The sequence below is a fragment of the Molossus molossus genome, unplaced genomic scaffold, assembly GCF_014108415.1.
Source record: "Molossus molossus isolate mMolMol1 unplaced genomic scaffold, mMolMol1.p scaffold_m16_p_11, whole genome shotgun sequence".
NCBI lineage: Eukaryota > Metazoa > Chordata > Mammalia > Chiroptera > Molossidae > Molossus > Molossus molossus.
The window spans coordinates 9,302,481-9,428,403 of NW_023425346.1; the positions used below are offsets into that span (position 1 = coordinate 9,302,481).

A 125,923-nucleotide genomic window follows, 5' to 3' on the forward strand; every position below is an offset into this window, starting at 1 on the left:
GCAGCCCAGCAATGCCCATGTCTGACCTCTTCGGAGGCTGAAAAATCCCCGCGTGCCCCCAGGCTTCCGGATGTCTGAGAGGCTGGCCCAGTTAGGCCCTCGGAGCTTCCTGGACTCCAGGGACAGGCAGGTCCCAAGGGCAGGATGACTCAGGCCCACCCGCTGATGCCCAGCTCGGTTCCAGGAACAGGGTAGGATTTTGAAACGAGGTGACTCAAGGTCCAGATGAGTAAGGCAGACATCCAGCCTGACGGAAAGACAGATAGACAGACAGCATTACATTCGGTGTGCGTGGCAGCGGGTCGCTGAGGCCTCCGGGCGCAGATGCCTGGGGCCTGCGCTGGACCTGTCTGAGCTCACATGCTCAGGAATTAGCTTCCAAGGACAGCTCTGCTCCTGCCCCTGGGGCCCCAGAGGTGCCCCTAGGACCAGCCAATCCCAGCTGTGGAGCGGAGCCCGGGGCCTGCCTCCGTCCGCATCAGGCCTTTTCTGTGCCAGCCCGGCCCTTCCCCAGGGCGCCACGATCTAGTTTCTCTTTTCCTGCCTTAGAAATAGCTCTTCGCAAGTTTACCCACAAGCCCTGCTCGGCCGGAGGGCCCCCACCCCCAGGAGGAGACTCTCACAGATTAGGAATGTCGGAAGGCACAGTCAGCCTTGTAGTGATATTTAAACACATTTTTTCTTGAGTGACAAGGTAGGAAGGAGAGAGAAAGGGAGGCAGGCGGGAGGGAGAAGGGATTCCAGGTTCAGAGCGCGTCCTTGAATTTGCCAGCTGGGTTTTCTCTCGCTGCCCTTCCGCTGGCTGTGTGATCCCGGAGACTCGAGCAGTGTCTCTGGGCCTGTGCTCATGAGCAGCCAGTGAAGAGGGACTGCAATAGGACGAGGCTGCTGCACCTCCCGACGCTGCTGTGAGGGGAGCCCAGAGGGCCTGTGCCAGGCCTCCTCCCATCTCCCTCCTGCACCGTCGGCTCCAACCAGGGTCCTCGCCGCGCACTTGGGCTGCAAGGAACACACCACGCGGGGTGGGTCAGGCAGGTCAGACCAGGCAGAGGGCTTGCAGAACGCGCCGACCGTGGCACTGGACGCTGCAGGGACATTTGGCGGAGACTGCCTGGTTCCCCAGAATGCCCCCACCCCCCTCACACATTCCCCACTCAGCCTGTGGCTCCCCTGACATTGCTGTCTCCTGGAGCCCCGGGCTGCCTGCGGGCACATTCGGGCCCCCTGGCCACGGCCTGGGGCGGAGAGCCAGTCACTCTCCTCCTTGGTGAGCTTGGGAACTGTCCTGAGGCCTGTGCCCTCCGCTGCCCTTCAGACACCCACAGCCTACGGTCTGCCGCATCCCGTGCGGCGCCCCCACAGCCAACACACACGTGTGCACACGCACACACTGGCACCCACACTCCAGCCTCCGCTCTCCGGAACCAGCCCCGCAGGTGCCTGGCGCTCTGGACACACAAAGCTCTACTCTCCACAGCAAGGAGGCCAGCAGAGGGTCAGGGGGATGGAGCCTGTGAGCCCGAGGGTGACCGGACAGGAATGTCCTGATGTCCTTGCTCCCAGCCCCCAGGACAGAAGGTCTGCAGCCACAAAGATAAACAGCTCAGCTTAGGCAGCAGGGCCCCAGGGTGGCCTGGGCAGGGGAAGAAGTCAGGACCCTGAGAGCAGTCCCATCCGGTAGGTCAGCAACATGCAGCCCCCACACCCAGCCCTTGGGACTCCATCCTGGGCCGCCCCAGAGACCCTGCTCGGCAACCAGAAGAGCCGGGCCACCTGCTTGGGCCTCCTGGGCTCCCTGTCCACACCAAAGCCCCCAGCTTCTGGTCCTAAACCCTTCCCTGCTCATCACCAAGCCTGCCTGTCCTGCCTTCAAAGGCCCACCTGAGGGCAGGCTCTTCTGAGCATCTCCAAGCCTCCATCTGGTCCCAGCCCCATGGGCCCTGGCCTGCACGAGGCAGGAGCCTTCTGACTGGGCCTCTTCACCTCTCCTGACCTGCTAAGGCCGTTCTCCCCTCAGCAGCTACAGGGATCTTTTGGAAACTAATCCGGTCATGTTACAGCCTTGTCATAGACCCCTGGTGCTCTATCACCCACGGCAGCACAACCCAGGCCCTGCCCCTCTGACTTTCCGGGGTGGTGTTCCCTCCCTGCTCCCCTCACTTTGACGCCACTAGGCTTCTTTCAGTTTCTCCAACATGCCAAGCTCCTTACTGCCGCAGGGCCTTTGCACACACAGTTTCCTCTGTCTGGACTGCTCTGTCCACGCCACCCTGACACAGCTCTTCTGTGATTAGTTCCTTCCTTAGCAAGCAGCTGAGCTGTCCCCTCTGGAGAGCAGCTTCCCCAACTCCGTCCTCTAGCACAGGCCTCCCTGGCTGCAGCCTGGGAACATGTCTGCTATCATTTACTTTTGTTTTTGCATCTGTCACTCTCACCTGGACGATGGGCCCTGGGAGGACGGGAACCATGCCCCTTCACCAGCACCTCCGCGCAGGCACCTCGTGGACACTCGTGGGAAGCTGTGCAGTGAGTGGAGCATTCCCGGATGAGCCGAGGGCACTCAAGAGACGAAGTGACAACGCCGGGAAAGTCCGAACGGAGCTGGCTCTGCGGTGTCCTCGCCTCCGACACTCGCTGCTCACACGCTGAGCGCTCGCTGGGTGCAGCCCACCACACGCGCAGCGCCGCGGTCAGTCCCTGTGCAGTGGGACTGTTGCTGCCTCTCTAAGGTGGGGAAATGAGGCACCTCTGTGGGTCAAAGGGCTCGAGAGGAGTGACCGGGCCAGTCGAAGTCAGCTTGGTTGCAGATCGAGGAGTCGAACTGAGGCTGGCGTGTGGAAGACTCAGGGGTCCCCATGGGTGACTGACAGTCAAGGCCCCCAGGCATCTCTGGGAGAGCCATCACAGGGGTTCAGGGTTTACAAGCCTGCCCGGGACCCACAGGCAACCCCCAAAGGGCCTGTACTTCCCAAAGGGCCCAGGGCAGAGGAGAAGCCCTGACCTGCTGAAGGGCCCCCCCCCCCCAGAGTCCATCCAGGCTTCTGGTGAGAGACTTCAGAGAGGCCTTGGCCCTCGAAGTGCCCGCCACCCCCAGCACATCTTCACCTGGGGCTGGTTAGAGACTGTCCCCACCCTGATGCACTAAGCCAGAATCTGCTCTAACAAGCCCCGGAGCCCTGCACACATCTGAGAAGCCAGGGCCCGGGCCTGGCACCGCCCCCGAGTGGCCTCCTCACCCTCCCGGGACCGCCTGGCGCGCCTGCTCGAGATGCCCGTCGCAGCGTTGTCACGAAGGAGAAAATGTGGAAATAACTTGAATCTCCAACAACAGGAGAAAAGGCCCTAAATTAAGAGCCTCCAAAGTGATCTTTTGACAGACGTCTGATTGCACGGGGGAAGTTTATACTGTAATGTCAACAGGAAAATCGCGCTTAGACCTGCGCACAAGCCGTGTCCAGTCCGGTCCCACAGGCGCAAACTCGCCCACACGTTCCCTGTGGGCACCCTCAGGTTGCTGAGATTAAGGTGACTTTTTTTATGTTTCCTTTGACTTTTCTGTTTTTCCCTAATTCTCTCAGTGAATATGCCTTACAATCATGATAATGAAACCACCAGTGAATGATATCCTTTTTTTAAAGAAAAAATGTGACTATCCCTTTGAGGGGGCACTCTTACCACAGTTTATTCTGCTAACGGCCTGACAAATGAGGTCTTGAGCAGGACCCTGAGGGGGCAGAGGGGGCAGGGGGCGGGGGTGTGAAGGGATGTGAAGTCAGGGTCCTCGTGGGCCTGACTTGTGATGAAGGAAGCCTGGGGAACACTAAAGACCAGGGCCACCTGCTTTATGTCTGGCCTTCTCTCCTGGCCAATTCCCATGTGTCCTGTAAGAGTCAGCTCAGGGACCACCTCCTCCAGGAAGACTTCCTTGACACATCTGCCCCCAGACCTCCTGGCAGGGTTAGCTGCCCTTCCATGGGCTCCCACAGTAGCCTCTTGGGTCCAGACAAAGAACCATGAAGACGTGGTGGGAGGCGCGCCTGACACACATCTTCGGCCATCCTAGCACGCAGAGCCCCCCGGAGACAGCTGCCCTGTGGGCGACGGTTCCCGCTCTCATTCCTGACTCGCCTGGGCTCCCCGTGTGCGTCTCCACTGGTCTTCCTGCAGCAACCTGCTCCTGCCCAGGTTCTGCCCACTCCTTGGGCTCTGTCCACCGAGGTGCCAAGGGCCTACCCTAGGGGCCCCAGCAGGGCAGCTCCAGAAGGGCATTCAGGGGCAAGGCCAAGCATATCTGGCAGACCCTGGCACCCTCCAACCCCGCCCTGGGCCCCTAGGTCTCCGAGCCCAAGCTCCAGGCTCTTCTAGAGCCCCTCAAACCCCTGGTCTGGAAATTCAAGGCAACCCAAGGGCAGGCAGGAACTCACGACGCCCATGTCTCACGGGTAATTGTAGAATGAAATGAGACGGGGAACCCCCACTCAGTGTCTGGCAAAGAGAACACACTCGGAGCCTGCAGACCCTCTTCCCCTGCAGAGGGGACGGCTGTCGAGGGAGGCCGATGAGGCCCTGGTCCTGCAGTCTTTCCTCGCCAGGTGGGCTGGTCCAGGCCCGTATTCAAGGTGGCCCAGCCTGGGGCAAGCCTAGCACCACAGCGGTAACACCAGCCTCCTCTGAGAAGGCTCACTGGCAGCCCGCTCCCTCAGGAAGCCACCGTGGCACCGTCTGCAGGGTTTCTGGGGGTGGTCCGCTCCAGGCGAGGTTCACAGGGACAGGGCACACACCCACTCACTCATGGGGGCCGTCACAGGTGGGGGAGGCCCAGGCACCGTCAGCCCCTGAGCACCTGGCTCCTGGCGAGGGGCGAGGTCAGTGGGGCTGCCAGGGAGGCAGGGACGGCTGCCCACAGGGGAAGTCACTTCCTTTGGGGGTCATTGAGGTTTTTTTTTCACTTTTTAATTGTGGCAAAATATACACAACATAAATTTACCATCATAGCCAACTTTAAGTGAGTAGTTCAGTGGCATTAAGCACATTCATGTTCTTGTGCAACCATCACCACCAGCCATCTCCAGAACTTGTCACATTCCCACACTGAAACTGTCCCCACGAAACACTACCTGTGCGTCCCCCTCCCTCGGCCCTTGGCAGTCACCACTCTACTTTCTCTCTGTGACTGTCGCTCCTCTAGGTGTGTCCTTTGAGACCGGATGATTTCAGTCTGGTGTCAAGTTTCTTCCTTGTAGCACATGTCAGAATTTCCTTCTTTTCTGAGGCTGAATAATATTCCATTGTATGGACAGACCGCATTCGCTGATCATTTCTCCATCAGTGACACTGGACGGCTTCCCATCTGGGCATGTGAGTCGCTGCTGGGGGCTTGAGTGTGCAAATGTCTGTTCCAGCCCCTGCTTCCCATTCGAGCCTCAGACGTGCGTGGCTGGGTCATTCCGTCGTTCTATTTTTAATTTTCTTAGGAAACTTCATGCCATTTTTCACAGTAACAGCACCATTTCACAGTCCCACCAATGACGCACAAGGTTCCAAGTTCTCCACGTCCTGGCCAACACTTGTTATTTTCTGTTTTTGTGTCTTTGTTTTAATCCTCACATGTTTTTCATTTATATTTTTAGAAACAGAGAAAAAGAAAGAGAGAGAGAAAGAGAGAAACACTGATCTGTTGTATGGGAAGACGCTCCAACCGAGTGCCAGGTTTTATTTCATAGGGGCCACCCTAGTGGGTGTGAGGAGGTTTTGCTGTCTTTAATCTTCCCGTCACCGGCTCGGCCCCACCCTGCCCAGGCGTTATTTGGGCTCCGAGGAACCATGGAGTGCTGGCCCGGCCACAGGACCTTTCGCTCTAAGTGCCCAGGGGAGACTCACTCTGACTTTCTTTTTTTTTTATCCTCACCTGAGGACATTTTTTTACATTTATCTTCACTTAGAGCAGGTCGGGGGGGGGGGGGGCATCGATGTGAGAGAGACACATTGACCGGCTGCCACCCACACAACCCCAACCGGGGCCGGGGACAAACTGCACCCGAGGTACGTGCCCTTAGCGGGAACCGAACCCAGGACTCTCCTGTCTGCGGGCCAACGCTCTACCGCTGAGCCAAACCAGCCAGGGTCACTCAGTGACTTAAACACTCACCGCCTGTGTGTCTCGACAGGGCTCTGGGGTCCGCCTCCGCCACAGTCAGCCTAGGGGTCCTGCAGCGGCAGGAGGACGGAGGAGGGACTGCGTGGTCTCCTGGGAAGGTGGGCAGATTTTTTTCTGTAACAGGTCGGGTTGTAAATATTTTAGGCTTTGCAGGCCATAGGGGTCTCTGTTATAGCCGCTATCTACATGGATGAGGGAGCTGTATTACAATATAACCTCATAAGCACTAAATTTGAATTTTATATAATTTTCACTTTATGCAATATTATTTCTATTTTGATTAGTTTCCAACCATTTAAAAACGTAGCCCCCATTTTTGTCTTGTGGATCTGGCCTGCTGGCCGTAGTTGACCAAACCCGGCTCTGGAACCGACGGCAGTGGCCCTGGGGGGCACGGGGTTCCTGAGCTCTGCCAGCTCCTGACGGAACCGGGGCCGTGAGCCCTGCCCGAACGCGCCCGGTGCCCGTCAGCATCGCTCCCCGTCCACGCCTTGCTCCTGGGCCGCTGCTGATGGCAGGGGGGCCCGCGGGCAGCGCGAAGGACAAGGTCTGGACTGCAGACAGGGAGTAACACAGCATGGATCCGAGGCAGACCTGCTGGCCTGTTCGCGTCAGCATTTTCCAACACCTCCAGAGCCCCGTCTCAGCTCTGGCCTGGGAGGAGGCTCACGGTCCTCCTGGTGGCTTGAGAGGACTAGCCTGGGCTCTCCAAGCCCTGAGGCCAGCAGAAGGGAGAGAGGACGTTTGCCCCCTCCCCAGGGTGAGCCAGCGTCATGAGGCCAGGGCACAGGGCCCCAGAACCTGAGACTGAATTTCAGCTCCTTCCTGTCATACTGTGTGACCTTGGGCAAGTCACTTCTGCTGTCTGCACTCCGCTTCCTCAACTATGGAATAGAAATTATAAAAGCCGCTGGAGCTGTGGTGGATTATTTGGGTTAAAATATGTCAGGAGTTCTTGCGCCTCATGAGTACTCAGTCGTGGTAGCTGTTATTTTTGTGATCTCATTTCATCCACACAAGCCTATGAGATAAATACTAGTAGAGGCCTCATCGTATAATGAAGGGACTCAGGCACAGAGAGTTTAAGTAACAAGCCCTAGGTCACACAGCCAGGACACAGTGGAGCTGGAGTCTAGAAAGCCAAGCCATAGTCTGCCTGCAGGGCCAAGACTTTAACCCCTGGCCTGCTGCCTCTTGGGAAACTGTGGGGACAGAGCCTTGTGCCCACGGTAGACCCTGGGGCCATCCAGCCAAGACCAGCATCCACAGAAAACCTCCCCTCTGTGCTCCCATAACCCCTTTCACCTGGGCAGCCATGTGCGCACTCATGTAAGTAACAGCGCCAGGTCGGGGTCACATCTTAGGGCCCACACACAGGACGAGTCTGCCCTGCTGCACTGAGCTCCCTTAGCTGCAGGGTCTCCAGCAAGTCACAGCCCCTCCCTGCACCTCAGCTTCCCCTCTACAGAAGGAGATGGGCTTCTCGACAGTTCTCTGAGCTAACCAGCCTCTGACCACCGTCTGCTTTCGGTGTACTGGTGTGTGTAGGAACGGCCGGTGGTCTCCCCACCGGGGAGGTTGCTTCTGGGTAGAGGTCAAAGACAAAGTTCTGGTTCTGTCTTCTGTGACTTTTACCCAGAGCGACCTCCTGGTGGGGAGACCACCGGCCTTTCCTACACACACCAGCACACCTCTGACTGGCCATTCTAGCCATCTCCCCCCCCCACCCCAGCCAGGCAGCCGCTGAGGGCCCATCCGGCCTCGAGCTCAGAAGAGGCGAGACTCCATTCGAAGCCCACACTCCGTCCTACCGCCGTGGCTGGTGTTGTGGCTTCCTCGGCCACCAAGAAACAGAAACGTCTGTGAGTGGAGGCCAGTGGGCACACCTGGGTCTCTGCCTGGGAGCTGAAGTTTACATAAAGCTGGCTCCGGACACCTGCCCCTCCGATGCCATCCCAAACCTCCAGGGGCCCTGCCTCTCTGATGGAAATGGCTGCTGGCCACGGCAGGGACCCATGGCAGCTGCAGGTGACTGTCCTCAGAGACAGGCATGCTGGCTCCCGTGCAGGGAACTGACTCCGTGCCTGGAACATAATAGGTGCTTATGAAACGAAGTGAGAGCAGTGAATGAATTACTAGATAAATAAATGAATGAGTGAACCGTTGCCCAGCCAGTGTGGCTCAGTGGCTGAGCGTCAACCCATGCACCAAGAGGTCACCAGTTCGATTCCCGGTCACGGTATATGCCCAGGTTGTGGGCCCGATCCCCAGTGGGGGGTGTGCAGGAGGCGGCCAGTAGATGTTCTCTCTCATTGATGTTTCTATCTCTCTCTCCCTTCCCCTTCCTCTCTCTCTAAAATCAATTTTAAAAAAAATTTTTTAATGAATGAACCGTCTAGTCCAACTTAATTTCAAATGAGATAAATATAGGCTGGTGGGCGAAAAACTTGCCTGCAAAAGACTGGCAGAGCCTGTGTACGGCAAGCGTTCAGTATTTATTGAGCACCTGCTGTGTACCAGGTCATTCCCAGTGCCGGAGACACAGAGGTGCACCAGCAGGAGGGGCTGCTGCCCCCACGGAGCTGGCAGTCTGCCTCCCGCGTCCCTCCCCGAGCCCAGTCCAGAGCGCTTTCTCGCACCGAAGCAGCAGAGGCCGGCGGCCGTGGGCCTGGCGCAGCCCCCCGGGGGGACAATGCGCTGCACCGGGTGCCGGGCTGGCCTGCAGGGCTCGCACACTTCCCACTTTCCCCAGCGTGGTTGGAGCCTTCGCTATTAATGATGAAATGACTGACACTCATTAACGTGCCAGTCATCCATGGGGAGTGGGGCCCAGCATTACCCAGTTCATCTCTCAGTGATTGATTCATTAAAGCTGAGCTTTTATGAGACACCCTCAGGTGGCAAACCACACTTTCCTGGGGTGGAGGACGGGCAGGCAGGGATGCCTTCTTCACAGGGCGAGGGCCCCAGGGAGGAGGCGGAAAGCCAGCAGGAGCACTTCACTCGGCCCGGCACTGGTGCCGCCCAGCGGGGTAGCACGGCCTCGGCCTGTGGCAGTCACAGCCGCTGTATATGAGGCTCTACTGCACCGTGAGATCTCGATATTCGCGGCAAATGACAAGCTTTTAAAAATGCTATTGCATGAATCACCTGTGGGGCATGAGATGCTCTTAAAAGGGAGAAGAAAAACAAGGTGTGGCCAGGTGTGCCAACCCAGCCAGGAGCACGAGCATCTGGGCTCAGCCTGGCCTGGGCCTCGTCCGGTCCTGTGCCCCTTGGCCTCAAGCGCTCCAGCAAGGAAATGGGTGAGCGGGTTCGGACTTCTCGCGGTGAGGCTGCTGTTCCTTCACTCACTGAACAAGCGGGTGCTGAGCACTGATGCTGCCCCGGCCTCAGGACCGTGGGCCCCAGTGCCCCTAGAGGCCAGGCTCGTAGCCTCGGGGGGGACCACGCAGGAGAGACAAGGAGAGGAGTCCCTGAGCCGTGGCAGTTGGGCTTCTGAGTCCAGGGACCCGAGGGGGATCACAATGAGCAAGTCAAGAGGGGAGAAGTGTGTTCTGGGTAAGGAGGGCATTTGAGAGGCACAGAGGTGGAGGCAGAGAGCTGGGGTGGAACCTGGAGCCGAGCACAGGCAGCAGGAGGGCGCGCGGGCTCCGGTGGGGGGCAGGCTGCAGGCTGGGCCCTGGGAGGGTTATATAGAGGGAAGAGAGAGGGTCCACCCAGTTTTACGTAAAACTTTACCCAGGGGGGCAGGAGAACGCCATGGCAAGGTCTGGGAAGAGACCCTCGGAAGCCTACCTGCAGCGCTGGCCTGCGGTCCCAGCACCCGCAGGTGGAGGGGACCGTCTCAGCCCTCTGGCCCGGCTCCGCAGCACCAGCGCCAGCCCAAGGCAGGACCTGCCAGCCAGGGCTGAGGTATCCCATCCCCGGGAGTGAAGTACCCAAGTGCACGGTTTCCCCAACCTCAGGCCGGCCGGGAACAGCCACGTGTGTTCGTGTTGAGAGGGTCACTGGAGACCCTCTGGGGAAGGACAAGGCCTCAGAGCAGCCCAGGAGGTCCTCAGGGCCCCGCTCACAGCAGGGAAGTTAGGAAGCTGTCTCAGCCAGGGTGGAGGACGCACCTGCCAGGGACTCTGTGGACCTGGGATGACAGGCAGCCTCCTGGGATCCCCACCTATGGATGGGGATAATGGCGGCGATTTGCCTCCCTAACATGGACCCTTCAAGAAACGAGATGACACCCTAAACCCCAGCACAGAGCCTGACCACCCTCCGTTCTCTGAGGCCTGGGACGGTACCTACTGGTAATGAGCCGGTTCCCCAGTGGCCTGGGCTCAAGGAGGCCCAGGGCTCTGTTCCTGGGGCCCAGAGCTCCCTGCGGGGTGGAGATGCCATCAGATTCACGTACTGCACACCCTTCACCCCAACATACACACATGTGCAAGCGCCCCTGGGGCCAAGGGGAGCCTCCCTTCCCCAGCTGAGGAGCCTCGAGCCTGCGCGAGCTTCCACCGAGGGCGAGGAGGGAGGTGCGCACAGCAAACGCAGCCCCACACCCCTCCGTCCAGGCAAGAGCTGGAATCAGCACCCAGGTACCTCCTCCCCCATTCCTGGGGCTGGAGCGGAAGACACAGGTCTGAGAAGGGCTGTGCAGGGGATCCCTGGGAGACAAAGGGCCTGAAGGACCGTGGGAACGGCGAGAGGGCAGAGCAGCCTGAGTGGAGTGGGGAGCACGGAGTGGGGAGCACGGAGTGGGGGCGGGGAGAGGGGAGTGGGGAGCACGGAGTGGGGGGCATGTGGCGGGGGGCGAGGAGCGTGAGCGCCAGCACCCAAGAATATCCAGTGCAAAAAGTCATGTGAGTGAACCAGGGCCACCCCGGCCAGCACCCCATCTGCTCTGCACCCCACTACCAGAAAACTGGAAACTGGTGCTGCTCGCCCCCAGGCCAAAAGGGGCACTAGAGCTCCCTGTAACGAGGCCCGGGCAGGTAGGGAAGGCTCCTCCTGCCACCTGTCTCCCCTGCCCCTGCCCCTCTGCGTCTGAGAGGGGTCTGAGGGTCCACCCCCGAGCCCCACCTGCAGATGTGGTCAGTGCGCATTTTCTCAGCACAGTGGTCCTTGCCCCCGCCAGGTTCTCTGGGAGTCTGCGATGACCTTACACAGGTCCCCATTCCTGCTCATGCAGTGGCCACTCTCCCCAGGGGACCCACCTGCAGGTAGGCACACTCAGGTGCCCCTGTGGGGATGAGGCGGGCTGGAGGCAGCTGAGGGGCTTCTCACGGGCCCCTGTGATGCCTCCCGGAGCAGCCCGTGGTGCCCTCTACCTCACTGCAGCTCTCCCTCCTCCGTGTCCCCCGTCCCCAAGCACAAGGCCCTGAGGTTCTCTCGAGAACATTACAAGCAGTGGAGGCCGCATCTGGAAGGCCACAGCTCGCCTACTCCCCTTGAGTAGCTGTGAGGCCTCCAGCAAGACACTGCGTCCCTGGGCCTCAGCTTCCTCGTCAGTAAAAAGGGCACCAGGGAGGTGGTAAAGATGGACCAGGTGGTGTTGGGGAGCACTAGTCCGCCTGGTTGCAGCGAACTCGCAGCAAATGTCCGCTAACGTGGTCGTCACCGTGGCCTCTGCGACCGCTCCTAGATGAATGAGTGGGAGCAGAAGAGGGGTTCCAGGGCGCGCCTCTCAGCGGAAGGGCAGCGCCCGAGCTGGCACCGGCAACAGCAAAACTGGGTGGTTTCTGGCCTGTTCTAAACACCTCGGTGCTCACACAGGCCCCTGCGCCGCTGGGCCCCGTCGTAGACACTGTCCTTGTCCCTATTTTATAGGTGAGACGTGAGGCCAGGCTGGCCTCCCCTGAGCCCATGTTCCCAGTGCCTCTCCTCCAGGAGATTGTCGGGCTGACTCCCCACCACTGCAGGGCCAGCGGCAAGGCCACCGGCTCCCTGGCCCGCTCCGCTTTGCTCAACCCGCAGTCTGTTTCCCCGGAATCAGGCTCAGCAGTATCTTATCCGCTTGGCCACGGAGGGAGTGGGATGGGGCACGGATGGCTGTCCCCACAGCCAGAGAGGGGCAGAGCAATGCACCCGTGCCACTGATATGCCAAGCTGGAGACAGGGGTGGGTAGGGGGAGCAGTTCCCTCCCAACTAAAAGTCAGAACTCTGAGGCCCAGTCTCTCCCCTCCTTGAGGAACGCCCCAAACAGCCATGCCTGCCTTTACCTCCCTCCTGGGCAGACTGTCTGTGACTTTGGACACAGCTCCTGGGGGGAATTCCCAGTTTGCTACTTATGAGTTGTGCCACCTTCAGTGAATGGCTTCCTCGTCCTTAATGTTCTCATCTGTAGAATGGGGATAATACCTATTCCCCCTGAACCCCCAGGCTGTCGTGAGGACCAAACTGAGATAATACATCATCTCCCAGAACACAGAAAATGTTTGCTGAGTCACTGAACGACTGACCAGACGGTACCCATCCACTTTCAGAGTGCTTAGGCTTCGGGGCTGCAGGGATACCATGGTGATCCCTGGCCTTGAATGGCCAGGGTAGGGCACTGAGGACAACCACACAGGCCGTAGAAATGGTGCCTGCCTCCTGCCCCCCGCCCCGCACACCCAGCACCCGCCCAGCATGGGGGTGATCACAGGTTCTAACTGCAGGAGTATCGCCAGCAATAGCCCAAATTAAAGATATAACTACCCAATCACAAAGTCCATAACTGGCCAGGTGAGGAAGAAAGGGAAAATGGCAGAAAATACACAGCCAACCATGTAGCCCCACGGCACAGTCCCACTACCTCAAAACCCACGTGGTCTCGCACACCCATACAACCTCAGAGACAGCCAACCACACACCCCAAACTCACACATCGCCGATCATACACACACACAGTCACAGTCTCGCATCACCCAAGGCTCCGCATACAGTCATACCTACACCACAAAACACCTATACAGTCACAAAACACCACATCACTCAACCTCAGCCACAATTCCCCCCACTCCCACTCACAGCCAGGTACAGCCGGGGCCGGCCACACCCAGCCCACTCACGCCCCACCCCGCACACGGAGCAGGCCCCGCTCCTCTCGCAAAGCTCACAGGTTGTCATTTGCCTGAAACATCCCAATGAAAGCCTAGTAACTGGGCTGCGGTTGCTCCCAGGGCCTCAGCCCACAAGAAGGGGGTTTTGTTGCTGCTTCTTTGCCTACAAAAATGCACTTTCTTCAGTCCACAGCAGGTTCATGTCTTAGCAGCAGCCTGTGGACACTCCTCCGCTCGGGTCTCCTGTCCCTGCCCTTGCAGGAGGGCTCGGCAGCTGCAGGGCTCTGAGAGCTAGGAGGGCCTGCTGGGCTTCTTGGGGTCTCCAGTCACAGTGCCCACAGGGCTACGCATGCGCTAGGCCAGCATGTTCCCTTGGGTCAGGGGACCAGCCACATGCAAGAGCTGCCGGAGCCCCTCCCCCAGGCCCCGGGCTGGAGCTGCTGTGGAGACCCTCTGAGTCTGCCTACCACACCCAGCCTCCGACCCCACTGAGTCACTGAGGACCAAGGGCAGGTCTGAAGGTCAGCCCAGGGTGAATCTGGCATGGGGGGGTCCCGTGAATCGGTGAGCAAGTAGTGGAGGCCTTGAGGCAGGTGGAGCAGCAGCCTCTGTCTGCATCTGGCCCTGCCTGACCCATCGGTCCTACGAGAGGCTACCAGCCTGGTGCCCGGGGAAGCTGAGGAGAGGACCCCAGGCAGCGCAGGAGGGCTCTGGGTCAGAGGCCTGGACCTGGGGGCAGCGGGAAGGCTTATTTCGTGGCCAGCAGTGGGGCTCCAGGGGCATTTTGGGGGAGAGGTGGGCCCTCAGGCCAGCCCCACTGGCATGATAAGAGGAGAGAATGGGAAAGGGTAATAGGAAAAACCGGACAGGAAAGCCAGTGACCACAGACACATAGGAAGGAAGCCCATGACCCTCCTGGAGAACACCCCGCCCTGGGACAGGGAGTGCGCGCCTGTCCTCTCCGCGCCTTTCGGGAGTAGTGGTTACCATCCATCATTGTCCCAGGGGCCCAGACCCCACGGGAACACGGGCCAGCTCAGGGCAGCAGAGCACCATGCAGGGACCACATCTGTTGGCCCACTGGCCTCGTGACCCCGGAGTCCTAGACCCTCCCCGGGGCTGCTGCGGAACCATGGACAACCCTGTACAGTTCAGCCCCGGCTGGCCCCGAGGTGCTCAGTAACCCAAGCAGCAGGGCGCCCTTGCTGACTCTGGCACTGTCCCTCCTGGAAGCCGCCTGCAAAAATGCCAGGGCCAGGGCTGGGGCACGAGGGGCTAAGGGCCTGGAGCAACCAGCTGCTGGGTCCCGCCCACCCGAGTAGAAGGACAGGCCTGTCTGAATGAAATGTCCTGGTTTGCCCATTGACGTTTATACTGCCTCGAGACTGCGGATCATTAAACCCACCCTGCAGGATGGGGGCCCGGCAGAGCAGCAGCTCTCTTGGTTTGGCAAAAAATGGAAAAAGACAGAGGCCCAGGGCTGCCTCCTGCAGCCAACAGGCTGTGTGAACTAAGATATGCCCCTCCCGCTGCCTGGGGCCTCCCTCAGTTTCCCCATTGTTAACCTAATGGGGTCAGAGAATCCCTAAGGTCCCACCTGCTCAATTGTCCTAAGACTTTTCTGGAAAGACTCCATGTGACCCAAAAAAACCAAGCAGCCTCACTGGCCCTATGGGGTCCCAGTTGAAGGCAAGACCTCAGGGCTGCTGTTTCCCCAGGGGAACAGGGCCACCGGCCATGGCACCTGGGTTCAAGTGCCCAGGGTGCCTGTCTCAACTGTGTGGACTCAGGCAAGCTCCAAACCTCTCTGAGCCTGATCCCAAACCCTGGAAAATGAAGAACAAACCACTTCCCAGAAAAGCATGATGTAAGGGCTCCATGATAACACTTCGTGGGTATCTCAAGTCACACCTGCCGTTGCAATTGGACTACCACCACCCCACGCACACCACCTACCACGTTACAACCCCCACAGCAGAGGACAATTAGCATGCCCTCCGCCTTGTCTGTCTGTTCTCCTACCCCAGGCTATGTCTCCTCTGGTTCTGGTCAGTAAACGAAGGTGGGCATGGAAGTCAGTGGGCTGCAGTCTCCCAGGTTTTTCATGTCCTTCCAGGGGTGGGGGCTTAACTGGCACTTTCACAAGATAGATGCAATATTGGTGAAACATAACTAGTCTTGAGACTAGAAGGGTAAACAAGGGTGTAATCCATGAATTTTCTAGTTGTCCTTCATTCTGATGTCCTGCCACTTTTCCTAGACTCTCTGACTGACACAGTGCCCGAACAAGGACTCGGAGCACCGGGAGTGAGCCACCGGCAACGGGCATCCAAGCTGGGCACCTGGACTCACCCGCCTCCCAGCCCCCACCTCCAGACATCACACAAGGCAGGAAGCCCGTGGCACTCAATCTTTTATTTTCTTAAACTGTACACAAATGTAAAATACTTTAACAGCAAGTCTATGGGAAAATTGTTTGGTTTTAAATTATTATGAAACAGAACCTAAGGGGAGCTTTATTAAATAAACATAAAGATGGGGATTTAAAAATACACACCTGCTTTCTACCATCGTCATTTTTACTCTAGCTTCTGGGTGTGTGAGGATAGAAAAGACTCACCAAACTGAATAAACAAAATCCATTTATACCCTGAAACGCTGGCAGGCCACTCAAGGGATCGTTCTCAACGTCTACCTCATACACGACGGCCTCACCATCTAATAAAAATTAAAACTGATCTGTTGGCCTCTTTGGTTCCAAAATTATGTATAATACATTTAACTGTTTTTGTTTTTTTTTTTTGCTGCTATAAAAATAACTTCTTTTTTCAAATGGCAGTTTCTGACTAATCATGCAACTAAATCAGTGCAAACATTAAAAGCAATCATTCGCTTTAAAAAGAAGCAAAGGATTTCATTTCAAGTATAAAAAATATAAAAAGAGTCGTACAAGTCCAGTTTGTCTAGTGTGGGTCAACCCTTTAAATTGCATAGTTCACGTGGTACTTGGTCACCTTGGGGTGAGCGAGGTCAGTGCTCTGCCAAGGGCCACTTCTGGACACACGCAGATGGGCAAGTGCTGTATCGTGTGCGTTCTGGCAGGTCTGCACGTGCTAGGGGGGCTGCGGGCAGAGAGCGGGCGGGGGCCACGTCCACGCCAGCCCCAGTGGCCAGGGCCCACACTGGCAACTTCTGCAAAGCAGCGGAAAGCCTTCCCTCTCTCTAAGACCAGCTAAACTGTTCCCCCTCCCTTGCCCCCTGCTGAGGGGGCACCCCCACCACCACCACCCTGCATTCCCAGAATGCCTCCACCCACCATCTCCTCCTCTGGGCTCATCCTTTTGCCTAGGGGTCATTTCCACCCCTCCCCAACCAGTCCTAGAGGAATATCGCCAGTGAAGGGCACAGATGGCAACTTTTTTTCCCCATTTAGAACAATCCAGATTTTACCTTAAAAGATCATAACTGGTAGAAAAGTCCCTTTTCAATTATACAACTGGAATGAATGACCTGTCAACTGCTAGCGATCAGTTAAAGCATCAAATTAAGACCCTTCTCCGCTCCCTCCCTCCCACCCCCCAAACAAACACACATATAAGTCACGCCAGGGACCCCGGCAACAGTCAAAGGGTCACTGCCACTGCTCCACGGTCTCTGGCAGGTTGTGTGCTTTCTGGGGCTCCTTCCCTCTCTGGGAGGGAAAGGGCAGGCTCCCCTGGTCCTGCAGCAGGAGGGATCCAGGCAGGGGAGGAAGCAGACAAGCTTGAACCAGGAGAGGCTGAGGCACAGGGCCTTGCACAAGCAAAGGGGGCCACGCAGCCCCTCTGCCTGCCCGCGCACTCCCCCTCCCCCGCATCTGCTTTCCTCTCCGTGGCTCTGGGTTCCTGTGCTCTCTGCTAGAGCTGTGTGTGTGTGTGTGTGTGTGTGTGTGTGTGTGTGTGTTTCTGTCTTTGTGCTTTTATGTGTGCTCCGAAGGCGCAATTCAGAGTGGTCGGGCCAGCTGGTGGGAATGGTGGCTGCTCACCCCATTCTCTCCAACTGACAGGCATTTGTAGCTAAGCTGCCATTTGTCACCGCATCCATTTGCTGGTATCCTGGAGGCTGCTGTGTGGGTGGCAGGATGCGTCTGGCTGTGCGTGTCTACGTGTGCATTTTAAAGTATTTCATGTCAGTTGAGGGTTCTTGCTCTGCTTTTGACTGATTGCTGGATGAAGAAGTGGAAAAATATTTCAGGCTTCACCCTGGCACCTTCTGGGCAGCCCAACTGAACAACAGCACTTAGCTCACCACACACCCCCTTCCCGTCGGGGCTGCAAGACGCCCATCCGGGACTGTCCTGGCGCCCCACGGCCACAGCCCTGCCGAGTCAGGCACAGCCACATTCCTCCACGATCATGTTGGGCACGTCCCGCTTGACGATGTTGTACTCGTCGTCGAAGTAAAGCATAGACATGGTGCTCAGCTTGGTAGGGATGCAGCAGGAGTTCACTGTGCCGGGATTCAGGCCCCGCATGCGGTACTGGTTCACCACAGCCGTGTGGAAGGAGGAGGCTGAGCCTGGGACCCCCGCCAGGTAGGCCGGGCAGCTGCCCTCACAGTAGTTCCCGTAGTAGCCAGTGGGCGCGATGATCCAGTCGTTCCAGCCGATGAGGCGGAAGTCAATGAAGAACTGTTGCCTGCAACAGAGGTTGGTCCGGCCATCACACTCCAGGCCCCGCTTGCGGATGCGGTGCCTGCTGTCACCCAGCCTTGCCTGCACGACCACGAAGGGCCGGTGCGACTCCTCGCCGGGGTCCACGAACACGGGCACCACAGCCAGCTCCTGGCAGCCATCGCACTGCACATCCAGGTTGAGTCGCCGCTCGCCCCGCTCAAAGAGAGCCTGGATGGCCTCCGTGAGCGGGAAGGTGTGCCAGCCGCTGCGCTTGAGGTCTACCTTCTTCTCTACCACATTCCACCGGTCTCCGTGGCCCTGCTCCTGGTAGTACACCTTGACCCGCACCTTTCGCCGATTGCCCTTCTCCAGGACATAGGGCAGCAGCTTCAGGTAAAGCCACAGGCTGGCCTGAACCACAAACAGGTTCTGGTTGCCTTCATTGGAGATGAAGAAGTAGAGGCGGACCCGGGAGGAGGCGAGGCCATCTGCGGAGAAGCGGGAGAGCAGGCCAAGTTAATTCAAGGAGAACACGAGGCAATGGGGGAAACAGACTCTGCTGCATGATGCTGGAATGCTAACTCGCTGCGCAGCTGGAAGACGTTACTGACCAGAAATACTGTTCCTGGGGCCAAAGCCTCTGACTATAACCTGGGAGAGGCAGAGAAAATCATTTCCCATTGAGAAACGTGGACCAGGTTGGAGTTGAACGGTCCAGGCCTATAAAATCCTGCCTCACCTCTCCCAGGCCAGGGCTCCCTGGAGACAGGCTGTCAGGCCTCAAAGCTCCACAGAGGAACTTGTCAGGAGGCCAAGATCTTAACAAGTTGTTATGGGTATCTGTGAAATCTAAAAAACAAAACCAGGATCACACCAAAGATGTGGGGATGGGTTGTTTTAGTCAAGTGGGGTTTTTTTGTTTTGTTTTTTTTGGTTAACTTAGGGCATTGCAAAATCCAGCCGAGCCACCTACTGCCTCCTTCCAGTGTTTACCTAAGCAGGAGCTGGTCCAACCCCCACAGGACCTCCACTGCAAACAAGCTAGCCCTGCTCATATCTGACACAGGCAAGTGTGCTTTGTAGACTGCAAAGTGCAGCCCTCATTTCCAAGTAGTTAGTTCCAAGGGACAGGACATTCAGCCTTGAAACTTGAGGTCCACCCCTTTGACGAGCCCCGGGCTCCCCGTTAATGGCACATTCACCATCTCCAAGGAAAGGGGGAACTGGCTTGTTCGTTTTCTCAACGACTCAGCTCAATAAGAAGAGAGCCCATGCCAACCCAGAGATGACTCCTCTCATCCTACATTTCAGCAACTCTTCTCTCTGACAACCTCTACTTTTTTTCTTTTTCCAGGAAGAACAAATACAGCAACTGTATGTCCACGGCTGGCTTTATCAAATCTCCCACCAGTGCCTCCCCCGCCCCACAGCCCCTCCTCAGGCCTCGCCTGGCTCCTCTATGACACTGACATCTGACTTTGAAATGGGGGAAAGTGCAGCCTTAAAAGCTGGTCTTGGACCAGCTGCCTGTGACCTGAATCTGTTATTTATAAGTCAAAGAGCTGGCTCCACGAAACGGACCAGAAATATAACAGCCCCCGCTGTCATTTTGTGCCACGGGGACCAAAAGGCCTCCTCGACCTTCCAGAATCACATTTCTACTCTGGGCCCCAAAGCACCTTTTAATCCAAGCTCTCTAATTGCATGTCGAGATTCCCCACTCGGTTGGACAGCTAAAACAGCAATGCGTTTCTTTCTAAGCACAGACCAGCCCCGATTGTCTCTGCTTTTCTCCACACCCGGCCATGCAAAACTTTTCATCCCTTTTCATCCCTGGGCAGCACCAGCCCTGTCTGCCTGCTGCCTGGGTTGGGGGGGGGGGGGAGTCATTTGCAGCCTGGGGACACAACCGTTCTCCCACCCTAGGCTCCCTGCCCACCCCCACCCTGACCATACCAGGGCTCCCCTCTCTGAGACCTACTCCATAGTCCCCTCTGCATAAGTGGGACTGAGCCCCAGGCACAAAAGCCAGCCTGGCTCATTGAAGTCCTGAAAAGGACAGCGGAGTCAAAAACACTTGAAGCATTTCAACGCGAGCACATTTTCCCCCTTCTTTTAAAGTTCGGAAATAATATTTTTTCTATCTTGATTTTTATATTTAGACAGTGGCAGAAATTTGCAATCCAAGGCCAGAGGAAAATTCCAGAAAGAACTCCTACCCTTTGTTAACTACAAACTCTGTGGCTCTCAGACTGCTGCCAGGGGAGCCCAAAGACATGGGGCTGTCCCTGAGCCGCGTCTTTCTCTGCGTAAATGATGGGACCTGTTGAGAAGCTTGCCTTCCGCCCGATTCCGGTGCCCACACAATCGGAAGAGAGGTTGCCTAGCTCTCCCTAGTGAGGCTTCAGCAATCCTGGCAAGCCCACGCCGCCCGGTGATGGAAGCAGCCCTGGGGCCTCTCACGCAGGCAGGCGCGCGCGCACACACACACACACACACACGCTCCTCCGGCCCACGGGTATCAACAAGCACACACATCTCCGGCCACACTGCTAAGCCTACACTCCAGTCGTGGGAAACAAAAACATTAAGCAATCACCAAGGGCCGCACGCATCTGCTGGGAGGGAGACGCGTGCCCAGAGGCGCGGGGCCCAGATTCCCGAGAGCAGGAGTGGAGGGCAAGGTGTTCCCGGCGGGGGTGCGGGGAGCAGGACGGGATCCCTCCCCTGGGTTGAGGAGACGGCAACCGGAGCGCAGGGCGCAGGGCGGGGGGCCAGCGGCCGGGCGGGGGTCCGGGTACGGGAGGGCGCGCTGGCTGCGGCGGCCAGAGCGGGCCGGGGGGGAGGGATCGAGGGCCACCGCTAGCCGCCGGCAGAACCGACCCACCTGTCTCCGCGAAGCTGATGATCTCGGAGACGCGCTCCTGGCCGTCGGCGCCCGGGCTGGCGTGGCCGTCGAGGTGCGGGATCTCCACACGGCCGTCCTCGCGCACCTTGCCCGCGTGCAGCTTTCGCAGAGCCGTGACCATGGCGGCCTTGGGCACAGCGTGCGTGATGTTGGGCCGGCCCCGCATCTGCAGGCGGTTCAAGATGTGCCGCTTGACCGCCTCCAGGAAGTCGCCGTCCACCCGGCCCAGCTCCTCCGGCCGCCGGAAGCCGCCGCACGACGTGCAGGTGTCCTGCGAGCCGCCCGGAGCCCCGGGCGGTGGGGGCGGCGGCGGCGCGGCGGGCGAAGGCGGGGGCGTGGGCGAGCCCCAGGCCTCGGGCCCCAGCCAGCCGGCCGCCAACAGCAGAAAGCAGGCGGCCCTCAGCGCCCAACAGGGCAGCCCGTCCATGGTGCGCCGCTGGCGACGAGGGCGCCCGCCGCGAGGCGAGCCGAGCCGAGCGCAGGGCCGGGCTCCGGGCTCCGGGCTCCGGGCGCGCCGCCCCGCCCCGCCCCCGCCCGCGCCCGCCCGGGCCTCCGCCCGCCTGCCGGGAGGGCCGCCGCCGGCTCTCAGGGGGAGGGGGCCGTCCGGGCCGCGGGGTTTCCGCGCGGCGGGGAAGGGGCGCTGAGGGCCGCGGGGGCCCGAGAGGCGAGCGAGGCGAGGCGGGAGCCGGAGGGTCACTGCCGGCCGGGCGTCTCGGGGCGCCTCGGGATCTGCAGCCTTCTCCCCATCCTCTCCGCGTCGGGGCCCCGCAGTCCCCGCTCGGGTGAAGCGAAAGCGGCGGCAGCGGCGGCTTGGCCGCGGGGCGGGGAAGGTGGCGAAAGGGCCGGTCGACGCAACTTGGCCGAGACGGAAGCGGAGACGCCGGAGCCCCCGGAGCGGAGCGGGCGCGGCGCTGCGGCGGACTCTGCGGCGGGGCCCCGCACTCGCACCTGAGCGCCTCGCTCTCGCCGCCTCGCACGGAGGAAGAGCCGCCGGTGGCAGCAACGGGCGTGTCGTCCTCGCCGCGGGCCGGCGGGCGGCAGAGCGGAGCGAGCGCAGTGCGGGTGGCGCCGGGGACCGCGGGTCCGCTCAGAGGCGACGCGGAACCCCCGGCCGCGGGCCCTGCAGTCCTCCCGGCGCGTCACACGGCAAAGTTGTTTCCAGGCTCCCGGGGCGCCGCATCCATCCGCCGGCGGGCGGGCCGGCCGCTGCCGCTTCGCCGGGCCTCAGCTCCGCCCGCCTCCTCACTTCTCCTCCCTCCCTCCGCCTGCCTGCGCGGGCCGGCGGGCGCGGGGCTCCGCGCGGAAGGCGAGGCAGAGCAGAGGCAGAGGCAGGGCCCTTCTCGCCCCCGGCTCTGGTGTCTCCCGCGGCCGCGGCGGTGTCGGCTCGAGCGCCGAAAAGTCTCGCAACGTCCCCGGCGCCGGTGCTCTCGCTGCTCTCCCGCTGGCACACGCCGCAGGGCCGGCCGAGAGCGGGCGGTGGCAGCCGCGTCCCCGCGCCCGGCCGCGACAGAGTGCGGAGCCCGCCGGAGAGGAGTTCTTCTCTTTGCCCTCTCTTCTTTTACTCTCCTCGCTTTTTCTCCCAAGGGGAAAAAAGCCGCACAATCTCCGTAAGTGCGCGCGCGTTGAGATAGACGTTGGCAAAAAAAAAAAAAAAAAAAAAAGCGGGGGGGTGGGGAAGCGAGTCTCGCCCTGGCCATGCGGGAGGAGGCTGCCGGTGCCTCCCCGCTCCGGCTTCCCGGCGGGGGGGTGGGGGGGAAGAGGCGGAATCTGTTCAGGTCGGTGTTGCCGGCTTCCCACACCCCCCACCCCCGCCCACCCCGTTTCCCTCCGATTTTTTCCTTTCTGCCTGAGCGAGAAGGAGGGGGAGCTGGCCCTCTCCCTTCCCCCCACCCCTGCAATACCCAGCCACTTTTGCTGTCTCGAAACTTTCCCACCACGTGGGCACCCCGGACCCTCGCCCCGCTGGGCGGCGGGCGGCACCGACGGTATCTGGGCCCCGGATCCCAGCGCTTGCCCCCGCCCCTCGGCCGCGCAGGCCCTGCCCTCGTCGCTACCGCCGCCCTTGGACCAGAAGAGGCAGCTCCCGCGGCCGCGGCCGCCCGTGGCCCTCCCGGGGTGCTCCCTCGCGGGCCTGGCGAGGCGGGTTCGGGGCCGCGGGCTGGCGCCGTCGGTGGCTGGCGCTCCCGGGCTGCAGTGCACAGCCCTCGCAGACACGCCGGGCCGCTGGTGCTCGGGCGAGGCGGGGGACCTGCAGGCTGGAGGGCCAGGGGAGGTGGCGGCCGCTGGAGGCCTGGCCGGCCGCTGCTTCCACCGGTTTGCGCCCCAAGGAACTCCTCGATTGTGCGGGGATCCAACACCACCACCACGCATCCCATCCCCCATCTGGCAAACCTCGGCCCCAGACAAGCCCGGGTTCCAGTCGAGGCTCAGCCATTGCCATCTTTGTAGGAGTGACCTTGGGTACAGCTTTCGCCCTCTCTAGTCTCCATGTCCTCATCTGTAAGTGTGTGGGGGGGGGTGGAATAACACCTATATCACACGGGCTGCTTGGGAGCCCCAAGGAAGGAAACTGGGCCAAGCTCCTCACAGGACCCAAGCAACTGTGATTCCAAGGCCGCCGGTTTGGGGCCGCCAGACAAGAGGCGCTGTCACTGGAAACCGAACTCCCGAAGCCGTCCAGACCCCCAAGTGCAATCCGTTCCTCTGCGCCTCCTTACGCCCCCACTGGGTGTGGAGCAGCAAGACATTGATCACCGGGCGTAGCGCCCTAGCCAGGAACAGGGCCCTGCCCTCTCCCCTCCCTCGTCCAGACCCCCGACCCACCGTGGCCACGCCCCAAGCAGATAGGACGTCCAGGCTGAAGTGAGGTGGGAGGTCATTTGGGCTTCCCTAGAATATTATTCACCCCAGGACCACCAAGGAAGAGCGTGGCCTCCAGTTCAGGGTCCCTACCCCCGCAACCCCCATCACGGGCTTCCCAGGACAGCCTTGCTGCTGTGGAGCTCAGCCTGGACCGAAGCCCCGCCGAGGCTGGCAAATCTGGAGGCCGAGCGCCCCCTCCCTCCCAACCAGAGGAAATGACCGAAGATGCCAGGCCGCTCCCGCGGGGCTAGCCGCGTCCGGGTTTACCAACCCGCAGGCCAAAGAAGCAAGGGCCCAGGAGGGTCCCGAGGTGGCAGCCCTTCTGCCTGCTTAGGGATTTCTCCAGAGCCCAGTTCTCTACGGCTCCCAAACACACAGCACTCTGTGCCCTCCGGTGTCCACCCCTTACCCTGTCCTAGAGCCTGTGATCCCAGGGCAGGAAGGAGGCTTCTGCTTCCTGGGCAGCCAGTGGCCCTGAGCCAGGCTGGACCCGCCTCTGCAGTCTTGCTCGTATCTCCCACCAGGCACACATGCTCTGGTCCTCTGCCTTTCCATCGCCACAGCCATCAGCTACTTGGCAAATTCTGTCTTAAAGACTCAGCCCAGTGTCTCCTCCTTGGTGAAACCTGTCATGGCTGTCTTGTGCCCTGCATGGTTATTTGTCAGGCTAGGCCCCTCAGCCCAGGGCCTGGCTTTTATCTCCACCTGCCTGTCTCCTGCAGGGGCCTCAGTTCCCGGAGGACAGTAGCCAGGTCTTGTGGGCCCTGCCTGATGCCAGACCTGGCAGAAGTTCTGGGGAGCTATTGCGCAAATGCTCCATTGGGTGATTGATTAAATGAATGAACGAGAGAAGTCATTAAGCCAGTAAAGGATTTAACACCCCTCACTCCCCAGCACAAGCCCTCCCAGCAGCAGGCCTTGCCTGCCTAGTTGTAATACTTCCTACTGTGAGTTCCACCTGGGCTAGACAGGGCTGGGGGAAGGGAGAAGGGCACCTTGCCTTTGGGGACATCCTGTCCATTGACCTGGCGCTGGGGAGAGGCAAAAGCCACCACATCCTGGTTGGAAGAAGGAGGGAAGAGGAGGCTGAGAGGAGGGTCCACATTTTGCTCCCCTGGTGAAGGAGCTGTCAGCCCCACTGCCGGTCATATGCTGGGAGGGAACTGGGTCAAGCGGTAGTCAGAAACCATCTGCTCGAGAAGCTGAGATTATCCCGCCCTCTGCTGATCCCCCCGCCTGTGGGAGCTAAGGGTGTAAATTGAGTTCTTCCAGATCACCTTGTGCTTTGATGGGGGTAGCCCCCACCCCCTACTGAGGGGCAAGGACCTGTTCCTGTTGCTTCGAAGCTTCATTTAGCACTGGGCTCAGTTCTCCTTGTCCCGGTGACCTCAGCCTTCACTCTCAGCCAGGGATGTGACTGCACCTGTCAGTTTTGAATACAGTAATGCGCGTCAATGCTGTAGCCAACACCCTATACACAGGCTACAGGGCCAGGCCACCCACACGCAATGCTAGCTCCCTGCCACCATCAAGGAACACGGGCCCACTGGGGATGGTAGGAAGAAACGTAACATTGTGGATATGGGCGCATGGACCATGGAGAGAGCTTCCTTGGGGAGCTCGGAGCACTTGCTCTTACAAGTTTTTTTGGCATAACCCATAGATAAGTGCCAATTTGAGGACAGTGAAAACGTCCAAAGCAACAAAGCAAACTATAAAAATGAACCTCGTTTGCTAAAATAATTGAGAACTCAGGTACAGTTCCTGGCCACATGGCCTCTGCAGAGTGTGGGGTAAAGAGAGCCCTTCTCATACCATTGGGCACTCACAGCCTGTTTGGCAGAGTTGGCTGGGCTCAGGGACCTGGTGTTCACTTTGGACCACTGGCCCAGAGCTGCTGTTGTCGGTCAGCATCACCCATCATGCCTCTCCAGACGGTTCACTGTCTGAATGGAAGGAGCTTTGTACCAGACCGGATGAGATGTCCTACCCACCTGGCAGCCCAAGGCACAGGAAAGGAACAAACCTGGAGTCAGGTGTGAAGCAGGATCCAGCCAAGGAGGCCACAAGGGGCAAGGGCCAAGCTGTAAGAATCCAGGCACCAGCCCAGCCGGTGTGGCTCTGGCTGAGCGTCGACCCATGCACCGAGAGGTCACCAGTTTGATTCCCAGTCAGGGCACATGCCCAGGTTATGGGCCAGATCCCTAGTGGGGGGCATGCAGGAGGCAGCCAATCGATGTTATTTCTCATCAATGTTTTTATCTCTCCTTCTCACTTCCTCTCTCTAAAATCAATAAAGGAAAAAAAAATTAAAAAAAGAATCCAGGCACCAAAGCAGAACCCCCTCAGGATGTCCCAAGGCATTTCTGTGAGGTCACAGAGGCAAGTCCGTGGTCATGGGAGGGTTTTTTTTAATAAGACAGTGTATTTCTCACCAGGGCAGCGGGATGGTGCCCATCTTTCAAGGACCCCAACAGCCCTCACATCCTTAAGTCTTCCGAGGCCTCAGCAAGGAAGCCTGTCATCTCTGAACTCCTGAGCTCCAGCCCTGAGACCATCTATGCTATTCATCTGAAGCTGCCCAGCCCGGCATGGTACCTACTCAGGGAGTGCTTCTAAACTGAAGTCAGTCAGCACATAACAGACGAAGGAGCTGAAGCACCCTGGTGCAACTTGGTCAGTGGGCCTGGGGTTCAGATGCAGACTTCTGAGTTGCACACAGCAGGCTGCCATGGGTGCTCCCCTCCAGCCTCCCCCTGGGTGTATCGTGCTGCTACAGGCATGTCGCACTCCTCACGTTCACATACTATTCCTAAACTAGGCTTCACCCAAGCCCTTGTAGGGCTTCTCATCTAGTGGTTCTTCTGAGTTGAGTCCCTCATTTCCCGAGCCCCTAAAATCTATTGTTTGTTAGCAAGAACCATACAAATCATGGCCATCCTGGCTCCATTCCCAGTAGGACCAAGGTGCCAGGTGGAGGCTAGCTGAGGACCTGGGAGACCCTCCTCCACCTCACCGAGTGAGGGCTGGTTCAGGGGTACCGGAGGCTCCGCAGGAGTAGGACTTAACATGTTTTGAAGATTCAGGAAATATTTCAACAGCAGGCCCCATAGGGATGCCTGTCCAAGCTGGTTTATTTTCTAGAAACATAAAGACACTAAATACAGCTTCTGGTTAGTGGTTAGTGTCCCACTTCAGATTGCTAATCAGCAAGTGTTCCTCGCAGAGTCCCTTCCCGTGCATTCAGTATCCGCACTGAACTAGCTGCTGGGGATGGAGCAGTGCATATAGCAAAGTCCCTGACCCTTATACTGTCACTCTCCCCGTCGACTGGGGAGACCAGTACACACACAGACAAGGCTCAGGAGCTCGCTGGGACCATGCGGTCCACTGGGAGCAAGGAACACCTGCATCTGCCAGGAGGCTCGAAGGAGGCAGAGGACTGGAACTCAGCCCTGAAGCATGAGCAGGCATTTTCCAGGCGGGCATGGGAGAGAAAGGCCCTCCGGGAGAGGAGCATGCGTGGTGAGAACGTGGTCTGGGTGAGGAGTAAGGCAAGTCCAGGGTCGCTAGGCCAGAAGGGACCTTGTCAGGCCAGAGGGCTGTTCAGGCCAGGAGGGCATGTGGCCCCTTGCAAGAGTGTTTTAGGGGGACATTGGCAGCAGCTGAGAGACCCAGCCGTCAGGGAGGAGCTGAAGGCCAGAGATAAGGGTAGCAGTGAGGAGCACAGGAGGGGGAGGGTGGCACTCCTCCCTTCCGGCGCCAGGCCTGGGCAGCTGCTAGGAGGTGGGAGGGCTGAACAGGAAGAGTTGAGGACCCTCCACCCCATTTCTGTGATGAGTGGTCCTGTACGAGGCCCGGAGATGCCCATGTGTGGCGAGTACCGAGTGAACTGGTTATTTTGCATCTAACAAAGGAAAAGTGGAGCATTTTGAAGGTTGCTTTGCTTTGACTCTCTAAATGCAACTGTGTCCACTTTGGGAACACCTGGGTCCAAGCACCAAAATCCCCTTGAATCGCATTCCATGGTCCTCAGCCGCCCTTGAACTTCAGAACTGACCTCCACATCTGAGTGGGAGGATGAGAGGTGACCTGCTCCCCAATGAGCCACCAGCAAGGAAAAGTGCCCAGCTACCCCAAGGCAGCATTTCTTAGGTGCTACTGTGTGACTGGGTCATCACGAAACAGGCAAGAAAATTATTGACAAGATATCCTTTTTACTTTGTAAACAAAATCCATGAATGTCGGTCCATTTACATATATGAAAGCTGAGGACGTCCATCCCCCATGCGTTCCCCAGTGTACCTGTGTCCCCTCTGTCCCTACAGATCAGTCCTGGAGACTCCCACAGTAACGTAGCTCAGAAACAGCCATGGTGACATTATGATCTACTAAAGCTCCCCCTTCCTTACATAAAACTCTAATTGAATTTCCACAGTCAGTAAACGGGTCTCTGTGTTGCCATTGAAGGGAACTCTGCAGGGGGAATCACTGTGGTTGTAGAAGAAAAAACCCCAGAGCCATTACCAGCTTGCTCTCCCCCACAGCCCAGGCCTATTGATTGGCTCCTAGGGCTGTGTTAATTTCAAGGCCTCTCAATTTTCAGCCCTCTCTGGCCAGTCCCCAAGGCAGCCTGGGGCAGCGCCCTGGGCACACTATTTCCACTGCTCTGTGGTCCCTCCTCCCTCCCTCATGTCCCTCATCCTTCAGTGTCCCCCACCCCCAGGCCCCAGGCCCTGTGAGTAAGGTGTTAATCCCAGAAAGGAGGTATTTGTCATGCACCTACTCGGCCCAGTGTCCCAGGCTCCGGGCTCCGGCAGGCCTTTATCCATACATTAGATTATGGGCTGAAATGCTGGAGGGGGAAAAAGAGACGAAGGAAAAGAGAAGGATCCAATTTTTGTTTAGTGAATAAATGTATTTACATCTAATTGGGAGACCCCACTGTGAAGGGGTAAAGTGTTTCAGTTCTGGCCTATTGGAGGACAAATACCCGTTGTGCACTGGCTTTTATTCAAATTGAATTTTAGAGAGAGAGGAAGGGAGAGGGAGAGAGTGTGTGCACTCCTTCTCAAGTCGGTAAGGCTTCCCAGGTGCTCCCCATCAGCCTGGCCAGTAGAACCATGAGCAGAGCCCAGGCTAACGGGCAGCAGCCTGGGGGCTCCGGCCACCAGCAGGGCCTGTCTGCCCAGAGGGTTTTCATGCACGCTGGTCTCAAACCAGAGATTTAAGGATTTTTCTCTTAAAAGGTGGAAAAACCTTTCCAAAAAGAAAAGGGTGAAGATATGAAGATAGATACATAAGCAACAAGCACCTTCAGGGTGAGGAACTACAAAACAGAAAAAACAGAGTGAAAAAATGGATTAAAAATAAAAGATTTGCCCTGGCCTGTTTGGTTCAGTGGTTAGAGCGTCAGCCCGCAGGCCAAACAGTTGTGGGTTCGATTCCAGTTAAGGGCATGTTCCTTGGTTGCCGTTCGTCCTGGCCCTGGTTGGGGTCATGCGGGAGGCAACCAGTCAATGTTTCTCTCTCACGTAGATGTTTCTCTCTCCCTCTCTCTCCTTCTCTCCCACTCTATCTGAAGATAAATAAAATAAAAATATCCTCACTTGAGGATTTAAAAATAAATAAAATAATTTGCCAATACTGTGGCCTTTATCAGGGACACAGGTACTGAAACAGTCATCCACTGATGTTTACTAGTCAAGAGGCTAAGGATACACAAAATTATGAAATCCGTTTATGACCCTGTGTATCTGAGCTCACAGTGTCATTTACCTGCGCGTAGCTAACCGAGAACCCTCTCTTACTGAAGGTAGACCAGGACCACACACTGATCATGCACATACTGGGGACAACTAACCCTCTGCAGCCACATGGGCATATTCTGGGTTCAGAGCCCCTCAGCATCACCTGCAGCCTTCCCGATGCCTCCGTTTGTTGTTCAAAGAGTATTCTTTTATCCACGCGCAGTGCATTTGGACAGAGGGCCTGGTGGGAACAGAACACTGTAGCAGGCAGTGGCCGGACGGTGCGCTGTCCTGCCTGCGGCTCAGTTAGCAGAGAGGGCCAGGCCCCCCGGGGCAAGAACTCAACAGCAGAAAGGCGGTGTGGTGTCAGGAGCGCCCAGCACTGTGGGATTTGCAGAGGGTGGCGGGAAGAGGGGAGCTTGGAGGACAGCTTGGAGTGGGCTGAGGGCTGCAGGGACCCTGGAGGAGGGAGGGCAGAGACGGTCAGGGCCGAGGAGGGCTTCAGTCCAGGGCCTTCCAGACAGCAGACTCCGAGCGCATGCAGGATGGCAGACCAGAGAGACCGCAGCCGGTCACGGGACTTCCCAGAGCCACACTAGCTCACACCAGCCCTGAGCTACTTTCTCTGCTCTGTTCTTACGTGGCAGAAGAAACCCTAGGGAGCTGAAGCCAAGTCATTTTGGGGATTCTGTTATATGCAGTGAAACCTAGTGTTAACTGATCAAGGAGACTCACTGCTGAGAGGGACGGCCAGCTGGAGGGGAACAGGCAGAAGAAGAAGCCGGGGAGAAGGAAGAAAGCCAGGGTGGGTGGAGTCGCACAGCCAGAGGCCCTACCGGAGCAGGGAGAGCAAGTGTCCAGGGCAGCAGGTGGTCCCAGCAGGAGGTCTGCACGGGCACTGCTGTTAGCAGCCTGGGGAGGGAGGTGAGTGGCCTCTGAAGGTGCAAACTGCCCAGGGAAAGGGGACACAGGAGGAAGCAAAGGTCACTGCTCCCGCTGATCCAGGCCAGCGGGGTGCAGAGCTGCAGGGCGGGGGCGGACTCTGCAGAGGGGCCGCCGGGACAGCCGAGTAGAGGCCAGCACAGTGGGAAGCTCTGCGGCCAGCCCCTGCAACCTAAGCGCAGGGACACGGCCCGGTCCCTGGGGTCTCTTAGACTGCAAGGTGGAAACGGGGACCCAGACGAAACCTGGCCCATAAATTGGTGCACACGGGATGATATTGGGCTTGACAAGGTCAATGAAAGAACTTAATCCAAAGGACTGGGTGTGTGTGTGTGTGTGTGTGTGTGCGTGTTGGTGTGGGTCCATGTGTGTTGTGTGTTGGAAGAGTGTGTTTTGAGTGTGCTATCAGTGTTTGTATTGGTGAGTGTCAGCGTAAGTGTAAGTTGAAGTGTATGTGTTGGATGTGTGTGCTTGGATCTGTGTACATGTCTGTTTAGGTGTAAGTTGAAGTGTGGAGGTACCACTAGGGGTGGTGGTGTGTGTGTAGACATATGACAAAGGCACCAAAACACAGGGACATGGTGACCCTTCTCAGGACACTTTTGCCAGTAAGATTAAGAGCAAGGGGAAGAATATTAAGGCTCTTTTTTAACATCCTCACCTGAGGATATTTTTCCATTTTTGTTCAGATAGAGTAGGAAGGGGAAAGAGGAAGAAAGAGAGACATCGATGTGAGAGGGACACATCGAGTGGCTGCCTCCCGCACGACCCCAGTCAGCTGGGAATGAATCGCAACCAAGGTATGTACCCTTGACTGGAATCGAACCCTCGACTCATTGGTCCGAGTGCCGATGCTCTAACCGCTGAGCAAAACCGGCCAGGGCGGCCCTTTTCTTCCCTATAAAAATGTACTACTGACTTCAGGAGAGACTCAGAAGGCAGAATTTACAGGAGTTTGTGGTTGGATGAGAAAGGGAGAAAGAATGGCAGGTGTCGGCACTGGCCATGTCCCCTGGACACGTTGGATATTAGACACGGTCCTTTGCGCTGGCAGTGGGGCCAGACAGCTGCACACTTGTCTCCGCACACATGTTCTCCTGCACCCCATGGCCACGGAAAGAAAATGTCCCCCCACCCCACCCCACCCTACCCCCGTTGCCCTGGGATGACTTGCCTGGAAACATCGAGAAAATGGACAGGGAGAGGGAGCAGCCTTTTCTCCATCAGAGGGTCCCCAGGAGTGGCTGAGAAGCCAGGGGGCCCTCCGAGGACTGCCTCGCGCCTCCATCCTCAGAAAGGGGTGGGAGGTGGGGGTGCCCTGTGGACGACATACTCGAGAGTGACGGCTCAGGAGCCTGGGGCAGGCGCCCGTCCCCAGTGCTGTGGGGCAGCAGGCACGGCCTGGAGACGGTGGAGCTCAGCTGCAGCATGTCCCAGCAGGAGGAGCCGTTCTTCAGTTAGTAAACGTTAACTCTTTCCTACGCTCCCACTCCTGCCCCCTGGCCTTTGCAGTGATCTCCGCTGTTCGAAACCCTCTGATACCTCGGGGCATCTCATCTAGCCCCACCATCCCCCAGCTTTCGTTAGAGACCCTGGCCTCAGCCCAGCCACTGAGAGCCACTCCAGTGACCCTGACGGGCCACGCATCGCTCAGGGGTAACAATCATCCTGGCTTTCCTGGGACTGAGTGGAACTTTCCCTGGTAAAACCAGACAGTCCCTGCAAACTGGGAGGTTCGTCGTGCTGCAGGCCCCGCCCCTTGATATCTTGATCTATGCCCCTAGCCCACCCTCCCCCTCAGCCTTGTCCACCAGGAAAACGCTCTACTCTGGGCACACTGGGCCCAGCCCCACTGCCCCTGCGAAACTCCCAACCAGCCCTGCCTGTGTTCAAGCCAGAGGACCTGTTGTGTGTCCCGGGTGCAGTCCTGGTGGCCTGCACAGGGGCCACCACAGCACGTCCACTCCCCCCGCCCCTGGGCTCACGGTCTGCCTGCCCACCCATGAGCATCTGGAGGACGGGATCCACGCTGTCTCCGTGTCTTCACAGCTGTCACTGTGCCCAGCGGCCATGGTGTTCGCTGAGCTATTTTCAAACACGGGGGGGACGGGATTCTGGGACGCATGGCAACACCCAAGAGAAATGTCTACAAAACCCTGCAAAGCCATCTCATTCCACTCATTCATTTTCCAAATCCTTACTAAGTACCTAACATACTCCAGGCCCAGGAGACAGGCAGTGAACAAGAGAGTCAAATCTCTGTCCTCATAGAACTCGCCAGCTAAGGGTGAAACAGATGTCTTTAAAATACAGATGTCTTAAAAAGCAAATAATTGCAAAGAGTGAAAAGTCCTATGAATTCTTTAAAAAGACATGAATGGAAAGCTGCAGGTCAGGGCTACACACGTCAGGAAAGGCCTCTCCAAGGAGGTGACCGGAGGATACGATGGGGCAGTCTCCGGGACCTGGGGCTCCAAGGTGGGGCTAAGCTCAGCATGTGTGAGGAACAGCGAGCACCGCTGTGATGGGATCATGGGAAAGCTCTGTAAGTTCTACCCTTAGCCTCAGAGGTGGCCTCAGTGGCTAACACAAGGTATTGCTTACATGGGAAGCTCAAAATTCGGAATTCCAAGCCTGGTGTGAGGGCTGTGTGGTCATCAGAAACTCATGCTCCCTTATCTTTCTTAACATGAAGTTTCCACGTCAAGACTGCTCCACAAGCATAAGGTGGCTGCTACAGCACCAGCCACCAAACCTCTGTTTCAAGTGGTGAGAAAAAAGAAAGTGGAAGAACAAAATCTTGTATCCTTTTAGCTGAGCCAGCTTGTGAAAAGGATATTTTTTTTTAATGTATCTTTATTCTTGAGAGTATTACAGATATCCCTCCTTTTGACCCCCACTGACACCCTCTTTCCCGCTCCCACCCCTCCACGCCCCTGCACCACCACACCCACCGTCACTGCACGGTTGTCTGTGTCCATTGGCTGTGCATATGTACACATCGGTTCTTTGGTTTACCTCTTCCCGTCTCCCTTCCCCATCCCTCTGAAGTTTGTCAGCTTGTTCCCTGCTTCCATGACTCTGGATCTGTTTTGTTCGTCAGCTTATTTTGTTCCTTATGTTCCACAAATAAGTGAGACTATGTGGTACTTGTCTTTCTCTGACTGGCTTATTTTGCTTAGGATAATACTTTCCAGGTCCCTCCAAGTAGTCTCAAAGGGTAAGAGATCTTTCTTTCTTACAGCTGCATAGTACTCCATTGTGTATATGTACCACAGCTTTTTTATCCATTCGTCTACTGATGGACATTTGGGCTGTTTCCAGATCTTAGCGATTGTAGATAGTGCTGCTGTGAACATAGGGGTATATATATTCTTTCTGATTGGTGTTTCAGGCCTCTTAGGATATATTCCTAGAAATGGGATCACTGGGTCAAATGGCAGTTCAATTTTTAATTTTTTGAGGTAACACCATATTGTTTTCCATAGTGGCTGCACCAGTCTGCATTCCCACCAGCAGTGTACCAGGGTCCCCTTTTCTCCACACCCTCACCAGCACTTGTTGTTTGATGATTTATTGATGGCAGCCATTCTGACAGGTGTGAGGTGATACCTCATAGTCATTTTAATTTTCATCTCTCTGATGATTAGTGATATTGAGCATTTTTTCATATGTCTCTTGGCCATTTGTATGTCCTCTTTGGAGAGGTGTCTATTCAGGTCCTTTGCCCATTTTTCCATTGCATTGTTTATCTTCCTTTTGTTGAGTTATATGAGTACTCTATATATTTTGGAAATTAACCCCTTATCTGATATATCATTGGTAAATATGTTCTTTCAAACAGTGGGTTCTCTTTTCATTTTGGTGCTGGTTTATTTTGCTGTGCAGAGGCATTTTAGTCTGCTGTAATCTCATTTGTTTATTTTTTCCTTTGTTTCTCTTGCCCTAGGTGATGCATCGGTGAAAATTTGGCTTTGTGAGATGTCTGAGATTTTGCTGCCTATATTTTCCTCTAGGATTTTTATTGTTTCACAACTTACATTTAAGTCTTTTATCTATTTTGAGTTTATTCTTGTGTATGGTGTAAGTTGGTGGTCTAGTTTCATTTTTTTGCAAAAACAATAAATAGATAGATGATAGATAGATAGATAGATAGATAGATAGATAGATAGATGATAGATAGATGATAAATAGATAGATAGATGATGATAGATAGATAAATAGATAGATAGATAGATGATAGATAGATAGATGATAGATAGATAGATGATGATGATAGATAGATAGATAGATAGATAGATAGATAGATAGATAGATAGATAGATAATTCCCAAAGCCCCACTCAACACCTCTGTTTACCTCATTGGCCACCCCTACATGTAACGGAGGCTGGGAGATACAGACACTTAGCTGAGTGCTGCACTGTTCCAAATAAAACAAGGGTTCAATCAGAAAGTTAGAAATGGAAAATAAATATTGTGTGGGCCAAAGGGCATGGCAAGGAAGCTGGGTTTTGTTTGAAGTGCAGTGGGAAGGTTTTAGAGGGATTTGTCGAGCGTTGCCGTGATCTGATCCGCTCAGTGAGCCTGGCCATGGGCAGAGTATGAGATGGGACGGGGCGCAGGGCCTGGGTCAGGCGCTGTTGAAATAATCCAGGGGAGAGATGGTGGTGGCTGGGTGGCGTTTCAGTAGCACAGGTGGCGACAGGTGGCTGGACGTGTCCCCCGTTTGAGAGATGGGCTGACAAGACGACGGATTGCATGCGTCCCGTGAAGGGAAGCGAGGCCTCGGAGCATGGATCCCAGGTTGGGACTGAGCAACCAAGGAGACGGGCTGCCGTCTGTGGAGGGGGAGAGATGAGGAGGGGAGCAGAACAAGAAAACGTTTTGCTTGAATGTACTGATTTTGAGGGACCCATTGGGCACCCCTACAGGGAGCTGGAGTCAGTCTGGGGTCCAGGGCAGGGGTCAAACAGACAGGGGCACCCCCAGCATATTGACGGTATTGAAAGCCAGGGCGAAATGAGTTCACCGCGTGAGAGGGTGTCGATGGCGAGGACAAGAGGGCCGAGGACGAGCCGGGCGGCTTTGGTCTGAGAGGTGGGAGAGTCAGCGAAGGAGAGGCCGGGCCCGCGCGGCGGACGGAGGGGCGCCAGCCAAGGGCTCGGTGAGGGCACCCATCCGCCCGAATTTGACAGCAGGTGGTTGTCAGCCAACTGATTCGATCCCAGAGCCGTTTCAGTAGAGGGGAGGAGGGACTTGGAAAGTGTAGTTGATGAGAAATGAACCATCTGGGAGAGTCTTCCCAGCGGGGTCATGTTGCTGTGGGAGAATGCAAACAGATGGAGCTAGAGGGGACAGGTCACCGGAAGTGCTCCCCCACCTTCCAGCCCAGGGCCAGCATCATTCCAGATGACAGGAGGCTCCGCACCTGCTCTGCAAGATTTCCACGGAGGTGGCTTGGGTCTCACGGGTCAGAGCCCCACCAGAGACTCTCCTTGGGGTCATAGGGGTCAATTCAGGGCCACAGGTCCCGGTGCCGGGACAGTCACCTGCATCATCTCAGTTCTTCCGGGGCATAGAGAACTTTGACCCCTCTTGTCTCCTCTGGCTTTAAACCGGGTCCCCCTGAATTGGAGAGATGACCAGGTGCTAGAGAGTCAATACCCCACAATCACCTGCATTTCCTTGGGCTTCTAAACTCTCCTTCTGGTACCTGCCCTGTTCCCCTCTCCCTGGGCATTAGAGGAGATGACAGGGCCAGGGCTTATTTTGTCTTCACTTGCTTGTAGAAATTCTCCAATACAGGCAAGAACCGAGAGAGAACTGTCACGACCCCTACATGCAGCAGCGGAGGAGGAGGAAGGTGGTCCCTTGGCCCTAGAATTCGCTCTGCCGTTGTCAAACACGGTGGGTCGTGCACCTTCGTCTTTCAATGCAGTGACAAGGAGTGACGCTTTCATGACACTGCCTCAGCGGCGCCTCTGTTTAGAAATCTGCCCACGTATGTGTCCCAGTGTGCCCTGCCACGTGGATTTGTTCCATTGAGTTTAAAGTCCACGAGGAGAAAGCGCCAGCCTCCACACCCTCCTGTCCCCCTCAGCCCGCGGTGACGTCCTCCGCACAGCAGCCTGGGCGGACAGCGGTTCCTGCTCCAGTGTCGTCATGGACGTGTCGGACACATGGTAAACCCAGGTTGTGACACTCGATCTGCATTTATTTGGGGTGACTCTAATGCAACTGAACACAAGCGACGAAGGAGCCGCTCCTGCAGCCTGCAGGGGGTGCCCAGCGACACGGAAGCCAGCAGCCGGCCCGGCAGGCAGGTGGGCAGACCGGGGTTCTCAGCCTGGCTCTAACTGGGAGAGTCCAGCGATCCCACTCCCAAAGGTCCTGATGAAATTAGGAAGGGACGCGGGGCACGGAGGCTTTAACGCGGACCCTGATGCGGGCTGGGCGGTGCGGCCGTGAGCCGAGCTGCGGGAGTCCGCGCTGCCTTTCCCTCTGCAGCAGGGCAGAGGTGCTTCAAGGCTGCTGGGCCCCTCGCGCGACGGGAGGTGGCACAAGGCCTGTCAGCTCCCAGCCAGCCCCCCAGAGGTCACAGACAGGCCAGTGGTTCAGTCGGCTCTGCCGCGTGCCCCGGAGACCCACAGCATCCCTCTGAGAGACTCCCAGCGAGCACGTCTAGCTTCAGCAGGAGCCCGTTCGCTTTCAACCTGCACCCCGACACTCCTCTAACACCAGGCACACTCACACACGCTCCACCCCGGGCCACAGGTGGGACGTGTGATCCGGGACTCTGCTCCTCCCACCCTACCAACCCTACCCGCTCCTCAGTGTCTGCTCTGCCCTCCCCACAGTGTCAGAGCAAGAAAGTGGCTCCCCGAAGGTCACTAGGACCGAGATTTTAATGTATTTCTAACTCATTTGCAGGACTTCTGAAGCGCAGGCAAGAACAGAGAGACCAGTACAATGAGCCCGTGCACCTGTCGCCCCGCCTCAGTGGTCCCTGTCCGTTTGCATTCCGAGAGAGGAGAGATCGCCACCCCGATGTCAGGCCCCCTCCACCTGTGTGCACCCCCAAGGCCTGGGCTCAGAAGGAAACAGAAACCCCCAGTAAACCTCCGGGACACTGAGCGCTCCGTTCTGGAGACCTGGCCCCGGGCTCAGACACGAACGTGAGTGGTGTGTCCCTGAGCCTGGCAGCAGCTGGGCACTTGGCTCAGGCCGGCTGACCTCCGCAGAAGGTAGAGCAGGGAGGATGAGCGGGCCTGTCTGTCCCAGACAAGATGCTGTGACGTCCCAGGCCCCTGCGGCTTGGGACATTTACACAGCCGGCACCCCTGGTCACTACTGTGCTGGCCAGTCACCTCAGCAAAAATAAAGTCACCCCCCAAACCCATCGGCACTTTTGCATATGATGAAAATACATCTGACATCTGGTGGTGTGTTTTCAAGGAGGGGGGGTTGGCAAAATGGTTCTTTTTAAACTTGAATGGCTTTGTCCCGGATTTGCTCAATCCTGGGCTAACGGCTCAACTATCTGAACTCCAAACCAAAATAAATACAGCTCTGGAGTTAAACAATGTTATTACATCAAGGCTGATGTAATGGTTCCAAACCATGAGAAAATAATATTCCAGCATAATGGGGCCCTCTGTTCAGCTGGAGGAGAGGCTGGGCCGCTGGCTTCTCGTCAGCTGGAATCTGGCGTTTTCTACCATTGTTAAGCTGGGTGTGTGTGTGTGTGCGTGTGTGTGTAACCTAATTAGCAATGTTTTAGTAATTGTGGTGTGAAAGAGTATAGATAGATACTAAAATATAATTGAGGGGTGCAGAGCAGGTCCCTGGACCAACACAAAGAAGGTTCCAGAATGATCATCCCCTGCCTGCCACACCCCGGGAGCCCCTCCCAGACCCAGCTCCTCACAGGGTGACATTTAGGATTCCAGCAGCCTTCAGGAGGTCACTGTTCAAAGGGCGGAGGGAGGTCACGAAGGCTCAGTGGCTACTTCACTTGAGAGCAGCTTCAAACACAGGGAAGCTGTGCAGGACCGGTGACAGGCTGGCTCCCGCGGCCCAGTGAGCTGAGCTGGGCACTGGCTGCAAAAGGAGAGTCCACCTGGTTGAACTCCTTGCACTCAGGGCTCATGCTGGCCCTGGCCCTCGCCAGGAGGGCTTGGACCCCAGGCCCTCGCACCCTTCCACAGCTTCACCCCAGGCCGACAGCGCTTGGGGGACATGCCCCCTGCCTCCCCAACCAAGTGCGCGGCCGATGTGGAAGAGTTTTGACAGAGTCACCGGTCTAGGGAATATCCATGTCTAATCACTAATATAATATTGTATGTCAACTGTAACTGAAATGTAAATTTTAAAAACCACAGGTCCCTGTGCCCCCAGTCCACCCCTGTTTCCTTGGTCACGTGACTCGGTCTTGCACCCCAGCTCCCCGCCCACAAAGCAGCCCTCTGAGCGCACACCTTCCTGTGCAGGCACAATGCGCGCCCGCGGGAAAAGCCAGTGTCAAGTGGCTTCAGGTCCCCAAGTCAGAGAAATCTGCCCACCAGGGGAGTCTGAGCCCTTCCATGCCAGGTCCTACCGGTTTTGTTTGGCGGCAGGGTGGGGGTACCTATCAATTATCAACAGATCGCCAACCACGTGTAGAACTCAGCCAGCCTGTGCCCCAGGCCCATGGGCTCCTGGGTTAGATCAGGCTGAGGCATGTGTGGGGACAAACAGTCATTGTGTCGTATCTCATTGAATCCTCACCACAAATCTATTATTATCCTGTTTTACAAATGAGGAAGCCAAGGTTCGGGAACTGGCCCAGGGTTTCGGGTGCAGCCACGGGCCTCGTCTACGGGCGGGACTGACAGCCCGCTCACGGAGCTGCGTGCAGCGAGGCTGCCCGAGCAGGTGATTCAACAGAAACGCATTGTTTCACAGCGCTAGGGGCTGGAAACCTGAGATCAAGGTGTCGGCAGGATGAATGCCTTCCGAGGCCTCTCTCTGGCTCGTAGATGGCTCCTCCCTGTGTCTTCACCTGGTCCTCCCTCTGTGTGTGTCTGTGTCCCCAGCTCTTCTTCTAAGGATTAAGGCCCATCCATATGACCTCATGTTACCTTAATTATCTCTATAAAGACCCTATCTCCAAACTCAGTCACATTCTGAGGTGCTGGGGTTAGAACTTCAGCGTGAATTTGGGGAGGACACAACTCAGCCCATGACAGAGGTGATGGCCTGGGTACAGTGCCTGGAGCAGCGAGCTGGGTGTGGCCAGCTCCAAGAACCATCCACGGGGTGTTGCTGAGTGTCCGCCGCATGGCGGGCTGCGGGAGGTGTGACATGGCCCCGAATGTGTGAACAGCACAGGTGGGAAGGAACAGCGACAGAAGAACCATTCCAGAGACCAAGGACCTGCAAGGAGGCTCTGAACAGGCTCTCCAGTCCCGCCGATGCCACGCAGCCCTGGGTTGGCACCACTCTCGTGGCCAAAGGGACCTGGGCTTCCGCTTTTCATTTCTCCCCCACACTGCAGAGCACGTAGTGTGGGTTCAACAAGCATTTTCTGAATCGGTGAATGAATAAACGCAAGTTCTAACAGATCGGGTCCTCCTGGTCTGCCCTCATTTCTTTCCTGTTGAAACTTGACTAGAATTCCGGACCAGACCCCCGCCCCCCGCAGGTCACTGGGAGCTGGGCTGCTCCAGCGTCCGCGAGCTCAGCAGCGAAGCCGACACCCATCCTCGCGCGGAGTCGCGGGCTCTCTCTACCTTGCAGCCGGAACAGCAGGTGGGGTTTCAAGCACACCAGCCGATTTTCCAGGGTTGGGCATCGAGAATCCTCTGGGGATCAGCAGTAGCAGGACGGGAAGAAAGACATGTCAGGTGCTCCCTGATGGCAGGTCTTGTTAAATGCCAGAAGGAGTTAGCTGGGGAGACCTCTGTAGGTGTGACCAGCAGGCCGATCCCCAGCTATCTGGATCCATTCAGGGGTGGTCTTGCCTGAAGGCAAGAGGAAGAGTCGGATGATCCTTTTGGGTCCCTTTCTGCCCTGGGATTTCAGGCAGATGTTCACACCTGGGGAATGGCAGTAGCTGAGAGATCCCAGTGGCCCAAAGCCAGCGATAACAGGGTAGCCCGGTCTGGGCAATCCACCTGGAGCTAACCAACTGGTAGAGTTGCAAATAGCAACAAGTCGGGCAGCTGCCAGGATTACCCACCTGATAGAGCAAGAGGTGGATGGGACTGCTCAGCCTGGGAGAAACAGGAGCCAGCGTGGGTGTGCGTCCACACACGTGTCCCAGGCACACGTACAGAGAGTGTATTCATGCAAAGGTGGTGGGAAGGTGCTTGGAGGGCTCTCCCTTCAGGTCACAAGAAGCCTGCTACGACCAAGAGTTGTACGTCTTAGCTTTAGCTCAAAGAGCTAGGGGGCCCTGGGTCTCAGAGAAAGACAGGGCCATGGTCATGGTCACGTCAGAGTTTCCCCGAGCCCAGTGGATTAGCACCCATCCGTTCTTTCTAAACAACCTTCTCATAGCCACTTCTGAAATCAGATGGCTTTTCAAAATGCACTTTCTCAATCACCCACTGACCTTATTGGTCAGTCAATCAACTAATCAACCCCATGCATTGTTTGAGGTGCACACTTGAGCTGAGAACCCAGGCGATGTGGAAGAAACGACATCTTTCTTCAAAAGTTCACAAGATGAACACAAGGGACACAGTAACAGATGAGGTGAGCCGGAGCGCGGGGAAGGGCAATCCCGGCAGCGTCGTGGAAGGGGGGGCGCGCACGAGGCCTGAGGAGGACTTGGATCGAGAAGTATTGGAGACAGGAGACATTCGGGCCACGTGAACCACAAGCAAGGGTATGACAGAGTCACGGCAAAGAGATGCCACCCAGGCCCAGTGCTGGGGCTCCCAAGTGGACACAGGCCTGGGGCAGTGCCTCCAAGGTCATGACAGGAGCCGGGGGCCAGATGTCCCCTGAGATGGCACACAGATCCGGCAGCGTGTGCTGTGGCCGAGCACAGGCCAGGCTTTCACTGGCCGTGCACCACTGGCCCCCTCACGGTGCGGCAGTGACACTGGCGGGCTCCTCCCAACGCTGCCCGCGCCGTCCCCGTGTTCCCACGGGGCTCAACGCTGAGGCCCCGAGGGGAATTTCTCAGCACGTTCAGCACACACAGTCTCACCTGCACGTGCGGAATGACAGACACGAGAGTGTTCACTGGACTTGCTTCCAGCTAAAACCATGTCTCTCAGCCTCTCAGCCTCTCAGGAAGGCTCCGCATCCATGGTCCGTTGTTGACGGGCTGGTTCTTCACCCCTCTTCCCACAGCGCATGGGGTTTGAGCAGTGCAGACTCAGCCGAGCTGCTTTCCTGGGCCCGACCCGTCCCTGCTCCGCTCAGAAACCTCCTGCGCTCCTTGCGACTGTGGCTCCAGCCACCCGGCCACGTCTCCACCCAGGGTCACTCATTCACCTGTGCATCCAGCTGTCGAGTCTCACAGTGGGCCTGCGGGGTGCTTACATCTGTCCAGGCAAACAGAAAATAAACATGAAAATAATCAAATAAGCAATAGTATTGCATGTTGTAACCAGTGAGTTAAGGAAACAAACAAGGGAGATCGAGCAAGAATAAGTACTCTCCCTGTGGAGGTGCCATGTGGGCTGAGACCGAGAGGATGAGAGGGAGACGTGCATGTGACATGTGAGGACAGAGGAACCCAGATGTGGGGATGGGCACGTGCAAAGGCCGGGGGTAAAGAGTGCTTGGTGCAGTCACAGACCCAGCAGACATCAAGGGGGCTGGAGCATGGTGCTCAGGTCCCAAAATGAGGTCACACAGGGCTTCAAGGACTGCGGTTGGGCTTGTGCCCTGTCCCAAGCCTCTCCTTCCTCTACAGCCCATGGGTAATGGAATCGCCTGAATATTCTGTTGTCCGTCAAACCCCACTGGCTCTACTTCAAAACCTCTCCCAGCTCTGCTCTCTCCTCTCCCTCTGCCTCGGTGTGGGTCCTCACTATCACTCATTAAACAAGGCGACAAGCCTAGCCATCTCTCACCCCCAGCCCGGAGCCTTGCAGGGGCCCAGGGGCCACCAGTCAGGTTCCTAAAACATATATCTAAGCGCATCATTCCTGCCAGAAAAGCATGTCCCAGCGGCAGTTTTCCACGTGCTTGAAATGTATCACAACACTGACAGAACCAAAGCAGCAAAACCCGCCCCCTTTCCCAGGAGGTCTTTCCTCACGGAAGGGTGCCTCTGACCTTTGCACATACTGGCTACGGATTAAACACTCCGCCGGGGAACCCACGCCTGTGAACACAGTGACGGCCCATCCATATATTTGTGTCTCCCAGTCCCCACCGCCCCTAAGTCTACGTGTCGTGGGGCCACCTGCCCACGGGCTAGCCGTGGCCCTGGGGACTCACCTGGCATCCAGCCACACCGTGGCCCTGCTGGTCCCAAACACACCTGCCCACGGGCTAGCCGTGGCCCTGGGGACTCACCTGGCATCCAGCCACACCGTGGCCCTGCTGGTCCCAAACACACCTGCCCACGGGCTAGCCGTGACCCTGGGGACTCACCTGGCATCCAGCCACACCGTGGCCCTGCTGGTCCCAAACACACTGCCCACGGGCTAGCCGTGGCCCTGGGGACTCACCTGGCATCCAGCCACCCCGTGGCCCTGCTGGTCCCAAACACACCTGCCCACGGGCTAGCCGTGGCCCTGGGGACTCACCTGGCATCCAGCCACACCGTGGCCCTGCTGGTCCCAAACACACCTGCCCACGGGCTAGCCGTGGCCCTGGGGACTCACCTGGCATCCAGCCACACCGTGGCCCTGCTGGTCCCAAACACACCTGCCCACGGGCTAGCCGTGGCCCTGGGGACTCACCTGGCATCCAGCCACACCGTGGCCCTGCTGGTCCCAAACACACCTGCCCACGGGCTAGCCGTGGCCCTGGGGACTCACCTGGCATCCAGCCACACCGTGGCCCTGCTGGTCCCAAACACACGCAGCCTTTCAGACCCTCATGTTTGTTGGGCTCTACCTGGCTCGCCCTTCCACTCTTGATATATTTCCACCGGTTTGTCACGCTCAGGCTCAATGTCAAGTGCTTGGAAAGGCCTCTCTCCACCTGCCCCTGTACCTGTCTGCCTCGCCACCTTCCCCGAAGGGGTCCTCACCATGACAGTACGGCAAATGTTCATTGCTTGGTGGTGGGGACACGGAGTCCTTGTGAGTGCCGAGGAGGGGAAGCAGACTAAGGGGGGCCAGTGTCTGACCCAGATTCACCCAACCTGGTGCCGAAGCTGAGAGGGGCTCAGACAGCTGTGTGCGCAGCCCGGGCTCCCCTGCCCCGCCAGGGCTGCAGTCACTGCAGGGACCCATCTCGCATGGCCTGCCTGGCCGGCCCCACTCCCACCTGTGCCCCCCAAGCAAACCTATGCTGACAGCTGTGTCCCCGGAGCCCAGAGGCTCCCGGGACAGAGGGAGCGTCAGGGTGCACCTCAGCCTCTGGAGACCCTTGTTTGGGGAACGCCTGTTACTCACGGGTCCCCAGACCACTCACATCCCACATGTAGCCCTGTGGCTGTGCCCCAGGAAATAAATGCAAAGGGGAGATGGCTGTCAGGAGTCCTCAAATGACACCAACCTGACCCAGCTCATTGCCAGGTAATCTGACTGAGTCCCTTCCTCCACTTCGTCCTGACACAAAAGCGAAAAACACGACCGAAATTCACGACGGAGGCCTGTGTCCAGCCTTGTCGCTGATGTCACAGGAACCGCACCCACTGCTCATACCTGTTCGCGAAGTTTTCAGACACGCTCACATGAAGAGTACGAAGGTATAATTTCTCCTACTGCGGAGCATTCCTGCGGCTGCGGCTGAGGGCAGAGTGGGCGGCCCTCCCCCGGCGCCAGCCTGCCCCACGCCGCGCTCACAGTGGGGGCTGACAGCGGGTGGCCGGAACGAGCCACCGGTGACACTGGCCCTACGGATTTTAAGCCAGCTATTAAACTAGCTGCAGGCAGCCTTGGGCACCCGGGCACACCAAGCGGCTTCGTCTCCGCTGCGCACGCGGCCCCTCCCGGACCTCGGTGGTCCTGGAGCCTGTGCCTCACCACCAGGCAGCCCCCCTGCTCGGCCACCGAGACCCCGGCATCGGCTCCCTGCACAGGCCCGCGTGGGGGCGAGCCGCGAGGTGGCCGACCTTCGCACCCCGAGTTCAAGAAGTTTGCTGTGTGAGGGGCCATCAAACTGAATGAGGGGCAACACTGTCTGACCAGCCACTCAACTTTCCATCCGTGGGGTTGGGGCTTTTCTTGGATTTTTAGAAGTTTTTCATAGAAATCTAAAGCTAAGGGTGTTTGTGGAAGACAGGGCTGCGCCCTGAACAAGAACAGTAGCAGTGACACCAGGGAGCCTCCCCAGCCTCGGAAAGATGGGGGACTGGGGAGCTGAGGATTGGCACCGGGCCTGCCAGGGTCCCCTCCGCGCCCCTCCCGGCCCCGTCTGCCCACCTGCACATCGAGGGTCAGGCCTGCCCGGGTCCCCTCCGCGCCCCTCCCGGCACGGTCTGCCCACCTGCACATTGGGTCGCGCTAGCCCTTCTGCCTGCACAAGTGCCGCACACCCAGCAGCGTGAGCCGCAGCCTCCCTGGGGTCAGTGGGCGGGGCCCGCAGCTGAGTGGCAGTGCCCAGAGCAAGGCGGTGTGTGTTACCCCACCGCCAGACCCTCCCTGGCAGCTGGGCAGAGGGAGTGGTGGCTTCGCTGGAGGCTGGCACATGGCATCGCAGGCGAGGGCCCGCGGACAGGTGGAGGGCTTTCTGCAAACGCTGCTCTGTTCCTCGGAAGGGACGCTAACGATTCCCCACAGCTGTTGTTCTCATGATTTCAGTGGACCTGGAGCCAGAGTGTAAGGCTGTCGCTGAGCACTGAAAACACATGCGCACTGACCCGCTCACCGCTCCGCACTGCTAGCAGAATGACAAGGAGGAGGGGCCGCACTGCCGGCGTCCCTGAAGGCTCACCTCTCAGACCTCAGGCGAGCGGAAGCTCCACAGCTGTGTGGGACTTTGCTCCCCATCCTGAGGTCCTGCGTCCCCCATGGGACCCCTTCCTGGAGAGGTGCTCCCTGCTCTCAGAGCTGCCATCGGCCTGCCGCCCCAGCACACGGAACGTGTTCAGTGGCCTAATTTTCTCCCAGGGCGTGTGGTGAAGGTGTGGAGGGAGAGTTTACTGTTTGTAAATGTTTTAGCAATAAAAAAGCTTACAGGGGGGGTGAAGACACAGCCAGCACCTGGAGGCTCTTTGTCAGATCAGGAAGGCCCTGGAAGCCACGGGCACCCTACCCTGGCAGGCTGTGCCCTCGGCAGGCCCCAGGAGCTCCAAGGACAAGGGAGGGGGCGTTGGCCACCTGCTGTGTGCCCTGGGGGCTTCATGCACCTCCTTTATTTAATCTGTGAAACAATCCTATTAAGGTAGGTGTTATCACCATTTTACATGTAAAACTGAGCCTCAGAAAGATTAAGTAATTGCCAAGGTCAACAGCTCCTAGGTGGCAGGGCTTGGACAAGAATCCAGGTCTGCCCAAGCCCACAGCCCACTCTCTTCCCACTCGGGGAGCCGTGTCCAGAAGCCCACGTGCCTGCCTGCCCACCGTGGCCCATTGGCTCCAGCGCCAGGAGGGCAGGAACGAGATGGGGCGGGTGGGGGGGGGGGCAGGGAGGCGGGCGGGCCAGGGAGAAGTCTGATGCAGCAGACACACAGGACGCGCTTCGCTCCAGGCCGGCAGGGAGGAGCTCTCGGGAAGCAGGGCAGCCAGCGACAGGGGGCGGCCTGGGGAAGGTGTCAAGCGCCACAAGGATGAGGCCTGGGAACAGGGAGGACACTGACAGAGCAGCAGCGGGTCACTAAGGGGGGCCCTGGCGGCAGAAGTCGGGTGGCCGCAGCCCCCTGCGGGGAGGAGGGGAGGGGAGGGAGCACGGAGGGTGTGCAGTTTCACCAGCTTGGAGACGATGAGAAACAGAGGCACGAGGAAGGAGATGGAGGGCACTGTTTTTAGAGCTAGGTACTATTTAAATATATTCACAGACAAGAAGGAATGCAGCCAGTGACAGACAAAGGTTGACACTGGAGAGAGAGCAAGGTCCACAGGAAGCTGACAAGGAGTTGGGATCGTGTGGGGTCAGAACGGCAGGCACAGGGAATTGGGTTCGGAAGGAAAGACACTGGATGATCTGAGACAGGAGAGAAGGAGCTTGAGATGCCCAAATACCGAGGTGAGGGCTGAAACCACAGGGACCTCCCTGGGCAGCACCAACGAGCGAGAAGGACAGCGCCCGCGGAATGCCAGGCCGGGCGGGCGGACGGCGCAGCCAGCCTGTCAGTGGGGCGAGCGATCCAGCCGCTGTGCTGCTCTCACGGGCACCCCCAAACCTCAGGGACTGACACGGTGGCTGTTTACTTCCCACTCATTCAGAGCTCAGACCCCGCCGCCGCTCCACAAGCCATGCGCCTCCCCTCTGGCGCCTGCTCCGCGCGCCCGGGGATGGGGGGCCTAGGGAAGGGGGGGCCCAGGGAGGGGGGGCCCAGGGAGGGGGGGCCCAGGGAGGGTTGGGGTCGTTGGTGGGCAGGCCTGCACACCGGCCCGCTGCCCCACATCGCCCAGGTCGGCGCCTCAGAGCCACCCCGGCAGGAGGCCGAGCAAGTAGTGCAACTGGGTGCCCGGGGGAAAGGACACAGGAGCTGAGGGAACTGCGGCACCTCTGCCACCGGCGAGGGCTCATTCTAGCGACCGGGGTTCACGCACAGTACCTGCAGGTGATGAAAAGGAATTGCCCTCACAGTTGGGTTTTCTCAGCAAAAAACAGAAGCCACTGGCCTGTTCTCTGCACCTCAGTGCACGCGAGCCCTTCCCACTCAGCTCGCAGGCTCATCCGCACGGAGCGCGGCCCTGCAGCAGGACGGCCCCCACGCTTCCGGGGACTGAGGCCCCGCGATGCCTCTGGCACCCCTCTCAGTCTAGGGGCCCGTGGTCATTGCTGGGCACCCACCTCCACCCCGCCAGGCACCTCCAGAAGTCCTGCTGCTCGTTACACCCAAACAGCCACGAAAGACACGTGTGTAAAGAGGGCCCGAGGGTCCGTACCTCTCGGGGAGATCGCACTCTGTCCCCTCTGACTCCTGTTCTAAGAATTGGCTTTTTCCATAGGAACCCAAGTTCTCCACGCCTTCCTTTCATTACAAGCAAGATATTGTCCTCCATTAAAAAAAAGCTTCCAGGCCTGTTCCAGAAGGTTACCCCACTCTGGGAAAACATAGGTGCTTGTCTGCCCACAGCGCGGCCAGCGGAGTGCTGTTAATAACCTCTTTCTTTAATCCGCAGCTTGGTCATACGCAGCTGTGAAAACCATCAGCATGAGAGAGGGCAGGAGAGACACTAGATGATAGAGCTACAGGGCCCAGGAGACATGAATCCGTGGCATGTGCTGAACAGATCTTGCAAAATCTGCAACTCTGGGGAGAGCGGGGTGGGGAGAGAGGGAGAAAACAGGGGAGGCCCGGAGGCGTCTGGAAATGAATGCTAGACTGTGTCTGGGTGTTGCTCAATGGTGACCTGCCTTCTCGGGGCCTTGCCAGACTCTGGTGAAGGCTCAGGCCCTGCTGATGGCCCATTTCACCTGCTGGAAGGAACACAGGGAGTTGGTTCAAGGTTACAGTGTCATTTGAGCAGCAAAGAGCCAGCGATGCCAGGGCATGAGCAGGGCATCTCTCCCGTGTGAGAGAGAGGTGAGCAGACAAGCACGTACTTGCTCAAGGTGTGTTTACAGGAGGAGAGCGAGGTGTCTATTTGCCTCCAACACATGTGGTCAGGTTAGAGAACAGAAGCTCATTCATTCCCGATTTGCCCCGAAGCCTCACCCTTCTCCTCTTACCTGGAGTGAATGACTACTGCTCGGCAAGGGGCAAGGAGCGGTGGGCTCTTGCACTGACCCTCTGGTGCAGACACCCTTGCCTGGGACAGAGGAGGTGGGCCTGGGAGATACTCAGCCCTCGCTGATGATGGTCTGCAAAGTCCAACCAAACACACCCACCGCCCTCCATTCCTACAGCCCAAGCAAAGGCCCTCAAAGGGAAAATCAGGGAGGTTGGGTCAACGTGGCAGTCAGGCAGCCTGCGTCTTCGCAGCCCAGGAGATCTAACGAGGCTGTAAAGGGCAGGCCGGAGGTGTGCAGGAAGCCAACTACCCTGCTGGCTCCGAACTCCACGGACCTGACACACAAATGCCTCTATGTCACTACAAGCAGTGGACTAGGAAGTGCCCTGGTTCTGCGGGCACTGCCAAGGTTGGAGAACACTCCCTTAGCACCCAGTGGGAGCCAGACACCGTGCCCTCGGAGGTCACGCGATGGAGGAGGCGGATCCAGCCAGGCCACGCGGTCACCAGCCCCCGGCCTGGCTCTGCCACTCGCTGTCCCTGTGACCAGGTGACTTTACTTCTCTGTGGCTCGGCTTCATTATCCACTCATTGGAAGCAGTAACTGGGACCCACGAGATGATGTCGTATGTACAGCACCTGAGGGTTAGGGCTACTGCTCGGCGTCTGAGTGAGGCCGAGCACGGCGCCTGGGAGAACGGAGCCAAGTCCCAAGCACTGCTCTCATCTGTCTGACCTGCCCCGGCCACTGCAGCTGCACCCTCTCCTTGCTGTGCCCTGGTCTCGAGGAGACAGACGCGAGTGGGAGGGTTCCGGCCTAAGAGGCTCAAAAGGAACAGGGAGCCCATGTCCACAACCGTGAGAGGGGGACCCCTCTCCAGGGTGGGGGGCTGAGAGGTGCACACGGCCCACGTTCACATTGGAACTGGCTCCTGAGACCCGCATTCTGCCCCCTTGGAGGAGCCAGCGCCCACCCCCCACGCCCCACCTGCTTCCACCCCATCTCCCCTTCCATGAGAAGCAGGTCAATCAGCCATTGTTTGGAACTTCTGTTTCCACACACCCCTCCCATTATATTTGAAAACAAAGTTTCTCATCTTTGCACTGATTTCTCAGCCTACTTTAAGCACAATAATAATAAGCTCCTCCAGGGCAGAGCAGAGGGTATGTGCCAAGACTCGGGCTTGGCATGGAGCCCATGCCTTTCAGGCCTGGTTACTGGGTAAGAGGTCAGCGAGATGGCAGAGGAGGGAGGCCAAGGCACCAGACATCTTCCCGCTCCTTCCCCACCTGGCTCTCCGCTGGTCATGACCCTCGTCCTCAGCTGCCAGGAGCCGGGGAGGCTGACCCCCTGGGCCTACCTAAGAACTGCCCTGGCCCTGGAGCTTCTGGCCCCCGCCCCCCAGCACACCATCCCACCCAATGGAGTCACCTGACGAGTCCCAGGTTCTGCTCCTGAGGGGCAACGCTCTGGAACCCCGAAGGCGGCCCCACTTCGTGGCTGGGGCCCACGGCAGGGCGTCAGAAAGGACGGCGCTCGGACTCACGGGCCCTGGATTCAAACGCCAGGCCTTTCCTTGGGAAACCACTTAATACCACGAGCTTCCATTTCTCAGCCTCTGACGTCACAGAGACTGTGCCAGAGTAACTGGGTGGTGCTTCTCCGGTGATGGACACTTAGGTATTCAGTAAATGGTCACTATGGTTATTGTGCGGACCCAGGGGCATAAGGAGTAAGCTGTAACCGCACTGATGAAGGAGAGGACATTTCAACGCCCCTGTTAGGTCAATGGGGAAGACACTTGGTGATGGGGCTGAGAGGAGCCCTTCCCCCCAGGGGAGGTGGTCACTTGCCAGGCAGTCTGGCCTGTTAGAGGCTCCGAAGCTCTGGGTGACAGGGAGGGGGGTGTCAGCACCAGAGAAGAAGGAGCAGGGGTCACGTACATCTGACATAAAACAGAGGGAAGGCGAGAAGAGAGAACTGCTCATGGAAGTCCCAAGCGTGGGCCTCAAAGCCCAAAGTCTGGGGGAGGAAGGACCACAGGCCTTGACCTCCACTCAACACCTGGGGACGGAGGTGAGGGACAGCCATCCTGGCACCCCCAGCGCCGGGCACGGAGCCCAGCTCAGGGGGTGTTCACCACGGAGTGACAGAACTAGGGATCAAGTCCCATCTTTCCCAGCCTCCTGTTGTATCTCGGGCCTGTGTTCTCGGTCGAGGAGGGTGAGGGAGGACACCTGTCAGCCTTGTTCAGGGCACGCGCGGGAAAGAAGCTGAAGTAGCACCACGGGAGGGTGAGCCGGGGTCTGTCGCGGGACTAGCAGAGCTGCGGGTCAGGAGCGGGAAGGGCTGGGAGGGGCCCTTCACTCAGAGATGAGAAGGATGAGGCCACCGCTCCCTCCTTCCCCAGCAGCCCCACCCCGCCCAGCCGTGGTGGTCCTGAAGCTTTGGTTATGAGACAGAGTGAGGGTGGGAACGGTCCAGAGCACGGCCAGCAAACGACAGCCCATCGGCCACCCCGTTTCGCAAATGAAGTTTCGCCAAAACAGTCACACTCGTTCCACGTGGCAGCGCTGCTTCCGTGCTCGGAGCCGCTGCAGAGACCGCGGGGCCTGGGAACAGTATCTACCCTCCGGCCTGCACAGCACGTCTGCTGGCCTGGCTCAGAGAGCGGCAAAGGTGGGCACCTCCTACCCTCCGGCCTGCACAGCACGTCTGCTGGCCTGGCTCAGAGAGCGGCAAAGGTGGGCACCTCCTACCCTCCGGCCTGCACAGCACGTCTGCTGGCCTGGCTCAGAGAGCGGCAAAGGTGGGCACCTCCTACCCTCCGGCCTGCACAGCACGTCTGCTGGTCTGGCTCAGAGAGCGGCAAAGGTGGGCACCTCCTACCCTCCGGCCTGCACAGCACGTCTGCTGGCCTGGCTCAGAGAGCGGCAAAGGTGGGCACCTCCTACCCTCCGGCCTGCACAGCACGTCTGCTGGCCTGGCTCAGAGAGCGGCAAAGGTGGGCGCCTCCTACCCTCTGACCTTCGTGAGTAGAGACGAGTCACTGGTTGGCTGAGCCCGTGTTTCTGAAATTGGGTCCAGGTGGCACCAAACAAAGCCAGTGAGGGTGCCCAGGTGTCTGTGCCTCGCTGGGCGCTGTGGGGCCCCAGGAAGGGCTGAGGAGCAGTAACAGGAGAGGACAGCTGGCGGGAGGGACCTTTGTGCTGCGCCCCGACAGAGGGGCCCTGGCAGGTCAGCTGAGGCAGAAAGGCCTCCTTAAAGAGGAAGCCCTTGAGTTTGGCTTTTTAAGAAAGAAAAGGGTGAGTGGGAGGAGCAGCTGGGTGGGCTCCTCGACACCGCCCCTCCCCCTCTGCTGCCGTGACCAGGCCATGCCCTGGGCTTACTTCTCAAACCTTACACACGCCCCAGGGCTTCCCGGCCACAGAGGGGCCCAGGACCTAGACACCACTGCAGCCCCAGCTACAGCCATCTGACCTCCATTGGGAATGACCAGCTAGCCTGCTGAGCCCCTCAGCCTCCCCACGTCTCCACCCCAGCCAGCGCTTGTCTCCCGTTCCCCCTCTCTGGTGACGGACCCACCTACCCCACGGCCGTGCCAGAAACACTGGCGCCCTGATGCTCCCTGCCCCTCCCCACCTCGGTCAGCGGCTCTGCAGGCCCTGCAGGCCCACTGCTCAAACAGTTCTGGGCCCCCCCGCCCCAGTCTCATCCACACCATCCGGCTCTAGCAGCTCTGCTGAACCCCAGCGGCCCCTCCAGGCTTCTCTCACCCAGCCCAGCACCTCAGCCTGGCGGTGAGGGCCACCGTCTCCCCACCTCGTCCACCTACCCCACTTTCCACAGGACACTCGCGCAGGGGTTTGGGTCAAGGCCCGGCTCTGCCACAGTGGCTGTGTGAACTCAGGCAAATCCAACCTCCCAGGGTTTCGGTTTGCTCATCTCTAAACGGGACAATGCAGAGCCACGCTCCGGTGGCTGTGCTCATCCTGCACCAATGTCCACGGGCACACAGGGCCCTGCACAGGAACTTGGCGATGGGAATGAGCTTGAGCCAACGATGGATCAGGTGACGGTGATGGGGCCGGGGGGGGGGGGAGGGCATTTCCCAGCAGGCAGAGGGGCCAGCGTGCGGCTCTGCCTGGGGAAGAGAGAAAGGGGCCACTGGCGTGAGGCGCAGGGTGGGGGTGCAGGGCAGGCAGAGGGAAGTGCTCCCACCAAGCAGAGCTTCCTGCAAGCCCAGAGAAGGGCGACACTGGCGTAGCGGACCCCTGGGCAGACGGCCATGAGGCAAGGCCGCGAATGGCCTCATCAGCCATGCAGGAGAGCTTCCCACGAGTTTCCTGGACTTGGAGTGAAAACTACGGATGGCACCAGGGAAACGGAGAAGGCGCCTGCTGCAGGGGAAGGCACCAGCGCCCGGGCCCATGGGTTGGGGGGCTGTGCACTTGCCATCGGTCCCCCACCTCGAAGATCCTCAGCTGGAGGAGCGATGTGGCCAGACCTGTGCTTGAGACAGCTCCCGGGGGCTAGTGTGAGCGGCCGCCCGCAGGGCAAAGAGCACACAGGCAAGAAGCCAGTGGAATGACGGTGTCAGTGACCAGCGCTGAAGCTGAGTCGGCCGGCCCCACGGGCAGCGGAGGCCATCGGGCGGTGACATGTTTAAGATGCTAAGGAAAGACAGCGCGGCTCAGGGCTGGTCTCCAGGCCCCGGGGGGGAGGGGTGTCTGCAGTGTCCGTCCTGGAGGCCGGCCCTGTTGCTGTGGTGCTGTCAGGACCAGAGGGTGCTATGAGCTAGCGGGAGAGAGACAGTCCACGGCAGAAGCCGGGCTGGCCGACAGGAAGGAAAGGGTTATGGTTCAAAGGAAATGACATCACTATGGAGAAACAAGCTGCGCTGTGACGTGCACACAGGTGCACATGACGGGGCCAGGAAGTGGGTACTGACAAGGAGGAACGCCAGGGAGAGAGGGTGACCGAGAAGCAGGAGGCATGAAGAATGGTCTGGACAGACGGAGAAGGGCTGGGGGATACGGAAATGCGCAGCCTGGTCAGCCGTGTAAGGACAGGTCAGCGGAACACCGCCCTGGGTTGCTGCCTCCTACACAGCAGAGGTGCTCTCCCAGGGCAGCCCGCAGCCTGCTCTCTCCTACCTCCCGTCTCAGAAGGTCTCGCTGCATGTGGTTGTGGCTCTTAAAATTGCGCTGGGCTTTCTTCTTAAAAATAAAACCCCAATCAAGGGATGAAAGAACGTGCCCTGGAGCTCGTCCAGGGATGGCTGCAGCGGTGGGGGCGGGCGAGGGCCCGGGACACGCACCTCTCGGGCCCAGGAGTGGCGGGGGCTCTGTGGTCGGGACTCCAGGAGCAGAAGGAGAGGTCCGGAGCGGGGGTGGGGTGTGAGAGGTGCGGCAGGAAGCACGCAGCTACTTTTAGCCAGGTAACGAGGCTGCTATTAAAAGTCTGCCTTGGAATTTACAGCAGCGTATGGTCACAGCTCCCTACGTGCGAGAAGCTGGCTCCCGCCTGCTGACTCCCGAGCAGCCCACGCGCGAGCGGCAGGGTCCGCGGGGCCACCGCCGGGCCCGCGCGGCTCGGCTCCCACTTCGCACCCTGTGGCGCTGCTGTGGCCGGGATGCACGAAACGCACGCCGCCGCCCCGCGCCTCCCGACCCAAGCCCCGCAGGCCCAGGTCACGGGTCGTGGGCAGACTCCCCCTGCCGGCCCCACACAGCAGGAGCAGCTGTGTCGACACCCGCTGCCTCCGACCTCGGAGGTCAGCTTGTTTGGTCTAAGAGGACAGTCCTTGAAGTAAAGGCCATCGCGTCTGGTCAGCGCCAGCCGCCGCCGCCGCTGCTGAGCTGGGCTGCTGTCGACAGGCAGCGGTGTTCCCTACAGTCAAGGGCTGGGTGCTCTTGGAGAGGCCAGAGAGCCCCCTGCTCTTCCAAGGCGCGCACCCCTCCCTGGCCGTGCTGAGATCCTGGGGAAGGGCTTCCGCTCCCCTTTACACTCCCAATCTTTTCTCTGTAAACAGGACTCAGTGTGGGAAGAGTAGACCTGTAACTACAATACAAATTGATTAATGCCCTAAAAATGTGACTGAAACCACCAGCCCGACAAACAGTGGGGCTTATGTTGTCTGCTCCACTCTCTAAAGGAACATTTCCCTGAAGAGTTTGTGTATTGTTCACCCTTCTCCTTGGCACACACACAATCCCAAGCCTGTGATAATGCCAGTCATTAAACTAAACAACTGCACTTGGACCTCTGTCAAGGGAGTGATTCAGGCGAGCGCTGTCCTCACGGAAGGAGTTTGCCCTGTGTTATCAGATGCTGCCTCCCCTGAAGGCGGAGAGCCCAGCAGTTTTCTTGGTCACGTGGACTTGCCTGCGGCCACTAGGTGGAGGCACAATCTACAGAAAGGGGCAGTGGGGGCCTCGGTGCCATCAGGACCAGGGCATTACCATAGGTGGGGCTGGAGGAAGCCCCAGATGTGGTCGGAAAGGAATCCAGCCTCACTTTATCTGAGGGGACAGGAGGAGGGGCGGGGGAGAAGCCCCTGCAGACCCTCGCCTGCCCGTCGGGGCAGATTTGCCTTCAGCCTTCATTCAGCCTTCTCCTGACCTGAGGCTCCTGGGAACCTGGGGGCCTGCACGGTTCTAGTCCCACCACCCACTTCGCCGGCAGCCTCGTGGGCCGCTGTGCCCAGGTACCCACATGCCAAGCGGTGCTGCTGACAACGGCCCCGTCATGCAGGGTTGCTAGGAGGACCCCACAAGCCGGGGAACGGGCAAGCATGCTGAAAAGATAAAACAAGTCTTCAAATATATAGCAGTATTTTGTTATTTACTATCAGAAAACAGACCGGTACACTGAAGAGGGGGCTCAAGGCAGTGGCAAGGAGACACCTCGTGTTGCAGACATACATTCTCCTTGATCACATTTATTTCTCTAGTAACTTGAAAGAGTGAATCGTGGCAAGGGTGTAAGTAAGGGGGATCGAGCCCACAGAAAGCTCGGTGCTCCGAGGGGGCACCATGGTGATAGCAGAAGCCCCCCCAAGTTTCCGTCTGCAGGCGGTCAAGAGTAAGAAGCAATGTTTTGTGCACTACTGTTTTTGTTTATTTGTTAATCCTCACCCGAGGATATTTTCCCATTGATATTTAGATAGAGTGGGAGGGAGGGAGGGAGAGAGAGGGAGAAAACATGGACGTGAGAGAGACACATAGATTGGTTGCCTCCCACAAGGTTGAGGTTGGGGATCTATCAAACCTGCAACCCAGGTATGAGCCTTTGACCGGGAATCCAACCCGAGATGCTTCTGTCCACAGGCCGACGCTCTAACTGCTGAGCCAAACCGGCCAGGGCGTGTGCACTATTTTCTGAGGAACACTCTCCCAATCGAATGGAGCATTCAGGCCCATGTCGACTGGCACTTGGTAAAAACACCCACTAGCATGTGGTTGAAGCAGAAGCAACAAGTCAAAGACAGGGTGTGCAAATGTTCAGTCAAAAGTGGACAATCAGAAATGCAAAGACCCCAAATTTGTTATAAAATACGTTTCGTGAGCTGGCTAGACTTCTTTGCTAGGGTTTAACAAGTTGCACTGAACCCTCACTTTATAAAATAGGCTTCTGAAGAGTCATGTATGAATCGCTGCATTATAAACAGTCTAGAAAACCAGAGACACCACGTCAGAGCTGCAGCCGCGCAGTGAGGGCTGTGGTTTGCGCTGGGCCTCGGATGTTGCAGGGCTGTGTGACCCCCCACACCGCCCGGAGATGGGCAGCCCAGAGGAGCAGGACCTGGGAAACAGCCTTCCTGCCTCCCTCCCTCCCCAGATGAGAACACTGAAGCACAAAACACAAAGGGACTTTTCCCTTCAATTTAGACAGATGATGTTCTCACATGTACTGTGTTCATTGTTTTTGTCAAACTATTGTTCATTATAGATGTCCACACTTTTTATCAGACTGAAAATTAGATTTAATATGTGTTAAAACCAGTGTTAAAAGAACAGAGCCAAAACGGGTCACTTGTTAGGCAGCACCAGGACTTCCACCTAACCTAACCGCCGGTTCAGCCTCCGGGGCAGAACTTGACACCAGTCATTCTGGAATTCCCTGACCCACACCGTGTACCTGCCAGGTGAGACCCGTCCGCCCTTCCCCCAAGAAAGCAGACCCTGCTTGAAACAATTCTTCCTTTTCTTTTGCTGATAACTGTTTGCCCCGCCCAGTCTCTACCCTCAAATCCTCCATTGGTACCATTCCTCCGAGACCCTCTGCTTGCTGCGGGGTGCTGCCCTGGTCACGGGTGTTCGAGGAGCAGCTGGGTCTTCGCGTTTCCTGGGCGGATTCCCGTTAGCACGGCATAGAAAGCACGCTGTTTCCAGCCCTGAGGACACGTACCATGAGAGAAGCTTAGAGACCATGCCCCCCAAATCATTAAGTCATTAAACAAAATATCCAAAGTACCTGCTAACTAGCGGGGGTGACTCTTACGAGGAGCTCACAGGTTTACCTCTGTGGAGCTCCAGCAAAACCCTGCCCTTCTCTGAGCCTCGGTGACAGGCCGGGAGGCCCGCGGCCCGGGCGGAGGCGTCAGCACACTCTGAGCGGCCCACTGTGCCCACTTCTGGCCACAGCAAGTTGGCTGAGAATTGAGGCCAAACCACCCAAAAGGAAGCCACGCTGGCCCTTGAGCTGTGCCCCGCACTGGAGGGAGACTCGTCGACTGTGGTGACAGAGCTAGGTGGCCCCCACGATCCTTGCCGCCTGGTGTCCACACCTGCATTGTGCCGTCCCCTCCTCTCGAGTGTACACAGTGCCTTGCTTCTAACCAATGGAATGCAGCCAGCATGACGGACGTCACCTTTCTATAAGGGCATCGTAAGTCACATTACCTTATGACTTGCTAGCCATCATGTCATGAGCTGCCTGTGGAGACGGCCACGGGAGAGGGGCCACGGGAGAGGGGGCCACGGAGGCCCTGGAAATGGAGGGAGGCCTGCAGCCAGCAGTCAACCGAAAGCTGAAGGCTCGTTTCTACAGCCCCAGGAAGCCAGCTCTGCCAGCTGGGAGGCGGGTGCTCGGCCGGCAAGCCTTGAGGTGAGAACAGCCCAGCCGGCGCCCAGGCTGCAGCCCGGAGCCCGCCCCGCCGTGCCAGGCCCCTGCCCACGAGATCTCCAGATAATCACTGTATGGTTTCTAAGTCGCTGTGTTTGTGCAGCAATGGATAATGAATACACCCACCGGTCAAGGGTGTCCAGTGTCCGAGGCTGAACCCGAGATGCCCACAGAACCAGTCAGCGCTGACAGCAGCTACACAGGCGCAGGGCCGGAGTCACGGAGGGGAGCTGACGGTGGGGGGCAGCACGGCGAGGCTCCTGGACCAGGCTCCAGAGCAGAGAGGCCGTCTCATGTGCAGCCCTCCCCAGCCCCTCCCCTCGCTCGTCCGCGGTCGTGTCCGAGGGTGGCCATCTCATCACGGCAGCAGGAACCTCAGCCTTCACCCCACCCCGCAGTCTTTCTGATTTCACCTCCTAAAACACCTCAGCTCCAAATCCTCTCTGTTCTCCTCAGCCCTGCCTCCTTCACACGCGCATCTTCCAGTATCCCACGGAGTCCCCTGGAAGGAACCAACTGATCTTCTCTCCAACCTTATGCTCTTTTTAAAATATTGCTGACGCAGACGATTGCTGTCACGCACCATTTCACTCAGCGTCAACCACAAGCTCGGCACTGCTCCCTATTCATACACATACACCACTAGGTCTTCCCGGGGACCCTAAGAAGGGTCATCACCCATCTGGGGGTGAGAGCAGTGCTCCGAGAGACTTAGCGACCCGCCAGGAGGCACAGAGCTTTGTTGCTAAGCCGGGCCGTGAAGGGGCTCTATTCTAATCCCACGGTCTTTCCACAAGCCGCCCCCACATACAGGCCGGCACCCGCCTGGCGGTCCCCACCCTGAGGAAGGGGTCCCAGAGGCAGCACAGGTGGAGCAGGGGCTGGACCAGCGCTTTCTTGGACGTTCTCCAGGCGTCGCCACGGCCCCCAGTGCGGTCCACCCCAGTTCCGATCTGCCGGGTCGCCCCTGAAAGCACTGACCTGAGCCCCACTCCATGGAGCGCCTCGCGGCCACTGGAAGGCGGCGCTTCTGCAGCTCCCTATCCAGAGCCAGCTGCATCGCTGCTCCTGTGATTTTGCTCATATTCTCCCTGTTTTGAACAAACCTCATCTTGTCTTTGCCTAGTTCTCGCCTTTTTCATCCTTCAAGACTCATCTTATGATCACCTCCTCCAAGAAGCCTTCCGTCCCTCCCCAGACGGGTTGTCCGCCCACCATTCTGCACGGCCCCAGATGCAGCGCTAGGCAGGGCTGTGCCAGCCGGCACCCTGGCCTGACTCTCGCCGGTGTCCTGACCGCTCCTGGAGGTCAGGGCCACGCTGTCCCCAGTGCTCAGTCCGGGGCTCCAACGGGGTGGCGTGGGCGCAAGTGGTGTCTGCCCACGGAGACCACGGAGGGGCAGCGCACTCGCGCCGCAGCAGGGGTGTGTAAGCTGACTAGAGGCAGAGCTCATTCCGTCCATCACCGAGGTCCCGCCATCACCCGCCTTGGCACCTGGCATAGGACTTCCACAAACAGCCGCTGGATAAATATTGGCTGCCTCTCCTTAGCCCCCCAGGAGCTTGCTAGGCTCCCGTCCTCCTTGCGGGGAGGAGAGTGCAGGCGCCCCTGACAGCCGTCCCCCCACGCACACTCACTGTGGGGCTGTACCCCCTGGCGGACGCGAGAAGCCCCAGAGACAGACCAGCGGCCCAGCACTCCCCGTGCACCGACGGGGGCAAAGGGTGACCTCTAGTGGTCCTCGCTGGCATCGCCGGTCCCCAGGAGCGTTTCAGTGGGAAAAGATGCCGTAAATCCAAAGATTCTCCTTCCAGAAAGAGCAGTTCCTAATATGTGAGGATTCTGGCAACCACAACAGAATAAATGGCCACAGAACTGCGGAGTAAATATTGAATGGAGCTTTTTATTACTGGTAAAAATAATCAGGGTAACAGCAAATACAATATATTTTTAAATGTTTTTAAAGTCTATGAAATATTTAATTCATAAAAATTCTCTGAGACAGGTGCTGCTCACTTCTCTGCCAGGCAGTCGAATCGCCCTAACTGCGTGAACCCCTGTTATCCCCATTTTACAGACAGGGAACTGGAAGCCTCCAGAGGTGAAATGACTCCCTGAGGACAGCCAGCAGTTACAGTTGGGATTAAAACTTAGATCTGTTGGGCCCACAGATCCCTCACCCCCAATCTAGCTGCCCTAGCCCAGCATCAAATCCCTCAGGCCTTCAGGGTTCCCGAGTCAGGGGACCAGCAGGGTGGGGTCGCCCTGCTGGCAGGGACAGTGCCCCACCGGCCCTGACCAGCCTCTGGGGGCAGCAGAGGCTCACAAGCAGAGGAGGAGGAGCCAGGCAGTGAGTGACTGCTCTCTGGCCTGCGCACAGGGAAGACGGAGCCCTCAGCACACATCAGCCATCTGCTGGGAAGTAATCACCGGCTCTGTGCAGAGCCTGTGCTGACGCTCATGGAAACAACGGGATGTCACCTGCTAGCACAGCGGACAAGCCCCTGTCAGCGGTCATGTCATCTGTTCTCCCCCACAGAAATAACAAATGAATAGCATCAGGCCCACTTTACAGACCAGGAAAGTGAGGCATACATGTTTAAGAAGTCCCTGCAAATCCAGCCCTCTGAGGAGGCTCGATTCTGAGTCTCAGGAAGGTCAGAATGCGCAGCTGATAGCAGGGGGAGGAAATGTCCGTGGGGCCAGAAGGATGAGATTGAAGGTCACCCCACTGCCCTGCCCAGGAGGGCGGCCCTCATTGTGACCAGGTCCTTGCTCCCATCTCCGCAGTCCCCGAGGTGCCCACATAATTCATCTGTGCCCTGACAGCCTCACAAGGAGCTGGCGACAAGAGTGGGATGGGGTGCACAGGCCCAAGGTCAAGCTGAGCGAGGGGACACACCAGCCTTGGCACATGCCAGCCTCCCTGTGCAGACCACTTCCTGTCCCCGGCATCTCCTCCAGACACGTCTAGGGAAGTCAAGCAGCCACCTGGGACCCGCAGGCTGAGCATCAGGCAACTGGGAGACGCTGGAGCATCGCTGGTGGCTGGTGGGGATCAGGGGCTGCTGTGAGCACCGCTGTGGCCAGGGGGCTGTTCCTCCGGGCAGGACAGTGCGGCTGGGGTGGGGGGCCGTCAGCGTGGGGAAGGCAGCCCACGCTGGGGAGGCTGCTTTCTCAGAACAACCTTGGGGAATCTAGCTTCCCAAGAAATAGCTATTATTTATTGATGCAATAACCATATACTTTGTTATCCAAACCGAGTTGAAAGGGAAGCTGTTAATAATTCCTGTAGAACTAACCTGGGAAAATCATGACACGTGAGCACATTATTTACTGAACACCTGCTATGCACCAGGATGCATGATGGACACCTGACCTCCATTGTCACTTTTTGTCCCCACAACGGCCCATAAAAAGGTGCTGCGGCCGCCTGCCTCCCCGTTCCATCATGCCTGAGCTTCCGCCCTGGTGTCCTGCCTTGGGCTCAGGAGTGATTCCTGGTCCCTGAGATGGAAACGACTACAGTGGCCCAGAGGCCCGTGAGGTGGCGCCCTGGGCCTGGCACGCGCTGTGCTCAGCAGTGCCCGCAGGCTCCTGCTGGGCCTCCGCCTCGCCTGGCTCCCCGCGGCGTCCGCCAGCAGACAGTGCTTCCCGCTGTCCAGCACGGCACAGTTCACGAGTCCTCCCCCCCCTCCCCTGGCCGTCCTGGCAGCCAGGACCGTGCGGCTCAGGGACAGAGCTGCTGGCCAGGCCACGCTCTGTAGGTCATGGAGCCAGGGCGGAACTCGGACCTGCCAGACCTCTGCGTCCACCCCTCCCCGGGCCTCAACTTCCTTCTCCTGGAACAGGCCAACCCCTATTTCCTCTTGGCCTGGGGTGAGGATAAAGGGAGACCGGTGGGTGCGGGGTAGACAAGGGCTCTGAGAGCCCAACAAGGTCCCTCCCCGGTGCGGCAGGCCTTCTTCCACGTCAAGAGGCCAAAGGGCACAGAGGTTATACGAGCGGGCCCTGCCTATGGGTTCTCACAGGACAGGGGGCAGGGGGTAAATCTGGGCTTAACACCCTGGTGTGGATGCTCCCCCTTCAAGGGGAGGTGTTATCACGACAACTCCTTCCACTGCGACAGCAGTCAACCCTTAGGACCCAGCGCCAGGCGAGCCTTGTCCCCACCTTCTGTGTGGCCCGAACCCACCCTCTAGCCCCTGTAGCAGCCACAGGAGGGGCCGCTGACCCAGCTCCCAGTGGGCCTCTCCATTCAGTGCTGAGCATCTTAAGCCTCCCGTTTACCTGGACTTCCCCCTTCCTCCTCAACTGCTGGGGGACACCTGCTTGTCCTTCAAGTCCCCAACCTAGATTGCCTTCCCAGAGCCCCCCAGCAGTCTCAGCCCCTCCTGCGCACGCACAGCGTGACGCAGGCACAGGGATGTTATTCGAATGAATTCTTGGATCAGCAGCTGAGGTTGTGGCCTGTTCAGCAACTTGCCCACGGTCCTGCATCCAGTGTCAAGGACAAGGCCCAAACCGGACGTGTCCCACAAGCTGTCTCCGCCTCGCCCACGCCTCCGCAGGAGGGATGCCGGGAGCCAATGCCATGTGGCCTGTCCTGGGGACATCTTGAAGTTGCATCACAGGAGGAGGGCTGAGGCCCGACAGGGACCTGCCTGGGCTTAGTGGCGGGGCCTCTGCCTTAGTCCCCAGGAGGAGGCTGCAGACCCCAGTGGAGAAGCGCCCGCTGCTCCCTGAGGGTGGAGTGAGCAGCAAGGCCTCCTCCCACCATCCTGGGTTCGGGCGCCAGCGCGAACCTGCAGCCTTAATTAAAAGGCCTTTCAAACCATTCGCAGCAATAATAATAAAACCCCAAATAAGAACAGTAAAACAGTAAGGCTTTCAGAAAATTTAAAAAAGAAAAAATGCTCTGAGAAGCTCTGAGGAACACTCCAGACCATGTACATACAGACAGCAGACTTTAAAAATGGCTTTTTTCTTTTAAAAAATCCTCCCCCCAAAGAATCACCATTGCTTTTCATAAGAGAATTTGAACGAGGTGTCTATTAGAAAGGACGGGGCGAAGGACAAGGCGCCGGTCTTCAGCGAGTCAGAGCAGACGCTGAGGCTCGGGCCAGAGAGGGGACAGCACCGGGCTGCAGCCCTGCAGACTCGCGGAGGAACCGCACCGGGCTGCAGCCCTGCAGACTCGCGGAGGAACAGCACCGGGCTGCAGCCCTGCAGACTCGCGGAGGAACCGCACCGGGCTGCAGCCCTGCGGACTCGCGGAGGAACCGCACCGGGCTGCAGCCCTGCGGACTCGCGGAGGAACCGCAGCGTGGGCCCCGCCCCTCCGAACCCAGACCCTCACCGTCGCATCGGCCGCTTCCCCGGGGCCATTTGTCAGAGCGGAAATTCAGAACTGAGCAAGTCAGTTTTATGCTCATTTTCTGATTTGACTGTTTTTTGTTTTGTTTTGTTTGGGATGGGGGTGGTGTAGGGAGGGTGGCACTTGTTTTCGGGATGAACAGGTAGAGTAGAACAAGCTTAGTTCCCTTTGTCACAGAGGAATTCTACCAGATTACATCCTCCCTGATTTCGCTCAGAAACAAAATTCATAACAATCTTACATGGGACATTAAAATTAGGCCGGGCTCTGGGCGTTTTCTGAACTGTGTGCTGATAAACCCAGGTCCTCTGGAAGATTCTCTTCACCACACCCCAAGACTCGCTCGGGGTCCTGGCAGACCCGGCGGGGCCTGGACGGCTGCTCTGCCCCAGCTCAGCCGGAGGCTGATCCAGACCCATCGCAGGGAAGCCTACCGCCCTCTGGCCTCCAGAGCCCGCAGAATCGCATAAGGCGCTACGGCAGGCCAGGCCCAGGAACAGCTCCCGTGCGGTGTAGGGTTGCACAGGGGTGAGTCTCCCACATCCAGCGCGCGTCTGCAGCCCCCTGCTGACTCTGCAGCTGGGCAGGAAGGACTCAGAAAGCCAGTCCTCTGGCTAGAGCTGCCCTCCTGCCTCGGAGACATAACGATCTTCATCTCGTGAGACGGGAAGATGCTAGAGGCGTTGTAAGGACGGCCAGGACATGGCCCTGGGGCTCCGACAGGTCAGTCAATTTGCTGTGAAAGAACCTGTGTCCCCTTCCCGAAGACAGCGCCCCAACGGGGCTTCTCTTGAAGGCAGTGGGCACGCGCCCCAAGGAAGCACAGGGAGATCCCAGCCGCAGGGTCAGCGGGAAGGAGGGGCACAGCCGGGAAGGAGGGGCCAGGACGGTCCAAACGAGGCCCCGCGGGGCGCTGGGGAGGCAGCACCAGGCAGGGCCGGGACGCGCTGCCAGGGGAACTGGCCCTCGACGGCCGTGCGGGTTCCGGCTGCCGTTCGCCGCTCCGGGCGGGCACGTCCCCCGCGGACGCGTCTGTAGAGGGTGGTGGCCCTGAAGCGGGGTAGAACTTGGTGGGAAATGGGAAGAGAAAAAGATTCCAGGCAGGATGAGAAAAGGCAGAGCGATGGGGAAAGCGCTGTGCAAAGTACAGATCTTGACCGTGGCCTCGAGGCCGCCATAACCGGCTTCTCTTGTCAGGTGCCCCCGAGTCACAGCCAGTGCGGGGCAGAGGCGACAAGCAGACGCAGGCCTGTGTGGCCCCCAGCCTGGGCCTGCTCCGGAGGAGGGGAGCTGGAGCGTGAGGGCGGGAGGGCTTCCCCCGGACGCCCGCTGTGCGAGGGCCCTGGGCTGGGCCGGCTCCACGGCCCCAGAACAAGTCTGGGTGGTGGTTGCGTGGGGTGTGCCGAGGGCTCATCTCACAGCTGCGTTTCTGCAGCACCGATCATGGTGACTGCGACTTGGGTGTGTGCTGACCTGGGCCGCTCCGTAAACTGCTTCGCGTGCTGGCTAAGTCATGTGTACTCACTTCTACAGACGCTGGGCAAGGGCACCATGTGGGGGTGCCTCAAGCCAGCTGCTAAGGTGGGGGTACACACGGGGACCGAAACACGGAGAGACCCGAGTGGGAAGAGCACCATGACCACCAGGCCACCAGGAAGTCACTGTGACTGCCCCAGACAGCAGGCAGAAATGGGGGCAGTCTGCAACACACTGCTTCATGCTTCAGACCCGGAGGCTCCCTCCCCTGGGCCTGATGTAAATATGTTTTAACCATTAAAGAAAAAAAGAGAAACAAAAGGACAGTATTTCCCTACACATACACAATTCAAGCATCTCTGCAGGGAAAAGAACCTATACGATTTGGTTTAAAACCAGAACGGATTCATCCCTAACAAATAACACCATTTGCACAACACAGGTTGACAGATGACGGGCACTGAGGAAGCTGGGCAGCTGGCAGCACCCTTAGGACTTTCCTCTGCGAGGCTGCACAGCGGCCGCCCCAGCGCTTGCTTCCCAGACCGCGCCAGCCCAGGGCCTGGACGCCCCCACCCCCACCCCACCCCCCCACCCTCCCCACCCCCACCCCCCCACCTCCCCACCCCCCACCCCCCACCCTCCCACCCCGGCAAGCTGAGCAGCCGTAGCTGAGCTAAACAAGTTCCCTGGGCCAGGAGTCACTAGTCCTATTCGCACCAAAGCCACGTGTGCCTAACGAATGTCAGTCACAGCCTAGCTACCGACTGTCCCCACAGATTTAAAATAATGATGTACATTGGCTTTCACTGGGTAAATCAGGTTTTAGGAAAGCTTTTCCGGTTGTAACTACGGAAAATAAGAATTCTTTGGTGACTTAGCCCTTAAGATGTTAACCAGATTATCCTGTTGATTCCTGTGCTACACTCACTCGAGAAGGACTTGGTTTAATTACTAGAAATAATGGAGTATGTTTTAAAATATAAAGTTGATAGCATTTTCCCAAGGATTTTGGAACGTGAAGCCATTCGGACACCTGGCTCCTCAGCACCTCCTGACCTTTGGGCGGAGGCTTCAGGGACAGAAAGCAACTTTGCCCTTGGGCAGCTGGGGCTCCACCCTGCTCGGCCGCCAGGGGCAGCACCTCACAGCCCGGAGGGGCCTCCTCCGCTCGGCCACATACATGTCAGACACAACCCACTGGGTTCCTTTAAGAATCACGCGTGGCAGCAACTCATTCCGGCAATACTTCCGGAGGTATAACTGGGAATATCTAGATCAGTGACACAGGACTGAAGGGCTAGAAATTAGTAGTTAACTGCACTGTGTCGGAATGTGCCCCAGCACTAAGATGAAGGCAGGAGAGGGGTGTATGGAGGGGACAGCTTTCTTCATAGAGATTAGTAGTTAACTGCACTGTGTCAGAATGTGCCCCGGCACTTAGATGAAGGCAGGAGAGGGGTGTATGGAGGGGACAGCTTTCTTCATAGAGATGACTGGCCATAAACACAGGAGCCCAAATTAGTTTTAAACTTTTGTTGTTGTTAATCCTCACCCAAGGATATTTTTTCCATTGATTTTTAGAGTGGAAGAAAAGGAGGAAGAGAGAGAGAGAAACATCAGTGTGAGAGAGACACATCGATTGGTTGCCTCCTGCACGACCCTGACTGGAGCTGGGGATCAGACTGCATCCCAGGTACGTGCCCTTGACCAGGAACAGAACCAGAGACCCTTGGATCCATGGGCCAATGCTCTAACCTCTGTGCCAAACCAGCCAGGGCAGTTTTAAACTTCACTACATCCTTTCCAAAAGTCCTCAGAAAGTAGAACTCATGTAACTAACACATAAGAAGTTAGGTGGTCTACATCAGCAATATGCTTTTTTTTTTTATCCTCACTCGAGGACATTTTTCCATTTTTTGTTCAGATCGAGTGGGAGGGAGGGAGAAAGAGAGAGAGAGACTCATTGACGTGAAAGGGACACATCGAGTGGCTGCCACCCACACAACCAACCAGGGCCGGGGACAAACCGTAACCAAGGTACACGCCCTTAGCGGAACCGAACCCAGGTCTCTCTGGACTGCAGGCCGACGCTCTAACCACTGAGACAAACCGGCCAGGGCAGCAATATGCATTTTTAAAAATGGCGCCACCAGGGAGCAAAGCAAATGACTGCCGCCACCGGCAAACAGGACTTCCTGAGCCTGACGACAAAACCTATAAAGTCACCAACAGCACAGGTAAGTTCGCTCAGATTGCTTGACCACACTAAAATTAGAACAGCCAAAACCAAATGCATGTTTTAAAAGATAGGATAAACAAGAAACTACTACTTCACAAGCAAGAAATAAACTCGTCAACCAAGAGATAAAAGACAACAAACATTTAACAGAATCAGACGAGGCTCGGAGAACCCACGACATCCTCACTTCAGAGCCGGCAGAAGGCAGCTGTCGAGACCCAGGTCTGACCCCAGGGGTGAGGACTGCCCTGGGCCCCAAGTTCAAGATGTCCCATGCATAAGGTCAAGTCTATTGTTTCACTCTACACTTTATTTAACATTGATCTGTGGCAAAAAAAGGAAGTATTAAGTATTTGTGAAAATAAAGCCAGGTCAGAATGGAAGACTGCACTCAGATGTCGGTCTATCCTGCCTCCTGAAACCTCCATTCAAATCCTGGCCAAGGAAACCTCGATAGGGGGAGGCCACTAGTCCACGCACAAGCGTGACGGATTTATGAGGCTGAGATCAGAAGGGGATTGGTGGGTGAAAAGAAGGGAAGAGGGGGCTGCAGAGGTGGGGTGATTGCCTAGCGGGGTCCCCAAATCGGCAGACCAAGCAGCAGGGGCTGGACAGGGAGAGGACGTGGAGGTCTGTCTAGGAAAGTCCCCCTCCTGCGGGAATCAATGCGTCTGTCACCACAGCTCCTCCCCTTAAAGAAACAGTATCTGGGGAGAACCAGGAGGCCAGCCTGGCAACGGCCCCCAGAGTACGCGTTCCCCGGCCTGGGCACTAGGGGTCCTCAGCCTCATGACTGGTTTTCCACATTGACCCCAAAGTCCAGCCTGCTGTTTCCACTTGTGTACATGGAGCTCCTGGAGACCTTTCTATTCCTGTAAGTATATGGCTGGATGAGGTCACTGGATGTGTGTGAAAAACTGCACCTTAAAAAAAATAAAGAACAGCCCTGGCCGGTTTGGCTCAGTGGTTAGAGTGTCGGCCTGCAGTCCAGAGAGACCCGGGTTCAGTTCCCGCTAAGGGCGTGTGCCTCAGTTGCAGTTTGTCTCCGGCCTCAGTTGGGGTTGTGTGGGTGGTGATCACTCAATGTGTCTCTCTCACACTGATGTTTTTTTCTCTCTCTCTTCCTCCCTTTGGCTCTATGAATGCAAAAAAATTGTCCTCAGGTGAGAATTAAAAAAAGAAAGAAAGAAAAAGGACCAGTTAGAGACAAAGGAAGATATTGTTTCTCACACATGTGCGCACACACGAGTTAGGAAATAAAGTCGAGCCCACTAGTGTGCGTCTCAGGAGGCACAGAACTTCCCACCTGGTCACGGCTGTGCCCTGAGAACCTACAGTCGTGCTGGATAAATCACAGGTGATGCAGAAAGGAAGACACAGGAGAGGGAGAGAGGGAGGAGGAGCTGAGAGAAAATAAAGATGGAGAATACAGGAAAAGACGAGGCAGACGTGAATCGAGGTGCGAAAGCTGGCGGAGGAGTTCCGGAAGGGCAAGAACAGCAAACACAAGAGAATATTAACCGCAGAGATTCCAGCAACACATTTCCAGAGCTAAAGGGACAAGTCCTCATGGAAAGGCTACTGGGTGGCAGCAGGACAAATGGGAAGGACCCACATTAGACTCACAACCGTGTTATTTGACACTATGGATAAAGAGAATATCCTCTCGGGGGGGGGGGGGGCGCCTGTTACAAAGAGATGATCATCAGAATAACACCAGTTTCAACAGCAAGACTAGATGCTTGAAGACAGTGAAGAAAAGCCTCCCAAGATCTAGGGGAAAATTATTTTGAACCTAGATTTCTATTCCAAGCCAAACTAGCCATTAAATAAAGGGCAAAAGTGGCAACACCATCACACCTAGCAAGACTGCAGCCACCATGAAGTGCCCTTCCTGAGGGTGCTCCAGGGGAATGAGAGTAGAAGCCAAGGCAGGTCGATGAGCTGGACTGAGCCCGTGCGCTCAGTGCAGCGGGGGTGTCGGCCAGGGCTGGGTCTGTGGAAGCTCGGCGGCAGACCCCAAGCGACAGGAAGGAACGGTGGGACAGACAGCGCATGATGATTCCCTCAGCAAGAAAAAGCAATCAAACTTAAGAAAAAGGGGAGAAAGGGGGCACACGGCACAGGAAACAGTCTAGGGACGAAGCAAACTCGCGCAGCAACGCGGGCGCCCAGGAAAAGCCCCGCGACAGGCAGGGCATCCCCTGGTGTGGGGCCGCCAGGCTGGGCAGGGAGAGGGCACCCGCCCTGGGCACCGGCTGTCGGGAGCCACACACACATACAGCATCAACGTCAAATCGTGCCGACGGGTATTCAGCTTTTAGAATCAATCTACAGATAAAGTAGAGAAGCTGGAACGGAACATGTTTTAAAGGAGTGGCAGAGGAGGAAGAGCTGGCCGGACTGGGAGGTGCGATGGAGATGACGGGCAGGAGCGCTGTAGCCTCACCCCCCCCCCCCCCGACCCCGCAGTTGGGGAGCTGGGAGACGCTGCCCAGAGCTGACCCAGTAAGACACAGAGTTTAAATATGTAGTTTTCAAAGGTAAACAGTCCACAAGAGGAATGAAAGATGCTATTCCTGTCAAAAATGGGTCTGGGAGTGAGGGGAACAGGAGCCAAACCCTCACCTACAACACAGCAAGTCCTTGCTGGGCAGGTCTGCGCCCGAAAATGAAGACAGGGGCCTGAGAAGTCGCTCAGCACGCGGAGCGCCCCCGCCCCGGTGGGGAGCAGGACCGGCGCCGGCTGGAGGAAGACAGCTCTCCGCAGGCACGGCCGGATGTCAGAATTCCAAAGCTCATGCACGTACAATTTTGATTCAATAACTTAATGGACTTTTTAAATAAAAACATCAAAGTCAAGTTTATTACTCTAACATTAACTGTATATATTAGTCCTCGCCCACTGTTAATATTTATCCACTGTTAAGCTTCTATAGTATTTTATTATAATGTAATTTCTAGACCAACAGAGGGGAATTTTATATTTCAGTTGTCATTTAAAGTTATATATCATAGCCCTGGCAGGTTTGGCTCCGCGGTTAGAGCGTCGGCCTACGGTCCAGAGAGGCCCGGGGTTCGGTTCCCGCTAAGGGCACGTACTTCGGTTGCAGTTTGTCCCCAGTCCTGGTTGGTCGTGTGGGTGGTAGCCACTCGATGTGTCCCTTCACATCGATGTTTCTGTCTCTCTCTTCCTCCCTCCTGCTCTATCTGAATAAAAAACAATGGAAAAATGTCCTCAGGTGAGGATAAAAAAAATAATTTTAAAAAATAGTTATATATCATAATTCACTTAATCTAAAGGATAGAATTTTCTCAGAGTTTTATGTCATTGGAATCAGGATGGATTCACATAATTAATTAGCTTTTCTTTCTGGCACATAAATTACCATGATGTCTTAAAATCAGTGGTGTCTCAGGTCTGATAAAACAGGAGAACTGCAGGATGCTGCACGTCGGGCATCTCCCCAGCGTCACAGATGAAGTCACAGGTGGCTCCACCTTCCTGTCCCTCTGCCCTTCCCACATTAGCTCCAGCCACACGCTGGTCTCCGGAGTCTCTGTGGACGCCGTGGGGCCGTGGGACCGTGGGACCAGCTGCGCGCTGGCTGGGGCGCCCCACCCCCTGGACCACTCCTCCACGGCTCCTTCAGGTCACGAGGTCTCAGCCTAAAGGTCACGCCCTGCACAAGCTTGTTGGCCACCAAACGGAAGCAGCTCTACTGCCCAGAAACAGCTCCTATCGTGTTACCCAGCGTTCCTCTCACCAAAGCCTTACCCTGCTCTTTCCCCACGTCCCTTCCTCCCTGAAGCCAAGTTCCGGGAGAGCAGAGATCTCGCCGGCCTCCCCCAGCACCACACCCCAGCCCTGGAGGCGCCTGGCCCGGAGCTCGCTTGCTTGTGTCCAGGATGAATACTTCAGAAAACAATCACTAGTCACTTGCTGAGTAACTATGTTTCAAATTTATAAATAATATCGTCTCCTTTTTCTATGGAAATGAATCTCATATGTTTAAATTATTTTGTTAGGAAGATCCATTTCTGATTGCTCTTCAGTTAAATATGATTTTAGACATATACTGACATATACCAATCCTGGAATAATTTCCATAGCATGAAACAATTCATACCATTGTTAATTTATCCGTACATATTCAAATCCACCTGCTTAAGAAGAAATAGTATCTCTCCCAAAGAAAAGATGACGTTAAAAGTACTATTTGTACTTATAATTTTATTTCCCACAGTCCAGTTCAAAGGATGAATTGAAATAAAGTTTGTCGGATATTGTAGAACATCAAACAAGGATAATGACTAACTTACCGTCAATTTAATACCTGCATTTCACATATATGACAAAAGGACAAAGTAAGAAGGCTGAAATCCTAAAAAAAGTGTATTCGCTTTTTTTTAATTCAAAAGTCCAAGATTCTTTGGGAAGTTATACAAGACTGTTTTCCAGTCAGATCATAATTTCCACAATTTCTATAGTAACCATAAATTCAAAGGTTCCTGCTCTCCCCACCCCCATCACTTTTGGCACCTATGTGTGAAATGTCACTTCTGGAAAATGGGGGGAAATGTGAACACTGGGCTTTGACGACAGCACCCCTTCCCTGACGGAAGATCTCCTGACTGCCGAAGTTAGAATACGGACTCAAGGAAGATGAACAATCTCTCACCCATAAGAGTCTTTTTCTAACTAAGTGTATGGCTGTCTCAGAAAAATAAAATGACAGAAACAGCAGCCAGTTCTCAGAGGTAAAGGAGCAATGGCTTATCCTTCCCAACTTCTCCCGATTTCAATTCAGAGTTACGAGCCACTGCAGGCAGGCCGCGGGACGTCTGGCTCGGTGGTCTCAGAATGCGGCGCGCTCACCGCGTTCCCCAGAACTCTCCTCGCCTCAGGAGCCCTCCGTGCCCACACGCACACACCTTCTCAGGACACAATGTGTGGGTTACGAGTGGAGACGAGGAGCATAACCATAGGACTAGCAATTAGGAAAGCATTTAGCAAAAGAATTTGTTTTTAATCTATGAGAAAAGTGCACCATTGATAAAGTATGCCCCTCTTGAGTCCTCATCCAGGCCATTAAAAAGAAGTCCTCCCCAAAACCAGGGCGCCACAGGAGGAAACAGCCAACAAGACAGCATTGGCCAATGTTTCAATGCAAAGAACACAACTTTCATTTCTCATAGGTGAGAAGGGTTTATGAGCTTGGTATTGACCTGTCTGGCCCAACTCAAATCGACTTGTTAGCAGCGCTTCAACCCCCGGGCACTAAGTCTGCGCCGTGTGTCGTGGGGCTGAACGGGTTTTCTGAGCGCTACTGTGAAGCCGACAAGGGCTGGGGAAGTCGTACCCCAGCCCTCCTCCCAACACCTAATAAAATAAAATGTTTTCATTTCAAGACAAAAGGTGCTAATGCTGTGAAACGGGGTGGGGGGATAGGATGCTGCCAGTCCTCTTTCGTGTTAATTAACAGTGGACTGTCCTGCCGCCAGCACTGCACACGTGGTCAAACGTCCGGAGGGAGGGAGGGGACGGAGGAGGAAGGGGCCTCCGAACCTCCTGACCAGGGCTGGTCCACTGCAAGGTCGAGGACTTATTTCTTCTGCCACCGACTCACAGTATTGCCCCATTTGAAGTCTGCGTGGATGAGGTTGGGTGAGCAGGGAGAACACCAAGAAGCGGGCTACAGTCTCTCTGAACGACCCCGTCCCTCGTGCAGCGGACTGCACCGCCCCCGTGGCATTCACAGTAAGCAACATCTTTCTTTAAAACTTTTCTTGTTCTTGCTGCTTTTCTTGCCATTCTTGTCCTTGTTCTCTGACATCTTCTTTGCTCTGATTTCTCTCATTAGATCAAAGAACACCTGGGGCGAGGAGGAAGGGGTGAAAAGAGAAGGAAGGAAAAAGCCATTAATGGTTTTAGGAAGCAACCCGACTAAACACAAAGCCATACTCATTCTTATAAACCACATGCCACCAAAACAAAATGTCTACAGCACATAATAATTAACATTAAAAACATATTCTAATTCATCAAAGACCATCTCGGCCCATATCACACAACTGGCCAAACTAAGGACAGAAGCATCATATTGTTACTGCCATTCAACAGCTTATTTCAAAATAAAACCTTTTCTTCTGATAAGCACAGTGAAGGATGGAACAGCACAGAACAGACTTACCACAGTTTGTAAAGTAACAGATACTGAGAGTGACAAGAGTAATCGGACTTTCTAGCATTGCCAACCACCAGAAAAGGAACATAATGTAAGTGCCTGTACCTAATTTAATCCTTGCGAGTGATAGCACTGTACTCAGCTAGATGTTAATAGGAAAGGAGCACAGGGAAGGCCAGACATCACAGGTGTGTCGCGGGCAGCTTCACCCTCCCCAGGGAATCACCGGCCCAGTCCCTGCAGATCACTGGGGGCAGGGGTCCAATAAAAGGGGGCCAAATGCATGTGCAGTGAAGTCGAGGTGACACAGGGAAGGTACGTGCCTGTCAGTCACACCTGGGAACAGAGATCATGGCCTAGAGAAGGTGGGGCCCCTGCAAGTCCATGAAAATTTGGGAATAAATAATCACAAAGCAAAGGAGTTCAGTCTCTTGTGTGACTCTCCGTGCTCTTGGCTCCCTGGTTCCTTTGGCTTTGCTCCTGCCTGTGCTTCCTCCATAGCCTGTGGCCCCATGCACCCCACAGGCGATGGACTGGTGGACTGCGGTGGGGAGCACAAACTAGGCTACCTGACCCTGAACTGAACTATATCCCAATATGGAGCCCAAACTCTGGGCAATGGCTTTGATCCTGGCTTTGCTGAAGCCACAGCTACACTTCTATGGTCAGGCAGAGGGAATGGGACCTTGAAACTCAGATATAATTCCACAGAAATAAAGCTTTCCACGATTTCTCATCCTCTCGTGTGAGTCATCACGAGAGGCCCACTCCCACCAGCAACCGGTGGGGGCCGAGCAGCCCACCCTCCACTCCTTGCAGTGTGAGTTGAAAGGAACTTTATCTGGACTGATGAGACTTGTCCTTTGAATGCCAGTGTGCCATTTAGATACAGACTATCACTTGTCACAACAGCTTGGGTTTTGCCCTCTGCTCCCAGCAAAAGTACTGCTTATACCCAAGCAGACAAATAAGCCCCCAAAAGAAACATTTGTGATTTCTCCTAGAGGGCGATGGGCAAAGGGGGGACTGGGTGTGGGCTTTTATCTTTGGTCGCTCACACAAGCCACAAGCTCCCGTGTCCTCACAGGCACGCCTGCACCCGGGGAGCAAGGCCGGCTCGAGATGGGACCGGGAGCATTTCACCAGCTCGGGGCACAGAAGGACTCCCTCCAAACTGGAGCAGGCTGATGTGAGCACCCCTTTTCTGCAGCTTCTCGGGAAAGCACCCCTCCCCTAGCAGCAGCAGCGAAGAGCTTCCAGTGTTACAGGTTTTCCTTTTTGTTCTAACAAAAGGCAGGAGGAGGGGAATGGAGTGTGGCCAACTGAAAATGATGACAAATTTGTTCATCAGCTGATCTTATCAACAACCTCCTTTCCTGTAAATTGTTTACTGATGAATACAATGCTGCCAGTCAGACATTTCTGCTGGTTCTGGTCTGGCAGGTCCAGCTGGTCCGGTGGAGGAAGGAGAGATGACCGCCACTGTGCAACAGCCCTGGCCCAACGTAAGCGCCGGGGCAACAAGGCCAAGAACAGGCGGCTGAGAGTGAACACACTCCACGCTGCAGACGCCGGCAGACGCCGACGGCGCAGGTGCTGGCAGAGGGCTTCTCGGGCAGCTGCGCCAGCACAGCCCTGGGAACACCAGCGCCCCCGGCACCCCTCACGCTGAAGCGGAACTCGGTCCCGATCTCGCCCTCTTCGGGTTAGAAGTACGGGAGAGTTTCATCTGTCAGAAGGAGGGACGCAACAGCGATGGGGGCAGCTGCTGCTGCTGCGGGCAGGCGCGGCCACCGCCCGCGGCCACGGTGAGCTGGATCTCACGACAGCGAGAGCTGACAGCAGGCGACGGCGCAGGGAAGGTTGTCACTTTAGCTCTGTAACAACACTGTGAACCTACATTTTTTAAAAGGCCTAACAATAGCCATCACTGGTAGGTGAATTTTCAATTTGTCATTGTTCATGATCAACCATTTCACTAGCTTCAGAGATTTGAAAGAGAAAGTATGCTGAACCTAGGTAAGGAACAGAAAAATCCCTGGAGAGGTGACTCCTGCGGGCAAATGCTATTCAGAGGCTCAGTGATAAAGACAGAGCCTTGGCTGTGCCTGTGGAAGGCCAGGTGGAAAGAATAAATCGAACTGCCCTGGCCGGGTGCTCAGTGGTTAGAGCGTCGGCCCACGGACCAGTCTCATGTTCAATTCTGGTCAAGGGCATGTACCTTGGTTGCAGTTCAATCCCTGGCCCTGGTCAGGGTTGTGCAGGTGGCAACCAGTCGATGTGTGTGTGTGTGTGTGTGTGTGTGTGTGTCTCCCTCCCACTGTCTGAAAATCCAATAGAAAAAATATCCTCAAGTGAGGACTAAAAACTAAAAGAAGAAAAAATCTAACCAATAACTCAAAGTGAGCAAATGAGCACACACGAGTTTCTCTGGGGAGCCCCGAGCCGACAGAGCCCGCCCTGGAAGGAGGACGGGAGCACGAGGACGCTGCACAGAAGCCTCACTGCACATCGGGAATGTTCCACGACTCAGAGCGAACAGGAAGCCAATTTCCCACAGGCTGCCGGAACGAGCTGAGCGCCTACGGCATCCCAGCCGTCATCACGGACGGCCTGGACGACGTGGTACGCGCACTGTTACCTGGACCAGCTGTGCTCCATGCGCCCTTCCGGCACAGTCTTCACGAACCAAGGCTCATCTAGCACATTCCCAGGGCTGAGCCAACATCAGCTGACTCACACAGCTCATGACAAAGTGAAGGACTCAGTTGTTTTAAAACCAGGATCAAACCCTCCCAGCTTCTCATTGTAACAACACAGACATCTGGAAAAATGCCTAGTTTCCATAAATGGTTCCCTTAAAACCAAACAGATGAAACATCTGGGTCTGCTGTTTCTCAAGTCTGTTCCCGAGACGACAGCGCACCTTGTCCACGTTGGCCCGCGTCTTGGCGGAGGTCTCCACGTACTGCACGCCCCACTCCTCCGCCTTGCTCCGCGCCTCCTCCACCGGCACCTGCCTCCGCTCCTCCAAGTCCGACTTGTTTCCCACCACAAGCAATGGAATTTTATCTTCTTCAGCCTTAACGCGGAGGATCTGTTCCCTGAGGCATTACAGAAAAAAGGAAGCCAACTAGAATGAGACGCTTTCCACGGGCAGAGCTGCTATGCTTACGGCAGGTCCCAAGGACACATTCGTTAGAGCCTGTCATAGTTAGATAAGGGTTTTCAAAGTCTGGCTCTGAGAACGACCTGAAGTGCCCCTCACGGATGACGCTGTCTGGGCCCCACGCTGCCCAACAGAAGCAATGTCTGCTGGGGAGCCCAGGAGTCGCATTTCAACAGGGTCCCCAATTTATGGTGAGGTTAAAGAAGAAATATATACCATGGGGACCTCTAGGATAAAAACAAGCTGAAAGTAGTATCTTCAGCTCTGGCCAGTTTGGCTCAGTGGTAGAGCGTCAGCCTGCAAACCAAAGACTTGTGGGTTCGATTCCAGTCAAGGGCGTACCTCGGTTGCGGTTCATCCCCAGCCCTGGTCGGGGTCGGGTGGGAGGCAACCAGTTGATATGTCCCTCTCATGTCGATGTTTCTCTCCCTCCCTCCCTCCCATTCTATCTGAAGATAAAATAGAAAAATATCCCCAGGTACGGATTAAAAAAAAAAGTATCTTCAGACATAAAATTATTAATAATCCCCCTGGAGATCATGAAATCAATTCAGGGTCACAACCAGTCGGAGGGAGCCTCTCGCAGTGAAGTCAGTATGCTCTGTGAAGCTTCTGTTGTGATTCCGTCCGTGTGTGTGCCCCTGCCTCCCCCACCCTCCCCGCCCCCACCCCACCGCAGTCCCATGTAGACACAGTGAATGTTACAGGCCACAGAGTGGGACAGTTATGTGAGGCAGAAATTATATTTAATGTGCATTATTTTTCCACACAAAGAAAAAAAAAAAGAAATACTCAAGGTCCATAAAAAACTACCTCAAAAACAACTTTTCTAAATAAGCTGTTACTTATATTAAATTTTACCTCTACTGAAAATAATCAGCTATGTAAAGTTATTCATCAAGTATGTAAAGACATCAACTATCCCCCTGCACTGCGCTGCCCGTGCAAACCACCTCCCCACTCGGTCCTCCCAGGGGCCCTTCTCAACGATCCCCCTGCACTGCGCTGCCCGTGCGAACCACCTCCCCACTCGGTCCTCCCAGGGGCCCTTTTCAACACACTGTGCGGAGACTCCTGCTGATTTGTATGTGATACACAATAACATTTTATAATAAAAATATTTTTTAAGTTTTCCACATAGTCAACTGAAGTACCAGATATCAAATCTTTTAAGAAAAATGAAAAGGAAAAAAAGTCAGATGCTTGGAAATTGCCATCCCCCACATACCGACAGGGGTCAAAGAGCACTCTACATTTAGAAGTTGTGTGAACAATATAAACTACGAACAAAAAAAAAACTGATAGCTTTCTGGCTCTTTAATCTTGCACAGGCAAATAAAATTACCTCATTAATAAACATATTGATTCAAAAACAGAAGTACCAAAACCTATTTCTCTAGTTTATAGAATATGTCCAGGGAAAATTTCAAGATAGACTATATTAACATTGGTTTTATGTTGGGGTCTTACAATCTGGAAGATACAGAAATGCCACGTGTTAAAACTGTGAACAGGCATAAAGTAAAATGCCTGAGTGTAACCACGACGACTCAGAGGACCCTGAGCCCCATGCCGTAAGAACGTGGGCAGCTCCGAGACGGGCATCTACATGTCAAAGCTCAGGTCAGCCCTGGCCGGTTTGGCTCAGCGGTTAGAGCGTCGGCCTGGTCCAGAGAGACCCGGGTTCGGTTCCCGCTAAGGGCACGAACCTCGGTTGTAGTTTGTCCCCGGCCCCGGTTGGGTCGTGCAGGAGGCAGACTACTCAATGTGTCCCTTGCACGTCTATGTCTCTCTCTCTTACTCTCTCCCTCCCACTCTGTCTGAACTAAAAATAGAAAAATGTCCTCAAGTGAGAATTAAAAACAAAAGCTCAGGCCAGAAGCACCACCTGCCCTCCTTCTAAGGACCCTCTTCTCGAGCAGCAACCAAGCCCTCTCCCAAGTAAGATGAGACTGCCCCAACTGTCTGAGAGTAAACAAACAGTGAGCATGAGCATGTGTGAGTGTGAGTGTGTGTGAGTGAGCATGTGTGAGTGAGTGTGAGCGTGTGAGCATGAGTGTAAAAGCATGTGTGTGTGAGCATATGTGAGAGTGTGAGCGTGTGTGTGAGCATGTGTATGAGCACGCATGTGTGAGCATATGTGAGAGTGTGAGCGTGTGTGAGAGTGTGTGAGCGTGCGTGTGAGCATGTGTGAGTGTGTGTGTGAGCGTGTGTGTGAGCGTGTGTGTGGGTGAGAGTGTGTGTGAGTGTGTGTGTGTGTGTGTGTGGTAATCCAGAGAAGACAGGACTAGGGTGGCAAGGGCGGCGCCACCTATTCTCTGGAGACGACTCCCCTATGCCCAGCGTTTCCTTTGGGCAAGTCAGAGCGACAGGAGAGGACAGGGCTCAGAGAGGAAAGAACAGCAGCAGCGTGTGCGTCTGTCCTGCTTTACGGTGAGGCGCATGAAGGCAGGGTTCTGCAGCTGCCGACAGCCATGACTCCCATACAGAACCCTCAAGGGACGGCAGGAAAGCAACCGGACTTCTCACGCGGAGACCGAGTCACCTGATGGACAGCACACACGCCATAGGTCCAGAGACCTGAGACAGCCTGCGCGTCCTCCCTGACCCCTCCCACCCCCTCGGCTGCCGAGGCTGCCTGGCTCACTCGTGCTCCCTTCCAAATCTTGGGGGGATACTTGGCTTCCTCATTTTCATCTTAATTTCTGACCAGATTTGCTAAAAGATGAAAAAACTTACTGTGCTTTTCTTTCTTTCTTTTTTTAATCCTCACCCAAGGATATTTTTCTATTTATCTTCAGATAGGGAGGGAGAGAGAGGGAGAGAGAGAAACATCGACATGAGAGAGACACATCGACTGGTTGCCAGGAACAAACCGCAACCGAGGGACGTGCCCTTGGCCGGAATCGAACCCGTGACTCATTGGTCCATGGGCCGACGCGCTACCCCTGAGCCAAACCGGCCAGGACGCTTTTCTTTCTTTTTTTAGTTCCCTGTCAGACTCTAGGAAGGGCATGGGGTAAAGAAAACAATACCCTTCCCATTAGAATTCCCATAAGAATTATGCCTAATGGCTCACTATCTCCTCGTAACAAAATTAACTAAGGTACCTTGACCATCTTTTCAAATGCATTACAGTAGTGACTATTCCACCCGTGCTGGAAGGACCATGTGACCACAGAGCCGGTCTGGGCTACAACACAGCGAAGGGGGGCCAAGTCCCTGCCCTTAAGGAATTCACGTCTAAGCACCCCGAGCCGGGTGAGCGGCGGGGCCACGGCAGGTCTGCCTGATTCTGAAGGCGCGCTCGCTCCTCAGCTCCGGGGTCCTCCGGGGCAGCCACACCCCCTCTGCTCACCACTCTCCCGCCTCAAAACAGATCGAACTTGTCCTTTTCTAGCAAACATAGAAAAGAGATACATTTGCTCTTATCAAACACCATGTCTCAGGATTTATATGAAAACGAAGCGGCAGGTTCTTGAACGTACAGAATGGCTTTGTCCCTCTCAGGGACAACAGACTCAGAAGATAATTTATATTTAGAAACTATTATAAAACAGGGAAGTGCAAAGAGATGGTAACAAATAGTGAACTATAATGTGCCAAGGTACAAAGAGCCCCAGAAAATTATTTAGAGGGATTCTTCCTAAGCCCCACTGCCATGCTGAACCCCGAATTCCCGACGCCCACCTGAACTCGGCCGTGGCCGCGAACGACTCGTGCTCCGTGATGGAGAAGACCAGGAGGAAGCCCTCCCCGCTGCGGAAGTAGTTGTCGCGGATGGCCGCGTAGTCCTCCTGCCCCGCCGTGTCCAGAATGTCGATCTGCACTTCCTCTCCGTCGAGAACCACCTTCTTTCTGTAACTGTCAGCTTTGGTAGGTTCATAGTCTTCTACAAACTGAGGAAACGACATCATCGGTGATTAACAAAGTTTTAAGGGAAATAAAATCTGCCAAAAAAGACATGTTGCCCTGGCTGGTGTGGCTCAGTGGTGGGAGTGTCAGCCACGCACCAAACAGCGGTGGGCTTGATTCCGGTCAGGGGCATGTACCTGGGATACAGGTTCAATGCCCAGCCCCGGTCAGGGTCGTACAGGAGGCAACCAGTCGATGTGTCTCTCCCACATCAATGTCTGTCTGTCTGTCTCTCTCTCTCTCTCCCACCCACTCTCCTCCCTCCTTTCCACTCTATCTAAAAACCAGTGGAAAAATATCCTCAGGTGAGAATAAAAACAAAATTTAAAACAGTGCTCTTTGGCATAACATACAATAAACCAAGACAAATGACAAGTATTTGAAGCCCTTATCACAAGGAGCTATATATGAACAGTTCCCACAAAAAGAAAGGAGAAAAAAAGATCAACAATCCAATGGGGAAAAGTGGCAATAAACATAAACAATTCACAGAAAAGTAAATACATATGATGTTAAACCTATGAAAAGACGTTCAACCTCACTGGTAAAGAAAACAAAAATTGTAACTACACTGAGGTACCAGCTCTCACCTACAAGCATGGCAAAACTGCCAGAGCCCACAATGCACTGGGAGAGGCATCCTTGCACACTCAGTGAAGGACAGAGCCCAATCCCGATGGACCAACACGCTAGCATCTCACAGAACTAGAGAAGTGCTCATGTTCTGTCCCCCCAGCTGCTTCTATAGGACCTGACCTACAGAACACCTGCACAGCAACACTCCAGCGTTCACTGCGGCACTGTGTGTCACAGCACAGGGTGAAACGCCACTCAGATGCCCAGCAATAGGCACCCACATAATGGAATACTATGCAACTGTGAAAAATAAGGAAGAAAATTATGTACTGATATATAAAGATAATCAGAATGACCCTGGCCGGTTTGGCTCAGCAGTTAGAATGTTGGCCCGTGGACCGACAAGTCATGGGTTCGATTCCGGTCAAGGGCACGTACCTTGTCTCCAGCCCTGGTCGGAGTCATGCGGAAACAACCAGTTGATGTGTCTCTCTCATGTCCATGTTTCTCTCTCTCCCTCTCTCTCCTTCCCTCCCACTCTATCTGAAGATAAATAGAAAAACATCCTCGGGTGAGGAGTAAAAAAAAGATAATCAGAATATAACAATCTACCTTTTGCACAAGGGAAGTAGGGAAATAAAAAAATAATAAGTATAGCCCAGCTGGTGTGGCTCAGTGGTTGAGCAAAGACCCATGTACCAAGATGTCGCCAGTTCAATTCCCGGTCAGGGCACATGCCCAGGTTGTGGGCCAAATCCCCAGTGGGGGGCATGCAGGAGGCAGCCAATTGATGTTCTCTCTCATTGGTGTTTCTATCTCTTTCTCCCTCTCCCTTCCTCTCTCTCTAAAATCAATAAAGAAAAAAAAGAGGTACATAATATACACATGTATAAAATACATGTATATTATGTGTGTGTACATATCTCTTAATGTGTATGTGTGTATGTACCAAACAAAAGAATAAAAATTTTAAAGCTTTTAAACAGAAAAATTGAAGCTAAATGAACCTAAATGAATATTAAATGGTTAATATAGTCACAGAGTGAAAGAATTCAAGAGCCTTTGGAACAGATATTTTAATAGAATGCATCCCACTAAAAGAGACTAATGACAAAAAATATCAAAGAAATGTTAAGAAACACCCCTCAGTGTTGGTAATACTTAGTAATAACGAAATTAATTCTTCAAAGCTATTTTATTTATATTGTATTACACATCGAATAAGTAATTGTCTAAATGATGCCAGATTCAAGCTATTCAGAAAAAAAGTAAATTAATGAGAGTACTGTACTATTAAAATTAAACTAGAGCTGGTTTAACTGGATATCCACACACTAAACAATGAATCTGGACCCCACTTTACATCACATACAAAAACTAACTCAAAATGGGGCAAAGACCTAATGTAAGAGTCAAGACTATAAACTCTTAGAAGAAAACATAGGTGTAAATCTGTATGAAAAATGCGTTCTTAGATATGACACCAAAAACACAAGCAGTGAAAGAAAAAAATGGGATTCATCAAAATTTAAAACGTTCATGCTTTAAAGGACGCCATCAAGAAAGGAAAAGATAACCAACAGATGGAAAAAAATATCTGTGAGTCATATTTCTAAAAAAAGGCTTGTATCCAGACTATATAAAGAACTCTTAAAACTCAACAATGAGCCCTGGTTGGTTTGGCTCAGTGGTTGGAGCGTCGGCCTGCGGTCCAGAGAGACCCGGGTTAAGTTCCCGCTAAGGGCACCTACCTTGGCTGCAGTTTGTCCCCAGCCCTGGTTGGGTCGTGTGGGTGGCAGCCACTCGATGTGTCCCTTTCACATCGATGCTTCTCTCTCTCTCTCTCTCTTCCTCTCTCTCCCTCCCACTCTATCTGAACAAAAAAATGGAAAAATGTCCTTAGGTGAGGATAAAAAAAAAAAAATAGGCTAAGTGCTTAAATAGATATTACTCCAAAGCAGATATACAAATGGCCAAGAAGCACATGAAAAGGTGCTCTAAATCATTAATCATTAGGAAAATGCAAATCAAAACCACAATGGAGTGCCCTGGACAGTGTGCTCAGTGGTTAGGGCATCGGCCTGCACACCACAGGGTCTCAGATTGGATTCCCAGCCAAGGGCATGTACCTGAGGCTGGATCCCTGGCCCTAGTCGGCGTGTTCGGGAGGCAACCAATCGATGTGTCTCTTTCACATTGATGTTCCTCTTTCTCTCCCCTTCCCTCCCTCCATCCCTTCCACTCTCTCTAAAAATCAATGGAAAAATATCCTCAGGCAAGGATTTAAAAAACCACAATGAGATATCACTTCACAACTACTAGGGTGCTATAAGAAAGTCGGCAATAACAGTGCTGATGAGAATGTGGAGAAACTGGGACTCTCAAACACTCCTGGTGGGAATAATACCAAGGCCCCGCTGCTGTGGAAAGCAGTTCTGCAGTTCCCAAAAAGTTATACATAGAGTTAACATATGACCAGCCAACTCCTTGCCTAGATTTTCACCCAAGCGAATTTAAGACATATGTGTACACAAAGATTTATATACACAAGTGTACACAGCAACAGTATCATAGTAGCCAAAAAGTAGACACAATACAAATGCCTGTCAATTGATGAATGAATATCCAGATACTGGAATACTATTCAGTCATAAAAAGGAATGAAGGACTGATTCATGCCACCACATGGTGAACCCTGACAAATTATGGTAAGTGGAAGAAACCAGACACAAATGGTCACATATTATATGATTCCATTCCCATACAATGTCCAGAATAGGAAATCCATAAACCAGAGCGCTGCCAGGGCCGGGGGAGGGGCAGGCGGGGAAGGCCTGCTCCAGGAGCAGTGGGCAGAGGGGCGAGGAAGTGCACCGAGTGGGGAAGCCTGCACGTCTGTGCGACTCTACACGGATGGATGTCATGGTGTGTGAACTGCAGCTTAATAAAACTTTAACTTAAATTGTTAAAGATTTAAAAATTGAATTGAAAATATCAAAACGAACCTATGGGCCCTTTGAAAAAAACTCTTGAAAAGAGCCCTGCATTGCCAATTAGAAGCTACCAGTTCAAATGATTTTAAATCTAAAAATAAAAATACTACAAGATTTTTAATGTGGGTTCTCTCATATTCATCCTAATAATTATCTTAAAATACAGAAAATGTAAACATTTGCCTATGCTTCACAACAGTGTCCTTCTTGTAGGGACTTCCAAAAAGACAAGCACATGCCCAGCCTGGCTCCCACCCACGCCGCCATCAGAGCAAATCCCCGATACCTCCGTGAGGCACCTCAGCGCGCCTCTGAGCTTCCAAGGCGAACCCCTCTCCACTGGCGCTCGCACACTGCGTCAGATTGTCCCAACACGACCGCGCACCTCTGTGCTAGGGACGTGTGCTTATTATTAGAACGCTAGATTACAACCTCGATGTTTACATTTTCCACAGGAACAGGAAATCCCCAGTCACAGTATCTGCTAGGATGAATCACACCACTGGCCTTGCAGGGCTGTGCAATTCCGTTCCAGATGCCCAGGGCACACTCCTCCAGACGAACTTCACTCCCCCTCTGCACGGAGCGGACCCGTCGAAGCTGCCTCTGCCCAGACGAACTTCACACTCACCTCTCTGCACGGAGCGGGCCCCTTCTGCCCAGGTGAACCTCACACTCAGCCCTCTGCACTGAGCGGGCCCCCTCTGCCCAGACGAACCTCACACTCAGCCCTCTGCACTGAGCGGGCCCCCTCTGCCCAGGTGAACTACCCACTCAGCCCTCTGCACTGAGCGGGCCCCCTCTGCCCAGGTGAACCTCACACTCACCCCTCTGCACGGAGCTGGCCCCCTCTGCCCAGGTGAACCTCACACTCAGCCCTCTGCACTGAGCGGGCCCCCTCTGCCCAGGTGAACCTCACACTCAGCCCTCTGCACTGAGCGGGCCCCCTCTGCCCAGGTGAACCTCACACTCGGCCCTCTGCACTGAGCGGGCCCCCTCTGCCCAGGTGAACTACCCACTCAGCCCTCTGCACTGAGCGGGCCCCCTCTGCCCAGGTGAACCTCACACTCAGCCCTCTGCACTGAGCGGGCCCCCTCTGCCCAGGTGAACCTCACACTCGGCCCTCTGCACTGAGCGGGCCCCCTCTGCCCAGGTGAACTACCCACTCAGCCCTCTGCACTGAGCGGGCCCCCTCTGCCCAGGTGAACCTCACACTCACCCCTCTGCACGGAGCTGGCCCCCTCTGCCCAGGTGAACCTCACACTCAGCCCTCTGCACTGAGCGGGCCCCCTCTGCCCAGGTGAACCTCACACTCAGCCCTCTGCACTGAGCGGGCCCCCTCTGCCCAGGTGAACCTCACACTCGGCCCTCTGCACGGAGCGGGCCCCCTCTGCCCAGGTGAACTACCCACTCAGCCCTCTGCACTGAGCGGGCCCCCTCTGCCCAGGTGAACCTCACACTCAGCCCTCTGCACTGAGCGGGCCCCCTCTGCCCAGGTGAACCTCACACTCGGCCCTCTGCACTGAGCGGGCCCCCTCTGCCCAGGTGAACTACCCACTCAGCCCTCTGCACTGAGCGGGCCCCCTCTGCCCAGGTGAACCTCACACTCAGCCCTCTGCACTGAGCGGGCCCCCTCTGCCCAGACGAACCTCACACTCACCCCTCTGCACTGAGCGGGCCCCCTCTGCCCAGGTGAACCTCACACTCAGCCCTCTGCACTGAGCGGGCCCCCTCTGCCCAGGTGAACTACCCACTCAGCCCTCTGCACTGAGCGGGCCCCCTCTGCCCAGGTGAACCTCACACTCAGCCCTCTGCACTGAGCGGGCCCCCTCTGCCCAGGTGAACCTCACACTCAGCCCTCTGCACTGAGCGGGCCCCCTCTGCCCAGGTGAACCTCACACTCAGCCCTCTGCACTGAGCGGGCCCCCTCTGCCCAGGTGAACTACCCACTCAGCCCTCTGCACTGAGCGGGCCCCCTCTGCCCAGGTGAACCTCACACTCGGCCCTCTGCACGGAGCGGGCCCCCTCTGCCCAGGTGAACTACCCACTCAGCCCTCTGCACGGAGCGGGCCCCCTCTGCCCAGGTGAACCTCACACTCAGCCCTCTGCACGGAGCGGGCCCCCTCTGCCCAGGTGAACCTCACACTCATCCCTCTGCACTGAGCGGGCCCCCTCTGCCCAGGTGAACCTCACACTCGGCCCTCTGCACTGAGCGGGCCCCCTCTGCCGAGGTGAACCTCACACTCGGCCCTCTGCACTGAGCGGGCCCCCTCTGCCCAGGTGAACCTCACACTCAGCCCTCTGCACGGAGCGGGCCCCTCTGCCCAGACGAACCTCACACTCAGCCCTCTGCACTGAGCGGGCCCCCTCTGCCCAGACGAACCTCACACTCAGCCCTCTGCACTGAGCGGGCCCCCTCTGCCCAGGTGAACCTCACACTCAGCCCTCTGCACTGAGCGAACCCGTCAAAGCTGCCTCTGCCCAGGTGAACCTCACACTCAGCCCTCTGCACTGAGCGGGCCCCCTCTGCCCAGGTGAACCTCACACTCAGCCCTCTGCACTGAGCGGGCCCCCTCTGCCCAGACGAACTTCACACTCATCCCTCTGCACTGAGCGGGCCCCCTCTGCCCAGGTGAACCTCACACTCAGCCCTCTGCACTGAGCGGGCCCCCTCTGCCCAGGTGAACCTCACACTCACCCCTCTGCACGGAGCTGGCCCCCTCTGCCCAGGTGAACCTCACACTCACCCCTCTGCACGGAGCTGGCCCCCTCTGCCCAGGTGAACCTCACACTCAGCCCTCTGCACGGAGCGGGCCCCCTCTGCCCAGGTGAACCTCACACTCAGCCCTCTGCACGGAGTGGGCCCCCTCTGCCCAGGTGAACCTCACACTCAGCCCTCTGCACGGAGTGGGCCCCCTCTGCCCAGGTGAACCTCACACTCACCCCTCTGCACGGAGCTGGCCCCCTCTGCCCAGGTGAACCTCACACTCACCCCTCTGCACGGAGCGGGCCCCCTCTGCCCAGGTGAACCTCACACTCAGCCCTCTGCACGGAGTGGGCCCCCTCTGCCCAGGTGAACCTCACACTCACCCCTCTACCCAGAGCGGGGCCCTCTGCCCAGGTGAACTCCCCACTCAGCCCTCTGCACTGAGCGGGCCCTGCCTAGGCTGCCTCTGACAGCCATTGAATGTCAGAAGTGGTTGCTGCCAAAGTCTCCCCAACACTAAGCTCGCCTCACCAGAAATGGCAAACAGCTTCAAATGTCTTCAAGAATGTCAGGCCAAGGAGAAAAAGGTTAATCTCCCTCTTATTTTTCTCAAAGTCAGAGCTTAGACAAAAATTTAAAAATCTGGGACTGTGGCTTCTTCCATAATCCAATCTTCATGGCAAGTCCACTATATAAGCTAACATTTCTTTTAGACTAAGGGTAAAGCACTGGACCAGTAACCAAGACTGAACGGTCCATCTGACGTGAGACCACTGGCACCCCAAGTATAGGGCTGTTTCCTCGTCTGTGCAATCAGGTTTGACCAGCGGGTCTCTCGGGCAGGAGCTACCACGCCGGGCTGTAGGTCAGAATTAGTGGAGGGCTTTATAAAAAGAAAGATTCCTAGCTCTCAACTCCAGAGATGTTATTCAGAAGATATTTTTTGAAAGATCTCCCAGGAGATGCTATCATCAGCTGGGTTTGGGAATCACTGCGAAGGTCTCTGCTACCACATTATGATTCGAGAACGAGACTGTCCGATATAGCAGCCACCAGGCACGTCTCCAGTCTCAGGAGCCACAGGTAGTGGGCGGCATAAAGAACAGTCATCATTGCAGCAGGTTCTGCTGGACAACACTGTTGCACAACTCAGTTAAAGACTTCCCCAAACACACATCACTTCATCTCTGTTCTCCCTGGCTCTGATTTATTTTACTGATTCTTCAATAACTGCTACCTTCTGGTCTTCAAATATGTTAGCCTGTGAGAAAAATAGCCTAATTTCAAACATAGCTTTCCTTTGTCTCTCTGAAGAAGCTAAAGAAAACATGGGATTCTTCTGTGTGCATCCTTCCCCTCTTGGCCATAGAGACAAACACACATCATAGAAACAAGAAATCCAGAGGAGGCTCCGGGTCCCCCGGGCGTGCAGCGTGCTGGCTCTGACCCCGGCCAGGGCTTCTCCTCGGGCTCTGTGGACGTGCTGGACGGGAGCGTTCTCTCCTGGGCGCTCAGATGTGAGGGGCCCCCACAGCCTCTCCTCGCTACGTGCCAGCAGTACCTGCCCCCAGGTGTGACGGCTGAAAATGTGTGATCTCACCAATCATCCATTCTTTAGGGGGCAAATCCCCTCCCTTCATCTCATTAACAAACTACGCCTCTAATCCTATCTTCTTTTTTTTTTTGGTTCATCCTCATGGGAGGATATTTTTTTAGAGAAAGTGGGAAGGAGAGAGGAGTGAAAGAGAGAAACATCGATGTGAGAGAAACACATTGATTAGGTGTTTCCTGCACACACCCATGGCCGGGGATCGAATCTGCAGCCCAAGTACGTGCCCTTGACTGGGAACCGAAGCAGAGGCCAGTGCTCTAACCACTAAGCAAACCAACCATATCTCCTTCATCTCAATTCCTCTCGTCATCCTCTCTTCCTCCCCAGTCTCTGTTACAAAAGAAAAGGAAGGAATTTTTCCTAAGCAAATCAGGTTAGTAAACAGAAACAGACTCAGACATCAAAACTTGCATCTCTTCTTTTATGCAAAATCTGTGGGTAAATTAAGCAGATTCTGCTAGATAGAAGATAAAGAAAAGCAAGCAAAAACAAAACTTTCTAACAAGACATAGCAAAATATGATCCAGGAAAGATCGAGGCTTTGGTGTGTTTATTCACTTTGGGCCCTTCTTTAAGAAAACACAAATTACACACATAATACTGGATAGACACGTGGATATCTAGGAGAAATCAAAATCCGTTACAGCCGGGCCGCTGTGGCTCAGCTGGCTGGGCGCTGGCTGCTTCCCGGTCAGGGCACGTGCCGGCTGCGGGCTCCACCCCCGGTAGGCGGTGTGCAGGAGGCAGCTCATGGATGTCTCACTCTCACACCGATGTTTTTCTCTCTTTCCTTCTTTTTTTTTTTTTTAATGTTTTCATTGATCTCAGAGAGAGAGTGGGAGAGGGAGAGACAGATAGATGTGAGATTACCCCATGATGAAATGTCCTCATATAAGAATCTGTCTTAAACAGACTTTCCTCTTGCCTTGAAGACACAGCGGCCATGCTATCAACACCACGGAGAGGCCCGGGAGCGGGGACCTCCGAGAGCCGCGCTCCCCCATCGTACCTTCCCAGCACCCCGGGAGGCTGGAGGAGGGCTTGAGCCTCAGCGGAGCTCACGGCTGCAGCCGGCACTGTGCCTGGGAGACCCTGCACGGGCCCCCGGCTAAGCTGTGCCACATTCCTGCCCCCCGCAAACTGCAGGTCACAGATGCAATGTTTAAGCTGCTGAATTTTTGGTAATTTGTTATACAGCAACAGAAAATGAAGACAAACATCACTTACATGACATCACAACACAATAACATACTTTTATTAGCTAACTGCCTGGCATGCCTCCAGAATACCTTCCTACATTTTTTTTTTTTTTTGGTTGCTATATATTCTTTGGTTATCTTGTCATGTGCTGATGATTTTGAAATAGTTCCTATCAAGAATAAAGAAATGATTTAGTCTTTCCTATCGTCTAGTTAATCCAAATTTCTTTTTTTATTGATAGTTTAGAAAGGTTTTTTCAGCTTTACAACTAGACATTACTAGTAAGGAAACTTTTGGGATGACTATCAAGTTTAGGATACTTCTTTTGGGCTTGCCAGTAAGACACGGAAGAACTTTCGAGACTCGTTTCTAGCTCCATGTTTCAACCCCTGTTTCTCCTCCATGGCCCACTCATTCAGTGCCAGGTGTCACAGGACATGTCCACACCGAGATACCCGTTGGCACTGCACCTCGTGTCACAATGCCAGGTGAGCGGGCACAGTGGGCAGTGGGAATATTCCTGGAAGCCATTCTACACCAGGATGGCCAGTGACAACCACAGGCCAAAGTGACCCCAAACCACATAAACACATACCACTAATCCCCAACTAAATGGGTCCTTAATCCAATTTCCCTCAGAGAGAGCCCAAGATGGCCATGGCCACTCTGGCACCACCCAGCTTAAGAGGAAGCTGGACAGAAAGCCAGGTGGAAAGGGGTGGTGATCACAGCCGCCAGGGTTCGAGAGCCCCTTTCACACACTCCGCGTGTGTACCCGCGAGGGTGCAGCTGAGAGGCCCACGGCGAAGCTCTAACCCGCACACTCTGCCTGGAGGAGCAGGAACGGCCACCAAGCAGGGGCAGTCATGGTCACAGGACTCAAGAATGCATTGTCACATGGACTCAGTATCAGTTACCCACATCAAGGGATGGGAACTTGGGCAAAATGGTCAAGCTACACCTTGCTGCAGGGAGAACCCGATGTCTGGCATCTAAGAAAAAATTAAGTCTTATGACAACTTAGCTCTCCCTTTCCACAGCTCCCAGAATTGACTGTCTCGAAGCTAAGTGCTGGACCGTTCTTTAGAAATACCTGTACAGAGGTCCCTGCCTCCTCTCTCGCTGCCGTCAGAAAGACAGCTCAAACTATAACAATAAAAAGGATGCAAGCAGGGCCCCTAGCATCCTGCCAGAGTTGAAATTACTCACCAAACATCAGCAGTCCGGATCCTATGCTGGTTAGACCCCTTATAAAGCTTCTCAGAAAGCACCCTCGTGAACTGCCCCAGGAGCCCTGCACGCGGGGACGGCACACGAGTGTGCGGGAGAAGGGACACGCGGCCGGTGCCCGGCATGGCTTACCTCATCGTACATGAACTGAAGCGTCAGGGCCGACTTGCCAACCCCTCCACTGCCAACCATGATCACCTTGTGGAGGGCCAAGGAGCTCTGGCTCTTACTCTTGTTTGCAGCCATCCTGCCGGTTTGCTGAGGTTGCCACACACGACTGAAGACCCAGTTGAAGAGCTGTGAGTAGAAGGACACACACTGAGAGGCAGCTGGTTTCGACCCCACTGAAATCCCTCCGCTCCAGCCAAGCCCAGTCCAGAATTCTCAGGGTAATTCTCGGCTCCAGGCAGAGAGAAAGCCCAACGCAACTCTGGAAGTCATTCAGCACAGCAGAGCCAGAGCAGGCTGGGGGTGGGTCAGCATGACGCGGCGGCAGGGTACCGCCTGCCACAGAACATCCATTCAGCCTCAGCACTGCCCCCAGCCCTGCCCTACCTGCCCCGAGTCATCTGGAACCGCAGGCACTGGGATGGGGACCTCCTCTCTGTGAGGACCCCTCCCTGCCATCACACAGCCCTGAGACTCGTGGGAAGATAAGGTATTCTAAACAAGTACATTTAACAGATAGTACTGGAACTTGGCCCAACCCGAGTACCGGTGTTTGCTTTACCACGCTGCATGGAGAAATGTTCACACATACCGGCGAGGAAGGGACGGACGCGGCCCATGCCTGGCCCTGCCACCTGCGAGCTGTGTGGCCTGGAACCAGGTACTGCATCTCCCCAGGCCGGCTGTCTCATCTGCAGAGCCAGGAGACCACCACCTCTGCGCAGGGCTTTGCTGAGCATTCAGTGAGGTGACATACGTGAAAGACCACGCACGGTGCCCAGTACACACTAGGAACTTAATAAAGGTTGGCTACCTTCCTATCTCATTTTAAGAGGATTTTTTTCCCTTATTACAACATATGAGCCCCTATCTCCATTACTTCTGACAAAGTAACTGAAAACAGCCCACTAGAAAAATAAATAAATACACAACATGCACACAAACGCACATCATTGGGTAATAAAACAACACTGATGTAAATCAGTGGTTCCCACCCTTGGCCGCACGGTGGACCCACTGGGGGGCTCTAACAACACCCTGGTGCCAGAGCTTCTGGGAGTCAGTCTGGGATGCAGCCTGGGCGGAGCACTGGAAGCTCCCCAGGGGGCTGCAGGAGGCCTCCAAGGTGGACACTGTCTTCCATGCACAGGCGCTCAAAGGAAAGGAAGGAATCCCCACGCTGGGGAGAAAAAACCAGCAGTAAGAGCTGCCATTTCTGCAGCCCTGGACAGCGGCTATTCTTGGTAATTTAGGATTAATAAACACACAGGACTAGCAGACCAGCCCTGGGCCGGGTGGTACTCAAAACTGAGACCCTTTCTCAACTGAGACTGGAGAAGCCAAACCCTTGAAGGAGCACACCTTCACATACAGAGGGGACTAGAAAGACATTTTCCACCAACTGGAGAGCTGACCCGGGAGCTTGGGGCCTGCCGGCAGAGGCCTCTGACGGTATCTGAAATCTGCACCACAGCACTCCTCCAAGGCCAAGAAATCAACACAGAAAACCACCCCAGGCCGGCGGGCGCTGAAGCCCAGGCAGAGGCCGAGAGTGAACACAGCCTCCCGGCAGACAGCACGCAGAGAAGGCAGCTCAGGAAATTCACGCTGAAGCCCTCACACCGGAGCCCACACCTAAGAAAATCACCCTGCACGAGACTCAGCACACACCACCAGTAGGATTGTCAGCTCTTTTTTTTTTATCCTCACCCGAGAACATTTTTGCATTTATCTTCAGATACAATGGGAGGGAGAGAGAGAAACATTGATGTGAGAGAGACACATCGACTGGTTGCCACTCACACAACGCCAACAGGGGCCAGGAACAAACTGCGACCGAGGTACGTGCCCTTCGCGGGAACCGAACCTGGGACTCTCTGGTCCGCGGGCCAGTGTTCTAACCGCTGAGCCAAACCAGCCAGGGAGAATTGTCAGCTCTTAAAAGAAGTACGCTAGCTGATCATTTTTAACAAAGTCAAAATCAAAATGTGAGAAAAATTACATTATCAAAAGACCAGGAGTTGAATAAGGAGCACTCTGAATGTCTAAAATTTTTTAAAAGTATTTAAAATGAAAAGTAATAAAAAACGTAGGGGAAGAAGAACCCATCTTAGGTCACTGGCAGAGGCTCCAACAGTAGACTGACAAAAGACAGGTTGATGAGAAAACAGAGAGAAGAGAAAAGAACAGAACAAACAAGCGCATTAACCATGCATCGTGCGTACACAGGACCACACAGTGATGAGCAGTCAAGGGGCAGTTAGAACCTGGGCTTACAGCGCATCTCGACAAAACAACAATGCATTTTGTAGGGAAGTGACAAGACACAGGAAAGGGACCTTGCATGTGCAGAGTGGCAAACCGTGCAGGGGACATGGGGGGAGCTCACGGAAGGCAAGGGCCAGTGAGCAGCTGGCCGTGGAGACTCTGCTGGTGCCCTCCTTCTCTGGGCGCATTAGTCTCGAGTTGTCGCAGGTGACTGAGACTCGTCCTGCCCGTCCTGGTAGCGGCAGGACAGAGTCTTTCCTTTGTGGACATTCCGTCTGGATTGCCTTTAGCTCAAAATAATCCTCATGCCAAAGTGGCAGATTTTGGGTGGCATACTCCAAACCCCTTCAATGGTAGAAAATTTATGAAATACACCAAACTATCTTTAAAATAGAAAAAAATCCCCTATGATCCTACCACCCAGCTATTCACCATTAACAGTGCATTTCCTGCCAGTATTTTAATCTATATAGTTCTATATTTAAAACCTATTTGCAATCACATTTCCATTGTTTTGTATGTTTTTTCCAGTATTTTACCTGTCTTCGTAAACGGGGCAGACTGCACATGCTCAAACCTGTCCTTGATGATCTAAGGCCCGTCAGTAGGTGCTGTGATGCGGGCGGTGCGTGGAGACCACTCCTGCTGTCCCCCCTCACTGGACCAGCACTTACCTGTCTACCCTGGGCCTTCTTTCCATGCCCCCTTTTCTAATTATGTGCTTTTTAATGTGTTCTAAGCAATTAACTAGATAAGTAAGCACCTTTGAGCTGTGACTGAAATAGAGTAAGTGGGATAAGGCTTCGGTCTGGGAGGTGAAGCTGCTTCTGGCCCGACTCTGGGCCACGGCTGCTCCCGCGGCGCGGGAGGAGGGCGGGCCTCCAGTCGGCTGAGCTGCCACAGGATCCCTCCGAAGCAACCTTGCTGCTATGACTTATTGCAGCTGTATGAAAAGGAGAAATAGTTTTCCTGGTTGGGGAGCTTTTACAGACATGTGTAACTCTGCGCTGTTATTTAAAAAAAAAAAAAAATGGATTTTTCTAGAAGAAATCATAATAACAAACTGAAGACTATTCAACAAATTTACAGATATTTGCCAAAATGTGCTGGAAGCTCAAAAACTGGAATGACCATGGTGGCTCTTCCCGTCCCCGCAACTGCTGCAGGCCACGCGCCACGAGGGGAGCGGCCGGAGGGCAGGGTGCCTGTCACGTGCCCGACCCTGCACCCCCCTGGAAGCTGGAAATGCCGTACTGCAGGCAGTAAACTCTGATTTGTTCAAATTACCTGTCTATTCATTGTTGTTGTTTTCATTTTCACTTGTACCAAAAGCTTTCCAGAAACAGTCTTTGCATTCAAGAAACACGAAGTCGGGGCAGATCAGTAAATGAATGTAGTACAGGACAATAAATTACACGACAGAGTGTGCAGGGGGCTCTGGGAACACGGGAGAAACGTCTAAATTAGACTGGCAGGTCAGGGAAAGTTTAAGGGAGAAACATGAGAACTGAGATTTGACTAGATAAAGACAGGAGGAGCGCCCTGGCCAGTTTTGCTCAATGGTTAGAGCATCAACCCGCAGACCAGAGAGTCACAGGTTGGATTCCGGTCAAGGTCATGTACCTCAGCTGGGGTTCAGTCCCCGGCCTTGGTCAGGATCGAGCAGGAGGCAACCAGTCGATGTGTCTCTCTCACATCGATGTCTCTGTCTCTGTCTCTGTATGTCTATCTCTCGCTCTCTCTCTCTTCCTCCCACTCTCCCACTCTATCTGAAGATAAGTGGGAAAATATCCTCCAGTGAGGATTAAAAGAAAAAAAAAGGAGAGGAGGAGAAATACTAGGAAGAAAAATAATTAAGGATTAGAAGTTTGTGTTCATGATTTATGTTTATTACAGACATACCTAGCCAACATATGTGTTCTTAAAAATAATAAAGGTATCCTTTCCCCAACATTTTATTATGAAAGTTTCAAACTCGAAGACAGGTTGAAGGACCTGCACAGTGGGTCCCTGTGCCCACCACCCGGGGCTACAGCTCACATTTTGCTCCATTTCCTCTATCACACTCCCAGGCACCTGCTTCCCTCCACTTACCCATCAACTGTCCTATTTTCTGACGCTTTTCATGTACGTTATAGACTTCAGTACCCTTCACCCCTAACTTCTGCATACACATCCATTTTTTGCAAAGCAAGCATACCCTCCACGGCCTTTGCTAACACTTTCAGAACTCTCCCAGGGATTTGCAAACCTCCTGACCTCTTCAATGAACTCTTTGGGTTCTTAGCCAATACTTCAAAGCCACAACTCAGACCTGGGCCCCTAAGACCGAGGCCTGGCATGGCTCTTAGGGAGTCGGAGAAGTCTTCTATGGGAAACCTGAAAAACACACCAACAGACACCCTTTACTACTTACTACTTACTAACAGAGAAGTTCTGTTGCTTGATTCATTTTTGTCCCAAAACACTGACGTGCTACTTTGTGCCAAGCTGCAGGTCTGTGCCCCTAGAAAACTCAATCTCCTAAGGAGAGACATTTTAACATAACTTCCCATGTGCAATGATGAGATGGCACGAGGCATAATGTAAAGCACAGTGAACCCTGGGGAAGAATCAGGAAAGGCCTGGATGTTAAGAGTGCACTCAGCGGGCGGGGCTGCGTGGGAGCTTCCCAGGCATCACACGGCACAAGCAAAGCAACAGAGGCAGGATGCGCCACAGTGAGTCCAGGACCGCGGACTGTTGAAGCACAAGCTGCAGTGGGGAAGTGACTGGGTGATGAGTCTCAAAATATATGACATGTTCATCTACTAATGGACCTAAAATACTGTCTTAGGAAGTGCATCCCAGAGGAAATGAGGGGCAGTTGCAAAATGGGTCTTCTAGCCCAACTTAACTTGTGAGGCATTAGGTCGACAAGAATAAACACATGCCCTTCTGTACAGAAAAGCAAGACACTGCAAACTAACAAAGCTTCATTTAGATGGCTTGGCAGGGAGACGGGAGAGTTGGGAAGTGCTTTTCATGTGACATTCTATGACACATTAATAGTAGGTAAGACTCTCTACCATTTGGCATTAATTCAAATATCAGAACAATATTCACTTGAGAAGTGTAATTCGAAAGCCAGTGGTGGTACGTGAAGCATGCAGAGGAGTGTCAGGAGGCAGGGGTGGTCTCGGAGAACCAGTCTCAGAGGCTAGCATCAGCAACAGTCTTTTGTTAACCATGAGCAAGGAGAAAGCGAGTTGGTAAGTAGAGTCCAAATGCCACCGTGTCTGTGTCACAGGTCAGGAAAATCAAATGAGAATTTGAAAATGAAGAGGAGAAGTTACTCCTCCCGTCCCCTCATAACATTCCAGTGTCCTGGGTAACGTGCACAGAAGCACTCGGTCAGGCGCACAAAGAACTGCATTGAGCACTTGTTCTGCAGACGGGATGACTGGAAGGTAACCAGGATATTGTGAATAGGTCATAATCAAAATATCGGAATTTCCCAAAACCATATATGCATGTTTTTAATCCTGTCAATGACAGTCAAAAAGGAAGACCATCCTAATCTGAGACAACTGAAACACCAACGTAATTAAAGACAGTAATAAAAAAACACTGAAAACTTAGGAATTCATGAATCCATTCCTATGATAAATGTTATATAAACAAGGGTGAAGAGAGGCTTGCTTCCAGTAGAACACCAAAGGCAGACTGATCAATGTAGAGGGTGCACCTGAGATAGAAAGTCAACACTGCAACTATTACAGTATAGATTGGTTCAGGCAAGATTCATTATTAGACGCTACATCTAAAGTGGGGATTTGGAAGAGGAACAAGATATCTGTATGGTCTTCGAGTGTCTCCACAGGTTCCCTGTGAATCCGAATCTGCATTTTAACCAGCAGCTAAGTGTATTGACACCATTCTAAGTGTCAAGGCAAATCCCGATTATTCATACCAGTTCCTGTTGCAATGCAAATTGAACAATCCATTCTAAATGAGGGTGATGAAGGGCCCTCCCGCAAAAAACAGTCCTCCCAAATACAAAGCAACAGGAAACAGGGGGATCACAGAGACTGTGAATGCTGAATGAAAGTGTAAAACGCAGTGACACTGTCTATTCAGTAGACATCATTCTCATTTGTATTGAAAATCAACACAAGTCTTATCTCTTAGCATCTAACACCAAATTATTAAACAGTTGTGACAATTTATGGGACTGTGTAAATGATTATGCCAGTGCATACAGGAATATGTGAGTTATCAGCACCTCACTTCCTACGTCCCTGTCATTTTACTGACACAACACAACTTGTGGTTATCTGTGAACAGCCTCAGGTGCACCCCTCAGGCTCAGGGAGTTGTGTTGTATTCATCTGTGTCTCCAGGGCCTACAAGTCTGACTTACAGTGTATTAGAAACCTAGCAATGCCCAGAGATAAATAAAAGAATGAATGAATAAGGATGGAAGGGTTTTAAGAAATGAAAATGAGGACATATATTAAGCAATATTCCATAACATACTTCACCACATTTCTCATCAAAGTTCCATTAAGGAAACGTCTCTTGATGTTCTATGTGAACACTGATTCTAGAAGGTAAGCCTTTGAAGTAGAAGCCCTCCCCAGAGGTTTTGTGTGTGTGTGTGTATGTGTGTGTGTGGTTTAACAATAAATGCTGTTAGCTACAAAAAATAGTAATTAAAAAATACACACAGAGCTTGGCCAGTGTGGTGCAGTGGATTTAGCGTCCTCCCAGGGACTGAGAGGTCCCGGTTCGATTCCCGGTCAGGGTACATGCCCAGGTTGTGGGCTCGATCCCCAGTGGGGGCATGCAAAAGGCAGCTGATAGATGTTTCTCTCTCACATCAATGTTTCGATTTCTCTCTCTCCCTTCCTCTCTCTCTAAAAAATGAATTTTAAAAAACATATTTAAAAAATTCACACACCTACATGTGCACACTCAGAAGCTAATTTGAAGAGATTGCTAAAAAAAATTGGTAAATAAAAGGAAAAAATTAGACAAGTATCTGGCTTCTCCTATCCAAACTGTGCCATCAGGTGACCAAGTAACAGAAGAAACGAGTTTCCCTTTACAAAGTGCTCTAACGACCCAAGGGACGAGAGGCCTTGGGCTAGCACCACTCTGCAGCTCCTCATGAGTGAAGAGATCTAGGCTGTAAGCATCAAGGGCTGCTAAAATTGCGAGACAGACAGACAGACAACCTGACATTATGAGCGTCTTGAAAGAGATACAACCATCAACGATGCAGTCTTGCAAAAAAAAAAAAAAAGCTTTTACATCTGATTCCTGAGATACAGGAGACAGAAGATGTGTTGAACATGCCCACAGAGACACACCGTCAGCCATACAGACTGTAGGGAGTTCTGTGAATAAGCTGCCCAGTTTCTTCAACAAATACATTTCAAGAAAAAAGAGAGACAAGAGAGAATCTGTAAATTATGAGACCTGAGAGACATATCAACTGATTTAAACATATAGGGTGTCCCCTCCAAAAAAGTATATACACTTTGAATAATTATAAAGCCAGTGTTTATTAAAATATACATTTCATTTTCAAAATGTAATAGAATCTACAGACACCCTGTATACATTTTTGGGACACCCAGCATAAACATTACTCGGGTCCTAATTTGAATAAACAAACACATAAGAAAAATGGGGAAATCTGAACATGACTGGATTGGATAACAGTAAGGAATTATTGTTTAAGATTGCATATGACTTAATTTAACCTCATTACAAATGAAGTTAAGTGATGTATGGGATTTGCTTCAACGTTATCAAGGCAGAAGAGAATAGGGATGCAGGTAAAATAAGATTAGCCATAAATTGATCGTTATTGAAGTTGGCTAATGGGTACAACGTAGTTCATTACACTATTCTCTATACTTTTATATATATTTGAAAATTTCCACAGTAAAAACATTATTTTAAAAAATAAAGACAAAAATACAGGTGCGGAGGTGCCGCCGGCTCTCCCGGAGGTTGCAGCCTAGGACAGCGGAGACCGGACACCGCGGCCTCGGGCGTGCGGACAAGGGCGGTGACGCCTGGAAGCTCAGAGCAGACTCCGCGGGGCCCCTGCTGCTTCACCTGCGACCTGCGCCTTGATTCCCTGAGAAAGAACGCGCTTGTATGGACCCGGGATTCTATCTGCAAACAGAATTTTCTTTTTAAATTATATTTTGCTAATCCTCACCCGAGGACACTTTTCCACTGACTTCTAGAGAGAGTGGGAGGGAGAGAGGGCGGGAAAGAAAGGGAGAGAGGGAGAGGGAGAGGGAGAGGGAGGATGGGGGAGAGTTTCTGGGCTGCGGCGAGGGTTCTCCCTGAGAGGACCAGCCCGGACCCCAGGAGAGGCTTCATAGTCCCGAGCCCAAGGCGACCCCGTGACACCCAGCTGTGAAAGGCCGCAGGGCTTCGGTCGCCCAGGAGGAGCTATTTGGAGATTTCTTCAGACCCTGAGCACAGGCTTTTCCTTTGCACCTGCTCATCGAGGCCTCGGAGGAGAGGCTAGCATGGGAAGAACTGGGGGAGACGCAGAAAAGCAGCAGCCAGCAGCCGGGTGACCTAACGTGGTCATACCTCCCCCAAACCAAAGCAGCCCTTTTCCTGAGAGGCGCTGGCCCCTCCCAGAGCCACAGCTCAGAAGGAAAATACCCCGCGGCCAGGGCGGGATACAGCTTGCCCACCCTCAGGAGCCCCGCCTGCCACACCCTGCATCCCGACTTCTGCAGAGGAGACAGCAATAGGGGCCAAGCCTACAGGTTTGAACAGTCTCAGAGAGCACCTGGACTGGCTTGAGGGTAAGTCCACCTGCCCTCTGTCCTGGGAACCTGACTGGTGCTTCCCCCTCGCGGGAGAGTTGACAGAAACACCGAGCTGCCAGCTGACACCACTAGACGTGTACGAGGCTCTCCCCAGCTGAGGACGCACTACTCCGGTTACTCTCAGAGGAGCAGCCCTGGGCGGGGAAGCACACCCATCACAGTCCCTAAACCTGAACGGCTTCTCCCCTCACGGGAGACCCAGAGGTCTTGGACTCCAATTCTACCTAAAGCCCTTTCAGAAACAGACTTTCCAGTGATTAAGATTGACCGCTGGCCAGCAGGTGAATGCAGGTGGCGACAGAGCCCAGAGAACCTGGGGGAGTTTGCTGGACTGTCCCTGGGCCCCTTGCTGCTAACAAACTGGCCTGTCATGCACAGCCAAGTTCTGTGCAGACAGACACAAACTGTGACTCGCCTGAAGCTTCAAACAAGATGCTAAGAGCCAAAAGGGGACAGTTTCTGACAGTGGCTAGAATCTAAGTATCTCCAGGGAGGCCGACTGGCAGTGAGCCTCAGTCACCAGAAGACCAGGATCCAAAGGGAGCTACCAGGAGGCACTAAATTCTGCTGAGACAAATGCCACTTCATTTTTTGTTTTTGCATTATCTTCTTTATTGAGTTGTTATGATTTTAATCTCTGTTTTCTTTCATACTTAATTTCTCTATTCCCTTTTCTTACACTATTTTTTTCTCTTCTTTCTTCTGCTTAATCTTTTTCCTTTTTCTTATTTTTCGCCTTTCTACTTTCTCTTCTATTTTCTATTTCATAATTTTTTTCTTCCTCTTTTCATTCATACCATTTTCCTTCCCTGTTATTTGTTCTTATTTTATTTCTTTCATCTCTGCCCTTACATATTACTTTTTCTTCCCCTTTATTTTCTCTTATATATTTTTTCTTTTCTTCTATTGTTCTTGTTCTCTTTTATCTTTTTTAACTCTCTCTTCTTTTGTGGTTACTGTTATTGTTGTTGCAGGCGGTCTTTGTATGTTTTTGTTGTGTTTCTTGTTTTGGTTTGTGGTGCTGTGTTTTGTTCTGTCAGCACCTGCACTACAGCTCACACGACATGGTCGGGGTGAGCCTTGCAGTCAGCCAGCCTGGGAGGACATCCATTCACCAATGGGACAACAACATTCAAGACCCAGTTACAAGAGCAAACCCAAATAGCTCACACAAGGGTCCTAGCACCCAGCTAAGGAGATCTAAAAGATTGCACCACTGGGTCCCACAAAACAATTACTACATAAGGCCACCACATGAAGACTGGGAGACCTAACAGTTTGATCTAATATATAGGAACAAAATACAAAGGAACAGCAAAAATGAGAAGACAAAGAAACAACACTCAAATGAAAGAAAAGAAGGAGATTCCAGAAAAAGAACTAAATGAAATGGAGACAAGCAGTTTATCAGATATAGAGTTCAAAGTAAAGGATACTCGAGAAACTTAGTGGGAATTTCAAGGAACTTAGTAGGAACTACAATATCATGAAACAAGAAATAAAAACCATTAATAATAATCATTTGGAAATGAAGAACAACATATCTGAAATCAAGAATACACAGGAAAGAATCAAAAGTAGATTGAATGAGGCAGATGATGGAATCAGGGATTTGGAATACAAGGTAGAAAAAACTCCCAGTTAGAACAGCAAAAATAAAAAAGAATTAAAAAGCAGGAGGCTAGCCTAGCCGGTGTGGCTCAATGGATTAAGTGTTCCCTAATCTCGTGAAGAAAAAACTCACACAAGTTCAGGAAGCCCAGAGTTCCAATCAAGATGAAACCAAAGAGACCTACTCCAAAACACATCATAATCAAAATGACAAACATTAAAGACAAAGAAATAATCTTAAAGGCAAGAGAGAGAGAAAGTTACCTACAAGGGAGTGCCCATGTGAATGTCAGCTGATTTCTCAACAGAAACACTTCAGGCCACAGGAATTGGCATGAAGTATTTAAAGTAATGAAAAGCAAAGAAATGAACCCAAGACTACTCAATCCAGCCAGGCTACCATTTAAAATTGAAGATGAAATAAAGAGCTACCCAGACAAAGAAAACAAGCTAAAGGAGTACATCACCACCAAACTAGCACTGCAGGAAATGTTAAAGGAACTATTTTAAGAAGAAATCGAGTCCGGCTGGTATGGCTCAGTGGTTGAGCATCAACCCATGCACCAAGAGGTTACCAGTTCGATTCCCAGTCAGGACACATGCCAAGATTGTGGGCTCGATCCCCAGTGTAGGGCATGTAGGAGGTGGCCAATCAATGTTCTCTCTCATCAATGTTTCTATCTCTTTCTCCCTCTCCCTTCCTCTCTCTAAAATCAATTTTAAAAAATCAAAATAAAGTCAATAACAAGAGACCAAGAAGGTCACCACATAATCCTAAAATGATCAATTCAACAAGAAGATATAACCCTTGTTAATATATATGCACCCAATACAAGAGCGCCTAAGTATATAAAAAACTCCTGATGGATTTTAAGGGAGAAAACAATAGAAATACAGTCATAGGAAGAAACTTTAACACTCCATTGACATCACTGAATAGATCTTCTAGACAAAAAATCAACAAGGAAATACACACTAGATCAGTTGGATCTAATTGATAGTTACAGAACATTCCATCTAAAAATGGCAGAATATACATTCTTTACAAGTGCACGTGGATCATTCTCAATGATAGATACATATGTTAGGATACAAAATAAGCCTTAACATATTCAAGAAAATTGAAATCATATCAAGTATTTACTCAGATCACAATAGCATGAAGCTAGAAATCAACTACAATTAAAAAAAAAAAAAAAAAAAAAAACCTCACCCAGCTGATGTGGCTCAATGCATTGAGCATTGTCCCATGGGCTGAGAGGTCCTCATTCAATTCCCAGTCAACGCACATGCCCAGGTTTCGGGCTCAATCCCCAGTGTGGGGCATGCAGGAGGCAGTCAATTGATGTTTCTCTCTCACATCGATGTTCCCATCTCTCTATCCCTCCCTCTCTCTCTCTAAAAAATCAATAAAAATATATTTAAGAAAAACTCAAAAACAGTCAAACACATGGAGACTAAATAGCTTGTTATTAAATAATAATGGATTACCAATGCAATCAAGACATAAATCCAAAACTTCCTGGAAACAAATGAAAATGAACACATAACAACCCAAAATCTCTGGGACACAGCAAAAGCAGTTCTGAGAAAGAAGTTCATAGCATTACAGGCCTACTTCAAAAAACAAAAAAATCTCTAATAAACTGTCTAACCTTACAACTAAAAGAATTAGAAAGAGAGCAACAAGAAAAGCCCAGGGTGAGGAAAAGGAAGGAAATAATAAAGACCAGAGTGGAAATAAGTGTCATAGAAAATAAAAACATACACAAAAGATCAATGACACCAAGAGCTGATTCTTTGAAAAGATAAACAAGATTGATGAACCTTCAACCAGACTTATCAAGAAACAAAGAGAAAAGACCCGCCCTGGCTGGTGTGGCTCAGCGGTTAGAGCATCGGCCTGTGGATCAGACAGACCTGGGTTCAGTTCCTGCTAAGGGCACATACCTTGGTTGCCGTTTGTCCCCAGCCTCAGTTGGGGTTGTGTGGGTGGAGGCCAGTCGATGTGTCTCTCTCACATCGATGTTTCTCTCTCTCTCTTCCTCCCTCTCTCCCTCCCACTCTATCTGAAGATAAACGCAAAAAATGCCCTCGGGTGAGAATAAAAAAAAAGAGAGAGAGAGAGAGAAAGGACCCAAATAAATAAAATCAGAAATGAAAGAGTGTAACAACTGACATCACAGAAATAAAAATAAAAAAAGTTAAGAAAATACTTTGAACATCTACATGCCCAAAACAGGACAACCTGGGTGAAATGAACAAATTCCTAGAATCACACAATCTTCCAAAACTCATTCAGGAAGAATTAGAAAACCTAAATAGGCCAATAACAACTGATGACATTGAAGCAGTAATAAAAAAAACTCCCAGCAAACAAAAGCCCTGGACCAGATGGCTTCAAAACTGAGTTTTACCAAACATTCAAAGAAGAATTAACACTAATCCTCCTCCAATTATTCCAAAAAAAAATCAAGAAAAGGAAGCTCTTTTTACGAGGCCAGGATTATCCTAATTCCAAAACCAGATAAAGACACTACAGAGAGCCCTGGCCGGTTTTGCTCAGCGGTTAGAGCATCAGCCTGCGGTCCAGAGAGATCCGGGTTCGGTTCCCGCTAAGGGCACGTACCTTGGTTGCAGTTTGTCCTGGTTGGGTCGTGTGGGAGGCGGCCACTCAATGTGTCCCTTTCACGTCAATGTTTCTCTCTCTTTCTCTTCCTCTCTTTCCCTCTCACTCTATCTGAACAAAAAATGGAAAAATATCCTCAGGTGAGGATAAAAAAAGAGGACACCACAAGGAAAGAAAATTATAGGCCAATACCCCTGATGAACATGAATGTGAAAATCCTCAAGAAAATATTAGCAAATAGGATCCAGCAATACATTAAAAAGATCAGCCTGGCCAGTATGGCTCAGTGGATTAAGTGTTGTCCCACAAACTGAGAGATGCTGGTTCAATTCCCAGTCAGAGCACATGCCCAGGTTTTGGTCTTGATCCCCAGTAGGGGGCATGCAGGAAGCAGCTGATCAATATTTCTCACATCCATGTTTCTATCTCTATATCTAAAAAAATCAATAAAAACATATTTCAAAAAAAATGTATAAAAAAAAATCATACACCATGACCAAGTGGGATTTATTCTAAGGATATGAGAATGATTCAATATCTGCAGATCAACAAACACAATACACCACATGAACAAAATAATAAAAATCATATGATTATATCAATAGACGCAGAAAAAGCATTTGATAAAATCCAGCATTTATTTATGATAAAAAAAAAAAAACAAAAAAAAACTCTCAGTACAGTGGGAATAGAGGGATCATACCTCAACACAATAAAGGCCATATATGACAAACCTACAGCCAACATCATACTCAATGGCCAAAAACTAAAAGCATTTCCCTTAAGATCAGGAACAAGACAGGGATGCCCACTTTCACCACTCTTACTCAACATAGTACAGGAAGTCAGACAAGAAGAAGGCATCCAAATTGGAAAGGATTGGAAGTAAAACTGTCATTATTTACAGATGACATGATATTGTACATAGAAAACCATAAAGACTCCACCAAAAAACTTCTAGATTTAATAAATAAATTCAGCAAAGTAGCAGGTTACAAAATCAACACCCAAAAATCTATGGCATTTTTATACACCAATAATGAAACCTTGGAAAGAGAAATTAAAGTAACAATCCTATATATCATTGCAACAACAACAACAAAAAATACCTGGAATAAACTTAACCACAGAGGCAAAGGACCTGTACTCAGAAAACTACAGGACACTGAAAAAGGAAACAGAAAGACACAAAAAAGTGGAAGTGTACACCATGTTCACAGATTGGAAAAATTAACACCACACTACCCAAAGCAATCTACAATTCAAAGAAATCCCTTTCAATAAACCAATAACAAATATTCCAAAAATTTATATGGAACCAGAAAAGACTCTGAATAGCCACCAATCTTGAGAAGAGGAACAAAGTTGGAGGGATCACAATACTAGATATCAAATTGTGCTGCAAAACTACTGTAATCAAAACAGCCTGGTACTGGCACAAGAACGGGCATGTAGACCAGTGGAACAGAATAGAGACCCCAGAAATCAACCGACACCAATATGGCCAATTAATATTTGATAAAGGAGGTAAGAGCATACAATGGAGTAAAGATAGTCTATTCAATAAATGACTTGGGAAAATTGGACAGGTACATGCAAAAAATATGAAACTGGACCACCAACTTACACCATACACAAGAATAAACTAAAAATGAATAAAAGACTTAAATGTAAGTCACGAAACCATAAAAATTCTAGAAGAAAACATAGGCAGTAAAATCTCAAATATCTCACATAGCAGTATTTTCACTGATATACCACCTAGGGTGAGGCAAACAAAGGAAAAGGCAATGAATGGGACTGCATCAACTAAAAAGCTTCTGCACGGCAAAAGAAACCATCAACAAAATGAAAAGGGAACCTACTGTATGGGAAAACATATTTGCCAAACATACATCTGATAAGGGTTTAATTTCCAAAATATCCACAGAACTCATACACCTCAACACAAGGAAGAGAAACGATCCAATTTAAAAATGGGCAAAGAACCTGAATAGACACTTCTCTAAAGAGGAGAAACAGATGGCCAATCAACACATGCAAAAATGCTCAGTGTCACTAATTATCAGAGAGATGCAAATGAAATATCACCTCACACCTGCCAGAATGGCCGCCATCAACCAATAACAAGCGCTGGCGAGGGTGTGGAGAAAAGGGAACCCTCGTGCACTGCTGGTGGGAATGCAGGCTGGTGCAGCCACCGTGGAAAATCACATGGAGGATCCTCAAAGAGTTAAAGTTAAAAATGGATCTGCTGTTTTACCCAGGGATCCCACTTGTGGGAATATACCCCAAGAATCCCAAAACACCAATCAGAAAGACTACATACACTCCTATGTTCATGGCAGCACTATTTACAATAGCTAAGATCTGGAAACAACCCAAGTGCCCATTAGTAGATGAGTGGATAAAAAGCTGTGGTATATTTACACAATGGAATGCTATGAAGCTGTAAAAAAGAAGGATCTCTTGCCCTTTGAGACAGCATGGATGGATCTGGAGAATATTATGCTAAGCGAAATAAGCCAGTTAGAGAAAGACAAATGATCTCACTTATAAGTGGAATCTAAAGAACAAAATACACTGACGATCAAAATAGGTCCAGAGGTATAGATGCATGGAACAGAATAACAGATCTTGGGGGGGAGGGGGGGCGACAACAAGAGATTAATACATATTAATTATATAATATTAACTAATTAATGTTATTCATATATTGTTTATATTAATATGATATATTATATATAATGAATATATAATAATTAATATATATGCATACATGTATAACCCACGGACACAGACAATAGCATGGTGAAGGCCTGGGGTGGGGCAGGGATTGGGTGGAGGGAGACAAAAAAAAAGAAAATGAGAGACATCTGTAATACTGTCAACAATAAAATACAATAAAAAAGATTTTACTAAATAACACAATTTTTTTCCAAATACACAATTTAAGATACTGTCTGCCTAGCATCCCTTTTCTAGAAACTGCTCCCTTCCGCCATCTTTATGGTTATTACAGGAGAGGGGAGAGGGTGAGGGAGATGAGACATGGCAGGTTAGTATGGCAGAAACTGGTCCCAAGGAGGGCACTGGACCCGAGCCAGGTATGGGGTCAGACTGAGCGACCCGGGTCCACGATGGCTAAGCTGGGGGAGGGAGCCCCCACACAGAGGTAGGACTGCGGGGGCCCCTTGGATAGCGTGCTGCCCCTTCCGGAAGGACAGGCAGCTCCTTGGCACCAGCAGATGCTGCTTCAGGAATGCCAGACTCCACATTTTTTAAGAGACGCCATTGGATTTTTATGTGAAATCTCCCCTTTTAAAAGTTAATAACTACATCGATTTGTAAAAGCACTGTGAGCAAACAACGCATGTCTACAGGCCGCTTGTTTTTACACATTGGCCGCTATGGTTTCTCCCAAACAGCAAACGCTGACCTACAGCAAGAAAGAGACAGAATCAGCACATGAGGAGAAGCGATGCAACAGTCTTGGCGGCATTCGGGGTGCTGGTTCCCGCTGCCCGAGCCCCAGCCTCATCCTGGCCCCTTCCTTGGCTTGGATTTTTATTTCTCTTCCGAGTCAAGGACACACACTGCTACCCTCCCAATAAATCCCCCTTTGTGGTAGCAGCTCACTGACAGGGAGTTGCTATCACTTCCAACCAAGGGAGTCCCAACCGACTGTACTTACGGCTTTGAAAGTATACACACAACTCAAGTCCAGGGAATCAGACCCGGGGAGGGCCAAGGGGAAAATATGACACAAAAATACTTCCTTCTCAATGACTAAAGCTTGAACTCTACATACAGCCAACTCCAGCTAAAGGTGTTTTCAGAGAATTTATATATTCTACCCCTTGTACAGTTAGTACACTTGTCCACAATAAAAGAAACCCCAATTGATAGTAGCTTAAGCAAAAAGTTACTTACTGGCTCACATAACCGCATGCCCAGGAATAAAGCTTACTGCAGGGGCAAATGACGTCTCCAGAACCCAGGTTTCCCTCCCATCAGTCTCCACCTCTCCAGCCTCACGGCCTACTACTCTTCCCCCTCCCAATGCCCCTCCCCAGCCTTTGCACAGTCACCATTCACAGATACCTGCTCCTGTAGGCCGTCCTGGACCTCAGCACCTCAGTAAGGCCCCTGTCCACCGCCCTCCAGGCCCCCACTTTTACTGCAGATCACTTGCAGTTGCTTTTTCCCCTGCTTTTCACTTACTTTTTCCACTACAATGAAACTCCACGAGGGCAGGTACCAGTCCCTCTTTTCCCTCCTGCAGGAATATTTCCCTTTATGATCATATAAATCATGCTGCAGCCTAAATAACATAAATTTTATCCAAATTATGGTCATCATAAAACCTAGTATACGGTGTAAATTTAACACTTTGATTCATCCACATCTTACTTCCACTACCACGGTCAAAATCATAAAAAGTTTAAGCCACTACATTCTTGTTTCCAAAGCAACATTTGACAAGAGGATGACATTAATTTTATTTTTGAAGCTTTGAAAATGTGTCACAAAAGAATCTGAATCTCTTGCCCTGGCCGGTTTGACTCAGTGGTTAGAGCGTTGGCCTGCGGTCCAGAGAGTCCGGGGTTCGGTTCCTGCTAAAGGCATGTACCTCGGTTGGATTTTGTCCCCGGCCCCGGTTGGGGTCGTGTGGGAGGCGGCCACTCGATGTGTCCCTTTCACATCGATGTTTTTCTCTCTCTCTTCCTCTCTCTCCCTCCCACTCTATCTCAACAAAAATGGAAAAATGTCCTCGGGTGAGGATAAAAAAAAAAGAATCTGAATCTCTTGAGATCATTACTTAAATATTTTTTGAACTTATTATGAGGTTATCATTACTAGTTATGACACAAACCCTTAAAGCAGAGATTACCAGATCATCAAGTAAAGTAAGTTTACTTATCAAACAAGTCTCAGAGTGAACGACAAACTGTGACCTTAGTGGCTTGGTATTTCAATGCAATATGCAAAGTGCCTACAGTTTCACCAGAGAAACTCTTTACAAATTAGAGCAACCTAGTTTTTATAAGAACCTATCATTTCACCCACTGATTTAAATAAGGATTTCTGATCATGTGATTGCTATTCGATGAGCAGTGATTTTTCTGACTGACCGTCTCACGAAGGACCCAGGCCACCCTCGTGGGGAGCGACCCTGCGGGCTAGGCGGCGGAGGGCGGGAACGTGGCGGGGCCGCCCGAGGACAGCCTCTAGCAGCTGCTAACAATCGCCAACAGACACAAGCTCGGGGAGGCTGCCTGGACCTCTGGTAAATATTTCTATTAGGTGAAAATACTCAGCTTTGACTGCTCGATTTGGTAAATGTGTATATTTTTATTGCTTTTCATTAATTGGGGTGCTCCAATGGGACGGTCCAGGTAAGGAACGACTTAAGTCGGTGGTTCCCGGAGCTTCCCTGGTGTCGCCCAGGAGCGGCCGCCCCTGCGCAGCTGCTGCCTCTCAGCATCAGGGTGCAGGTATTTGTTTACATACACGTATGACTCAGTTTCCTTGCCTGGGAGAGCAAGGGAGTTGAATGAAAGGATCTAAGTTCCTTTCCCATTTTTTTTATTATTATCATTATTTGTTTAATCCTCCCCGGAGGACATTTTTGCATTTATCTTCAAAAAGAGCGGGAGGGAGAGAGGGAGGAAGAGAGAGAGAGAGAAACATCGAGTTGTCGCCACCCACACGACCCCAACCGGGCCGGGGACAAACTGCAACCAAGGTATGTGCCCTTAGCGGGAACCGAACCCGGGCCTCTCTGGTCCACGGGCCGACGCTCTAACCACTGAGCCAAACCAGCCAGGCCCCTCCCCCCCGAAATTAAATCTGCAAAACAAATTAGTGACGCTGTGTGCCTAAGGAAATTTATTTTAGGTATTTCTGTTCCCTAAGGAACATTTCTTTATTTGCTATTCTGCCTGAAGAAAAGAAAAACAAATTTAACAAAATCATGAAAAAACAAAACCAGAAAACTCTGCAATTGCTCCTCTTCAGCCTCTACTTCTCATCCGTCCCTCTATGCGGGTGTTATTCCTTCTGCCAGGACCGCCCTTTCTCCTGATGAGGGCCCCTGTAATGTCACACGCAGCCTGGTGCTTCCCCCCACCTTCCTCATCTCCCCAGCACAGCGGACGCGCCCCGTCTATCAGTACAGGGCCCCACGCCCATCAGCACAGCCTCCTGTCGCCCTGGGGTGAAGCAGAATTTCCTCCGAGGTGCAGTCTGTTTCTCCCACCACCCTGAGAGTTGCCCATTCATCTGCATGGGCCCGGTGTGCCTGGTACTTCGGAGGTGCCGGATACCTGTGGGACAGAAAACCCAAGTTCCAGCTGGGCTGTGAGGCCTCAAGAAGACAGATGGTAACTGGTAAACTCTGAAAAGTTAATTCACTGATATGATGACCTTCCTGAACGACAAAGCAACAAGAAATGGTGGGAGGTGATCTGCAAGCTCTGATTATTTTGTTTAATGCACAGTTTTTCTGAAATGAAGTCCTCTTCCACCATGCCCTTGCTCAATGGATCTGGGATGTCACTGGCCCTAGAGAGTTCTACTAATTTATAAAAACTCCTGTTCCTTCCATCTGCAAAAGCAGCCTCAAGGACATTAGAACTACTTCATCTCTCAATAGCTAAAGATCAAATTTGGAACTAGCATACGTGTCCCTGTTCCAATTATTTCTCCCAATGACATCCTACCGTTAGAGACGCACTTCCATTTCCATGACTGCTGGTCTGTCGCATGCACCCCAACAGAACTCTGTAACCCGCAAGGTCACTTAGCCAATCAATGCGGGGCTTGGCCTGGAACCCCAGCCGTCTGACTTCAGAGTCTGCACTGAGACACACCACAAGGCTGCTCCACTAGTGGACTGTGGTGGGGTGGAGACCTTCAGACTTGATGTGAAATACAGGAATTTCTACCAGTGACACCAAACTGTGGGCCAGAAAACTCATTAGCGAGAAAGAAATGCACAGGCAACCAGAGCACACGTCTTGAAACAAAGACCTGGGAGGAAATGTGTGACAAAGGGCAGTTATCATGTACCCAGACAGTGAACACAGGAACCGTAAATATTTGTACACCCGTGTCCACAAATACATTCTTCACAACAGTGGACAGGTGGCAGCAACCCAAATGTCCACTGATGATAAATGGAAAGCAAAATGTGGTCCATCCACACAATGGAATACTGTTCAGTCTAAAAAGTAGTAAAATTTTGACACAGGTTACAACATGAATGAGTTGAGGACATTATACTAAGTGAAATAAGCCAGACACAAAAGGACAAATACCTCATGATTCCACCTATATGAGGCACCTACAGTAACCAAATTATAGATAGAGATAGAAAGTAGAATAGTCACTGCCAAGGGCTAGGGGGAGGGGAGGATGAGGAGTTAGTATTTAATGGGCAGTTTCAGGACAGGATGATAAAACACGTCTTGGAGATGGATTGTGATTTTATAACAGTGTGAATGTACTTAATGGCACAGAACTGTATACTTATAAATGGTTAAAGTGGTGAATTTTATGTTATATATTTGATAACACAATTCTTCTAAAGTAGTTATATACCAGCTACAGTGTGGGACAGGAGGAGAAACACTGGCCTTGAAGTCTGGCATCTGCCATGAGGAAATGGATCGCCTCAGTCTGATCTGTAAAATACAGAGGCATCTGTATCCTCGGGGTCACTACGAAGGTAAATAAGAAAACACCCATCACAACACCTGCTCTGAGTAAGCACTTCACTGGTTTTTGAACATCACTGATATGTTAGAAAGTCTGGAGAAAGAAACTAGGGCCAAAGCTGTGCCCAGGCAGGAGGAGCGGCCAGTCCTTGAGGAAGGGGGTTTCTGTGCCCTGACAGCGGAGGCGCCCCTGAGGGCGCACACCAGGCCCCACCCAGCCACTCACGCGCTGTACTGACTGGAGAAGTCCCTTCACCCCACTGGGCCTCCAGTTTCCACCAGAAAAGCAGGGACAACACCTGCCCTGTCTGCCAGAGGAACCGGGGAGGAACAATGGGATGTACAGCTGAGGAACAAATTCAGCGGAGGAAATGTGAAGATCTCACTGGCTTTCTTAAGCACCCCATCTAACAACCAGAAGGGCACACGGAGGGACTGCACAAAATGGAAGGTTTTTATGGGCAAGAAAATTAAAGAAGTTAATTGTTTCAGGCAAGGTCGTAGGGGTCGTAGAGGGTCTTATCAGGCAGGAGACCTCACTAGTGCTGACCAGGGAATTCCAGATGGACTGGACTAGAATTCTGTTCCTGGGAGAGGCTGACACTGCAGTTAGGTTAGGAATTCTGTCTCAGTGGGGCCTAGCAAAAGTGAGTCCATTTTGGATCTGTTGTTTCTTTGTAATAATACTAAAGGCATATGAGTAAGAATATTACCACCAACAGAGGTCCTTAGACCCTTCTTTCTTCTCTATCAGCCCATTATCTGAAGACAATGTCATGTGCCTTCAGAGGCATTATTGATGGCGTATCATGACCTGCCCTAATCGCCAAGCAGGTCCTGAAATTTCCCTAACAGAAACAGTCTTTCATTCCATTCTCTTCCCTGCTGTGTCAGTGTATGAAGCCTTAGGGAACAAGCACCAGGAAACTGTCAGCTACCCAGCCAAGATTGGGGACCACGCTGCTAGAACAGGGCCCGCCGCTCTCCGGGAGGGCCGCATGCTGCTGAGCACCCCTCTGCTGAGTCACCACCAGAAGCATCCCCGCTCTTCTGTCTTTCAGAGGGAGATTCTCGTACCAACAGAGCTGCCCCCATCCCCTGAAATGACTAATTCCTCTGCTACCCCACCCCCAAGCCCTTGGGGGCACCAACAAACTCTTTAAGATCCTCACTGCTTCTAAGAATGTTCTACCTTCTGGCTTTCCAGAGAGGTGGGTGTGCCCTGGGGACACCAAATCCTAAGTAGATGCTGTTTTCCCCTCATGCCATGTGCCCAGGGCCAGGTGGTGCCCCTCCCCGCCCCCACCGTCACTCCCCGTTCAGCACTTCTCTCAGTGCGGAATCCCCTCAATCCTCTGCAAAGAGCTTGCTCCTGCTCTTAGCAAAAGCCACGCCCTGCACAGGCTTTGGACGCCATGTGGCCCCACCCCCAAGCCCAAGATGGTCACTCCAACCATCTCCTTTTCCTGCATCATCAACCAGTCTTTACCTCTCTGTAGGTCCATCCCCCAATAGCATGCAGACTCGTTCTATTTCATCTTCATCCTTTTTGATCCCCACATGTCCCTCTAGCAGGTGACACTATTTCTCTATAGCCCTGGTTATCTATACCAAGGCTTCTCAAACCTTAGCATAGACACAAATTACCTGGGAACCTTGTTAAAATGCATATTCTGATTCCATGGGGCAGGAGTGGAGCCCAAGATTCTGCACCACCAACCTCCACGATGCTGCTGCTGGCCCACCGGCCCCACTCTGGCAGCAAAGCCCTGTGTTCCCTCCCCTTGCTGCTTCCCTGATGACAGCCCTTCCAGTCTGGCTTCCTCCCCAGCAAAACCTCATGCAAACCGGTCTCATCAAGAAACCAATAAACTCCATGTTGCAAACTCCAATAAAAACGTTTATTTCTTTCTCCCTGCCCATCCCCTCCCTCTCCTCCTTTTAAAAATGAGCGTGTAGTGAATGTGATAAAATTTTGCCTGGAAAGGCAAAGATCCCCCTGGGCATCTCCCTCCAGGTCAGCCCCTCCGGCCTCTGCAGCACATGCTCCCAGGGCTGGGCTCCTCCAGCAGCTCTTTCTCTGGATGTCCGCCCGCTCCCTTCCTTTACCTGGCTCCCGAATGCCAGGACTCCTCACAGCCGTCTTAACCTTCTCCCTCTGCTCTCCCCTCGGTGATCTCGTCCACGCCAGCGACTTCCTGTGCAGCTCCCAAACTCTTCAAATGCGGCCTGGTCATTCTTCTGACCTCCAGACTCACAGCCCTCTGCCTACTGCCACCTCTCCCACACGGCAGTGGCTAGATCCGCATACTTACCATTCCCAAAACAGCACTCGTGAATCTCCCCCTTAGAATCTGCACCGTCTCCGCTAATCCACCTCTGGTCGTTACTAGAATAACCGGTCACATATGAGGCATCACTAAAAGCCAGAAACCTGGGAGTCATCTTTGATTCCCTTTGCCTCTCCCCCAACTCCACTTGTGACTAGTCCTGGAGGTAGAAGAGTAAGAAGCTAGGAGAATTCCTCGGCAAGTGGCATGGGGAAACTGAGAGAGACAGTTAAGTGGCTGAACAATTTATGGCCAGATAATAAATTGCAAGGTCTTATCTTCCCTAACCAAGGACACTCAGGAACAAATGGTTTACACATTCCAGACCCCACTCCCCATGACATTCTTTGAAGGTGAAACTGACCAGAGAAAGGACACACCTGGGAAGCTGATGAACATTCTACTGAGATTCTCCCGAGACCTCCCCTAAAATTCCTGCCTTTAGAAAGCAGATAAAAACTCTCAAGACAGAGGACCCAGTGCACGCTCTCCCGAGAGCACATCTACGCCTTGCCCCGCTTCTCTCCTCAGACATGTACGTTTGCTTTCTTTCTGCTGAGCTCAAAGGGTCCCCACAAGACTTGTAACCAGGGGAGCAGAGGACAGCAGTAGCTCATCCCAGACTAACCCCTTAACCCTGTCTCCAAGGGCCCTCCTTTTGCCCCTGTGTTTCCTGAGTCCACACAGCCCAGCTGGCTCACTTCTGACTCCGACTTTTCTTCTCAAGCGTCAAGGCAGCCTCACCTCGGCTGGACTCTCCAACGGCAGCTCCTCCTGGGCTCACTCCTGCTGCGATGGTCTTGCCTCTTCTACCTGAAGCCTTCCCTGTCTCACTGTCCCCAGCTTTAATAAACGTACTCTCAACGTCACCTGGACTTGAATCGTGAGATCTTTCCTGCAAAGTAAAAACCCATTTATTCCAGACCGTGCCAGGGCAGACCTGCCACGGTCCCAGTCCCTTTCCAGTGACAATTCTACTGATTCCATGTCCAAAATACACTTTAAATCCATCTGCTTCTTCCATCTCCTCTCCACACCCCAGCCCCAGCCGCCACCACTGAACAGCCACACTTCCTGACGGATTCTCAGTGCCACCTGAGCTGGCCCTCAACCTGTTCCCCACACAACCCCTGCTGCGAACTGTCGGAAAATGCAAATGAAAGTGTGCCGCCAGCTGGACGGCTCAGCTGGATGGAGCATCATCCCATACACCAAAAGGTTGTGCGTTCGATTCCCAGTCAGGACACATACCTAGGCTGTGGGTTTGGTTCTTGGTCGGGGTGCATATGGGAGGCAACAAAGTGATGTTTCTCTCTCTCCCTCTCTCTCAAATCAATAAAAGCATATCCTAGGGTGAAGATTAAAAAAAAAAAAAAAAAGCGTGCTTACAGCCCTTGAATGGCTCACCATGTATTCACCACGGCCCACAAGCCCCAACCCCAACGCCGACCATGCCCTGGCCAGCTCTGTCTCCCAGTCCCGGGCTATGCCAGATGCTCTGCTCCCTTTCCCACGCTCTCCCCTCCCACAGCGCCGCCTTCAGGAAGACCCGAAGCAAGGGGAAGCAAGGTACAGTTGCGAAACTGAAGAAAGGTCCTCGTGGCTGCCTGGAGCAGGAAGAAAAAGGCAGAGCCTGGTGTGAGATGAAACCAGAGGAAAGCAAGGGCCAGGTCATTCACCACCCAGTAGGCCCGTGGTTCATGGCTTTCAGCCTCTGCACTGAGAGCACTGGAAAGCCACTGACATGTTTCAGGCATAACTGGACTTGCAAGCTCAAAAGACCAGTGTAACTATAGTGTGGAAAAGCAGAGAGGTCTCGAGCAGATGTGAGACACCGCAGGCCAGGCAAGGGTGGCCTAGGGTATGACAGCAGGCCTGGGGAACACCACTAGATTTCATACTAAGAGGTTGCAATACTGTGATTTATAAGAAATATAGTTGATGTTGGGCCACAGTTCCTGGCTCGCAGCTCCCCAAACCCTTGGATGCCCTGAGTGACAAGAGCGACCGAAGCGTCTTTGTTATAATACTCGGTGGCTCCTCCTCAGTTCCTAAAAAGGCTTCTGAGCCACCACGGTGAAATGACTGTCCTTATTCCCAACAAGCCCCTTTCCTCCACAACTGGGTTTACTGTGCTAATGAGGTGACACTGGGAAAGTACCTAAGGATGAAGGCTGGTTGCCAGGGGAACCAACCTTGAACTGAGGGTTGGAACTTTCGGCCCCACCCCTGGTTCTGGGGAGCAGAGACGGGCTGGAGGCTCAATCAGTCACCAGCGGCCAATGATTTAATCAATCATGACTACTAATGAAGCCTCCATAAAGACCAGGGGAGTTTCAGAGAGTGTCCAGGTTGGGGAACCAGAACGCCCCCCATGCCACCATGCTGTACCCCAGACTCCGAGAGGACAGAAGCTCCTTTGCTTGGGACCTCACGCTATGTGTCTCTTCATCTGCCTGTTGCTTCGTATCCTTTAATATCCTTTGTCACAAATCAGTAATCTAGTGAGTAAACCAGCTTCCTGACTTCTGTGAGCTGCTCAGCAAATTAATCGAGCCCAAGGAAGGAGTTGTGGGACCCTCTGATTTATGGTCAGTCGTGGTCAGAAACGTTCAGGTATCAACCTGAACTGGAGACTGGCATCTGAAATCCAAGGAGGGGTCATGGGACCTCTGACCCGCAGCCAGTTGGTCAGGAGCACAGGTGTCGTCAGAGCTCACAGCTGGCCTCTGGGGTGGACGCGGTCATGGCACTGAGCCCTGCCCGCGGGACCTGATGCTGTCTCTGGACAGGCTGCGTCAGAACTGGGTTGAACTGCAGGACACCCAGCTGCTATCTGAGAACTGTGTGGTGTCATGGAGATTCCTACCCGCTACACACACACCACACTGGAACTGAGTATAAAACTTAAGTTTAAAAAACAAAATGGCAGAACCTACTGAACAGATATAACTTGAGATGTTTTTTAAAGGCTTACTATTCGAGCCCTGGCCAGTTTGGCTCAGCGGTTAGAGCGTCGGCCTGCAGTCCCAAGAGGCCCGGGTTCAGTTCCCACTAGGGGCATGTACCTCAGGTGCAGTTTGTCCCCAGCCCTGGTTTGGGTCGTGCGGATAGCAGCCATTCGGTATGTCCCTTTCACATCGATGTTTCTCTCTCTCTCTCTTCCTCCCTTTCCCTCCCACTCTATCTGAACAAAAAAAATGGAAAAATGTCCTCGGGTGAGCATAAAAAAATAAATTAAATAAATAAATAAAAGGCTTACTATTCGAGTAGACGTACCATGTTAGCTAAAAGCCTCTCCTGATAACAGGATAAATGAATTCACAATAAAAAACTGGCCACCAATCCTTTCCTGTTTTTATGGGGATGAGGGTGGGGAGGGGAAGGAAGGGAATGATGGAAGAGGTAGGATGAAAGAAAAAAAAGATACTGAGCTCATAAATAAGGGCGGCGAATGGGAAAAGGGCCCAAAATAGGAAGAACGGAAATCAAATTGTGCTGACTTTTCCAGTCTGCCTAATGGTGACTCTAACCATTTTCAACTGGGTCAGGATGAACAAACATGATTCTCAGAAGATTCCATTATCTGAAGTTACAGTTTAACATGATTTATGAACTCTCATTATAAATATGCTGGATTCAAAGGATAAGTTACATGAAAATATTAGTCACAGAATCTTTAGAGATGGAAGGAAACAGAGAGGTCATTTAATGAGGCTTCAAGCTCAAGATGCCTAAACTCTTCTCTTCACCGACAGTCACTTCAGAAAGATTTCCCTGGCTGGTTTGGCTCAGCAGTTAGAGCGTCAGCCTGCGGTCCAGAGAGTCCTGGGTTTGGTTCCCGCTAAGGGCATGTACCTTGGTTGCGGTTTGTCCCCAGCCCCGGTTGGGTCATGCGGGTGGCAGCCACTTGATGTGTCCCTGTCACATCGATGTTTCTCTCTTTCTTCCTCTCTCTCCCTCCCACTCTATCTGAACAAAAACAGAAAAAATGTCCTCGGGTGAAGATAAAAATAAAGAAAGAAAGAAAGAAAGAAAGAATAAAGCCCCTCTATCCAGGTGGATAATTAAAATGTATCAGGGTTTCAAAAAAGAAATTAAGATTTGCCAAGCAAATAAATGCATCCACAGATTTAAAATAACGGGGTGGGGGTTTGATTTAGGTTCACCAAGATTTTTTTCAGTTACTTTGCCAGTGAGTTTTATTCTTAAAAATATACAGATGGCCCTGGCTGGTTTGGCGTCAGCCCAAGAACCAAAGAGTCCGGGTTCGATTCCGGCCAAGGGCACGTACCTTGGTTTTGGTTCATCCCCGGCCCCGACGGGGGTCATGCAGGAGGCAACCAACTGATGTGTCTCTTTCACATCAATATTTCTCTCTCTCTCATTGATGTTTCTCTCTCTCTCTTTCTTCCTCCCTCTCTCCCTCTCGCTCTATCTGAAGATAAATGGAAAAATATCGAGTGAGGATTAAAAAAAAAAAAAACTAACAAACTTGAAATTGAGACCTGGCTGGCATTTTGCAGTTGCTATAGTAACCACATACTTTGTAGTTTTGATACTCAGCTTCCACACTCTCTTCATCTTTCTTTCCACTCTCACCCAACCAGAAGCTCATGCACCCTCTGGCCTACTGCCCCCACTTTTGAAACATCTAAGAATATGTACACATACACACCCATACTTGTATTCCTGGATAGCAAAATAAGAGGAGCTAAAGGAGACAGCTCAAGGTCAAGTATTATCTCCAAGGCCAGATTATTTATCTGGTATCGGGTAGATCTGTGGGTCTGGGCCAAGCAGATAGTTGATGCTCAATAAACGACAGTTTCCCTCCTTCTCCTTATCCACCCACGCCCTCCACATGAGTTCCATTTCCTCTGGTACTCTGGCTCTCTGATTCAGACTTATCCTCAACCACATGAATTCACTTAAAAAGAAAAGACAAATCCAGGTGTCCGTCCGTACATCAGGGCGGGGGCTGCGTGTTTAGAAGTACTTGGAGCCCATGAAAGCGGGACTCTTGCACATCTTGAGATAAATACACTGGAAATGTTACAGGAATTTACCAAGATCTCTTCCAGCACTGTAGTTCTGGATTGTTATACTGTCTCCAAATTTAGCTTTTAGAAAAGGTTTCCAATTATGTTTCCAAATTCGATGACTGCCTAAGAATTTAGAAACTGAATGCAAAGAGATATTGTGAGGTTGGGTGATGTGACAAAAAGGACTGTCTCAACTCTGGTTTAAAAATTCCATTCTCACCCTGGGTGGTTTTGCTCAGTGGTTAGAGCGTCAGCCCATGGACAGAGAGACCTGGGTTCGGTTCCTGCTAAGGGCACGTACCTCGGTGCAGTTTGTCCCCAGCCCCGGTTAGGGGTGTGTGAGGCGATCACTCACTGTGTCTCTCTCACATCGATGTTTCTCTATCTCTCTTCCTCCCTCTCTCCCTCCCTCTCTATCTGAAGATAAATGCAAAAATGTCCTCGGATGAGGATAAAAAAATAAATAAAAAAAAAAAAAATTCCATTCTCAAGCCATCTTCAGCCAAGGCAAGAACTTTGAAGAATTAAGGCAAGAATTTAAAACTCTTCCACTTCTTCCACCTTCTACCAAGACCCATTTAGATCCCGTTTGAGACTCTAATTCTTATTTTCCCGTCTTTGTGTGTCTAGGTCCCATATCCCCGAAAGATATCTAATAACTTATACCCCACTTTCCTCCACATAAATCCTGGGAAAGTTCTACTGCTCAGGACAGGGAAAGCGTGCTGAGTTCTCAGATAAGCACACCACTTTTCCAATGAGATATAAAGTGAATAGAAAAGGAAGGAAAGACCCAGTTGTGGTCAAAACAAAGTAGACCAGCTGACTCGACTAAAACCACACACAGGAAATTTAGTATATCCTTGGCCTTATTCCCACCCCTACCTCCATCCCACCCACCCACCCCCACCACAAAGAAGGCCTTAAACATTCCTTACTTCACTTAATCCTAACAAGTAGGATAAGTATTATCACCTTTTTACAGCTGTGGACTCTGCTGCACAGAGGTGAAACCCTTACTCAAGATCATACCACTAATAAAGTTGCAGAACTGGCATCAAACCTAGGTCTTCACACCCTGCCCTCCAGTTCTTTCCAGTATTCAACACAGTCATCCCATTGCTGGGATCTTCGATATTCTCATTCTACCGTGCCAGGGTTAGGAAGCATTGCCTTAACCTGCTTCAAGCTTTGACATCCCAGAATCTCGGAGCTCTGCTTAGAGCGTGGCTCATTTACACATCTAAAAGACACACTGTCCCTTCTGATAACCAGCACCCACTATCTATCCCCAAAACTTAACAAAAAGAAATGAGGTTAGGAAACTAGGACAAAGCAAAAAGTTCACTGTTCTACAAGGGTTGAAATCAAGGCACAGATGACAAATGAACAAGCAGCCAAGCCTCTTCCATTGGCAATTCTAAATCAGTCCACCAAACACAAGAGCTTCTCCCCATAAGATGCACCGATAACAACATCAAAGTTATGTTTCCAATATTCATCTGAAAATTAGCCCAGAAAGGACACTGCTCAAACAAGCAGCCTGGGCGGGGCCATCTCTGCCACTAGCAGTTCTGAACCAACCACGGATAAACTTATATTCTTATAAGAAGGCAAGAAGAGGGCTGTTGAAGCCCGGTCCAGGCAAACAGTTCAAGTCCATGGTGCCACATTCCGAGCCACCCCTACCAGAAAGAAACTACAGGGAAGGGTGGGGAGGGTGCAAAGAAACTTCATTCTCATTTGCAAGACAGGACCAAAACCAGAACAAACTACTTTTGGAACATGGCCCCTGCTCAGTCCATGTACGAGTTCTTAAGGTACTGGGAAGTTTGCAACACTTGAGCTCTTACCCTGCCCACGGCGGCAACTAAGGGACTGAGGAAGTGGCCCATCCACGGGCTGGAGGCCCGAAAGGGCAGGAAGTGGAAGCAGAAGCCATTTGTGGGAAAAGGGAAGGAGCGGTGAAAAGGGAGAGGCTGGGGCGCCGCCCCCATTTCCTCAGCTCCAAACCGGTCTAGGAGGCCCGGAGGCTTTCTCCAGGGGACCTCCCCGAGCCGCTGCTCCCGCGTCGCCCTGCACCGGCACCGAGGTGCGACGTGTCCGGCCGCCGGCCACAGCCCTGCGCGGAGAGCGTGGGGGCAGGAGGGCGCCGGGTGGCGCACCCCACTTCCCCAGCCCGCACCCCACCCCACCCCGAGGGGTCTGTCGGGCCCGGACATTCTCACCTGGGACCCGTCCGGCGCCGCCTCTGCCGTCCGTCACAGGCACGCTGCTCTTAAACCCGCCCCGCCCTCTCCTCGGCCTCCTCCTGGGGCCGGACCCCAGCAGTCCCCAGCCGATTTGTCATTGAGCAGCCAGGGATCGCTTCCCCACCCCTAAGCGCGCCCCCGGCGTTGCCCAGGCAACCCCTCCCCTCGAGAGCGCGCCCTCCCTTCCGCTCCCACCCCTGGAGGCCACGCCCACTGGGCGACTATTAGCCAATCTGAAGCGGAGCTTTCAAGCCTCAGGAGGCTGGGAAGTACGCTTCGCCAATGATAAGCCGCCTCAGGAGGGAGGGGCGGGCTCGGCACGCTGGCCCCGCCCCCTCCATTTCCTCCTCTTGGCGGCAGAGGCGCTGCACGTGACCGATGCTGCAGTGGAGGATCGTGGAGCCAGTCTGGGCTGTGGGTGTGGACGTGCGGGGGTTGCTCTCGTAGTGCATGTAGGTAAGGGCGAGGCAGAGTAGTGGAAAGCAAAAGGGAAGCACATACTTGAGGTAGAAAACTAAGGAAAAGTACGCTGCAGCGCGGGTGTCGAAGGGTCCGGGGTCTGCGAGAAGCGACCTCCGTCTGCCGCCACCACTCGCTTGGCTAATGACGTCCCATAAGCAGTAATGGAGTTTCTTGACCAATACCTGTCAATATTTGACCCAGTCCAAGAGGTCAAGAGTCCGAACCCCAGAGCTAGCCTTGTTGCAGGAAGTGCAGTGGGAAAGCTCATGGCCAACAGGTTTTTCTCCCAGAACCTGCCCCTGTCCTCCAAAGCCCGGGAACTTGTAAGTCTGCAACCAAATAGGGCTTCACCTCAGGTTGATGTTCACAACTAACCGTTTGTTTCTAGAGCTGAAGCCTCCCTCCACGCCTCTGCAGGGTTTGTGGTCCCACAGACCCCTACACAAACCTCATGGCACAACACACTGTATTGCAATTAACTGTTAAATATCTGCCTTTGTAATCTCTGGGGAAGGAAACTAGTTCTTGTTCAATTTTATATCCACAGCAGCTAGTACCATGTAATTAATTCTTTCAGTGTTGATAATTATACATTAGGATACATGTGTATTATATGAGAGGCTTTGTGCCTTGATTAGATTGTTACATATAAGCAACCAACAGATCCAGGCCTTCCACCAACAGCTGTCACAAAAAGCACAGAAGCTTTACGTTAGTCTTAAGTAACAGGCATAACAAAAACCATGTAACGGGACAAATATCGACGTGTTAGTCGGCTATCTTAAGTATTGTTTCACTCTTCTGGTATATGTTAAAACTTCTGCATGCTAATTTTATGACATTGTGCTAGGTACTATAAGGGAGAAAAAGTGCTCAAAAAAGCAGCTCTCTGGTATATAGAACCTAGAATAGAAATCAGACCCAAACCTCCTCCTATGGAGTAACGATTAAGTGCACAGGTTTGGCCCCGCCAGTATGACTCAGTGGTTGAGCATCAACCCAGGCACCAAGAGGTTGCTGGTTCGATTCCCCGTCAGGGCACATGCACGGATTGTGGGCCAAAATCCCGGTGGGGGGCATGCAGGAGGCAGCCAACCAATGTTCTCTCTCATCAATGTTTCTATCTCTCTCCCTCTCTCTCTAAAATCAATAAAGGGGAAAAATGTTTTAAGTGCACAGGTTTGGAATCAAGATGCAAAGGTTCAAAAGAGGGCTCTACCATATAATTAGCAATTACTTAATTAGGAAGTTACCTAACCAATGTAGCCTTCAGTTGCCCCAGCTTCCCAATCGGAATAGCAACTCCACACTTAGGTGTGAAGATTTAAATGAGATTACATGTAAAGCTCTCAGTGCCGTGCTGGGAACTTGGTGAGTACTGAACAAATGTTAGCTTAAGTTGTGATGGCCACCAGAAACCACAATGCACAAGCAAGCGTTTTGTAACCAACCTAAGGGCAGCATTTCCTTCCAAGGCCCATCTGGGGGTGTGCAACACGATCGCAGTGCAACACTCTGTGCAGCCTTCTGGAAAGGACCTGCCATGGTGACCATTTTATCAAATCCAAGTTTAGACAGGAGAGGCTGCAGCAGCCCCTCCAAGTGAAATGAGTAGTTCAGGGAACAAGACCAGTGTCATGGCACTGGGTAGGATTGAACTTCCAGCTCCCTGTTACAGAGTAAGGCTATGTGACCTGCTCCAACCAATGATTTGTGAGTGGAAGTGACACATAAATCATTTTTGTACTGGAGAATTTATCTGCCTGTGCCAGGCCCTCCAGAGATCTCTTCTCTAATGTATGGGCACTGGGCGTGTTTGGGAGTGTGGCTGCTCCATCAGCCAGGGACCTACAGTGAGCACTCACCAACACCCCAACACTACCAGCCTGTGATGGGCATTTTGCATGACTGAGAAGCACACCTTTGTCGTTTGAAGGTACTAAGATTTGGAAGTGGTAACAGCCACATAGCTCGGCCTGCTCTGACTGAGACAAGGCCCTAAAGGGTGCTGAGCTGGGGACACCGTGGTGAACCAGTCAGACAAAAGAACAGATAATAAACCAGTAAACAAACAAGCAACTCTATAATTACAAATTGTGTCACTGCAAATTACTTGAGATTGGGTGGTCAAAAAGCTCTCTTGGTAAGTGACATTTAAGCTAGGACTTGAAGGGTGAAAATGGATCAATCTTGGAAAAAGTGGGGAGTGAGGGGAAGGAGAGAACATTCCTAGCAGAGTAACAAGCATGCACAAACTCCTAAGGCAGGAAACAGCCAGGTAGTCTTGAGAATAGACAGGAGGCCTGGACGGAGTGCTGGGTCAGGGGAAGGAGGCCACACCAGAGAGGGAGGTGGGAGCCAGATCATGCGGGGCTTCTAGGTTATAAGGAGATGGGAATTCATCCCAAGTATGAAGTTGCTGAGGAGGTTTGAGCCAGAAGGGTGGCATGCTTTGATTTAGGTTTTAAAAAGACCACGCTGGAGAATGGACTATAAGGGGCAGAGGTGGGAATGGAAATTAGGAGGTTATTCCAGGGGTCCAAGCAAAGTGGGGTCCACAGTGCCAGAGGCTATAAGGGTAATAAGACACAGGGAGTAACAGGAGATTTAGGGAGATTTAAGGGGAGGGGATCAAGAGACCTGACAACTAACCCTGCCCAATCCTCGAGGAAGCAGAGGCAAGGATGGCGTTGCTCTCCTCTCCCCCCGAGGTACTTTGACCCCAGGGAGATGAGGGCTCAAAGCCAGGCAGGAATCAAGGGCGTGTAGAGGACAGCTGACCGGTTTTCTAGAACAGCAGCCTGCCGCCAGCATTAGGGACTTTGTCCCATGAGCTGGCTGCATTATATAAATACCTGGTATTAGGAAGAATCTCACAAGGTTCTTGTGAAGGTAGTTGGTGACCACCTCAATCAGAAAATAAAGAAGGCTGCCAATCTATAGATAGAAAGAAAAAAAAAAAAGCCACTCTTGCCTTCTGAAGATGCTGGAAAAGATCTTTAAGAACTAGGAGTTCATCTGTAGCACCGTGGTCGTCTTTCTCTTCTGTTTCTCCAGCCCTCTCTCCACTTCCTGCTCCCTCACCCTCTTCTCAGTGGCGGGGCTCACAGGTTCATTCACGCACGGGAATCAGCGACTGATGGCCAGCAGCGCAGTGGTACCCACTCCTTCCTGGCCATTTGTATCATCTGGCTGGTGAAAACCCAAAGTCCTAGATCAGGGGAAGTACTTAGGGGAGGACTGAGAGGTTCGATTCACACTGCTAGGAGGCAGTGATTATCTGTCCCTCCTCAGGGAAAGGTGCTGGGAGCTTCTCTCTCCCCGTTGCCGTCTCTCCGCGCCTCTGCCACCCAGCCGGCAGCACTCCCCAGGTGTTCCTGGGACTTGCTTTGCGGGAGAGGCAGAGGAGAGTAATTAGCTAGAGGGTACGCTTTCATCTTCCAAGATAACTGAATCTCTTGGGAAATACTTTACAAAAAAATGATTTATTTCTATTTTAAATTATTGAACTAGCTGGACTTATACATCTGCCATCATAGTTTACCAAGAATTATCTCCCAGAAATGAAGTCAACCCTGTCTTGTCATGGAGGGAGTATAAGACTTCATCATCATTGCCGGTCCCCACCACCTGCCGGCGCGTGTGCTCCCCTTCCTCCCCTGCGTGGAGACGCGGGCCCTGCTTCCAGAGTCGCCACGAGCAGCCACCACAGTCTGGCACTTGCCCCGGGCAGCCAGACAGAAGCCCCTGCACAGTGAGAGCTGCAAAGCCCTGACTGCGAGAAAGTGAGATTCGAGGGTCTGGATTCTGTGCTGAGCTCTCCAAGGCAAGATATTACTCAGTCTCCCAGGAAGCTGGCCCCATCGAACGGCACGGAAAGACCCCGTGAGCCCTCCCCTGGCCCAGCCAGTGTCCTCCTGATTGAATGGAGAGGTCTTCGTGGGAGCTGCCTGGCCCACAAATGCCCTGGGGGCCTGGACTCAGCCACAAAGCGCCTCCTCGAGGACTCTGGCCCGGCCGACACAGGAGCTCGAGGGCCTGTCTCGGCCACCGCCTCCCCTGGGGAACCACCTCTACGTTTGCATCTCACCCATGACACCCCACCAGATCCAGGTCCCCAGCCCAAGTGTCCCCTGATGTACAAATGCATGTGGCCCGTGGAGTCATCCAGATCTGGGCAGCTGGACAGACAGACAGACAGATGAAGAGGACACGAAATTGGAGTCAGGAGGAGAAATGAGGAAAGCATGTTGGCCGAGTCCCTCCCGCGTGCCCGGCACTGTGACACGTCTGCCGTCTGCTCTCCCGTGACCCCTCACAGCAGTCCCTCAGGCAGCTACTCCTCACTTGATGGATGAGAACCCTGGGCCTCCGCGGACACAGGTCACAGAGGACTGAGGGTTAGAGCCCAAGGTCAAACTCGGGCCTGTTCACTCTGGACTTGGCCTTGTACAGCCAGAGCCTTCCTGTGACGTCCCTGCGGTCCAGAGCTCTCCGGGAC

The 125,923-nt window shown here is 53.4% G+C and overlaps 2 protein-coding genes across 3 annotated transcripts; both read right to left on the bottom strand.

The window, feature by feature from the left end:
• Positions 1–17,156: 17,156 nt before the first annotated feature.
• On the bottom strand, positions 17,157–21,184 carry INHBB (inhibin subunit beta B). Its single transcript, XM_036254749.1, has 2 exons — positions 20,737–21,184; positions 17,157–18,337 (listed from the first exon to the last, which is right to left on the bottom strand). The coding sequence occupies exons 1-2, from the start codon at positions 21,182–21,184 to the stop codon at positions 17,562–17,564; spliced, it is 1,224 nt and encodes a 407-aa protein (XP_036110642.1). The 3' UTR covers positions 17,157–17,561.
• A 49,560-nt stretch (positions 21,185–70,744) lies between these two features.
• RALB (RAS like proto-oncogene B) lies at positions 70,745–121,078 on the bottom strand. 2 transcript variants are annotated; one of them, XM_036254497.1, is made up of 6 exons: positions 116,943–117,032; positions 114,408–114,558; positions 90,221–90,385; positions 79,546–79,754; positions 75,613–75,790; positions 70,745–72,374 (listed from the first exon to the last, which is right to left on the bottom strand). In XM_036254497.1, the coding sequence occupies exons 3-6, from the start codon at positions 90,332–90,334 to the stop codon at positions 72,255–72,257; spliced, it is 621 nt and encodes a 206-aa protein (XP_036110390.1). In that variant the 5' UTR covers positions 90,335–90,385; positions 114,408–114,558; positions 116,943–117,032; the 3' UTR covers positions 70,745–72,254. The 2 variants fall into 2 exon arrangements, with proteins under 2 accessions (XP_036110390.1, XP_036110389.1); XM_036254496.1 differs by lacking the exons at positions 114,408–114,558; positions 116,943–117,032 and adding an exon at positions 120,937–121,078.
• Positions 121,079–125,923: the final 4,845 nt, after the last annotated feature.

Coding starts and splice junctions, on each gene's coding strand:
- INHBB (XM_036254749.1), bottom strand. CDS start 21,184: ATGGACGGGCTGCCCTGTTGGGCGCTGAGGGCCGCCTGCTTTCTGCTG. Junction 18,338..20,736: donor CATCAGCTTCGCGGAGACAG/GTGGGTCGGTTC, acceptor GCTTCTCCGCAG/ATGGCCTCGCCTCCTCCCGG.
- RALB (XM_036254496.1), bottom strand. CDS start 90,334: ATGGCTGCAAACAAGAGTAAGAGCCAGAGCTCCTTGGCCCTCCACAAG. Junction 79,755..90,220: donor TTCAGTTCATGTACGATGAG/GTAAGCCATGCC, acceptor TCGTTTCCTCAG/TTTGTAGAAGACTATGAACC. Junction 75,791..79,545: donor GCGGCCACGGCCGAGTTCAG/GTGGGCGTCGGG, acceptor GTAATGCCTCAG/GGAACAGATCCTCCGCGTTA.